At 46.2% G+C, this 144,179-nt stretch overlaps 2 protein-coding genes and 1 long non-coding RNA gene across 4 annotated transcripts in view; 1 reads left to right on the top strand and 2 right to left on the bottom strand.

Moving 5' to 3' along the window:
- Positions 1 to 46,416: 46,416 nt before the first annotated feature.
- On the bottom strand, positions 46,417 to 94,499 carry LOC121845766 (tudor domain-containing protein 3-like). Its single transcript, XM_042317655.1, is given in 16 exon segments — positions 46,417 to 46,885; positions 49,023 to 49,158; positions 49,866 to 49,991; positions 51,530 to 51,871; positions 51,873 to 52,005; positions 54,087 to 54,888; positions 63,639 to 63,788; positions 64,645 to 64,837; positions 67,776 to 67,994; positions 68,357 to 68,506; positions 68,838 to 68,909; positions 70,470 to 70,611; positions 82,203 to 82,363; positions 88,060 to 88,125; positions 91,162 to 91,246; positions 94,260 to 94,499. Coding segments are annotated over 15 exon segments (2,790 nt in total). The 5' UTR covers positions 94,298 to 94,499; the 3' UTR covers positions 46,417 to 46,885; positions 49,023 to 49,047.
- On the bottom strand, positions 50,794 to 51,522 carry LOC121845767. 2 transcript variants are annotated; one of them, XR_006082769.1, is made up of 2 exons: positions 51,266 to 51,522; positions 50,794 to 51,107 (listed from the first exon to the last, which is right to left on the bottom strand). It is a non-coding gene; the product is annotated as an uncharacterized LOC121845767 (long non-coding RNA). The 2 variants fall into 2 exon arrangements; XR_006082768.1 differs by having other exon boundaries at positions 50,794 to 51,065.
- A 26,878-nt stretch (positions 94,500 to 121,377) lies between the features above and the next one.
- Positions 121,378 to 144,179, top strand: part of LOC121845768 (protein diaphanous homolog 3-like) — a 243,787-nt gene continuing 220,985 nt past the window's right edge. Inside the window, exon 1 of the mRNA XM_042317656.1 lies at positions 121,378 to 121,950. Within this exon, the coding sequence (XP_042173590.1) occupies positions 121,831 to 121,950 (120 nt within the window). The 5' untranslated portion in view covers positions 121,378 to 121,830. The remainder of the gene's footprint in view (positions 121,951 to 144,179) is intronic.

Genomic DNA, 144,179 nt, shown 5'->3' with positions numbered 1-144,179 from the left:
TTTTATATCGCTCTGTCTGAAAAGAAGTCTCACCTCTGTTGTTATCATCGTAGAGCCTTCGTCCCCAACATGAAAACATCAGGGGATTTGATACTTTTCACCCTCGACGTTTCTCCTCTCTTCATACGTCTTTATATGAGACTGAAACGTCGGAGTGAGATCCCAAATGGCTCCCTAATCCCCTACGAAGCTTTAGACCAGAGGCCCCCTTGGTCAAACGAAGTGCACTACATAGCAAAGTGAGGTGCCGTTTCGGGACACGACCCAGTAAATCTGTGGAACATCAAGATCATCAGTCAGTGGGGCGGCAGGGTAGCCTAGTGGTTAGAGTGGGGGGGCGGCAGCGTAGCCTAGTGGTTAGAGTGGAGGGGCGGCAGGGTAGCCTAGTGGTTAGAGTGGAGAGGCGGCAGGGTAGCCTAGTGGTTAGAGTGGAGGGGCGGCAGGGTAGCCTAGTGGTTGGAGCGTTGGACTAGTAACCGGAAGGTTGCAAGTTCAAACCCCCGAGCTGACAAGGTACAAATCTGTCGTTCTGCCCCTGAACAGGCACTTAACCCACTGTTCCTAGGCCATCATTGAAAATAACAATTTGTTCTTAACTGACTTTCCTGGTTAAATAAAGGTACAATTTTTTTTTTTTTTTTTTTTAAGTGAGCTGGCTGGAAAATTCCCTCCGTTATAGTAAAGAGTCTCATGTTGATGTGTGGCTCTATAGCTGTTATACCAGGGTCAGGGATCTGGCCAATTAAAACTACTATTAAAAACAGGAGGAAAAGGGGGGGAAAAGAGGGGGAAAAGGGGGGGAAAGAGGGAAAAGGGGGGAATGGGGGGAAAGCTCTGGTCAAAAGAGGGGAAAGTGTGTTTGGTGAAAGGGGGGGGGAAAGAGGGGGAAAGGGGGGAAAGCCAGGGGGAAAGGGGGAAGAGGGGGAAAATCCCGACTGGAAAGCCCTGGGGGAAAGAGGGGGAAATGGGTCCCAGTCAAAGGGGGAAAAGGGGGGAAGAGGGTGTCAAAAGGGGGAAAGAGGGGAAAAGGGGGAAAGAGGGGGAAAAGGGGGGTATTAAACAGAGAAGAAGCCTTATATAGTGAGATAGAGAGCTCTGGAGTCAGATTGAGTTATCAGTGTGTTTGGTGAGTGGTTGGCCCTTGTTAATTTCAGCCACTGGTGCGTTACAGGGTCTCTGTCTCTGTGTCTTCATCCCGACTGGAGCCCTGTTCCCTATATAATTCCCTAATGGGTCCCAGTCAAAGGATAAATAGGTATTAGGGTGTCATTTGGGATGTAAAAGACTCCTGATGCTGTTAAGGATGTGTCTAACACCTTCTGATGACCCAGCACCTTGACACACCTCATCAGTTCTCTCACCCCTCTCATTTCTCTCTCTCTCTCTCTCTCTCTCTCTCTGTCTCTCTCTCTCTGTCTCTCTCTGTCTCTCTCTCTGTCTCTCTCTCTCTGTCTCTCTCTCTGTCTCTCTCTCTCTCTCTCTCTCTCTCTCTCTCTGTCTCTCTCTGTCTGTCTCTCTCTCTCTCTCTCTCTCTCTCTCTCCAGTCTCTCTCTCCCTCCCTCTCTCTCTCCCCTCCCTCCCTCTCTCTCTGTCTCTCTCTGTCTCTCTCTCTCTCTCTCTGGATGTCTCTCTCCCTCCCTCCCTCTCTCTCTCTCTCCCTCCCTCTCTCTCTTTCTCTCTCTGTCTCTCTCTCTCTGTCTCTCTCTCTCTGTCTCTCTCTCTCTGTCTCTCTCTCTCTCTCTCTGTCTCTCTCCCCTCTCTCTCTCTCTCTCTCTCTCTCTCTCTCTCTCTCTCTCTCTCTCTCTCTGGATCTGTCTCTCTCCTGAGTCCCTCTGGATCTCTCTCCCTCCCTCCCTCTCTCTCTGTCTCTCTCTGTCTCTCTCTCTGCTCAGTGGAGGTGGATGGTGTGGTCTCCCTCCCTCTCTCTGTCTCTCTCTCTCTCCCTCTCTCTCTCTCTCTCTCTCTCTGGTCTCTCTCTCCTCTCTCTCTGTCTGGTCTCTCTCTCTGTCTCTCTCTCTCTGTCTCTGGATGGTCTCTCTCTCTGTCTCTGGATCTGTGTCTCTGTCAGTCTGGATCTCTGTCTCTCTGTCTCTGGATCTCCCTCCCTCCCTCCCTTTCTGACTAACAACTGAGATGAAGACATGTCCCAGGGTGGAGACACTGAGATGAAGACATGTCCCAGGGTGGAGACACTGAGATGAGGACATGTCCCAGGGTGGAGACACTGTCAGAGGTGGAGACATGCCCCAGGGTGGAGACACTGAGATGGAGAGGTGGAGGTGTGCCCCAGGTGTGTTCTCCTAGTCAGTAGGAGGTGGATGGTGTGTTCTCCTAGTCAGTAGGAGGTGGATGGTGTGTTCTCCTAGTCAGTAGGAGGTGGATGGTGTGTTCTCCTAGTCAGTAGGAGGTGGATGGTGTGGTCTCCTAGTCAGTAGGTTAGGAGGTGGATGGTGTGGTCTCCTAGTCAGTAGGAGGTGGATGGTGTGGTCTCCTAGTCAGTAGGAGGTGGATGGTGTGGTCTCCTAGTCAGTAGGAGGTGGATGGTGTGGTCTCCTAGTCAGTAGGGGGGTGGATGGTGTGTTCTCCTAGTCAGTAGGTTAGGAGGTGGATGGTGTGTTCTCCTAGTCAGTAGGGGTGGATGGTGTGGTCTCCTAGTCAGTAGGTTAGGAGGTGGATGGTGTGTTCTCCTAGTCAGTAGGTTAGGAGGTGGATGGTGTGTTCTCCTAGTCAGTAGGTTAGGAGGTGGATGGTGTGTTCTCCTAGTCAGTAGGTTAGGAGGTGGATGGTGTGTTCTCCTAGTCAGTAGGTTAGGAGGTGGATGGTGTGTTCTCCTAGTCAGTAGGTTAGGAGGTGGATGGTGTGGTCTCCTAGTCAGTAGGTTAGGAGGTGGATGGTGTGTTCTCCTAGTCAGTAGGGGGTGGATGGTGTGTTCTCCTAGTCAGTAGGAGGTGGATGGTGTGTTCGCCTAGTCAGTAGGAGGTGGATGGTGTGGTCTCCTAGTCAGTAGGTTAGGAGGTGGATGGTGTGGTCTCCTAGTCAGTAGGAGGTGGATGGTGGAGTCAGTAGGAGGTGGATGGTCTCCTAGTCAGTAGGAGGTGGATGGTGTGGTCTCCTAGTCAGTAGGAGGTGGATGGTGTGGTCTCCTAGTCAGTAGGAGGTGGATGGTGTGGTCTCCTATTCAGTAGGTTAGGAGGTGGATGGTGTGGTCTCCTAGTCAGTAGGAGGTGGATGGGGTGTTCTCCTAGTCAGTAGGAGGTGGATGGTGTGTTCTCCTAGTCAGTAGGAGGTGGATGGTGTGTTCTCCTAGTCAGTAGGAGGTGGATGGTGTGGTCTCCATATGTTTACATAACTATAAATGCCCCATTTCATCTACTTTATAATGCCATCATTCACCGCAGTAATACTTGAAACCCAGTAAGCTGTTTATTCAGTCTGGTACGGTCGTGTTGATCTTGTCGCTACGCAACTCTGCCTTGATCTGTTTAGGAAGCCGAGGCAGAGTGCAGATGACAGATTAACAAACAGTCATCCCTGGTCCCCCACCACCGAACACAACAAACGTTTCTCAGTGTCCAGATGAACTCGTTAGACAGGTCGGCTGACGACGTTATGAAAACGAGGCTCGCGCTTCGAGGTCAGTGGTCTGTGTGGACAGATTGGGGACACTCAAAGAGAGGGAGACCACTGTGAGATTGGGGACACTCAAAGAGAGGGAGACCACTGTGAGATTGGGGATACCCAAAGAGAGGGAGACCACTATGAGATTGGGGACACCCAAAGAGAGGGAGACCACTATGAGATTGGGGACACCCAAAGAGAGGGAGACCACTATGAGATTGGGGACACTCAAAGAGAGGGAGACCACTATGAGATTGGGGATACCCAAAGAGGGGGAGACCACTATGAGATTGGGGACACCCAAAGAGAGGGAGACCACTATGAGATTGGGGACACCCAAAGAGAGGGAGACCACTATGAGATTGGGGACACCCAAAGAGAGGGAGACCACTATGAGATTGGGGACACCCAAAGAGAGGGAGACCACTATGAGATTGGGGACACCCAAAGAGAGGGAGACCACTGTGAGATTGGGGATACCCAAAGAGAGGGAGACCACTATGAGATTGGGGACACCCAAAGAGAGGAGATTGGGACACACAAAGAGATTGGGGACACCCAAAGAGAGGGAGACCACAATGAGATTGGGGACACCCAAAGAGAGGGAGACCACTATGAGATTGGGGACACCCAAAGAGAGGAGACCACTATGAGATTGGGGACACCCAAAGAGAGGGAGACCACTATGAGATTGGGGACACCCAAAGAGAGGGAGACCACTAAGATTGGGGACACCCAAAGAGAGGAGACCACTATGAGATTGGGGACACCCAAAGAGAGGGAGACCACTATGAGATTGGGGACACCCAAAGAGAGGGAGACCACTATGAGATTGGGGACACCCAAAGAGAGGGAGACCACTATGAGATTGGGGACACCCAAAGAGAGGGAGACCACTATGAGATTGGGGACACCCAAAGAGAGGGAGACCACTATGAGATTGGGGACACCCAAAGAGAGGGAGACCACTATGAGATTGGGGACACCCAAAGAGAGGGAGACCACTATGAGATTGGGGACACCCAAAGAGAGGGAGACCACTATGAGATTGGGGACACCCAAAGAGAGGGAGACCACTATGAGATTGGGGACACCCAAAGAGAGGGAGACCACTATGAGATTGGGGACAAAGAGAGGGAGACCACTATGAGATTGGGGACACCCAACACCCAAAGAGAGGGAGACCACTATGAGATTGGGGACACCCAAAGAGAGGGAGACCACTATGAGATTGGGGACACCCAAAGAGAGGGAGACCACTATGAGATTGGGGACACCCAAAGAGAGGGAGACCACTATGAGATTGGGGACACCCAAAGAGAGGGAGACCACTATGAGATTGGGGACCCAAAGAGAGGGAGACCACTATGAGATTGGGGACACCCAAAGAGAGGGAGACCACTATGAGATTGGGGACACCCAAAGAGAGGGAGACCACTATGAGATTGGGGAGACCCAAAGAGGGACACCCAAAGAGAGGGAGACCACTATGAGATTGGGGACACCCAAAGAGAGGGAGACCACTGAGATTGGGGACACCCAAAGAGAGGGAGACCACTATGAGATTGGGGACACCCAAAGAGAGGGAGACCACTATGAGATTGGGGACACCCAAAGAGAGGGAGACCACTATGAGATTGGGGACACTCAAAGAGAGGGAGACCACTATGAGATTGGGGACACCCAAAGAGAGGGAGACCACTATGAGATTGGGGACACCCAAAGAGAGGGAGACCACTATGAGATTGGGGACACCCAAAGAGAGGGAGACCACAATGAGATTGGGGACACCCAAAGAGAGGGAGACCACTATGAGATTGGGGACACTCAAAGAGAGGGAGACCACTATGAGATTGGGGACACCCAAAGAGAGGGAGACCACTATGAGATTGGGGACACTCAAAGAGAGGGAGACCACTATGAGATTGGGGACACTCAAAGAGAGAGAGACCACTATGAGATTGGGGACACCCAAAGAGAGGGAGACCATGGGTATGTTCCAAGAGGCCTCTCTTCTCCCCCACATCAGCAATCAGGAGCACAGGAGGATTTGGGATGATTGTTCTGCCTCACCCCTTCACCCTCTAACCCCTTCACCGTCTAACCACTTCACCCTCTGACCCCTTCACCCCTTCACCCTCTAACCCTCTGACCCCTTCACCCTCTAACCCCCTCACCCTCTAACCCCTCACCCCCCCTTCACCCTCTAACCCCTCACCCTCTAACCCCTTCACCCTCTAACCCCTTCACCCTCAACCCTCTCACCCTCTAACCCCTTCACCCTCTAACCCCCCCTCACCCTCTAACCCCCCTCAACCCCCCCCTTCACCCTCTAACCCCCTCACCCTCTAACCCCCCCCTCACCCTCTAACCCCTCACCCCTTCACCCTCTAACCCCCTCACCCTCTAACCCCTCACCCCTTCACCCTCTAACCCCTCACCCTCTAACCCCTCACCCCTTCACCCTCTAACCCCCTCACCCTCTAACCCCTTCACCCTCTAACCCCTTCACCCTCTAACCCTCTCACCCTCTAACCCCTTCACCCTCTAACCCCTTCACCCTCTAACCCCTCACCCGTTCACCCTCTAACCCCCTCTAACCCCTCACCCTCTAACCCCCTCACCCTCTAACCCCTCACCCTCTTACCCCTTCACCCTCTAACCCCCAACCCCCTTCACCCTCTAACCCCTTCACCCTCTAACCCCTTCACCCTCTAACCCCTTCACCCTCTAACCCTCTCACCCTCTAACCCCTTCACCCTCTAACCCCTTCACCCTCTAACCCCTTCACCCTCTAACCCCTCACCCCTTCACCCTCTAACCCCTCACCCTCTAACCCCCTCACCCTCTAACCCCTCACCCTCTTAACCCCTTCACCCTCTAACCCCTTCACCCCTTCACCCTTCACCCTCTAACCCCCTCACCCTCTTAGAGGTTGAAGGGGTTAGAGGGTGAGAGGGTTGGACCCCTGACAGGGTTAGAGGGCGAACCCCCTGAAGGGGTTAGACCCCTGAACCCCTTGGAGGGTGAAGGGGTTAACCCCTGAAGGGGCTTAACCCCCTGAAGGGGTTCACCCTTGGACCCTGAACCCTTAAAGGTGAAGGGGTTAGACCCTGAACCCCCTGAAGGGGTTCAGGGTGAACCCCTCACCCTCTGACCCCTTAACCCCTGAAGGAGTTAGACCCTGAAGGGGTTGGAGGGTGAAGGGGTTGGACCCCTGAACCCCTTTAGAGGGTCACCCTCTAACCCCTTAGACCCTCTGAAGGGTTCACCCCTCACCCTAACCCCTTCACCCTTCACCCTCTAGAGGGTGAACCCTGAAGGGGTTGGAGGGTGAACCCTCTAACCCCTGAACCCTTACCCTGAACCCCTTCAGAGGGTGAGGGGTTCACCCTCCCCTCCCCCTTCACCCTCCAACCCCTTCACCCTGAAGGGGTTACCCCTTCACCTCCAACCCCTGAGGGGTGAAGGGGTTAGAGGGTGAAGGGGTGAAGGGGTTGGAGGGTGAACCCCTTAGACCCTGAAGGGGTTCACCCTCCACCCTTCAGAGGGTGACCCCTTCACCCCTGAGGGGTTAGACCCTGAACCCCTTCACCCCTTGAAGGGGTTAGAGCCCCTTCAGGGGTTAGAGGGTGAAGGGGTTACCCCTCACCCTCTAACCCCTTAGAGGGTGAAGGGGTTAACCCTGAAGGGGTGAACCCTCTCACCGTGAAGGGGTGAGGGGGTTAGAGAGTGAAGGGGCTAACCCCCTGAGGGGGTTAACCCCTGAGGGGGTGAAGGGGTGAAGGGGCTTTAGAGGGTGAAGGAGTTAGAGGGTGAAGGGGTTAGACCCTGACCCCTTAGACCCTCTGAAGGGGTTGGAGGGTGAGGGGTTTAGAGGGTGAGGGGTGAAGGGGTGAAGGGGTTAGACCCAAGGAGTTAGACCCCTGAAGGGGTTAACCCCTTCAGGGGTTAACCCCTTCACCCTCTAACCCCTTCACCCCTTCAGCCTACCAGAGATATGAGTTGGGGGAGGCAAGGGAGAGTCTTGTGACTTGCTCTGGAGACTTTAAATAAATACAGTAGATTGATATCACAGAGATACAGTAGATTGATATCACAGAGATACAGTAGATTGATATCACAGAGATACAGTAGAATGCACAGCAAGGGAGTCCATTTCCCAGAAATGGGGGGACTAGTTAGTAGAACGAACTCAGTAACTACTCTAGTTGAGTTGACATGGGGGGGACTAGTTAGTAGAATGAACTCAGTAACTACTCTAGTTGAGTTGACACGGGGGGACTAGTTAGTAGAATGAACTCAATAACTACTCTAGTTGAGTTGACATGGGGGACTAGTTAGTAGAATTAACTCAGTAACTACTATAGTTGAGTTGACATGGGGGACTAGTTAGTAGAATGAACTCAGTAACTACTCTAGTTGAGTTGACATGGGGGACTAGTTAGCAGAATTAACTCAGTAACTGCTCTAGTTGAGTTGACATGGGGGACTAGTTAGTAGAATGAACTCAGTAACTACTCTAGTTGAGTTGACATTGTGGGGACTAGTTAGTAGAATGAACTCAGTAACTGCTCTAGTTGAGTTGACACGGGGGACTAGTTAGTAGAATGAACTCAGTAACTACTCTAGTTGAGATGACATTGTGGGGACTAGTTAGTAGAACGAACTCAGTAACTGCTCTAGTTGAGTTGACATGGGGGGACTAGTTAGTAGAATGAACTCAGTAACTGCTCTAGTTGAGTTGACATGGGGGGACTAGTTAGTAGAACGAACTCAGTAACTGCTCTAGTTGAGTTGACATGGGGGGACTAGTTAGTAGAACGAACTCCAAAGTAATGCTCTTTAATAGAGAATAGAGTGTCTTTTGTGACACAACCCAGATGTACCGAACCAGGCTATGTGGGGTGGCCAGTCCTCTTCTGGCTGTGCCGGGTGGAGATTATAACACAACCCAGATGTACCGAACCAGGCTATGTGGGGTGGCCAGTCCTCTTCTGGCTGTGCCGGGTGGAGATTATAACACAACCCAGATGTACCGAACCAGGCTATGTGGGGTGGCCAGTCCTCTTCTGGCTGTGCCGGGTGGAGATTATAACACAACCCAGATGTACCGAACCAGGCTATGTGGGGTGGCCAGTCCTCTTCTGGCTGTGCCGGGTGGAGATAATAACACAACCCAGATGTACCGAACCAGGCTATGTGGGGTGGCCAGTCCTCTTCTGGCTGTGCCAGGTGGAGATTATAACACAACCCAGATGTACCGAACCAGGCTATGTGGGGTGGCCAGTCCTCTTCTGGCTGTGCCGGGTGGAGATTATAACACAACCCAGATGTACCGAACCAGGCTATGTGGGGTGGCCAGTCCTCTTCTGGCTGTACCGGGTAGAGAGGAACCAGACTATGTGGGGTGGCCAGTCCTCTTCTGGCTGTACCAGGTAGAGAGGAACCAGGCTATGTGGGGTGGCCAGTCCTCTTCTGGCTGTGCCGGGTGGAGATTATAACACAACCCAGATGTATCGTCACCTAGAGCCGTTTGTTGTGTCAGATTATGTAAAGACGTTCAGTCTGTTATATCCTTCCAAATACCAAACACGACCTGATCCCGCCTTAATGTGATTAAGATCTTGGAGGCACCATTCACTGTCTGATGTCAAAGGTGCATCTGGGATTTGGGTTTGGCTTATCTCACTAACCAAGTTGCCTCAGATACTCTCTCTGTGTCTCTCTCTCTCTCTCTGTCTCTCTGTGTCTCTCTGTCTCTCTGTGTCTCTCTCTCTCTCTGTCTCTCTCTCTCTCTCTGTCTCTCTCTCTCTCTCTGTCTCTCTCTGTCTCTCTCTCTCTCTGTCTCTCTCTCTCTGTCTCTCTCTCTCTCTCTCTGTCTCTGTCTCTCTCTCTCTCTCTCTCTCTCTCTGTGTCTCTCTCTCTCACTCTGTCACTCTCTCTCACTCTGTCTCTCTCTCTCTCTGTCCCTCTGTCTCTCTCTGTCTCTCTCTGTCTCTGTGTGTCTCTCTGTATCTCTCTCTCTCTCTCTGTTTTTCTCTCTCTGTGTCTCTCTCTCTGTGTGTCGCTCTCCCTCTCTGTGTGTGTCTCTCTGTCACTCTCTGTCTCTCTCTCTCTCTGTGTGTCTCTCTCTCTGTGTCGCTCTCTCTCTGTCTCTCTCTCTCTCTCTGTCTCTCTCTCTCTCTGTGTCTCTCTGTTTCTCTCTCTGTGTCTCTCTCTCTCTGTCTCTCTCTCTGTCTCTCACTCTCTCTCTCTCTCTCTCTCTCTCTCTCTCTCTCTGTCTCTCTGTCTCTCTCTCTCTCTCTCTGTCTCTGTCTCTCTCTCTCTGTCTCTCTCTCTGTCTCTCTCTCTGTCTCTCTCTGTGTGTCTCTCTCTCTCTGTCTCTCTCTCTCTCTCTGTTTCTCTCTGTGTCTCTCTCTCTCTGTCTCTCTCTCTCTGTGTCGCTCTCTCTCTCTGTCTTTCTCTCTGTCTCAGTCTGTCTCTCACTCTCTCAATTTAAATTCATGTACAGTATATTTAATTAAGGGGCTTTATTGGCATGGGAAACCTGTTTTTTAAATGAACAGTAAACATTACACTCACAAAGGCTCCAAAGGAATAGAGACGTGTTAAATGTCATAGTGTGGAACAATGTTGTAACCATGTGCAAACAGTTAAGGTACAAAAGGGAAAATAAATAAATGTTTGTTCTTCACTGGTTGCCCTTTTCTTGAGGCAACAGGTCACATCCCAGTGCTAGAGGCGTCGCCACAGACCCTGGTTCGATTCCAGGCTGTATCACAACCGGCCGTGACTCCCAATCACGGCAGCACAATTGGCCCAGTGTCGTTAGGGTTTGGCCGGGGTAGGCCGTCATTGTAAATAAGAATTTGTTCTTAACTGACTTGCCCAGTTAAATAAATAATTAATCTTTCAGCTATGATTGCACACTGTGGTATTTCACCCAAATGATATGGGGGTTTATCAAAATTGGATTGGTTTTCTCTCGCTCTCTCTCACTCTCTCTGTCTGTGTCTATCTATCTGTCTCTCTGTCTCAGTCTATCTGTCTCTCTGTCTCAGTCTATCTGTCTCTCTGTCTCTCTGTCTCAGTCTATCTGTCTCTCTGTCTCAGTCTATCTGTCTCTCTGTCTCAGTCTATCTGTCTCTCTGTCTCTGTCTATCTGTCTCTCTCTCTGCCTCAGTCTATCTGTCTCTCTGCCTCTGTCTCAGTCTATCTGTCTCAGTCTATCTGTCTCTCTGTCTCTGTCTCAGTCTATCTGTCTGTCTCTCTCTCTCTCTCTCTCTCTGTCTCTGTCTCTGTCTCTGGGTTAAGGGAGATTACTGTGGAGGAAGTAGTAATTTCTCATTAAAATCTGCCTGAGAGATCTGAGTCTGTTGACAAGCTGTCCACTTCAGGGCTTTAGACACAAAGCAAAGTTTACAGGTTCCTGGGTTCAAGATCGTTTATACACCAATATAGAAATCTGTGTTGTACATTATAGTACCAATCACCTCAACAAACGTCTGTGTTGTATATTATAGTACCAATCACCTCACAAACCTCTGTGTTGTACATTATAGTACCAATCACCTCAACAAACGTCTGTGTTGTATATTATAGTACCAATCACCTCACAAACCTCTGTGTTGTACATTATAGTACCAATCACCTCACAAACCTCTGTGTTGTACATTATAGTACCAATCACCTCAACAAACCTCTGTGTTGTACATTATAGTACCATTGACCTCAACAAACCTCTGTGTTGTATATTATAGTACCATTGACCTCAACAAACCTCTAACGTTTTAAGGAAATACTAATCCAATTGGGTTGGATTGTGTCATTATTTCTCATTTATTTGCTGAAAAAATCCTGACCTCTCTAATCTCTTAGACAGGACGGCTACAGTGATTGAATTCACCATGAATCATTCCTCTCCACTCCTCCTCCTCTCCTCCTCCTCTCCTCCACTCCTCTCCTCCTCCACTCCTCTCCTCCTCCTCTCCTCCTCCACTCCTCTCCTCCTCTCCTCCTCTCCTCCCCCCTTCTCCTCCTCCACTCCTCTTCTCCTCCACTCCTCCTCCACTCCTCTCATCCTCTCCCTCTCCACTTCCTCTCCTCCTCTCCTCCTCCACTCCTCTTCTCCTCCTCGTCCACTCCTCTCCTCCTCTCCTCCTCCTCTCTCCTCCCTCCTCCTCCTCCCCTCCTCCTCCTCCCCTCCTCCTCCTCTCCTCCTCCCTCCTCCTCCTCTCCCTCTCCTCCTCTCCCTCTCCACTCCTCTTCCTCTCCTCCTCTCCTCCTCCTCTCCTCTCCTCTCCTCCTCTCCTCCTCCTCCTCTCCTCCTCCTCTCCTCCCTCCTCCTCTCCTCCTCTCCTCCACGTCTTGAAGAGATTCTGATTGTGTAAAGTCACGACAGCCATTGTCATCATCAAACTCATGAATCCAGGTCAAAGCCAGAGACTATTCAACCACAACCAAGCAATCTGGCCAACGTCCAGATATCCTGGACAGAAATTATATTCATCCATCTATTTGGCCCCAAAGTTGACATTTCACGCTTCTCTGTGGTTGTTCTGGTCAATATCATTGAGAACTCTGTGGCTTCACATTTCCCAGTAATCAGATAATGAAGATTGGTAATGATCTTGTGGTTCATCTGATCAGTTTCCACTTCCTCTCCTCGGCTTCCGTTTCCCAGTAATCGTATAGTGACAAGCATGAATAAGTTTTTAATCCGCAGACAGGAATGCAACTGATACCTGCGCCAGAGTTAGTTCAATTAACTCCTATGAAGGGCCCATAGGGAGTATCACATGTAGGCATGTGAGTCATTTCCAGACTCTCTTATACAAAGAGACTTACAGTAGAGTCATTTAACAGACTCTCTTATCCAGAGACTTACAGTAGTGAGTCATTTAACAGACTCTCTTATCCAGAGACTTACAGTAGTGAGTCATTTAACAGACTCTCTGATCCAGAGAGACTTACAGTAGTGAGTCATTTAACAGACTCTCTGATCCAGAGAGACTTACAGTAGTCCACTCATTTAACAGACTCTCTGATCCAGAGAGACTTACAGTAGGGAGTCATTTAACAGACTCTCTGATCCAGAGAGACTTACAGTAGGGAGTCATTTAACAGACTCTCTGATCCAGAGTCAATTACAGTAGTGAGTCATTTAACAGACTCTCTGATCCAGAGACTTACAGTAGGGAGTCATTTAACAGACTCTCTGATCCAGAGTCACTTACAGTAGTGAGTCATTTAACAGACTCTCTGATCCAGAGTCACTTACAGTAGTGAGTCATTTAACAGACTCTCTGATCCAGAGTCACTTACAGTAGGGAGTCATTTAACAGACTCTCTGATCCAGAGACTTACAGTAGGGAGTCATTTAACAGACTCTCTGATCCAGAGTCACTTACAGTAGTGAGTCATTTAACAGACTCTCTGATCCAGAGTCAATTACAGTAGTGAGTCATTTAACAGACTCTCTGATCCAGAGTCACTTTTCAGTAGTGAGTCATTTAACAGACTCTCTGATCCAGAGTCACTTACAGTAGGGAGTCATTTAACAGACTCTCTGATCCAGAGTCACTTACAGTAGTGAGTCATTTAACAGACTCTCTGATCCAGAGTCACTTACAGTAGTGAGTCATTTAACAGACTCTATATTCAGTAGTGAGTCATTTAACAGACTCTCTGATCCAGAGTCACTTACAGTAGTGAGTCATTTAACAGACTCTCTGATGAGTCAATTACAGTAGTGAGTCATTTAACAGACTCTCTGAGAACTTACTAGTGGTCATTTAACAGACTCTCTGATCCAGAGTCAATCAGTAGTGAATTTAACAGACTTCTGATTCCAGAGTCACTTACAGTAGTGAGTCATTTAACAGACTCTCTGATCAGAGTCACTTACAGTAGTGAGTCATTTAACAGACTCTCTGATCCAGAGTCACTTACAGTAGTGAGTCATTTAACAGACTCTCTGATCCAGAGTCACTTACAGTAGTGAGTCATTTAACAGATTCTCTGATCCAGAGTCACTTACAGTAGGGAGTCATTTAACAGACTCTCTGATCCAGAGTCACTTACAGTAGTGAGTCATTTAACAGACTCTCTGATCCAGAGACTTACAGTAGTGAGTCATTTAACAGACTCTCTGATCCAGAGTCACTTACAGTAGTGAGTCATTTAACAGACTCTCTGATCCAGAGTCACTTACAGTAGTGAGTCATTTAACAGACTCTCTGATCCAGAGTCACTTACAGTAGTGAGTCATTTAACAGACTCTCTGATCCAGAGTCAATTACAGTAGTGAGTCATTTAACAGACTCTCTTATCCAGAGACTTACAGTAGTGAGTCATTTAACAGACTCTCTTATCCAGAGACTTACAGTAGTGAGTCATTTAACAGACTCTCTGATCCAGAGTCACTTACAGTAGTGAGTCATTTAACAGACTCTCTGATCCAGAGTCACTTACAGTAGTGAGTCATTTAACAGACTCTCTGATCCAGAGTCACTTACAGTAGGGAGTCATTTAACAGACTCTCTGATCCAGAGTCACTTACAGTAGTGAGTCATTTAACAGACTCTCTGATCCAGAGTCACTTACAGTAGTGAGTCATTTAACAGACTCTCTGATCCAGAGTCACTTACAGTAGTGAGTCATTTAACAGACTCTCTGATCCAGAGTCACTTACAGTAGGGAGTCATTTAACAGACTCTCTGATCCAGAGTCACTTACAGTAGTGAGTCATTTAACAGACTCTCTGATCCAGAGTCACTTACAGTAGTGAGTCATTTAACAGACTCTCTGATCCAGAGACTTACAGTAGTGAGTCATTTAACAGACTCTCTGATCCAGAGTCACTTACAGTAGTGAGTCATTTAACAGACTCTCTGATCCAGAGTCACTTACAGTAGTGAGTCATTTAACAGACTCTCTGATCCAGAGTCACTTACAGTAGTGAGTCATTTAACAGACTCTCTGATCCAGAGTCACTTACAGTAGTGAGTCATTTAACAGACTCTCTGATCCAGAGTCACTTACAGTAGTGAGTCATTTAACAGACTCTCTGATCCAGAGTCACTTACAGTAGTGAGTCATTTAACAGACTCTCTGATCCAGAGTCACTTACAGTAGTGAGTCATTTAACAGACTCTCTGATCCAGAGTCACTTACAGTAGTGAGTCATTTAACAGACTCTCTGATCCAGAGTCACTTACAGTAGGGAGTCATTTAACAGACTCTCTGATCCAGAGTCACTTACAGTAGTGAGTCATTTAACAGACTCTCTGATCCAGAGTCACTTACACTAGTGAGTGCAGACATTTTCATACATGTTAAGAACACAGACTAAGTCCAAAATGGCACCCTATTCCCTACATAGTACACTACTTGTGACCAGAGCACTTTGGGGGCACTACAAAAGTAGTGCACTATTTAGGGAATAGGGTTACATTTGGGAAGGCTCCAGAAGGAGGTTGCAGTGTAGTGTGGTACTGTCACCTTTTACGGATGTAAACAAAGCACACATTTCAGAGCAAATCAGTTGTTTCCTGGTTACAATGTAGTGTTCCAAATGGAATCTTGTTTCCCTGGTTACAATGTAGTGTTCCAAATGGAATCAGTTGTTTCCCTGGTTACAATGTAGGTGTTCCAAATGGAATCGTTGTTTCCCTGGTTACAATGTAGGTGTTCCAAATGGAATCAGTTGTTTCCCTGACAATGTAGGTGTTCCAAATGGAATCGTTGTTTCCCTGGTTACAATGTAGGTGTTCCAAATGGAATCAGTTGTTTCCCTGGTTACAATGTAGGTGTTCCAAATGGAATCAGTTGTTTCCCTGGTTACAATGTAGGTGTTCCAAATGGAATCAGTTGTTTCCCTGGTTACAATGTAGGTGTTCCAAATGGAATTGGTTGTTTCCCTGGTTACGATGTATGTGTTCCAAATGGAATCAGTTGCTTCCCTGGTTACAATGTATGTGTTCCAAATGGAATCGGTTGTTTCCCTGGTTACAATGTAGGTGTTCCAAATGGAATCGGTTGTTTCCCTGGTTACAATGTAGGTGTTCCAAATGGAATCGGTTGTTTCCCTGGTTAAAATGTAGGTGTTCCAAATGGAATCAGTTGTTTCCCTGGTTACAATGGTAGTGTTCCAAATGGAATCAGTTGTTTCCCTGGTTACAATGGATTTTTTCCAAATGGAATCAGTTGTTTCCCTGGTTACAATATATGTGTTCCAAATGGAATCAGTTGTTTCCCTGGTTATGATGTATGTGTTCCAAATGGAATCAGTTGTTTCCCTGGTTACAATGTATGTGTTCCAAATGGAATCAGTTGTTTCCCTGGTTACAATGTATGTGTTCCAAATGGAATCAGTTGTTTCCCTGGTTACAATATATGTGTTCCAAATGGAATCAGTTGTTTACCTGGTTACAATGTATGTGTTCCAAATGCCATCATATTCCCTCTATACTGCACTACTTTTAACTAGAGCCCTATGGGGTCCCTATGGGCCCTGGTCAAACGTAGTGCACTATGAATGGGAATAGGATGCCATTTGGGATGGTTCGTGGACGTGTGCCCGGCTGAGTGGCTGGCTGTTCTGGCTCACAGCTCTGGCACCGTAGAGCTTTTGATATTGTACCCGGGGGATCTAGTCAAATGAGGATGAGTGTGTGACTGGTCGACCCTGGACATATAAAGGCTATGCAAACACACCATGCTACAGATTGTAGCTGGCCTCTCAACTTCCTGTCCTGATAATTCACCATGCTACAGATTGTTGCAGGCCTCTCAACTTCCTGTCCTGATAGTTCATCATGCTACAGATTGTAGCAGGCCTCTCAACTTCCTGTCCTGATAATTGACAATGCTACAGATTGTAGCAGGCCTCTCAACTTCCTGTCCTGATAGTTCATCATGCTACAGATTGTTGCAGGCCTCTCAACTTCCTGTCCTGATAGTTCATCATGCTACAGATTGTGCAGGCCTCACAACTTCCTGTCCTGGTAATTCACCATGAACAGATTGTAGCAGGCCTCAACTTCCTGTCCTGATAATTCATCATGTTACATGTTGTCACAGGCTTCTCAACTTCCTGTCTTGATAATTTACTATGCTACAGATTGTAGCAGGCCTCTCAACTTCCTGTCCAGATAATTCACCATGCTACAGATTGTAACAGGCCTCTCAACTTCCTGTCCTGATAATTCACCATGCTACAGATTGTAACAGGCCTCTCAACTTCCTGTCCAGATAATTCACCATGCTACAGATTGTAACAGGCCTCTCAACTTCCTGTCCAGATAATTGACAATGCTACAGATTGGCAGAGGCCTCTCAACTTCCTGTCCTGGTAATTCACCAGATACAGATTGTAGCAGAGGCCTCAACTTCCTGTCCTGATAATTCATCATGTTACATGTTGTCACAGGCTTCTCAACTTCCTGTCCTGATCAATTCACCATGCTACAGATTGTAGCAGGCCTCTCAACTTCCTGTCCAGATAATTCACCATGCTACAGATTGTGACAACTTCCTGTGAAATTCACCATGCTACAGATTGTAGAGGACTCTCAGAACTGTCAGATACCCAGAACAGGGCAGCCCAGACACCTGTCAGATACCCAGAAAGACAGAGCCAGAACAGGTGATAATTCACCAGGACCCAAGTCCAGAGGACCCAGAACAGGGCAGAGGACCCAGAACAGGGCAGAGGACCCAGAACAGGGCAGAGGACCCAGAACAGGGCAGAGGACCCAGAACAGGGCAGAGGACCCAGAACAGAGGCAGAGGACCCAGAACAGGGCAGAGAACCCAGAACAGGGCAGCACGTAGAGCCAGACAACATGGAACTCTCCTGGTTGAAAGTGGAGGAGCATTGACCATGACTACTTTTATTTTCACAGTATTGACATGTTGAGCAGAGGACTAGAACATGGAACACAGGACTCAGACAGCATGCATACCCAAAACAGACATGACACATGAACTCTCTTCACAGTCCCCAAGTCCATGAACAGAACTCTGGGTTGAACAGTACCACATAGAGCCATGACTACATGGAACTCTATTCCACAGTACTACATAGAGCCATGACTACATGGAACTCTATTCCACAGTACTACATAGAGCCATGACTACATGAAACTCTATTCCACAGTACTACATAGAGCCATGACTACATGGAACTCTATTCCACAGTACTACATAGAGCCATGACTACATGAAACTCTATTCCACAGTACTACATAGAGCCATGACTACATGGAACTCTGTTCCACATCAGGTAACTGATGCAAACAGTAAAATTAGATTTTAAAAAACAGATTAAAAAACACCTTATGGAACAGTGGGGCACACACACACACACACACACACACACAATAACATATGCACTATACATACAGATGGATTTAGTAGTGTAGATATGTGGTAGTGGTGGAGTAGGGGCCTGAGGGCACACAGTGTGTTGTAGATATATGGTAGTGGTGGAGTAGGGGCCTGAGGGGAACACAGTGTGTTGTAGATATGTGGTAGTGGTGGAGTAGGGGCCTGAGGGGAACACAGTGTGTTGTAGATATGTGGTAGTGGTGGAGTAGGGGCCTGAGGGGAACACAGTGTGTTGTAGATATGTGGTAGTGGTGGAGTAGGGGCCTGAGGGGAACACAGTGTGTTGTAGATATGTGGTAGTGGTGGAGTAGGGGCCTGAGGGGAACACAGTGTGTTGTAGATATGTGGTAGTGGTGGAGTAGGGGCCTGAGGGGAACACAGTGTGTTGTAGATATGTGGTAGTGGTGGAGTAGGGGCCTGAGGGGAACACAGTGTGTTGTAGATATGTGGTAGTGGTGGAGTAGGGGCCTGAGGGGAACACAGTGTGTTGTAGATATGTGGTAGTGGTGGAGTAGGGGCCTGAGGGGAACACAGTGTGTTGTAGATATGTGGTAGTGGTGGAGTAGGGGCCTGAGGGGAACACAGTGTGTTGTAGATATGTGGTAGTGGTGGAGTAGGGGCCTGAGGGGAACACAGTGTGTTGTAGATATGTGGTAGTGGTGGAGTAGGGGCCTGAGGGGAACACAGTGTGTTGTAGATATGTGGTAGTGGTGGAGTAGGGGCCTGAGGGGAACACAGTGTGTTGTAGATATGTGGTAGTGGTGGAGTAGGGGCCTGAGGGGAACACAGTGTGTTGTAGATATGTGGTAGTGGTGGAGTAGGGGCCTGAGGGGAACACAGTGTGTTGTAGATATGTGGTAGTGGTGGAGTAGGGGCCTGAGGGGAACACAGTGTGTTGTAGATATGTGGTAGTGGTGGAGTAGGGGCCTGAGGGGAACACAGTGTGTTGTAGATATGTGGTAGTGGTGGAGTAGGGGCCTGAGGGGAACACAGTGTGTTGTAGATATGTGGTAGTGGTGGAGTAGGGGCCTGAGGGGAACACAGTGTGTTGTAGATATGTGGTAGTGGTGGAGTAGGGGCCTGAGGGGAACACAGTGTGTTGTAGATATGTGGTAGTGGTGGAGTAGGGGCCTGAGGGGAACACAGTGTGTTGTAGATATGTGGTAGTGGTGGAATAGGGGCCTGAGGGGAACACAGTGTGTTGTAGATATGTGGTAGTGGTGGAGTAGGGGCCTGAGGGGAACACAGTGTGTTGTAGATATGTGGTAGTGGTGGAGTAGGGGCCTGAGGGGAACACAGTGTGTTGTAGATATGTGGTAGTGGTGGAGTAGGGGCCTGAGGGGAACACAGTGTGTTGTAGATATGTGGTAGTGGTGGAGTAGGGGCCTGAGGGGAACACAGTGTGTTGTAGATATGTGGTAGTGGTGGAGTAGGGGCCTGAGGGGAACACAGTGTGTTGTAGATATGTGGTAGTGGTGGAGTAGGGGCCTGAGGGGAACACAGTGTGTTGTAGATATGTGGTAGTGGTGGAGTAGGGGCCTGAGGGGAACACAGTGTGTTGTAGATATGTGGTAGTGGTGGAGTAGGGGCCTGAGGGGAACACAGTGTGTTGTAGATATGTGGTAGTGGTGGAGTAGGGGCCTGAGGGGAACACAGTGTGTTGTGAAATCTATGAATGTATTGTAATGTTTGTTTTTTTAATTGTATAATCTGCTTTAATTTTGCTGGACCCCAGGAAGAGTAGCTGCTGCTTGGGCAGGAACTAATGGGGATCCTTAATAAACCCCAGGAAGAGTAGCTGCTGCTTGGGCAGGAACTAATGGGGATCCTTAATAAACCCCAGGAAGAGTAGCTGCTGGTTGGGCAGGAACTAATGGGGATCCTTAATAAACCCCAGGAAGAGTAGCTGCTGCTTGGGCAGGAACTAATGGGGATCCATAATAAACCCCAGGAAGAGTAGCTGCTGCCTTGGGGCAGGAACTAATGGGGATCCATAATAAACCCCAGGAAGAGTAGCTGCTGGCTTGGGCAGGAACTAATGGGGATCCATAATAAACCCCAGGAAGAGTAGCTGCTGCCTTGACAGGAACTAATGGGGATCCTTAATAAACCCCAGGAAGAGTAGCTGCTGCTTGGGCAGGAACTAATGGGGATCCTTAATAAACCCCAGGAAGAGTAGCTGCTGCTTGGGCAGGAACTAATGGGGATCCTTAATAAACCTAAACCCCAGGAAGAGTAGCTGCTGCCTTGGCAGGAACTAATGGGGATCCTTAATAAACCCCAGGAAGAGTAGCTGCTGCTTGGGCAGGAACTAATGGGGATCCTTAATAAACCCCAGGAAGAGTAGCTGCTGCTTGGGCAGGAACTAATGGGGATCCATAATAAACCCCAGGAAGAGTAGCTGCTGCCTTGGCAGGAACTAATGGGGATCCTTAATAAACCCCAGGAAGAGTAGCTGCTGCTTGGGCAGGAACTAATGGGGATCCATAATAAATACAAATATAAACTTCCTGTCCTGATAATTCCATGTAAAGTCTTCATCTTTTTTTAAAGAACAGCCAAAGCCGCCATTTCCTGATTCCTTCTCTCTTGCGTCCTTCAGGAAAAGACTCGTCTTCTGAAATCATAACAGTTTGAAAATAGAGGTTTATTTGAACGTGATAGAAAGGCCTAAAGGGTTGGCGATGGCTTTCGCATGTTTATCCGAGTACTTGTGTACAAACACACACACACACACACACACACACACACACACACACACACACACACACACACACACACACACACACACACACACACACACCTCTCCCACAGCTAGCAACAGTAAGCCCTCCCTGGCACTCAGGCCACTCGAAGGCATTACATATATTATATTATAAACTGGGTGGTTCGAGCCCTGAATGCTAATTGTCTTTACTGCTGTAATTACATTGGTAACTAGTTTATAATAGCAGTAAGGCACCTCGGAGGTTTTGTGGTAACGGCCAATAAAGCCCGGTTAAGAGCTTTATCCAGGCACTCCATGTTGCATCGTGCATAAGAGCAGCCCTTAGCCGTGGTATATTGGCCATATACCACACCCCCTCGGGCCTTCTTGCTTCAGTATCATGTGGTAGAAATACTATAATATTCACTGGAGTGTTGTTGATGACTTTTACTGTAGAATTCACTGTAGTGTTGTTGATGACTTTTACTGTAGAATTCACTGTAGTGTTTAAGTTTATTATCTTTGACATGGAAATGGAGAAGTATAGAAGAAATAACAACAGAGCTGATGTTCCATAACAGACAGACAGGAAGGAAGGAAGGGAAGGAAGGAGGGAGGGAGGGAGGGAGGGAGGGAGGGAGGGGGGGGAGGGAGGAGGAGGGAGGGGGGGGAGGGGAGGGGAGGAGGGAAGGAAGGAAGGAAGGAAGGAAGGAAGGAAGGAAGGAAGGAAGGAAGGAAGGAAGGAAGGAAGGAAGGAAGGAAGGAAGGAAGGAAGAAGGAAGGAAGGAAGGAAGGAAGGAAGGAAGGAAGGAAGGACTGGGGTCTGAACAGAGAGTTCAGATAGTTTTCTATAGCCTGTAGGTTGTGTTTTTACACATTTTTATAAGTTAATAAGAAATTCAAAGCTGAAATGTCTTGAATCAATGAGTGTTCAACCACTGTGTTATGGCCGAAATGAGATCAGGAGTCTAAATGTACCTCCTCTCTGTGCCCCATCTCTGGGTGTTCAACCACTGTGTTATGGCCGAAATGAGTTCAGGAGTCTAAATGTACCCCATCTCTGTACCCCATCTCTGGGTGTTCAACCACTGTGTTATGGCCCCAAATGAGTTCAGGAGTCTAAATGTACCCCATCTCTGTACCCCATCTCTGGGTGTTCAACCACTGTGTTATGGCTCTGAAATGAGTTCAGGAGTCTAAATGTACCTCATCTCTGTACCCCATCTCTGTACCCCATCTCTGTACCCCATCTCTGTACCCCATGTCTGTACCCCATGTCTGTACCCCATCTCTGTACCCCATCTCTGTACCCCATCTCTGTAGCCCATCTCTGTAGCCCATCTCTGTACCTCATCTCTGTACCCCATCTCTGTACCCCTTCTCTGTACCCAATGTCTGTACCTCATCTCTGTACCCCATCTCTGTACCCCATCTCTGTACCCCATCTCTGTACCCATCTCTGTACCCCATCTCTGTACCCCATCTCTGTACCCCATCTCTGTACCCATCTCTGTACCCCATCTCTGTACCCCATCTCTGTACCCATCTATGTACCCCATCTCTGTACCCCATCTCTGTACGCCATCCATGTACCCAATGTCTGTACCCCATCTCTGTACCCAATGTCTGTACCCCATCTCTGTACCCAATGTCTGTACCCCATCTCTGTACCCCAACTCTGTATCCCCACACATACAATGATCTGTAAAGTCCCTCAGTCCAGCAGTGAATTTCCAAACACCAGATTCAACCACAAAGACCAGGGAGGTTTTCCAACGCCTCGCAAAGAAGGGACCAGTATTGATAGATAGAAAGCATTGATCATCCCTTTGAGCACGGTGAAGTTATTAATTACACTTTGGATGGTGTATCAATACACCCAGTCACTACAAAGATACAGGCATCCTTCCTAACTCAGTTGCCGGAGAGGAAGGAAACCTCTCAGGGATTTCACCATGAGGCCAATGGTGACTTTAAAACCGTTAGAGTTCAATGGCTGTGATGGGAGATGGATCAATAACATTGTAGTTACTCATCTAAATGAATGAAAAGAAGTAAGTCTGTACAGAATATAAATATTCCAAAATCATGCATCCTGTTTGCAACGAGGCACGAAAGTAAAACTGCAACAACAACAAATAATGGCACAGAAATGAACTTGTTGTCCTGAACACAAAGCATTACACTTCACAAAGTAACCCATTATGAACTGTGGCTCTGTGAGGAGTCATATACTCAGCGGCTGCTATAGATGACAGGGCTTTCACGTTTAAAGGCCTCATTCTACAGACTCAGGCTACAGACTCAGGCTATAGATGACAGGGCTTTCACGTGTAAAGGCCTCAGTCTACAGACTCAGGCTACAGACTCAGGCTATAGATGACAGGGCTTTCACGTGTAAAGGCCTCATTCTACAGACTCAGGCTATAGATGACAGGGCTTTCACGTGTAAAGGCCTCAGTCTACAGACTCAGGCTATAGCCTGATTCCCACTGGGTCACATTAAACACCTGTAGGTAGCTATCTAACCTTCCCTCCCTCTTCTTTCCCTCCTACTTGTTCTACTACTCCTACTCCTACTTCCTACCCTCCTACTCCTCTTCTTTCCCTCCTACTCCTAGCTCAATGTTGAGTTGACCTCCCTCTCTTAAAACACAAGGGAGGGGGAGAAAGGGAGGGAGAGGGGGAAAGGGAGGGAGAGGGGGAAAGGGAGGGGGAGGGGAGAAAGGGAGGGAGAGGGGGAAAGGGAGGGGCTTTCACGTGGAGGGGAGAAAGGGAGGGGGAGGGGAGAAAGGGAGGGAGAGGGGGAAAGGGAGGGAGTGAGGCAGAGAGGGTGAGGTGGGAGAGGGGACAGGGGAGGGAGGGGAGGGAGAGAAGGAGGTGGGAGAGGGGACAGGGGATTGGCTCAGAGGTAGAGGACGAGAGGGAGAGGGGACTGGGGAGGGAAAGGGGGAAAGGGAGGGGGGCTAGGGGAGAAAGGGAGGGAGAGGGGGAAAGGGAGGGGAGGGGAGGGCTTTCAAAGGGAGGGGGAGGGGAGAAAGGGAGGGAGAGGGGGAAAGGGAGGGAGTGAGGCAGAGAGGGTGAGGTGGGAGAGGGGACAGGGGAGGGAGGGGAGGGAGAGAAGGAGGTGGGAGAGGGGACAGGGGATTGGCGAGAGGTAGAGGACGAGAGGGAGAGGGGACTGGGGAGGGAGGGGAGGGGAGGGAGAGGTGGTAGAGGGGACAGCGGAGGGGGAGGGAGGGAGGGAGAGGACAAGTTGGGAGAGGGGGAGAGAGGGAGGGAGGGACGAGGTGGGAGAGGAGAAGGTTTAGAGGGAGAGAAAGGACACCTTTAGTCCACACTAGAGGGTCAGATATCACGGTCTCCACTGTGCTGCTACTGTAGAGCTGCTGTGAATAGGAGGGAGAGGTGGATGAGAGGAGGAGAGAAGGAGAGGTCAGGCTGCTGAAATAATGTCCAATAGATGTGGATAGGGATGGAGCGATGGATGGATGAAGGGAGGAAGCAGGTGAAAAGTAAGAGGCGAGAGAGGGGGAGGAGGTTCCAAGGGGTGGAGGGGATGGAGGGGTGGGGGTTCCCTCTTTCTCTCAAAGCCTTTCCCTCTTTCTCTCAAAGCCAGGAAAGCATTCCACCGTCTGTTACTAAAGCTGATCGGGTTCCGAGAGGGACTGTGGGAGACGCTCAACTAGCTGGGAACCCCCAGGACTGAAACACTAAAGGGCCTCTCTTTAGATGCCCCCCACCTCTGTTCACTCACTCAGAGTGTGAGTGTGTGTGTGTGTGTGTGTGTGTGTGTGTGTGTGTGTGAGAGAGAGAGAGAGAGAGAGAGAGAGTCAGAGGGACCAGTGAACACCCAGCAGTGCAGAGTAAGAGTGTCAGAGCTTCCCGGGAGTGAGGCTGAGATAACACCCCATTACCTACACTATGTAGTGCACTACTGTTGACCAGGGTCCATAAGGCTCCTGTCTACACTAATGCACTATTGTTAGGAATTTTATGAATAATGACTAAACAATTTCTACATTTAAATAGAACTATAACTAATTAAACTCTACCCTGTTTTACAATATCAGATGAATAATGTTATTTCCTAAGAAAGAGATTATGTAGCATGAACAAGGACTAATTAAACATAATAAACACCATACCAACTAGGTTGGAGAGGAATGTGTTGTGTGTGTGTGTTAAGTAAACAAAGAGGGTCATTAACCTATGTTTGAACCAACTCAACTATAACTCTGTGGAGATTAAATAAAACAGCGAGAGCCCCTCCAGGGTTTTCCGTTATCTGGAACTGTCTGCTAAAGTGGTAATAAACTATGGTGAGACTTCAGGAGATAATCCAGGTTTACTGTGTGTCATGTATTTGCGCTGGTGAGTTGGAATTAACTTCTGAACCTGCTTTGTCCTGATCGAGAGGAGGAAGGACAAACGTTATTTTACTAAATGAAAATGTAGAACGTTTTTGAGTGTTAGATTATGTGTGTTGATAGAACCTTCTAGTTGTTTTTGATCTCCAACACCTAAAGACAATGGTCTCTAGAATCAGCTGTTCTGAAACCTCAAATCTGGGGTTGGAGGTTGATTCCACACAGATGTTATTCTCCCCATAGAGATCCTATAGAATTACCAGAGAGGCTATGTCATAAACCCTCACAGTTCTAGAATGGTATGAAAATGGCAGCCATTTTGTTGAGGGAGAAATCCAAACCAGTTCTAATTGTATTGAATGGCAGTACCAGACACAAGGAGATGCATTTCCTGTCTTTAACTGATGCAGGAACATAAAAGAAACATCTACCATTCTACCATAAAGTGCTGCAGACATTGTTGTCCTTCTGGAACGCTGTGAGCATTCTTCTCTGCAGATCCTCTCAAGCTCTGTCAGGTTGGATGGGGAGCGTCGCTGCACAGCTATTTTCAGGTCTCTCCAGGGATGTTCGATTGGGTTCAAGTCCGGGCTCTGGCTGGGGCCACTCAAGGACATTCAGAAGCCACTCCTGCGTTGTCTTGGCTGTGTCCTGAGGGTCGTTGTCCTTTTTGAAGGTATACCTTCGCCCTAGTCTGAGGTCCTGAGCGCAGTGGAGCAGATTTTCATCAAGGACTTTTCTGCACTTTGCTCCGTTCATCTTTCCCTCGATCCTGACTAGTCTCCCAGTCCCCCACAGCATGATGCTGCCACCACCATCCTTCACCGTATTAATGGTACCAGGTTTCCTCCTGAGGTGACGCTTGGCATTCAGGCCAAAGAGTTTAATCTTGGTTTCATCAGACCAGAGAATCTTGTTTCTCATTGTGTGAGAGTCCGTTAGGTGCCTTTTGGCAAACTCCAAGCGGGCTGTCATGTGCCTTTACTAAGGAGTGGCTTCCGTCTGGCCACTCTACCATAAAGGCCTGATTAGTGGAATGCTGCAGAGATGGTTGTCCTTCTGGAAGGTTCTCCCATCTCCACAGAGGAACTCTGGAGCTCTGTCAGAGTGACCATTGGGTTCTTGGTCACCTCCCTGCTCAAGGCCCTTCTCCCCTGATTGCTCAGTTTGGCTGGGCGGCCAGCTCTAGGAAGAGTCTTGGTGGTTCCAAACTTCTTTCATTTAAGAATGGAGGAGGCCACTGTGTTCTTGGGGACCTTCAATGCCACAAAATTGTTCAGCCAGTGTGCGATGACTTATTCATACTGGCTGATTATGGTCGACCACCTCCCTGACCTTTTATTCTGTCATAGTACCTTTCATATCCAGTATTCTAGTATTCTAATTCCATGAGTCATAGTACCTTTCATATCCAGTATTCTAGTATTCTAATTCTATGAGTCATAGTACCTTTCATATCCAGTATTCTAGTATTCTAATTCCATGAGTCATAGTACCTTTCATGTCCATTCTAGTATTCTAATTCCTAATTCTATGAGTCATAGTACCTTTCATATCCAGTATTCTAGTATTCTAATTTCATGAGTCATAGTACCTTTCATGTCCATTCTAGTATTCTAATTCCTAATTCTAAGAGTCATAGTACCTTTCATGTCAATTCTAGTATTCTAATTCCTAATTCTATGAGTCATAGTACCTTTCATGTCAATTCTAGTATTCTAATTCCTAATTCTATGAGTCATAGAACCTTTCATGTCCATTCTAGTATTCTAATTCCTAATTCTATGAGTCATAGTACCTTTCATGTCAATTGTAGTATTCTAATTCCTAATTCTATGACTCACAGTACCTTTCATGTCCATTCGAGTATTCTAATTCCTAATTCTATGAGTCATAGTACCTTTCAAATCCATTCTAGTATTCTAATTCTGAGTCACAGTACCTTTCATATCCATTCTAGTATTCTAATTCTATGAGTCATAGTACCTTTCAAATCCATTCTAGTATTCTAATTCTATGAGTCACAGTACCTTTCAAATCCATTCTAGTATGCTAATTCCTAATTCTATGAGTCATAGTACCTTTCAAATCCATTCTAGTATTCTAATTGTATGAGTCATAGTACCTTTCAAATCCATTCTAGTATTCTAATTCCTAATTCTATGAGTCATAGTATCAAATTCAATCAAGGCTACTGTTCACTATTGTATTTCACAACACGACTGCTCCCTGCCAAAGTTCTAAAAAGTTCGTAGAGTAGGTCACTAGGGCCCTGCGTTCAATGACAAGAGGAATCAATTCCTCCCAACTCAATACAGTCTCCAACCAACCAAGACTTCTTCCTTTTAAACAGCTCATCTGTAACAGTGGATTTCTGCCAGCTCTGACCACGCCACTCCACTTTCAGCACTGTCTGTCTGTCTGTCTCTCTCTGTCTGTCTGTCTCTGCCTGTCTGTCTGTCTGTCTATCTGTCTCTGCCTGTCTGTCTGTCTGTCCGTCTATGTATCTATATATATATCTGTCTGTCTGTCTGTCTGTCTGTCTCTGCCTGTCTATCTGTCTGTCTGTCTATCTGTCTGTCTGTCTCTGCCTGTCTGTCTGTCTCTGCATGTCTGTCTCTGCATGTCTATCTGTCTGTCTCTGCCTGTCTGTCTGTCTGTCTGTCTCTGCATGTCTGTCTCTGCTGTCTGTCTGTCTGTCTGTCTGTCTGTCTGTCTGTCTGTCTGTCTGTCTGTCTGTCTGTCTGAATGTCTGTCCATCTGAATGTCTCTGTGTCATCTCTGTCCGTCCGTCCAGACAGACAGACAGACAGACAGACAGACAGACAGACAGACAGGCAGAGACAGACAGACAGACAGACAGACAGAGACAGACAGACAGACAGACAGACAGACAGACAGACAGACAGACAGACAGACAGACAGACAGACAGACAGACAGACAGACAGACAGACAGACAGACAGAAAGCTCATTTGTAGCGTTCAGCGAAGCGGCTCAGAAGAGTAAGACAATCCTTCCTCCTGTAATAGAGAACGCTGGAGGAGAGATGTTATTTTGCAGATTACAAAGGGAGCGAGCGCCTGTCCAGTGGACCTGCACCGCAGCTCTTCGGCCATGATTGGACACCGCAGCTCTTTGACCATGATTGGACACCGCAGCTCTTTGACCATGATTGGACACCGCAGCTCTTTGACCATGATTGGACACCGCAGCTCTTCAGTCATGATTGGACACCGCAGCTCTTTGACCATGATTGGACACCGCAGCTCTTTGACCATGATTGGACACCGCAGCTCTTTGACCATGATTGGACACCGCAGCTCTTTGACCATGACTGGACACCGCAGCTCTTTGACCATGATTGGACACCGCAGCTCTTTGACCATGATTGGACACAGCTCTTTGACCATGATTGGACACCGCAGCTCTTTGACCATGATTGACACCGCAGCTCTTTGACCATGACTGGACACCGCAGCTCTTTGACCATGATTGGACAACACAGCTCTTCAGGCATGATTGGACACAGGGCTATTTATATGGGCCCCACCATGAACACAGGGTTATTTATATGGGATACCATGGACACAGGGCTATTTATATGGGCCCAACCATGGACACAGGGCTATTTATATGGGATACCATGGACACAGGGCTATTTATATGGGATACCATGGACACAGGGCTATTTATATGGGCCCAACCATGAACACAGGGCTATTTATATGGGCCCAACCATGGACACAGGGCTATTTATATGGGCCCAACCATGGACACAGGGCTATTTATATGGGCCCAACCATGGACACAGGGCTATTTATATGGGCCCAACCATGGACACAGGGCTATTTATATGGGCCCAACCATGGACACAGGACTATTTATATGGGCCCAACCATGGACACAGGGCTATTTACAGTGCCTTGCGAAAGTATTCGGCCCCCTTGAACTTTGCGACCTTTTGCCACATTTCAGGCTTCAAACATAAAGATATAAAACTGTATTTTTTGGTGAAGAATCAACAACAAGTGGGACACAATCATGAAGTGGAACGACATTTATTGGATATTTCAAACTTTTTTTTTTTTAATCAAAAACTGAAAAATTGGGCGTGCAAAATTATTCAGCCCCCTTAACTTCTTGGATATAGGGGGTGCTCTTTTAATTTATGGATAAAAAAACGTGCCCGTTTTAAGCGCAATATTTTGTCACTAAAAGATGCTCGACTATGCATATAATTGACAGCTTTGGAAAGAAAACACCCTGACGTTTCCAAAACTGCAAAGATATTATCTGTGACTGCCACAGAACTCATGCTGCAGGCGAAACCAAGATGAAACTTCAAACAGGAAATGAGCAGAATTTTTGAGGCTCTGTTTTCCATTGTCTCCTTATTTGGCTGTGAGTGCGCCAGGAATGAGCCTGCCCTTTCTGTCGTTTCCCCAAGTTGTCTGCAGCATTGTGACGTATTTGTAGGCATATCATTGGAAGATTGGCCATAAGAGACTACATTTACCAGGGGTCCGCCCGGTGTCCTTTGTCTAAATTGGTGCGTAATCTTCAACTGGAGGCATTTTCCCATGAGATTCAGAAGAGAACGCACACTTCCACGAACGATATATCATCGAAGAGATGTGTGAAAAACACCTTGAGGATTGATTCTAAACAACGTTTACCATGTTTCAGTCGATATTATGGAGTTAATTTGGAAAAAAGTTTGGCGTTTTGATGACTGAATTTTCGTTTTTTTTTGGTAGCCAAACGTGACGCACCAAACGGAGCGATTTCTCCGAAACAAATAATCTTTCAGGAAAAACTGAACATTTGCTATCTAACTGAGAGTCTCCTCATTGAAAACATCCTAAGTTCTTCAAAGGTAAATTATTTTATTTGAATGATTTTCTGTTTTTTGTGAAAATGTTGCCTGCTGATGCTAATGCTAAATGCTATGCTAGCTATCAATACTGTTACACAAATGCTTGTTTTGCTATGGATGAGAAGCATATTTAGAAAATCTGAGATGACAGTGTTGTTAACAAAAGGCTAATAAGCTTGAGAGCTAGCATATTAATTTCATTTCATTTGCGATTTTCATGAATAGTTAACGTTGTGTTATGCTAATGAGCTGCGGGGATAATTACACTCCTGGATACAGGTTTTTTTCGTAGCTAAACGTGATGAACAAAACAGAGCGATTTGTCCTAAACAAATAATCTTTTTGGAAAAACTGAACATTTGCTATCTAACTGAGAGTCTCCTCATTGAAAACATCTGAAGTTCTTCAAAGGTAAATGATTTTATTTGAATGCTTTTCTGGTTTTTGTGAAAATGTTGCCTGCTGATGCTAATGCTAAATGCTACGCTAGCTATCAATACTGTTACACAAATGCTTGTTTTGCTATGGTTGAAAAGCATATTTTGAAAATCTGAGATGACAGTGTTGTTAACAAAAGGCTAAGCTTGAGAGCTAGCATATTTATTTCATTTCATTTTGCGATTTTCATGAATAGTTAACGTTGCGTTATGGTAATGAACTTGAGGCTGTATTCACGATCCCGGATCCGGGATGGCTAGAATCAAGAGAATCAACTTTGTAGCGCCACCTTTTACTGCGATTACAGCTGTAAGTCGCTTGGGGTATGTCTCTATCAGTTTTGCACATTGAGAGACTGAAATGTTTTCTCATTCCTCCTTGCAAAACAGCTTGAGCTCAGTGAGGTTGGATGGAGAGCATTTGTGAACAGCAGTTTTCAGTTATTTCCACAGATTCTCGATTGGATTCAGGTCTGGACTTTGACTTGGCCATTCTAACAACCTGGATATGTTTATTTTTGAACCATTCCATTGTAGATTTTGCTTTATGTTTTGGATCATTGTCTTGTTGGAAGACAAATCTCCATCCCAGTCTCAGGTCTTTTGCAGACTCCATCAGGTTTTCTTCTAGAATGGTCCTGTATTTGGCTCCATCCATTTTCCCATCAATTTTAACCATCTTCCCTGTCCCTGCTGAAGAAAAGCAGGCCCAAACCATGATGCTGCCACCACCATGTTTGACAGTGGGGATGGTGTGTTCAGGGTGATGGGCTGTGTTGCTTTTACGCCAAACATAACATTTTGCATTGTTGCCAAAAAGTTCAATCTTGGTTTCATCTGACCAGAGCACCTTCTTCCACATGTTTGGTGTGTCTCCCAGGTGGCTTGTGGCAAACTTTAAACAAAACTTTTTATGGATATCTTTAAGAAATGGCTTTCTTCTTGCCACTCTTCCATAAAGGCCAGATTTGTGCAATATACGACTGATTGTTGTCCTATGGACAGAGTCTCCCATCTCAGCTGTAGATCTCTGCAGTTCATCCAGAGTGATCATGGGCCTCTTGGCTGCATCTCTGATCAGTCTTCTCCTTGTATGAGTTGAAAGTTTAGAGGGACGGCCAGGTCTTGGTAGATTTGCAGTGGTCTAATACTCCTTCCATTTCAATATTATCGCTTGCACAGTGCTCCTTGGGATGTTTAAAGCTTGGGAAATCTTTTTGTATCCAAATCCGGCTTTAAACTTCTTCACAACAGTATCTCGGACCTACCTGGTGTGTTCCTTGTTCTTCATGATGCTCTCTGCGCTTTTAACAGACCTCTGAGACTATCACAGTGCAGGTGCATTTATACGGAGACTTGATTACACACAGGTGGATTGTATTTATCATCATTAGTCATTTAGGTTAACATTGGATCATTCAGAGATCCTCACTGAACTTCTGGAGAGAGTTTGCTGCACTGAAAGTAAAGGGGCTGAATAATTTTGCACGCCCAATTTTTCAGTTTTTGATTGTTAAAAAAGTTTGAATTATCCAATAAATGTCGTTCCACTTCATGATTGTGTCCCACTTGTTGTTGATTCTTCACAAAAAAAAACAGTTTTATATCTTTATGTTTGAAGCCTGAAATGTGGCAAAAGGTCGCAAAGTTCAAGGGGGCCGAATACTTTCGCAAGGCACTGTATATGGGCCCAACCATGGACACAGGGCTATTTATATGGGCCCCACCATGAACACAGGGCTATTTATATGGGATACCATGAACACAGGGCTATTTATATGGGCCCAACCATGGACACAGGGCTATTTATATGGGATACCATGAACACAGGGCTATTTATATGGGCCCAACCATGAACACAGGGCTATTTATATGGGATACCATGGACACAGGGCTATTTATATGGGATACCATGGACACAGGGCTATTTATATGGGCCTCACCATGGACACCGGGCTATTTATATGGGATACCATGGACACAGGGCTATTTATATGGGATACCATGAACACAGGGCTATTTATATGGGATACCATGGACACAGGGCTATTTATATGGGATACCATGGACACAGGGCTATTTATATGGGCCTCACCATGGACACAGGGCTATTTATATGGGATACCATGGACACAGGGCTATTTATATGGGCCCCACCATGAACACAGGGCTATTTATATGGGCCCAACCATGGACACAGGGCTATTTATATGGGCCCCACCATGGACACAGGGCTATTTATATGGGCCCCACCATGGACACAGGGCTATTTATATGGGCCCCACCATGGACACAGGGCTATTTATATGGGCCCCACCATGGAACACAGGGCTATTTATATGGGATACCATGGACACAGGGCTATTTATATGGGATACCATGGACACAGGGCTATTTATATGGGCCCAACCATGGACACAGGGCTATTTATATGGGCCCCACCATGGACACAGGGCTATTTATATGGGATACCATGGACACAGGGCTATTTATATGGGATACCATGGACACAGGGCTATTTATATGGGCCCCACCATGGACACAGGGCTATTTATATGGGCCCAACCATGGACACAGGGCTATTTATATGGGCCCACCATGAACAGGGCTATTTATATGGGATACCATGGACACAGGGCTATTTATATGGGCCCCACCATGAACACAGGGCTGAACACAGGGCTATTTATATGGGCCCAACCATGGACACAGGGCTATTTATATGGGATACCATGGACACAGGGCTATTTATATGGGCCCCACCGTGGACACAGGGCTATTTATATGGGATACCATGGGCACAGGGCTATTTATATGGGATACCATGGACACAGGGCTATTTATATGGGATACCATGGACACAGGGCTATTTATATGGGATACCATGGACACAGGGCTATTTATATGGGCCACACCATGAACACAGGGCTATTTATATGGGATACCATGGACACAGGGCTATTTATATGGGATACCATGGACACAGGGCTTTTTATATGGGATACCATGGACACAGGGCTATTTATATGGGCCGCATCATGGACACAGGGCTATTTATATGGGCCCCACCATGAACACAGGGCTATTTATATGGGCAGGGCCAAAATGGACACAGGGCTATTTATATGGGATACCATGGACACAGGGCTATTTATATGGGATACCATGGACACAGGGCTATTTATATGGGCCCAACCATGGACACAGGGCTATTTATATGGGATACCATGAACACAGGGCTATTTATATGGGCCCAACCATGGACACAGGGCTATTTATATGGGATACCATGGACACAGGGCTATTTATATGGGATACCATGGACACAGGGCTATTTATATGGGCCCAAACATGGACACAGGGCTATTTATATGGGATACCATGGACACAGGGCTATTTATATGGGATACCATGGACACAGGGCTATTTATATGGGCCCCACCATAGACACAGGGCTATTTATATGGGCCCCACCATGAACACAGGGCTATTTATATGGGATACCATGGACACAGGGCTATTTATATGGGATACCATGGACACAGGGCTATTTATATGGGATACCATGGACACAGGGCTATTTATATGGGCCCAACCATGGACACAGGGCTATTTATATGGGATACCATGGACACAGGGCTATTTATATGGGATACCATGGACACAGGGCTATTTATATGGGCCCAACCATGGACACAGGGCTATTTATATGGGCCCAACCATGAACACAGGGCTATTTATATGGGATACCATGGACACAGGGCTATTTATATGGGCCCCACCATGAACACAGGGCTATTTATATGGGCCCAACCATGGACACAGGGCTATTTATATGGGCCCCACCATGGACACAGGGCTATTTATATGGGCCCCACCATGGACACAGGGCTATTTATATGGGATACCATGGACACAGGGCTATTTATATGGGCCCCACCATGAACACAGGGCTATTTATATGGGCCGCATCATGGACACAGGGCTATTTATATGGGATACCATGGACACAGGGCTATTTATATGGGATACCATGGACACAGGGCTATTTATATGGGCCCAACCATGGACACAGGGCTAATTATATGGGCCCAACCATGGACACAGGGCTATTTATAGGGGATACCATGGACACAGGGCTATTTATATGGGATACCATGGACACAGGGCTATTTATATGGGCCCAACCATGGACACAGGGCTATTTATATGGGCCCAACCATGGACACAGGGCTATTTATATGGGATACCATGGACACAGGGCTATTTATATGGGCCCCACCATGAACACATGGCTATTTATATGGGCCCAACCATGGACACAGGGCTATTTATATGGGCCTCACCATGAACACAGGGCTATTTATATGGGCCGCATCATGGACACAGGGCTATTTATATGGGATACCATGGACACAGGGCTATTTATATGGGCCCAACCATGAACACAGGGCTATTTATATGGGATACCATGGACACAGGGCTATTTATATGGGATACCATGGACACAGGGCTATTTATACGGGATACCATGGACACAGGGCTATTTATATGGGCCCCACCATGAACACAGGGCTATTTATATGGGATACCATGGACACAGGGCTATTTATATGGGATACCATGGACACAGGGCTATTTATATGGGCCCCACCATGAACACAGGGCTATTTATATGGGCCGCATCATGGACACAGGGCTATTTATATGGGATACCATGGACACAGGGCTATTTATATGGGATACCATGGACACAGGGCTATTTATATGGGCCCAACCATGGACACAGGGCTAATTATATGGGATACCATGAACACAGGGCTATTTATATGGGCCCAACCATGGACACAGGGCTATTTATATGGGATACCATGAACACAGGGCTATTTATATGGGCCCAACCATGAACACAGGGCTATTTATATGGGATACCATGGACACAGGGCTATTTATATGGGATACCATGGACACAGGGCTATTTATACGGGATAACATGGTCACAGGGCTATTTATATGGGCCTCACCATGGACACCAGGCTATTTATATGGGATACCATGGACACAGGGCTATTTATATGGGCCTCACCATGGACACCAGGCTATTTATATGGGATACCATGGACACAGGGCTATTTATATGGGCCCCACCATGAACACAGGGCTATTTATATGGGCCCAACCATGGACACAGGGCTATTTATATGGGCCCCACCATGAACACAGGGCTATTTATATGGGATACCATGGACACAGGGCTATTTATATGGGATACCATGGACACAGGGCTATTTATATGGGATACCATGGACACAGGGCTATTTATATGGGCCCAACCATGGACACAGGGCTATTTATAGGGGATACCATGGACACAGGGCTATTTATATGGGATACCATGGACACAGGGCTATTTATATGGGCCCAACCATGGACACAGGGCTATTTATATGGGCCCAACCATGGACACATGGCTATTTATATGGGCCCAACCATGGACACAGGGCTATTTATATGGGATACCATGGACACAGGGCTATTTATATGGGCCCCACCATGAACACAGGGCTATTTATATGGGATACCATGGACACAGGGCTATTTATATGGGATACCATGGACACAGGGCTATTTATATGGGCCCCACCATGGACACAGGGCTATTTATATGGGCCCCACCATGAACACAGGGCTATTTATATGGGCCGCATCATGGACACAGGGCTATTTATATGGGATACCATGGACACAGGGCTATTTATATGGGATACCATGGACACAGGGCTATTTATATGGGCCCAACCATGGACACAGGGCTATTTATATGGGATACCATGGACACAGGGCTATTTATATGGGATACCATGGACACAGGGCTATTTATATGGGCCCAACCATGGACACAGGGCTATTTATATGGGATACCATGGACGCAGGGCTATTTATATGGGCCCCACCATGAACACAGGGCTATTTATATTGGCCTCACCATGGACACAGGGCTATTTATATGGGAACCATGGACACAGGGCTATTTATATGGGATACCATGAACACAGGGCTATTTATATGGGCCCAACCATGGACACAGGTCTATTTATATGGGATACCATGGACACCGGGCTATTTATATGGGATACCATGGACACAGGGCTATTTATATGGGATACCATGAACATAGGGCTATTTATATGGGCCCCACCATGAACACAGGGCTATTTATACGAAATGTAGAAAAGAATAGGGAGCCATTTGTTTGAATGGCTGTATCCCAATCTGCTCACCTCCACTCTCATTTCAATTTGCCCCACCAGGGTCCATAAGAATAGGGAGCCATTTGTTTCAATGGGTGTATCCCAATCTGCTCACCTCCACTCTCATTTCAATTTGCCCCACCAGGGTCCATAAGAATAGGGAGCCATTTGTTTCAATGGTTGTATCCCAATCTCCTCACCTCCACTCTCATTTCAATTAGCCCCACCAGGGTCCACTGGACAGAGGAGGTGAAGGTTTGAGAGGTCCACTGGACAGACGAGGTTAAGGTTTGAGAGGTCCACTGGACAGACGAGGTTAAGGTTTGAGAGGTCCACTGGACAGAGGAGGTGAAGGTTTGAGAGGTCCACTGGACAGAGGAGGTGAAGGTTTGAGAGGTCCACTGGACAGACGAGGTTAAGGTTTGAGAGGTCCACTGGACAGACGAGGTGAAGGTTTGAGAGGTCCACTGGACAGAGGAGGTGAAGGTTTGAGAGGTCCACTGGACAGAGGAGGTGAAGGTTTGAGAGGTCCACTGGACAGACGAGGTTAAGGTTTGAGAGGTCCACTGGACAGAGGAGGTGAAGGTTTGAGAGGACACCTGATATTCTATATTCCCCAGCTCAATGCAGCTCCATCAGAGCATAGATGAATAATAGATGGGCAGTAATATAGAAACCTATCTAGCAGGATGGATGGATAGATGGATGGACAGATAGACGGATGGACAGACAGACAGACGGACGGACGGGCGGACGGGCGGACGGACGGACGGACGGACGGACGGACGGACGGACAGACAGACAGACAGACAGACAGACAGACAGACAGACGGAAACAAACATTAACCTCCTCCTCTTCTGAGCCTCTTCGCTGAACGCAACAAATGAGCTTGTGCTGCCTGAGAAAGGAGAGGAACACATGGACTGTAGTAACAGACTGAGCTGTCAGACAGGAACACATGGACTGTAGTAACAGACTGAGCTGTCAGACAGGAACACATGGACTGTAATAACAGACTGAGCTGTCAGACAGCAACACATGGACTGTAGTAACAGACTGAGCTGTCAGACAGGAACACATGGACTGTAGTAACAGACTGAGCTATCAGACAGGAACACATGGACTGTAGTAACAGACTGAGCTGTCAGACAGGAACACATGGACTGTAATAACAGACTGAGCTGTCAGACAGGAACACATGGACTGTAATAACAGACTGAGCTGTCAGACAGGAACACATGGACTGTAGTAACAGACTGAGCTATCAGACAGGAACACATGGACTGTAGTAACAGACTGAGCTGTCAGACAGGAACACATGGACTGTAGTAACAGACTGAGCTGTCAGACAGGAACACATGGACTGTACTAACAGACTGAGCTGTCAGACAGGAACACATGGACTGTAGTAACAGACTGAGCTGTCAGACAGGAACACATGGACTGTAGTAACAGACTGAGCTGTCAGACAGGAACACATGGACTGTAATAACAGACTGAGCTGTCAGACAGGAACACATGGACTGTAGACTGAACAGACTGAGCTGACTCAGACAGGAACACATGGACTGTAGTAACAGACTGAGCTAGACAGGAACACATCAGACAGGAACACATGGACTGTAGTAACAGACTGAGCTGTCAGACAGGAACACATGGACTGTAATAACAGACTGAGCTGTCAGACAGGAACACATGGACTGTAATAACAGACTGAGCTGTCAGACAGGAACACATGGACTGTAGTAACAGACTGAGCTGTCAGACAGGAACACATGGACTGTAGTAACAGACTGAGCTGTCAGACAGGAACACATGGACTGTACTAACAGACTGAGCTGTCAGACAGGAACACATGGACTGTAGTAACAGACTGAGCTGTCAGACAGGAACACATGGACTGTAGTAACAGACTGAGCTGTCAGACAGGAACACATGGACTGTACAGACTGAGCTGTCAGACAGGAACACATGGACTGTAGTAACAGACTGAGCTGTCAGACAGGAACACATGGACTGTAGTAACAGACTGAGCTGTCAGACAGGAACACATGGACTGTAGTAACAGACTGTAGCTGTCAGACAGGAACACATGGACTGTAGTAACAGACTGAGCTGTCAGACAGGAACACATGGACTGTAGTAACAGACTGAGCTGTCAGACAGGAACACATGGACTGTAGTAACAGACTGAGCTGTCAGACAGGAACACATGGACTGTAGTAACAGACTGAGCTGTCAGACAGGAACACATGGACTGTAGTAACAGACTGAGCTGTCAGACAGGAACACATGGACTGTAGTAACAGACTGAGCTGTCAGACAGGAACACATGGACTGTAGTAACAGACTGAGCTGTCAGACAGGAACACATGGACTGTAGTAACAGACTGAGCTGTCAGACAGGAACACATGGACTGTAGTAACAGACTGAGCTGTCAGACAGGAACACATGGACTGTACAGACAGACAGGAACACATGGACTGTAGTAACAGACTGAGCTGTCAGACAGGAACACATGGACTGTAGTAACAGACTGAGCTGTCAGACAGGAACACATGGACTGTAGTAACAGACTGAGCTGTCAGACAGGAACACATGGACTGTAGTAACAGACTGAGCTGTCAGACAGGAACACATGGACTGTAGTAACAGACTGAGCTGTCAGACAGGAACACATGGACTGTAGTAACAGACTGAGCTGTCAGACAGGAACACATGGACTGTAGTAACAGACTGAGCTGTCAGACAGGAACACATGGACTGTAGTAACAGACTGAGCTGTGTCAGACAGGAACACATGGACTGTAGTAACAGACTGAGCTGTCAGACAGGAACACATGGACTGTAGTAACAGACTGAGCTGTCAGACAGGAACACATGGACTGTAGTAACAGACTGAGCTGTCAGACAGGAACACATGGACTGTAGTAACAGACTGAGCTGTCAGACAGGAACACATGGACTGTAGTAACAGACTGAGCTGTCAGACAGGAACACATGGACTGAGTAACAGACTGAGCTGTCAGACAGGAACACATGGACTGTAGTAACAGACTGAGCTGTCAGACAGGAACACATGGACTGTAGTAACAGACTGAGCTGTCAGACAGGAACACATGGACTGTAGTAACAGACTGAGCTGTCAGACAGGAACACATGGACTGTAGTAACAGACTGAGCTGTCAGACAGGAACACATGGACTGTAGTAACAGACTGAGCTGGACTCAGACAGGAACACATGGACTGTAGTAACAGACTGAGCTGTCAGACAGGAACACATGGACTGTAGTAACAGACTGGAGCTGTCAGACAGGAACACATGGACTGTAGTAACAGACTGAGCTGTCAGACAGGAACACATGGACTGTAGTAACAGACTGAGCTGTCAGACAGGAACACATGGACTGTAGTAACAGACTGAGCTGTCAGACAGGAACACATGGACTGTAGTAACAGACTGAGCTGTCAGACAGGAACACATGGACTGTAGTAACAGACTGAGCTGTCAGACAGGATGGACTGTAGTAACAGACTGGACTGTAGTAACAGACTGAGCTGTCAGACTGGACTGTAGTAACAGACAGCTGTCAGACAGGAACACATGGACTGTAGTAACAGACTGAGCTGTCAGACAGGAACACATGGACTGTAGTAACAGACTGAGCTGTCAGACAGGAACACATGGAGTAGAACACATGGACTGTAGTAACAGACTGAGCTGTCAGACAGGAACACATGGACTGTAGTAACAGACTGAGCTGTCAGACAGGAACACATGGACTGTAGTAACAGACTGAGCTGTCAGACAGGAACACATGGACTGTAGTAACAGACTGAGCTGTCAGACAGGAACTGGACTGTAGTAACAGACAGCTGTCAGACAGGAACACATGGACTGTAGTAACAGACTGAGCTGTCAGACAGGAACACATGGACTGTAGTAACAGACTGAGCTGTCAGACAGGAACACATGGACTGTAGTAACAGACTGAGCTGTCAGACAGAACACATGGACTGCAGACTGTGTCAGACAGGAACACATGGACTGTAGTAACAGACTGAGCTGTCAGACAGGAACACATGGACTGTAGTAACAGACTGAGCTGTCAGACAGGAACACATGGACTGTAGTAACAGACAGCTGTCAGACAGGAACACATGGACTGTAGCTGTGTCAGACAGGAACACATGGACTGTAGTAACAGACTGAGCTGTCAGACAGGAACACATGGACTGTAGTAACAGACTGAGCTGTCAGACAGGAACACATGGACTGTAGTAACAGACTGAGCTGTCAGACAGGAACACATGGACTGTAGTAACAGACTGAGCTGTCAGACAGGAACACATGGACTGTAGTAACAGACTGAGCTGTCAGACAGGAACACATGGACTGTAGTAACAGACTGAGCTGTCAGACAGGAACACATGGACTGTAGTAACAGACTGAGCTGTCAGACAGGAACACATGGACTGTAGTAACAGACTGAGCTGTCAGACAGGAACACATGGACTGTAGTAACAGACTGAGCTGTCAGAACAGGAACAGACTGAGCTGTCAGACAGGAACACATGGACTGTAGTAACAGACTGAGCTGTCAGACAGGAACACATGGACTGTAGTAACAGACTGAGCTGTCAGACAGGAACACATGGACTGTAGTAACAGACTGAGCTGTCAGACAGACACATGGACTGTCAGACAGCTGAGACAGGAACATGGACTGTAGTAACAGACTGAGCTGTCAGACAGGAACACATGGACTGTAGTAACAGACTGAGCTGTCAGACAGGAACACATGGACTGTAGTAACAGACTGAGCTGTCAGACAGGAACACATGGACTGTAGTGAGCTGTCAGACAGGAACACATGGACTGTAGTAACAGACTGAGCTGTCAGACAGGAACACATGGACTGTAGTAACAGACTGAGCTGTCAGACAGGAACACATGGACTGTAGTAACAGACTGAGCTGTCAGACAGGAACACATGGACTGTAGTAACAGACTGAGCTGTCAGACAGGAACACATGGACTGTAGTAACAGACTGAGCTGTCAGACAGGAACACATGGACTGTAGTAACAGACTGAGCTGTCAGACAGGAACACATGGACTGTAGTAACAGACTGAGCTGTCAGACAGGAACACATGGACTGTAGTAACAGACTGAGCTGTCAGACAGGAACACATGGACTGTAGTAACAGACTGAGCTGTCAGACAGGAACACATGGACTGTAGTAACAGACTGAGCTGTCAGACAGGAACACATGGACTGTAGTAACAGACTGAGCTGTCAGACAGGAACACATGGACTGTAGTAACAGACTGAGCTGTCAGACAGACATGGACTGTAGTAACAGACTGAGCTGTCAGGAACACATGGACTGTAGTAACAGACTGAGCTGTCAGACAGGAACACATGGACTGTAGTAACAGACTGAGCTGTCAGACAGGAACACATGGACTGACTGAGTAACAGACTGGAGCTGTCAGACAGGAACACATGGACTGTAGTAACAGACTGAGCTGTCAGACAGGAACACATGGACTGTAGTAACAGACTGAGCTGTCAGACAGGAACACATGGACTGTAGTAACAGACTGAGCTGTCAGACAGGAACACATGGACTGTAGTAACAGACTGAGCTGTCAGACAGGAACACATGGACTGTAGTAACAGACTGAGCTGTCAGACAGGAACACATGGACTGTAGTAACAGACTGAGCTGTCAGACAGGAACACATGGACTGTAGTAACAGACTGAGCTGTCAGACAGGAACACATGGACTGTAGTAACAGACTGAGCTGTCAGACAGGAACTGTACATGGAGACTGGACTGTAGTAACAGACTGAGCTGTCAGACAGGAACACATGTGTAGTAACAGACTGAGCTGTCAGACAGGAACACATGGACTGTAGTAACAGACTGAGCTGTCAGACAGGAACACATGGACTGTAGTAACAGACTGAGCTGTCAGACAGGAACACATGGACTGTAGTAACAGACTGAGCTGTCAGACTGGAACACATGGACTGTAGTAACAGACTGAGCTGTCAGACAGGAACACATGGACTGTAGTAACAGACTGAGCTGTCAGACAGGAACACATGGACTGTAGTAACAGACTGAGCTGTCAGACAGGAACACATGGACTGTAGTAACAGACTGAGCTGTCAGACAGGAACACATGGACTGTAGTAACAGACTGAGCTGTCAGACAGGAACACATGGACTGTAGTAACAGACTGAGCTGTCAGACAGGAACACATGGACTGTAGTAACAGACTGAGCTGTCAGACAGGAACACATGGACTGTAGTAACAGACTGAGCTGTCAGACAGGAACACATGGACTGTAGTAACAGACTGAGCTGTCAGACAGGAACACATGGACTGTAGTAACAGACTGAGCTGTCAGACAGGAACACATGGACTGTAGTAACAGACTGAGCTGTACAGACAGGAACAGACAGGAACACATGGACTGTAGTAACAGACTGAGCTGTCAGACAGGAACACATGGACTGTAGTAACAGACTGAGCTGTCAGACAGGAACACATGGACTGTAGTAACATGTCAGACAGGAACACATGGACTGTAGTAACAGACTGAGCTGTCAGACAGGAACACATGGACTGTAGTAACAGACTGAGCTGTCAGACAGGAACACATGGACTGTAGTAACAGACTGAGCTGTCAGACAGGAACACATGGACTGTAGTAACAGACTGAGCTGTCAGACAGGAACACATGGACTGTAGTAACAGACTGAGCTGTCAGACAGGAACACACATGGACTGTAGTAACAGACTGAGCTGTCAGACAGGAACACATGGACTGTAGTAACAGACTGAGCTGTCAGACAGGAACACATGGACTGTAGTAACAGACTGAGCTGTCAGACAGGAACACATGGACTGTAGTAACAGACTGAGCTGTCAGACAGGAACACATGGACTGTAGTAACAGACTGAGCTGTCAGACAGGAACACATGGACTGTAGTAACAGACTGAGCTGTCAGACAGGAACACATGGACTGTAGTAACAGACTGAGCTGTCAGACAGGAACACATGGACTGTAGTAACAGACTGAGCTGTCAGACAGGAACACATGGACTGTAGTAACAGACTGAGCTGTCTGTCAGACAGGAACACATGGACTGTAGTAACAGACTGAGCTGTCAGACAGGAACACATGGACTGTAGTAACAGACTGAGCTGTCAGACAGGAACATGGACTGTAGTAACAGACTGAGCTGTCAGACAGGAACACATGGACTGTAGTAACAGACTGAGCTGTCAGACAGGAACACATGGACTGTAGTAACAGGAACACATGGACTGAGCTGTCAGACAGGAACACATGGACTGTAGTAACAGACTGAGCTGTCAGACAGGAACACATGGACTGTAGTAACAGACTGAGCTGTCAGACAGGAACACATGGACTGTAGTAACAGACTGAGACAGGAACACATGGACTGTAGTAACAGACTGAGCTGTCAGACAGGAACACATGGACTGTAGTAACAGACTGAGCTGTCAGACAGGAACACATGGACTGTAGTAACAGACTGAGCTGTCAGACAGGAACACATGGACTGTAGTAACAGACTGAGCTGTCAGACAGGAACACATGGACTGTAGTAACAGACTGAGCTGTCAGACAGGAACACATGGACTGTAGTAACAGACTGAGCTGTCAGACAGGAACACATGGACTGTAGTAACAGACTGAGCTGTCAGACAGGAACACATGGACTGTAGTAACAGACTGGAGCTGTCAGACAGGAACACATGGACTGTAGTAACAGACTGAGCTGTCAGACTGTAGTAACAGACTGAGCTGTCAGACAGGAACACATGGACTGTAGTAACAGACTGAGCTGTCAGACAGGAACACATGGACTGTAGTAACAGACTGAGCTGTCAGACAGGAACACATGGACTGTAGTAACAGACTGAGCTGTCAGACAGGAACACATGGACTGTAGTAACAGACTGAGCTGTCAGACAGGAACACATGGACTGTAGTAACAGACTGAGCTGTCAGACAGGAACACATGGACTGTAGTAACAGACTGAGCTGTCAGACAGGAACACATGGACTGTAGTAACAGACTGAGCTGTCAGACAGGAACACATGGACTGTAGTAACAGACTGAGCTGTCAGACAGGAACACATGGACTGTAGTAACAGACTGAGCTGTCAGACAGGAACACATGGACTGTAGTAACAGACTGAGCTGTCAGACAGGGAACACATGGACTGTAGTAACAGACTGAGCTGTCAGACAGGGAACACATGGACTGTAGTAACAGACTGAGCTGTCAGACAGGAACACATGGACTGTAGTAACAGACTGAGCTGTCAGACAGGAACACATGGACTGTAGTAACAGACTGAGCTGTCAGACAGGAACACATGGACTGTAGTAACAGACTGAGCTGTCAGACAGGAACACATGGACTGTAGTAACAGACTGAGCTGTCAGACAGGAACACATGGACTGTAGTAACAGACTGAGCTGTCAGAGAGAGGAGAGGAACACATGGACTGTAGTAACAGACTGAGCTGTCAGACAGGAACACATGGACTGTAGTAACAGCTGTCAGAGGAGGAACACATGGACTGTAGTAACAGACTGAGCTGTCAGACAGGAACACATGGACTGTAGTAACAGACTGAGCTGTCAGACAGGAACACATGGACTGTAGTAACAGACTGAGCTGTCAGACAGGAACACATGGACTGTAGTAACAGACTGAGCTGTCAGACAGGAACACATGGACTGTAGTAACAGACTGAGCTGTCAGACAGGAACACATGGACTGTAGTAACAGACTGAGCTGTCAGACAGGAACACATGGACTGTAGTAACAGACTGAGCTGTCAGACAGGAACACATGGACTGTAGTAACAGACTGAGCTGTCAGACAGGAACACATGGACTGTAGTAACAGACTGAGCTGTCAGACAGGAACACATGGACTGTAGTAACAGACTGAGCTGTCAGACAGGAACACATGGACTGTAGTAACAGACTGAGCTGTCAGACAGGAACACATGGACTGTAGTAACAGACTGAGCTGTCAGACAGGAACACATGGACTGTAGTAACAGACTGAGCTGTCAGACAGGAACACATGGACTGTAGTAACAGACTGAAGACAGGAACACATGGACTGTAGTAACAGACTGAGCTGTCAGACAGGAACTGGACTGTAGTAACAGACTGAGCTGTCAGACAGGAACACATGGACTGTAGTAACAGACTGAGCTGTCAGACAGGAACACATGGACTGTAGTAACAGACTGAGCTGTCAGACAGGAACACATGGACTGTAGTAACAGACTGAGCTGTCAGACAGGAACACATGGACTGTAGTAACAGACTGAGCTGTCAGACAGGAACACATGGACTGTAGTAACAGACTGAGCTGTCAGAGAGAGGAGAGGAACACATGGACTGTAGTAACAGACTGAGCTGTCAGACAGGAACACATGGACTGTAGTAACAGACTGAGCTGTCAGACAGGAACACATGGACTGTAGTAACAGACTGAGCTGTCAGACAGGAACACATGGACTGTAATAACAGACTGAGCTGTCAGACAGGAACACATGGACTGTAGTAACAGACTGAGCTGTCAGACAGGAGCACATGGACTGAGACATTAAGGGTGCAACATGAGACAGTTCATTGGACAACAGATTTCAAATCAGACAAATAAAAACCAGAGAAATACAGGAGCAATGTTTTTATTCGTCTAATAATAAACTATTTTACAAATCTTCCCCGTGTACAGCGGCTGTGCGCTTCACAAAGTCTGTTAGCTAGAGTCCTCGTCGTCAGCCTCTTTTTGAGCAACAATTCCTTTTCCTGAATGTTTCACACTTCTTGATATGGAGACACAAAGTGAACACAGAGGAAGACACAGAGGAAGAGTCGGTCATCGTGTATTTTGGTGAAGAGGAGAGAAGGCCTGCAAAGAAATCCCACTAACTTTCCCAGAAGTCCGTTTCTCAGAAATCCACAGTTGAAAGATTCTGTGGAATCAGGAGGGAACAAATAAGGACGTGGAATCCTCCAAAACAGGGATTTCTGGGAAAAAACCTGGGAAAGTCGCGGGAATTTTGCAACCCCCGAGAGAAGAAAGATGTGGGTTTTTGAGGTCAGATGCGTCGACCTCTGGGATCCTTTGTGGATTCCGTCTGAGGGGGGAAAAAAGGAAAACAGGCAGACTGTCAGTTCATCAGTTCACCTCATCAAACCACCATCAACCCTGTGTTCAGTTCATACTGCTTTGAACCAAGACTGCTGCTGTTTGCTCTCTGGGGCTGTTTTACTTGACGATAAGGCCCTCAGGCTAGCTACTGACTAACTGTGTGGAGGGAGGGAGGGAGGGAGGGAGGGAGGGAGGGAGGGAGGGAGGGAGGGAGGGAGGGAGGGAGGGAGGGAGGGAGGGAGGGAGGGAGGGAGGGAGGGTCTAGTGTGAACGGTCAGCGGGGTGGTTCTCAGAACGGGACATGTGTCCAAAATAGCACTACATTTCCAATACAGTACACTACTTTAGACCAGGACCCGTAGGACTAATCCATAGACCAGGGCCCGTAGGACTAACCCATAGACAAAGACCCGTAGGACTAACCCATAGACCAGGGCCCGTAGGACTAACCATTAAACCAGGGACCCGTAGGACTAACCCATAGACCAGGACCCGTAGGACTAACCCATAGACCAGGGCCCGTAGGACTAACCATTAAACCAGGGACCCGTAGGACTAACCCATAGACCAGGACCCGTAGGACTAACCATTAAACCAGGGACCCGTAGGACTAACCCATAGACCAGGGCCCATAGGACTAACCCATAGACCAGGGCCCGTAGGACTAACCCATAGACCAGGAACCGTAGGACTAACCCATAGACCAGGACCCGTAGGACTAACCCATAGACCAGGACCCGTAGGACTAACCCATAGACCAGGACCCGTAGGACTAACCCATAGACCAGGACCCGTAGGACTAACCCATAGACCAGGGCCCGTAGGACTAACCCATAGACCAGGAACCGTAGGACTAACCCATAGACCAGGACCCGTAGGACTAACCCATAGACCAGGAACCGTAGGACTAACCCATAGACCAGGGCCCGTAGGACTAACCATTAAACCAGGGACCCGTAGGACTAACCCATAGACCAGGACCCGTAGGACTAACCCATAGACCAGGGCCCGTAGGACTAACACATAGACCAGGACCCGTAGGACTAACCCATAGACCAGGACCCGTAGGACTAACCCATAGACCGGGTGTTGTGTGTCTGTACCGTAACTCAGTCATGATGTGTCCAGGTGTAACCTGTCTGTACTGTAACTCAGTCATGATGTGTCCAGGTGTAACCTGTCTGTACTGTAACTCAGTCATGATGTGTCCAGGTGTAACCTGTCTGTACTGTAACTCAGTCATGTAGTGTCCAGGTGTAACCTGTCTGTACCGTAACTCAGTCATGATGTGTCCAGGTGTAACCTGTCTGTACTGTAACTCAGTCATGAAGTGTCCAGGTGTAACCTGTCTGTACCGTAACTCAGTCATGATGTGTCCAGGTGTAACCTGTCCGTACTGTAACTCAGTCATGATGTGTCCAGGTGTAACCTGTCCGTACTGTAACTCAGTCATGATGTGTCCAGGTGTAACCTGTCCGTACTGTAACTCAGTCATGATGTGTCCAGGTGTAACCTGTCTGTACTGTAACTCAGTCATGATGTGTCCAGGTGTTGTGTCTGTACTGTAACTCAGTCATGATGTGTCCAGGTGTAACCTGTCCGTACTGTAACTCAGTCATGATGTGTCCAGGTGTTGTGTCTGTACTGTAACTCAGTCATGATGTGTCCAGGTGTAACCTGTCTGTACTGTAACTCAGTCATGAAGTGTCCAGGTGTAACCTGTCTGTACTGTAACTCAGTCATGTTGTGTCCAGGTGTAACCTGTCTGTACTGTAACTCAGTCATGATGTGTCCAGGTGTAACCTGTCTGTACTGTAACTCAGTCATGAAGTGTCCAGGTGTAACCTGTCTGTACTGTAACTCAGTCATGTAGTGTCCAGGTGTAACCTGTCTGTACTGTAACTCAGTCATGATGTGTCCAGGTGTAACCTGTCTGTACTGTAACCTGTCTGTACCGTAACTCAGTCATGATGTGTCCAGGTGTAACCTGTCCGTACCGTAACTCAGTCATGATGTGTCCAGGTGTAACCTGTCTGTACTGTAACTCAGTCATGATGTGTCCAGGTGTAACCTGTATGTACCGTAACTCAGTCATGATGTGTCCAGGTGTAACCTGTCCGTACCGTAACTCAGTCATGATGTGGTCAGTCAGTCCCTGGCCCTGGGCGGCTGGTAATACTGGACCGTGGGCCGCGTCCTCGTGGTGGTCCGAGGCTGCCCGTCTCCCCCGCGCCGGTACTCTAGCCCCTCCTCTTCCTTCTGCCACCACACATACAGACCTACCATCAGTTTGTTAATTTATTAATTTTTTTTAACTTATACTGAATACGATTCTATTCTTTTTTATTTATTTAACTAGGCAAGTCAGTTAAGAACAAATTCCTTCCTTCCCTCCCCCCTACCTCCCTCCCTCCCCCCATCCCTCTCTCCCTCCCCCATCCCTCTCTCCCTCCCCCATCCCTCCCTCCCTCCCCTACCTCCCTCCCTCCCCCCATCCCTCTCTCCCTCCCCCATCCCTCCCTCCCTCCCTCCCTCCCTCCCTCCACCGTTCTGACAGGCAGGACCTGATCCTAGATCTGCACTCTGGACAAAAGACACTGAGAATACACTGCGCTGGTTTAAGAGATGATATTAGAGCAGCTGACCTTCCTGAAGGCTAAAACCACGTTGTATCAGTCTGTGTCTTCACACCTGAATATGAGGCGTCATCTTAGACGCAACCAAGGACTGTCTATTAGGTAGAACGAAGGCTCATTCTCAATGAGTCTTTTCCTCGTTTCCTCACATCCTCTTTTCCTCGCCTCCTTCTCTAAAACCCATCAGAGGAGATGGACTAGGGGTGGGGGGGGTGGGGGAGGGGGGGCTTTGGACATTCTCCTCCAATACGGTTTGAGAAGCTGGAGAGGAGAGAGGATGTGTGGAAAGGTGAGTTGACTACAGAGCAACTGTAGTCCATAGATACTTACCCAGAAGTCCGTGCTGACCGGTCTGATGTTGTGTAGAAGGACCTCCTCACAGTTTCCATACTCAGTGAAGACCACGACGGCCGTGAGACCGGAGGGATGAACAGCATCTATCCTGGACCTGTAGAACTACACACAGAGGTGTCATTACACACAGCCATGACTCCCATCTATCTAACCATGACTCCCATCTATCTAGCCATGACTCCCATCTATCTAACCTTGACTCCCATCTATCTAACCATGACTCCCATCTATCTAACCTTGACTCCCATCTATCTAACCATGACTCCCATCCATCTAGCCATGACTCCCATCCATCTAACCATGACTCCCATCTATCTAGCCATGACTCCCATCTATCTAACTATGACTCCCATCTATCTAACCTTGACTCCCATCTATCTAACTATGACTCCCATCTATCTAACCATGACTCCCATCTATCTAACTATGACTCCCATCCATCTAGCCATGACTCCCATCTATCTAGCCATGACTCCCATCTATCTAACTATGACTCCCATCTATCTAACCTTGACTCCCATCTATCTAACTATGACTCCCATCTATCTAACCTTGACTCCCATCTATCTAACTATGACTCCCATCTATCTAACCATGACTCCCATCTATCTAACCATGACTCCCATCTATCTAGCCATGACTCCCATCTATCTAACCATGACTCCCATCCATCTAACCATGACTCCCATCCATCTAACCATGACTCCCATCCATCTAGCCATGACTCCCATCTATCTAGCCATGACTCCCATCTATCTAACTATGACTCCCATCTATCTAACCTTGACTCCCATCTATCTAACTATGACTCCCATCTATCTAACCTTGACTCCCATCTATCTAACTATGACTCCCATCTATCTAACCATGACTCCCATCTATCTAACTATGACTCCCATCTATCTAACCATGACTCCCATCTATCTAACTATGACTCCCATCTATCTAACCATGACTCCCATCTATCTAACCATGACTCCCATCTATCTAACCATGACTCCCATCTATCTAACCATGACTCCCATCTATCTAACCATGACTCCCATCTATCTAACCATGACTCCCATCTATCTAACCATGACTCCCATCTATCTAACCATGACTCCCATCTATCTAACCATGACTCCCATCTATCTAACCATGACTCCCATCTATCTAACCATGACTCCCATCTATCTAACCATGACTAACATCTATCTAACCATGACTCCCATCTATCTAACCATGACTCCCATCTATCTAACCTTGACTCCCATCTATCTAGCCATGACTCCCATCTATCTAACCTTGACTCCCATCTACCTAACCATGACTCCCATCTATCTAACCATGACTCCCATCTATCTCCCATCTATCTAACCATGACTCCCATCTACCTAACCATGACTCCCATCTATCTAACCATGACTCCCATCTATCTAACCATGACTCCCATCTATCTAACCATGACTCCCATCTATCTAACCATGACTCCCATCTATCTAACCATGACTCCCATCTATCTAACCATGACTCCCATCTATCTAACCATGACTCCCATCTATCTAACCATGACTCCCATCTATCTAACTATGACTCCCATCTATCTAACCTTGACTCCCATCTATCTAACCATGACTCCAGTGTTAATATAGTTGTACCTTGTTGTCTTCCCAGTAGAGCGCTAGAACCTGGTCTCCTGGTTTCAAGTTCCCCAGGCCTTGAGCCACTGCAGGCTCCATGGTCCCAACCTGCCCCTGGTCTGACCTCTGGTCTGACCTCTGGCCTTTGACCTGCCCCGTTCTCTTCTTAGGGGCGGTGTTGGAGTTGTTATGGGCGGGGTTAGTGCTGTTCCTGTTGTGTGGCTCCTCCCTCTCCCTGGGGGCGGGACCAGAGGAGTAGTTCTGTTGTTTGATTGGCCCTGTCCGGTGTTCCGTTGACGAGTCACCGTTTTGGAGGTGTGGCCCCGAGCCTGGGCCGCTGCCCACTTGGCCTTTCATTGGGCCGAGACTCACCACGGGACACGCCCCAGTCCTTCTCTTGCCCCGCCCACGACGTAGAAGAGTTCGACGGTCCGTTGTCCCGGTAACGGTCAAAGTTGTCAGAGTTGGGCCTTTCCCTGTGGGACTTCCCCCTCCTCCTCTCCGTCTACTGTTGGGCTCAGCTCTACAATACAACACAACGTTACTGCACATCCCAGAATGCACCTTTCTTCGTTGGCATCGCTGTGTCCCGAGAATGAAAAGCACTGCACACACATTAGAAAACAGTCAACTCTCGCACGTTGTATTCATAAACACGGATGACATTGACAATGAGACGACATTCATAGTCAAGTCTAATCAAGTATCCATACAAACTATGCCACTTAATATAATGTCTACATACCCTACATTACTCATCTCATATGTATATACTGTATATATCATCTACTGCATCTTGCCTATGCCGTTCTGTACCATCACTCATTCATATATCTTTATGTACATATTATTTATCCCTTTACACTTGTGTCTATAAGGTAGTAGTTGTGGAATTGTTAGTTAGATTACTCGTTGGTTATTACTGCATTGACGCAACTAGAAGCACAAGCATTTCGCTACACTCGCATTAACATCTGCTAACCATGTGTATGTGATCAATAACATCTACTAACCGGGTGTATGTGATCAATAACATCTACTAACCGGGTGTATGTGATCAATAACATCTGCTAACCGGGTGTATGTGATCAATAACAACTGCTAACCGTGTGTATGTGATCAATAACATCTGCTAACCGTGTGTATGTGATCAATAACATCTGCTAACCGTGTGTATGTGATCAATAACATCTACTAACCGGGTGTATGTGATCAATAACATCTGCTAACCGGGTGTATGTGATCAATAACATCTGCTAACCGGGTGTATGTGATCAATAACATCTGCAACCGGGTGTATGTGATCAATAACATCTAACCGTGTGTATGTGATCAATAACATCTACTAACCGGGTGTATGTGATCAATAACATCTGCTAACCGGGTGTATGTGATCAATAACATCTGCTAACCGGGTGTATGTGATCAATAACATCTGCTAACCGTGTGTATGTGATCAATAACATCTGCTAACCGTGTGTATGTGATCAATAACATCTGCTAACCGGGTGTTGTGATCAATAACATCTACTAACCGGGTGTATGTGATCAATAACATCTGCTAACCGGGTGTATGTGATCAATAACATCTACTAACCGGGTGTATGTGATCAATAACATCTGCTAACCGGGTGTATGTGATCAATAACATCTACTAACCGGGTGTATGTGATCAATAACATCTGCTAACCGTGTGTATGTGATCAATAACATCTGCTAACCGGGTGTATGTGATCAATAACATCTACTAACCGGGTGTATGTGATCAATAACATCTGCTAACCGGGTGTATGTGATCAATAACATCTGCTAACCGGGTGTATGTGATCAATAACATCTGCTAACCGTGTGTATGTGATCAATAACATCTGCTAACCGTGTGTATGTGATCAATAACATCTGCTAACCGGGTGTATGTGTTCAATAACATCTACTAACCGGGTGTATGTGATCAATAACATCTGCTAACCGTGTGTATGTGATCAATAACATCTACTAACCGGGTGTATGTGATCAATAACATCTGCTAACCGTGTGTATGTGATCAATAACATCTGCTAACCGGGTGTATGTGATCAATAACATCTACTAACCGGGTGTATGTGATCAATAACATCTACTAACCGGGTGTATGTGATCAATAACATCTGCTAACCGGGTGTATGTGATCAATAACATCTGCTAACCGGGTGTATGTGATCAATAACATCTGCTAACCGGGTGTATGTGATCAATAACATCTGCTAACCGGGTGTATGTGATCAATAACATCTGCTAACCGTGTGTATGTGATCAATAACATCTGCTAACCGGGTGTATGTGATCAATAACATCTGCTAACCGGGTGTATGTGATCAATAACATCTGCTAACCATGTGTATGTGATCAATAACATCTACTAACCGGGTGTATGTGATCAATAACATCTACTAACCGGGTGTATGTGATCAATAACATCTGCTAACCGGGTGTATGTGATCAATAACAACTGCTAACCGGGTGTATGTGATCAATAAAAATGTGATTTGATTTGATGAGACAACGTTCCCAATCAAGTCTAATCCAGTATCCATACCTGTTGTCTGTTCCGCTGTCAGACCTCTGGACCCCTTTAGGTTCTGATACACAGTTAGAACTGGACTCTGTCTGGTGCTGGCCTGGTTTAGAGGCAGCTGGTGCAGGTCCGTTGTCCTGCTTCATCCCTCCTCCTCCTCCTCCTCCTCCTCTCTTATTAAACGACAGATCGGGTACCGAGTGCTGCTCTCTCCGACTTTGGTTCTGGAACCCTCCGGAACCAGAACTAGAACCTACTCTGATTCCCTGCTGGAAGGTTCTAGAACCAGAAGAATCCCCCTGGGTTCCGTCTCTGGGTTCTCTGTTCCGCTGGCCGGGGGCAGGGTACGTAGCAGCAGGGCAGAACACTGATGTCTGTCCTCTGGCCTCCCTGGCTGTTTGTCTCTCATGCTGGGCCTCTCTCCACCTCTCTGACCCTCCTCCACCTCCAGGAGGGGCCTTCTCCTGTGTCTGGCCCCTTTCCTGGCCTCTGTCCTGGGCTCTCTCCTGGCCCTGCCGGCTCCCTGCTGGAGCTGGGGCTGGGGAAGGGGTGGATGTGGCGATGGAGGGGTCGTGGCCAGGTTTAGGGAAATCCTTGTCACTATCTCTCTGGAAACGAGGTGGTCGGTCGTTCCTGTCGTTCCTGAAGTCTGATCTGTCGTTCCTCTCCTTCCGTGATCTGTCGTTCCTGGACCAGTCGTTCCTCCCGTCTGACCTGTCGTTACGGCTGTCGCTGCGTTGGGGGTACCTGTCCTGGGACTGGCTGTTAGGAGGGAACGTCATCTTACCCTCGTGATGCCTCTGAGAGGACTGGCTCTTTGGCTCTGGAGGAGAAACCCAGAGAGAAAACACACACACACACACACACACACACATAGGTGTGAATGTTTAAACGTTAAAACATTTCAACCAAATTGGATACACAAAAAGTTGTTTTTGTTTACCGATAGACAGGCCTAGTGGACGGTTCTGTCTGTCTGGTGTCTGACCTGCCTATACTGATAGACAGGCCTAGTGGACGGTTCTGTCTGTCTGGTGTCTGACCTGCCTATACTGATAGACAGGCCTAGTGGACGGTTCTGTCTGTCTGGTGTCTGACCTGCCTATACTGATAGATAGACCCAGTGCACGGTTCTGTCTGTCTGGTGTCTGACCTGCCTATACTGATAGACAGGCCTAGTGGACTGTTCTGTCTGTCTGGTGTCTGACCTGCCTATACTGATAGACAGGCCTAGTGGACTGTTCTGTCTGTCTGGTGTCTGACCTGCCTATACTGATAGACAGGCCTAGTGGACGGTTCTGTCTGTCTGGTGTCTGACCTGCCTATACTGATAGACAGGCCTAGTGGACGGTTCTGTCTGTCTGTCTGGTGACTGACCTGCCTATACTGATAGACAGGCCTAGTGCACGGTTCTGTCTGTCTGTCTGGTGTCTGACCTGCCTATACTGATAGACAGACCTAGTGCACGGTTCTGTCTGTCTGGTGTCTGACCTGCCTATACTGATAGACAGGCCTAGTGGACGGTTCTGTCTGTCTGGTGTCTGACCTGCCTATACTGATAGATAGACCCAGTGCACGGTTCTGTCTGTCTGGTGTCTGACCTGCCTATACTGATAGACAGGCCTAGTGGACTGTTCTGTCTGTCTGGTGTCTGACCTGCCTATACTGATAGACAGGCCTAGTGGACGGTTCTGTCTGTCTGGTGTCTGACCTGCCTATACTGATAGACAGGCCTAGTGGACGGTTCTGTCTGTCTGTCTGGTGACTGACCTGCCTATACTGATAGACAGGCCTAGTGCACGGTTCTGTCTGTCTGTCTGGTGTCTGACCTGCCTATACTGATAGACAGACCTAGTGCACGGTTCTGTCTGTCTGGTGTCTGACCTGCCTATACTGATAGATAGACCCAGTGCACGGTTCTGTCTGTCTGTCTGGTGTCTGACCTGCCTATACTGATAGACAGGCCTAGTGGACGGTTCTGTCTGTCTGGTGTCTGACCTGCCTATACTGATTGATAGACCCAGTGCACCCAGTGCACGGTTCTGTGGACTGTCTGTCTGGTGTCTGACCTGCCTATACTGATAGACAGGCCTAGTGGACGGTTCTGTCTGTCTGGTGTCTGACCTGCCTATACTGATAGATAGACCTAGTGCACGGTTCTGTCTGTCTACTGTCCGTCTGTCTGTCTGTCTCTGTGCCCCTCCCCTCTCTCTTCCCCACCTCGCTAGCTGTTCTGTCTGTCTGTCTGTCTGTCTGTCTGTCTGTCTGTCTGTCTGTCTGTCTGTCTGTCTGTCTGTCTGTCTGTCTGTCTGTCTGTCTCTGTGCCCCTCCCCTCTCTCTTCCCCACCTCGCTAGCTGTTCTGTCTGTCTGTCTGTCTGTCTGTCTGTCTGTCTGTCTGTCTGTCTGTCTCTGTGCCCCTCCCCTCTCTCTTCCCCACCTCGCTAGCTGTTCTGTCTGCCTCTGTGCCCCTCCCCTCTCTCTTCCCCACCTCGCTAGCTGTTCTGTCTGCCTCTGTGCCCCTGCCCTCTCTCTTCCCCACCTCGCTATGAAAATATGTGAGTGTTTGTGTTTTCGGAAGTACGGCAACTAATCAGTCTCCGTTTTCAAAAATACTGAATCTCAGGAGGCGATTCCTAGAGGAAGATGTATTTTCAGTCTACTAAAAATCTCCTTACTACATTTGCACACGCTGCATATAGATTTTCCTATTGTGTTATTGACTGTATGTTTGTTTTACTCCATGTGTAACTCTGTGTTGTTGTTTGTGTCGAACTGCTTTGCTTTATCTTGGCCAGGTTGCAGTTGTTCTCAACTGGCCTACCTGGTTGAATAAAGGTTAAATAAAATTGTCAAGTCATGGTATTTAACAAGATGTAAAGATTGGTCTGTGCTCAGGCGGCAGGCGGCTGTACGATTGTTTATCCCACAGGCAGCTCAAGATTAATTTGATGGACAGTTCTGGAAGCTTCGTGATGGACGTTAGTCCCACTTCAGAAGCGACCTTCCTTTACAGACAAGTAGAATACCCGTTCAGCGGGCGCTTCGACTCTCCAGAGAAGGTTTGGTTTTGGCATTTAAAAAGCTGACGTTGTACACTTAACAGACTAACAAACATACCGAAGCAGAGGTGCTTTCAAGGGGATATGACTGAGGGAGATTTCACTGTCTGACTGAGGGAGATTTCACTGTCTGACTGAGGGAGATTTCACTGTCTGACTGAGGGAGATTTCACTGTCTGACTGAGGGAGATAGAACTTCACTGTCTGACTGAGGGAGATAGAACTTCACTGTCTGACTGAGGGAGATAGAACTTCACTGTCTGACTGAGGGAGATAGAACTTCACTGTCTGACTGAGGGAGATAGAACTTCACTGTCTGTCTGAGGGAGATAGAACTTCACTGTCTGTCTGAGGGAGATAGAACTTCACTGTCTGTGAGGGAGATAGAACTTCACTGTCTGACTGAGGGAGATAGAACTTCACCGTCTGACTGAGGGAGATAGAACTTCACTGTCTGTGAGGGAGATAGAATTTCACTGTCTGACTGAGGGAGATAGAACTTCACCGTCTGACTAAGGGAGATTTCACTGTCTGACTGAGGGAGATAGAACTTCGCTGTCTGACTGAGGGAGATAATCGTGAATGAATTATTCTGCATCGTGAATTAATTATTCTGCATCGTGAACTAACAGGACCATTATTCTGCATTGTGAACTAATTATTCTGCATCGTGAATGAATTATTCTGCATCGTGAACTAATAGGACCATTATTCTGCATCGTGAACTAATTATTCTGCATCGTGAATGAATTATTCTGCATCGTGAACTAATAGGACCATTATTCTGCATCGTGAATTAATTATTCTGCATCGTGAATGAATTATTCTGCATCGTGAACTAATAGGACCATTATTCTGCATCGTGAATTAATTATTCTGCATCGTGAATGAATTATTCTGCATCGTGAATTAATTATTCTGCATCGTGAACTAATAGGACCATTATTCTGCATCGTGAATTAATTATTCTGCATCGTGAACTAATAGGACCATTATTCTGCATCGTGAACTAATAGGACCCTTATTCTGCATCGTGAACTAACAGGACCATTATTCTGCATCGTGAACTAACAGGACCATTATTCTGCATCGTGAACTAATAGGACCATTATTCTGCATCGTGAATTAATAGGACCATTATTCTGCATCGTGAACTAACAGGACCATTATTCTGCATCGTGAACTAACAGGACCATTATTCTGCATCGTGAACTAACAGGACCATTATTCTGCATCGTGAACTAATAGGACCATTATTCTGCATCGTGAATTAATAGGACCATTATTCTGCATCGTGAACTAACAGGACCATTATTCTGCATCGTGAACTAACAGGACCATTATTCTGCATCGTGAACTAATAGGACCATTATTCTGCATCGTGAATTAATAGAACCATTATTCTGCATCGTGAACTAACAGGACCATTATTCTGCATCGTGAATTAATAGGACCATTATTCTGCATCGTGAACTAACAGGACCATTATTCTGCATCGTGAACTAACAGGACCATTATTCTGCATCGTAAACTAACAGGACCATTATTCTGCATCGTGAACTAACAGGACCATTATTCTGCATCGTAAACTAACAGGACCATTATTCTGCATCGTGAACTAACAGGACCATTATTCTGCATCGTGAACTAACAGGACCATTATTCTGCATCGTAAACTAACAGGACCATTATTCTGCATCGTGAACTAACAGGACCATTATACTGCATCGTGAACTAATAGGACCATTATTCTGCATCGTAAACTAACAGGACCATTATTCTGCATCGTGAACTAACAGGACCATTATACTGCATCGTGAACTAACAGGACCATTATTCTGCATCGTGAACTAACAGGACCATTATACTGCATCGTGAACTAACAGGACCATTATTCTGCATCGTGAACTAACAGGACCATTATTCTGCATCGTGAACTAACAGGACCATTATTCTGCATCGTGAACTAACAGGACCATTATTCTGCATCGTAAACTAACAGGACCATTATTCTGCATCGTGAACTAACAGGACCATTATTCTGCATCGTGAACTAACAGGACCATTATTCTGCATCGTGAACTAACAGGACCATTATTCTGCATCGTAAACTAACAGGACCATTATTCTGCATCGTGAACTAACAGGACCATTATACTGCATCGTGAACTAACAGGACCATTATTCTGCATCGTAAACTAACAGGACCATTATTCTGCATCGTGAACTAACAGGACCATTATACTGCATCGTGAACTAACAGGACCATTATTCTGCATCGTGAACTAACAGGACCATTATACTGCATCGTGAACTAACAGGACCATTATTCTGCATCGTGAACTAACAGGACCATTATTCTGCATCGTGAACTAACAGGACCATTATTCTGCATCGTGAACTAACAGGACCATTATTCTGCATCGTAAACTAACAGGACCATTATTCTGCATCGTTAACTAACAGGACCATTATTCTGCATCGTGAACTAACAGGACCATTATTCTGTATCGTAAACTAACAGGACCATTATTCTGCATCGTGAACTAACAGGACCATTATACTGCATCGTGAACTAATAGGACCATTATTCTGCATCGTGAACTAACAGGACCATTATTCTGCATCGTGAACTAACAGGACCATTATACTGCATCGTGAACTAACAGGACCATTATTCTGCATCGTGAACTAACAGGACCATTATACTGCATCGTGAACTAACAGGACCATTATTCTGCATCGTGAACTAACAGGACCATTATTCTGCATCGTGAACTAACAGGACCATTATTCTGCATCGTGAACTAACAGGACCATTATTCTGCATCGTGAACTAACAGGACCATTATTCTGCATCGTGAACTAATAGAACCATTATTCTGCATCGTGAACTAACAGGACCATTATTCTGCATCGTGAACTAACAGGACCATTATTCTGCATCGTGAACTAACAGGACCATTATTCTGCATCGTGAACTAACAGGACCATTATTCTGCATCGTGAACTAACAGGACCATTATTCTGCATCGTGAACTAACAGGACCATTATTCTGCATCGTGAACTAACAGGACCATTATTCTGCATCGTGAACTAACAGGACCATTATTCTGTATCGTGAACTAACAGGACCATTATTCTGCATCGTGAACTAACAGGACCATTATTCTGCATCGTGAACTAACAGGACCATTATTCTGCATCGTGAACTAACAGGACCATTATTCTGCATCGTAAACTAACAGGACCATTATTCTGCATCGTTAACTAACAGGACCATTATTCTGCATCGTGAACTAACAGGACCATTATTCTGTATCGTAAACTAACAGGACCATTATTCTGCATCGTGAACTAACAGGACCATTATACTGCATCGTGAACTAATAGGACCATTATTCTGCATCGTGAACTAACAGGACCATTATTCTGCATCGTGAACTAACAGGACCATTATACTGCATCGTGAACTAACAGGACCATTATTCTGCATCGTGAACTAACAGGACCATTATTCTGCATCGTGAACTAACAGGACCATTATTCTGCATCGTGAACTAACAGGACCATTATTCTGCATCGTAAACTAACAGGACCATTATTCTGCATCGTGAACTAACAGGACCATTATACTGCATCGTGAACTAATAGGACCATTATTCTGCATCGTAAACTAACAGGACCATTATTCTGCATCGTGAACTAACAGGACCATTATACTGCATCGTGAACTAACAGGACCATTATTCTGCATCGTGAACTAACAGGACCATTATACTGCATCGTGAACTAACAGGACCATTATTCTGCATCGTGAACTAACAGGACCATTATTCTGCATCGTGAACTAACAGGACCATTATTCTGCATTGTAAATTGACGTGGAATTTTCCAATTTTTTTTGTATAGTTTTAACAGAAAATTATTTGTAAAAAAATGCAGATTAAACGTTAAGCAACATTGTCCATTGGTCACATCCCTAACGTGTACACACACAGACATGCTTAATACGTTCTACATACGGTCTTTTAATTGGAGACCTGAGAAACAAATCAAATCGAAAAACAAACGTCATTAGATACTTTTTTTTTTTTTAAACAAAGAAGGCAGAAACTAAAGTCATTGCCAGAGTTCAGTAAAAATGATCCCAAACTCTGATTTTAAACGTCTAAACGCTTGAAATGAGCCCAAACTTCAAACGGTAACGTCTCCTCATGAAAGGCAGGAAATGAAACCCATCCCTCTCTGTTGACTGTGTCCATTTCCCCTCTGTGGTGAACCATATGTCAGTTTGTCGCCATGCCTACACACTGATGTCAGAGACTTAACTAACAGCAGCACTGTTTTATACAGATTAATACCCTCTGTAGAGAGACACAGACCATCTGGCCTGGCTCCTCACTGTACCCACCAGAGGAGAGGACAGGACGACGGCACCAGAGACTACAGCACCAGAGACAGGACTACAGCACCAGAGACTACAGCACCAAAGACAGGACTACAGCACCATAGACAGGACTACAGCACCAGAGACAGGACTACAGCACCAGAGACTACAGCACCAAAGACAGGACTACAGCACCACAGACTACAGCACCAGAGAAGACAGCATCAGAGACTATAACACCAGAGACTACAGCACCAGAGACAGGACTACAGCACCAGAGACTACAGCACCAGAGAAGACAGCACCAGAGACTATAACACCAGAGACTACAGCACCAGAGACAGGACTACAGCACCAGAGACTACAGCACCAGAGACAGGACTACCGCACATTGGATCATTCAGAGATCCTCATTGAACTTCTGGAGAGAGTTTGCTGCACTGAAAGTAAAGGGGCTGAATAATTTTGCACGCCCAATTTTTCAGTTTTTGATTTGTTAAAAAAGTTTGAAATATCCAATAAATGTCGTTCCACTTCATGATTGTGTCCCACTTGTTGTTGATTCTTCACAAAAAAATACAGATTTATATCTTTATGTTTGAAGCCTGAAATGTGGCAAAAGGTCTCAAAGTTCAAGGGGGCCGAATACTTTCGCAAGGCACTGTAACTGTACCTTGTAGGGAGAAGACTATTGTTAAAGGAAAGGACTGTACCTTGTAGGGAGAAGACTATTGGTAAAGGACAGGACTGTACCTTGTAGGGAGAAGACTATTGGTAAAGGACAGGACTGTACCTTGTAGGGAGAAGACTATTGGTAAAGGACAGGACTGTACCTTGTAGGGAGAAGACTATTAGTAAAGGACAGGACTCCCAACTGTACCTTGTAGGGAGAAGACTATTAGTAAAGGACAGGACTGTACCTTGTAGGGAGAAGACTATTGGTAAAGGACAGGACTGTACCTTGTAGGGAGAAGACTATTGGTAAAGGACAGGACTCCTAACTGTACCTTGTAGGGAGAAGACTATTAGTAAAGGACAGGACTGTACCTTGTAGGGAGAAGACTATTGGTAAAGGACAGGACTGTACCTTGTAGGGAGAAGACTATTAGTAAAGGACAGGACTGTACCTTGTAGGGAGAAGACTATTGGTAAAGGACATGACTGTACCTTGTAGGGAGAAGACTATTGGTAAAGGACAGGACTGTACCTTGTAGGGAGAAGACTATTGGTAAAGGACAGGACTCCTAACTGTACCTTGTAGGGAGAAGACTATTAGTAAAGGACAGGACTGTACCTTGTAGGGAGAAGACTATTGGTAAAGGACAGGACTGTACCTTGTAGGGAGAAGACTATTGGTAAAGGACAGGACTGAACCTTGTAGGGAGAAGACTATTGGTAAAGGACAGGACTGTACCTTGTAGGGAGAAGACTATTAGTAAAGGACAGGACTGTACCTTGTAGGGAGAAGACTATTGGTAAAGGACAGGACTCCTAACTGTACCTTGTAGGGAGAAGACTATTGGTAAAGGACATGACTGTACCTTGTAGGGAGAAGACTATTGGTAAAGGACAGGACTGTACCTTGTAGGGAGAAGACTATTGGTAAAGGACAGGACTCCTAACTGTACCTTGTAGGGAGAAGACTATTGGTAGAGGACAGGACTGTACCTTGTAGGGAGAAGACTATTGGTAGAGGACAGGACTGTACCTTGTAGGGAGAAGACTATTGGTAGAGGACAGGACTGTACCTTGTAGGGAGAAGACTATTGGTAAAGGACAGGACTGTACCTTGTAGGGAGAAGACTATTAGTAAAGGACAGGACTGTACCTTGTAGGGAGAAGACTATTGGTAAAGGACAGGACTGTACCTTGTAGGGAGAAGACTATTGGTAAAGGACAGGACTCCCAACTGTACCTTGTAGGGAGAAGACTATTAGTAAAGGACAGGACTGTACCTTGTAGGGAGAAGACTATTGGTAAAGGACAGGACTGTACCTTGTAGGGAGAAGACTATTGATAAAGGACAGGACTGAACCTTGTAGGGAGAAGACTATTGGTAAAGGACAGGACTGTACCTTGTAGGGAGAAGACTATTGGTAAAGGACAGGACTCCTAACTGTACCTTGTAGGGAGAAGCTCCCCATCTTGGATTCCAGGAAGTCAAACAGAGTGCTGGGTCCTGACGGTCTTCCTCCTGCTCCCTCCTCCTCATCCTCACCCCCAAACCTACTGGACCGACCCCGACCCCGGCCACGACCCCTTCCTCTGTCTGCTGCATGGAGGAAACAGACGCAGCAGAAAAGTCACATTATCAATGGGATTCTATAGTTATTACAAAGTTGTAGGTCATGTTGTAGGCTTACCTCTGGGGGGGGGTGGGAGCTTACCTCTGGGGGGGGGGGGGAGCAGGGCTTACCTCTGGGTGGGGGGGAGCAGGGCAGGGCTTACCTCTGGGTGGGGGGGGTGGGAGGGCTGGGGGTGGGGGGGGAGCAGGGCTTACCTCTGGGCTTACCTCTGGGTGGGGGGTGGGAGCAGGGCTTACCTCTGGGTGGGGGGGGGGAGCAGGGCTTACCTCTGGGTGGGGGGCAGGGCTTACCTCTGGGTGGGGGGGGGCTGGGAGCAGGGCTTACCACTGGGTGGGGGGGGGAGCAGGGCTTACCTCTGGGTGGGGGGGGGGGGGGAGGGGAGCAGGGCTTACCTCTGGGTGGGGGGGAGCAGGGCTGGGAGCAGGGCTTACCTCTGGGTGGGGGGGGGAGCAGGGCTTACCTCTGGGTGGGGGGGGCTTACCTCTGGGTGGGGGGTGGGAGCAGGGCTTACCTCTGGGTGGGGGGAGCAGGGCTTACCTCTGGGTGGGGGGGGCAGGGCTTACCTCTGGGTGGGGGGGGCTGGGAGCAGGGCTTACCTCTGGGTGGGGTGGGGGGCTTACCTCTGGGTGGAGGGGTGGGAGCAGGGCTTACCTCTGGGTGGGGGGGGTTGCAGGGCATACCTCTGGGTGGGGGGGGGATGGAGCAGGGCTTACCTCTGGGTGGGTGGGGGTGGGAGCAGGGCTTACCTCTGGGTGGGGGGCTTACCTCTGGGTGGAGGGGTGGGAGCAGGGCTTACCTCTGGGTGGGGGGGGCAGGGCTTACCTCTGGGTGGGGGTCTGCTGGGTTCCTCTGGGGGGGGTCTGCTGGGTTCCTCGGGGGGGGGAGGTTTGAAGGTCCCCGTCAGTAGACTGTTGAGAGCCACCTCCATGTTGTTGTTGTTGTCCATCAGGGCCTGACGAGCATCCTCCTTATCAAACCCCATCTCCATAATGTCCCTTAGGGCCCGCTCATCCACCTAGAGGGAGGGGGATGGAGGGAGGGGGATGGAGGGATGGGAGGGGGGAGGATGGAGAGATGGGATGGAAGGATGGGAGGGGGATGGGGGGGGATGGAGGGGGGGGGATGGAGGGATGGGGGATGGGGGGGATGGAGGGATGGGAGGGGGATGGATGGGGGGGGGATGGAGGGGGATGGAGGGAGGGAGGATGGCGCGAGGGGGGGATGGAGAGATGGGGGGATGGAGGGAGGGGGATGGAGGGAGGGGGATGGAGGGATGGGGAGTGGGGATGGAGGGAGGGGGATGGAGAGATGGGGGGGGGGGATGGGGGGATGGAGAGATGGGAGGGAGGGGAGGGGGATGGAGGGGGATGGAGAGATGGAGGGGGGATGGAGAGATGGGAGGGGGGGATGGGAGGGGATGGAGAGATGGGAGGGGGATGGAGAGATGGGAGGGGGGGATGGAGAGAGATGGGAGGGGGGATGGAGAGGGATGAGGGGGGATGGGATGGAGGGATGGGATGGGGGATGGAGGGAGGGGGATGGAGAGATGGGAGGGGATGGGGAGGGGGATGGAGGGGGGGGGAGTTCAAATGGGGGGGGGAGTTCAAATGGGGAGGGGAGTTCAAATGGGGAGGGAGTTCAAATGGGGGAGGGGAGTGAGTAGAGGGGTTAATGACCCAGAGCACATCGTTACAACACCGTATATAAACATAATATGACATTTGAAATGTCTTTATTCTTTTGGAATTTAGGAGAGGTGACGCACTTCTCTCAATTCAATTAAAGGGGCTTTATTGGCGTGGGAAACATACGTTAATGTTGCCAAAGCAAGTGAAATAGATCAACAGAAGTGAAATAAACAATAAACATGAACAGTAAAACATTACACTCACAGAAGTTCCAAAAGAATAAAGACATTTCAAATGTCATGTATAAATACAGTGCTCTGGTCTTCATTAACCCCCTCACACACATATTTGAACTTCTCCCTCTCTCTCTGGTCTTCATTAACCCCCCTTTGAACTTCCCTCTCTCTCTTGGTTTTCATTAAACCCCCCACACACATTTGAACTCCCCCCTCCTGGTCTTCATTAAACCCCCCTCATTTTAACTTCCCTCTCTGGTCTTCATTAAACCCCCCTTTTAACTTCCCTCTCTGGTCTTCATTCAACCCCCCCCCATTTTAACTTCCCTCTCTCAGGTCTTCTTTGCCCCCCCCTCTGGTCTCCCCCATTTTAACTTCCCTCTCTGGTCTTCATTCACCCCCTCCCCCATTTTAACTTCCCTCTCTCTGGTCTTCATTAACCCCCCCATTTGATCTTCCCTCTCTCAGGTCTTCATTGACCCCCCTATTTGAACTTCCCTCTCTCAGGTCTTCATTCACCCCCCCCTCTCTCATTTGATCTTCCCTCTCTCAGGTCTTCATTGACCCCCCCCCTATTTGAACTTCCCTCTCTCAGGTCTTCATTCACCCCATAAAACTCCATCCACAGTTCATCACCACTTCTACTGTAGTCTGCTCCAGATTAACAGCCTTTCTATTCTACTGAGACTCCTCAGATTATCTCCTTAATCTGTTACCCTCCCCCTCCACCTCTCCTGTCCCCTCCTCCCCCCTCCACCTCTCTCCCCCCCCTCCACCTCTCTCCCCCTCCTCCTCCCCCCCCACCTCTCCTACTCTCCCCACTCTCCTCCCTCCATCTCTCCTGTCCCCTCTCTCCCTCCCCCTCCTCTCCCCCCACTCTCCTCCTCTCCCCACCCCTCCCATCAAGACGCACTGAGGAGGAAACATAGTCCATGTCCCAAATGGCATTCTATTCCCTACTTGCAAAACTAGTGCACTATATAGGGAATAGGGTCTAAAGTAGTGCACTATATAGGGAATAGGGTCTAAAGTAGTGCACTACAGAGGGAATAGGGTCTAAAGTAGTGCACTTACAGAGGGAATAGGGTCTAAAGTAGTGCACTACAGAGGGAATAGGGTCTAAAGTAGTGCACTATAGAGGGAATATGGTCTAAAGTAGTGCACTATATAGGGAATAGGGTCTAAAGTAGTGCACTATAGAGGGAATATGGTCTAAAGTCGTGCACTATAGAGGGAATAGGGTCTAATGTAGTGCACTATGGAGGGAATAGGGTCTAAAGTAGTGCACTATAGAGGGAATAGGGTCTAAAGTAGTGCACTATAGAGGGAATAGGGTCTAAAGTAGTTTTCATTTATTTTTATTTTACCTTTATTTAACCAGGCAAGTCAGTTAAGAACAAATTCTTATTTTCAATGATGGCCTAGGAACAGTGGGTTAACTGCCTGTTCAGGGGCAGAACGACAGATTTGTACCTTGTCAGCTCGGGGATTTGAACTTGCAACCTTCCGGTTACTAGCCCAACGCTCTAACCACTAGGCTACCCTGCCGTGCACTATATAGGGAACAGGGTCTAAAGTAGTGCACTATATAGGGAATATGGTGTCCTTTGGGAGACAGCCTAATGGGGGATGGGAGGGGTCTTACTCCAAGCCAGGAGTCTACATTAAACAACTGAATGAAAGACTCGTTGTTGTTGAGGCCCAGTCTCACACCGTCTGAAACCAATGAGGGTCCCCAAGATTATTTCACAATCAGACCACAGAGGACCCTAAACCATCATCTGACTCTGACACCAAAACGGCTCAATAAAAACCTAAATCAGAGACACTGCCAGGAATCTAGGTTATACAAATGAATTAAGCTGACTTGTTGTTGTGGTTGTGAAGCCTAGACAGGTCCAGCCCAAAACCACAGAGCCAAGGCATATTTTACCAGAATTATTCTCCTGACCACAAACACCTCAAACATCTTCAATTAAAACTGAAAGGAGCCAGGGTTGGGGGGGGGGGCTTTTAGACAGAGGGAAAGAGACCCACCCGCCTACACAGAGCTAAGGGAAACACTGGGTCAAAAGGTCAAAGCCCTCACCAGCTCGCGGTAATTTCCTAGTTCCCGGTAGTTTGGTTGTTCCCGGTAACTCCCGAGCTCTCTGTAGTTTCCTTCTGGACGGCTGGACTCCTCCGTCCTCTCCTCTCGTCTCTGCCGGTACGAGTCCCTGTCTCCTCGGTCTCCTCCTCGTCGGTCCCGACCGCCTGTATTAACGAGGTTCCCGCCAGCATTGCCTCCCCCGCCAAACGTCCGAGTTCCCTTCAGAAGAGGTCAAAAGAAACTCTGAGCTGGATTCCTCCGGGGGCAGACAGACAAAGTCTCTTCCTGGACTAAACAACTGTTTTACAATGGAGAATCTGTGTCTGGGAAACTGGCCCTTCAGATAAAACAAGCCAGTAGAAACAGTACCAACTCACACAGTGGGACACGGACAGAGTTTAACAGACATGGGTGGTCCAGTTACTATAGCTACGACAACAGGGATAAAACCACACACACACACACACACACACACACACACACACACACACACACACACACACACACACACACACACACACACACACACACACACACACACACACACACACACACACACACACACACACACACACACACACCTCTTTGTTCTTGGCCACCTCAGCGATGGCTGCTAGCCTCTGCTTCTCAAACTCTTCGTTCTCATCAGCTGTCTTCACCACACTGGTGCTGACCAGAGTCTTCCTGGTGTCCAGCTCTCTGGAGTCCACTTCCTCATTCCTTACACACTTCTGAGGAGCACAGAGAGACGGCAATTTCATCAGTCTGATTGGTTAGTCAACGGAGAGAGAATCAGTCTGATTGGTTAGTCAACAAAGAGATTCAGGCTGATTGGTTAGTAAACAAACAGAAAATCAGTCTGATTGGTTAGTCAACAGAGAGAGAATCAGTCTGATTGGTTAGTCAACAGAGAGAGAATCAGTCTGATTGGTTAGTCAACCGAGAGAATCAGTCTGATTGGTTAGTCAACAGAGAGAGAATCAGTCTGATTGGTTAGTCAACAGAGAGAGAATCAGTCTGATTGGCTGTGCGTGGAACTCGTTAAATATTGGCAGGTCATACCTGTCCGAAGGGCACGAAGGGAGGGGCTCCACCTTCTCTTCCGATGTTACTCCTGCTGTGTTTGGCCAAGCTCTGGAGGTCAAAGGGGAGAAGAATTTAGAACGCCCTTGAGTATATATTTAGACATTCTTAATTCCATTCCTTTACTTAGATTTGTGTGTATTGGGTATGTGTTGTGTAGATGTGTGTACGCCCTTCAGTACGCCCTTTACAAGGCCCTTTAGTACACCCTTTACAACGCCCTTTAGAACGCCCTTTACAACGCCCTTTACAACACCCTTTACAACACCCTTTACAACGCCCTTTACAACGCCCTTTACAACGCCCTTCAGTACACCCTTTACAACGCCCTTTAGAACGCCCTTTACAACACCCTTTAGAACGCCCTTTACAACACCCTTTACAACGCCCTTTAGTACACCCTTTACAACGCCCTTTACTACGCCCTTTATTACGCCCTTTACAACGCCCTTCAGTACACCCTTTAGTACACCCTTTACAACGCCCTTTAGTACATCCATTACAATGCCCTTTAGTACACCCTTTACAACGCCCTTTAGTACACCCTTTACAACGCCCTTTAGAACGCCCTTTACAACACCCTTTAGAACGCCCTTTACAACGCCCTTTAGTACACCCTTTACAACGCCCTTTAGTACACCCTTTACAACGCCCTTTACAACACCCTTTAGTACACCCTTTACAACGCCCTTTAGTACACCCTTTAGAACGCCCTTTACAACGCCCTTTAGAACGCCCTTTAGTACACCCTTTAGTACACACTTTACAACGCCCTTTAGTACACCCTTTACAACGCCCTTTACAACGCCCTTTAGTACACCCTTTACAACGCCCTTTAGTACACCCTTTACAACGCCCTTTAGTACACCCTTTACAACGCCCTTTAGTACACCCATTACAACGCCCTTTAGTACACCCTTTACAATGCCCTTTAGTACACCCTTTACAACGCCCTTTAGTACACCCTTTACAACGCCCTTTACAACGCCCTTCAGGACAACCTTTACAACGCCCTTTACCATGCCCTTTACAACGCCCTTTACCATGCCCTTTACAACGCCCTTCAGGACAACCTTTACAACGCCCTTTAGTACGCCCTTTACAACGCCCTTTAGTACACCCTTTAGTACACCCTTTACAACACCCTTTACAACGCCCTTTAGTACACCCTTTACAACACCCTTTAGTACACCCTTTACAACGCCCTTTAGTACACCCTTTACAACGCCCTTTACAACGCCCTTCAGGACAACCTTTACAACGCCCTTCAGGACGCCCTTTACAACACCCTTTAGTACACCCTTTAGTACACCCTTTAGTACACCCTTTACCACGCCCTTTACAACGCCCTTTACAACGCCCTTTACAACACCCTTCAGGACAACCTTTTTCATGGTCCTTTGAACCAGACAGGACGAACAACTGTCCAGTAACAGCGTAATAAACACTACCATTTGAGGTGCAGGCTCTCTATACCCCGTATAGTATAAAGAGTCTAGTGCACTACTTTTGAAGTGCACACCCTCTGTAGGGAATAAGGTACTGTTTGGAACACACTCACAGAGACAGTCTGCTGTAAAACGAAGGGTAAAAACACCTCCTCTTCCTCACCCTTTGCAGTTCCCATTTCTCCATCATGTGGTCGACCTCCCCTCCGAGGACGGAGATCTTGGAGTCGTCCAGAAGCAGAATGCCATTCTTCACCTGGACCGTACCAAGGACCTTCACCTTGGTTCCTGGAGGGGTGTTCAGGCTAAAAATAAATAAAAAATACAGGGGGGGGGGGTGAATTAGGGAGGCCAGAGGACAGCTCCATAGAGAACCCATTTTGTATTAAACGGAGAGCTCTAAGTAGATCAAATCAATTAAGCAGTTAAAGGAAGTTTTAATAAACCAATGCCAAAACAAACAAACAAACAAACAAGGAGATTGACTATAATAGGTTTACATGGAACATGTTTACAGGTACATTTAATACAGACTGGCTACAGTAATGGAATGGAAGCACAGGTCATGTGTTCACCTAATATTGGATAAGACAGGTCATGTGTTAACCTAATATTGGATAAGACAGGTCATGTGTTAACCTAATATTGGATAAGACAGGTCATGTGTTAACCTAATATTGGATAAGACAGGTCATGTGTTCACCTAATATTGGATAAGACAGGTCATGTGTTAACCTAATATTGGATAAGACAGGTCATGTGTTAACCTAATATTGGATAAGACAGGTCATGTGTTAACCTAATATTGGATAAGACAGGTCATGTGTTAACCTAATATTGGATAAGACAGGTCATGTGTTAACCTAATATTGGATAAGACAGGTCATGTGTTAACCTAATATTGGATAAGACAGGTCATGTGTTAACCTAATATTGGATAAGACAGGTCATGTGTTAACCTAATATTGGATAAGACAGGTCATGTGTTAACCTAATATTGGATAAGACAGGTCATGTGTTAACCTAATATTGGATAAGACAGGTCATATGTTAACCTAATATTGGATAAGACAGGTCATGTGTTAACCTAATATTGGATAAGACAGGTCATGTGTTAACCTAATATTGGATAAGACAGGTCATATGTTAACCTAATATTGGATAAGACAGGTCATGTGTTAACCTAATATTGGATAAGACAGGTCATGTGTTAACCTAATATTGGATAAGACAGGTCATGTGTTAACCTAATATTGGATAAGACAGGTCATGTGTTAACCTAATATTGGATAAGACAGGTCATGTGTTAACCTAATATTGGATAAGACGAAAACAAAAACAGGAGTTTGATAAACAATAGATTTCTATCTCTGTAACAACGGCACAAACAACAGACAGAACAGACAGTGTATTGGTATGAAAGCAGTTTTTTTTGGGGGGGGCAGCTTTAATTAGAAAAGAGAAACAACAAATCATCACGATTCATTTTCCCTTCCTAAAACTCTTCATCCAGCCAGCTATGCCTGTGATGGCTACTGTCCAACAAGGGCTAGCCATGCCAAAAGAACAGCTTAGCTTACGTTACCCACAAACCTCTCCCCTCTCTGTCCTGTCAGACCATGCCCTATCCAGACCACTCTTCTAAATGACACGCTGTGTTGCAGTAGGATGGTGAGACTAGGCATGATGAGGGATTGTGTCCTAAAATAGCACCCTATAGAAACAGATGTGTCATTTAGAAAAGTGGTCTGGATAGGGCATGGCCTGTGGCCAAAAGTAGTGCACTATATAGGGAATAGGGGGGGCCCAAATTGGGACACAGCCTAGGAATAATCCCATTCCCCGGTTTAGGCCGTTCTCATTTTAAATTAACAGCCCAGTTCTGATCACCACCACCTCTGAGCCCCAGGCCCGCGTCCCAAACGGGATCCTATTCCCTATGTAGTGCACTACTTTTGACCAGGGCCCTATAGGGAATAAGGTGCCATTCGGAATTCAGCCTCCCTAGTCCTCTCATTAAAAAGCACAGGGACTTAGAGGGATGTCCAGCTGCTGATGCAGCAATTAGGGATTTCACTTCCAACCCAATGGCCCAGTACGTCCAACCCAATGGCTCAGTATGTCTCAAACGGCAGCCACTCCCCCTATATAGGACATCATGTTTGACAAGAGCCCCCCCCCCCAATAGGGCAAGTAGTAGGGAATAGGAAGCCATTTGGGACAGCTTGGAGCTAGCTGGGACTGGAGCAGGGTCTTCCCTCTCTCTCTCTCCCTCCCTCTCTCTCTCTCTCTCCCTCCCTCCCTCCACTATCAGAGCTAGCTGGGACTGGAGCAGGGTCCTCCCTCCCTCTCTCTCTCCCTCCCTCTCTCTCTCTCCCTCCCTCCCTCCACTATCAGAGCTAGCTGGGACTGGAGCAGGGTCCTCCCTCCCTCCCTCCACTATCAGAGCTAGCTGGGACTGGAGCAGGGTCCTCTCTCTCCCTCCCTCCCTCCCTCCCTCCCTCCCTCCACTATCAGAGCTAGCTGGGACTGGAGCAGGGTCCTCTCTCTCCCTCCCTCCCTCCCTCCCTCCCTCCCTCCCTCCCTCCCTCTCTCCACTATCAGAGCTAGCTGGGACTGGAGCAGGGTCCTCTCTCAGGGTACTGTCTCATAATGACACTGTGGAACAGAGCTGCACGCCATTACAAACTAACCTCTTTCTGTTTCCTTCTATCCATCCTCTCATCCATCTCGTTCTGTTTCCTTTTCACTCTCTCTCTCTCTCTCTCTCTCTCCCTCCTCTCGCTCTCTCTCTCTCTGCCTCCCTCCCTCCCTCCCTCCCTCTCTCTCTCCACTATCAGAGCTAGCTGATATCAACAGAACAGACACTAGTTAGTGTTGTCATAATAAAAGGGTTGTACTGTTCTCTCCTCGCGGATAGAATCCGGGCAAGCTCTCCTCTCCGTCCCAAATGGGACCCTAATCCCCTTTGTAGTGCACTAACATCGTTTTGAGTCCATAGATAATAGGGAACCATGTGGGACTCAGCGTTCCTCTCCGGCCACTCCACCTGTAGGTGCTGGCTGGTCGCCACGGCAGCCGTCGCCGCGGACGCTGCTTGGATGGAGTTGTAATTAAGGAAACGGATTGGTAGCGGATCAGCCACTGACGAGTGGAAATTGCAGAGGGAGGAGAAGAAAGCGAGAGAGATGGAGACCGGGGGAGGGTGGGTAGGGAGGGAGGGATGGGAGTGAGGGGAGGGATGAGAGGGAGGGAGGGAGTGCATGGAGGGAGGGAGTGCATGGAGGGAGGGAGTGCATGGAGGGAGGGAGGGAGGGAGGGAGGGGGAGGGAGGGAGGGAGGGAGGGAGGGAGGGAGGGAGGGAGGGAGGGAGGGAGGGAGGGAGTTCAGAAAGTCACCAACATCGGTCTGTGCTTCCATTCCAAAAGCAAGACGAGAGTTTTGGTTGAAAATGAGGATCTACGATACTGGCTGATTGGTTGACCGGTGTGAAGCAGCACCAGTCTACAGGTCAGTCTACAGGTCAGTCTACAGGTCTACACAGGTCATTCTACAGCATCAGTCTACAGGTCGGTCTACAGGCCTATACAGTCAATGGGAGGTGATTTGTAGACAGGAGTGAAGCAGCATCAGTCTACAGGTCAGTCTGCAGGTCAGTCTACAGGTCAGTCTACAGGTCTATACAGGTCAGTCTACAGGTCAGTCTACAGGTCTATACAGTCAACAGGAGATCATTTGTAGACAGGAGTGAAGCAGCATCAGTTTTCAGGTCAGTCTACAGGTCAGCCTACAGGTCAGCCTACAGGTCTATACAGGTCAGTCTACAGGTCGGTCTACAGGTCAGTCTACAGGTCAGTCTACAGGTCTATACAGGTCAGTCTACAGGTCTATACAGGTCAGTCTACAGGTCGGTCTACAGGTCAGTCTACAGGTCAGTCTACAGGTCTATACAGGTCAGTCTACAGGTCTATACAGGTCAGTCTGCAGGTCAGTCTACAGGTCAGTCTGCAGGTCAGTCTACAGCATCAGTCTACAGGTCTATACAGGTCAGTCTACAGGTCTATACAGTCAACAGGAGGTGATTGGTAGACAGGACAGAAGCAGCATCAGTCTACAGGTCAGTCTACAGGTCAGTCTACAGGTCAGTCAGCAGCATCAGTCTGCAGATCAGTTTGCAGATCAGTTTGCAGATCAGTTTGCAGGTCAGTCTACAGGTTAGTCTGCAGGTCAGTCTACAGGTCAGTCTGCAGGTCAGTCTGCAGGTCAGTCTGCAGGTCAGTCTACAGGTCAGTCTACACAGGTCAGTCTACAGGTCTATACAGTCAACAGGAGGTGATTGGTAGACAGGACAGAAGCAGCATCAGTCTACAGGTCAGTCTACAGGTCAGTCTGCAGGTCAGTCTGCAGGTCAGTCTACAGGTCAGTCTACATGTCTATACAGGTCAGTCTACAGGTCAGTCTACAGATCTATACAGTCAACAGGAGGTGATTGGTAGACAGGAGTGAAGCAGCATCAGTCTACAGGTCAGTCTGCAGGTCAGTCTACAGGTCAGTCTGCAGGTCAGTCTACAGGTCAGTCTACAGGTCTATACAGGTCAGTCTACAGGTCTATACAGTCAACAGGAGGTGATTTGTAGACAGGAGTGAAGCAGCATCAGTCTACAGGTCAGTCTACAGGTCAGTCTACAGGTCTATACAGGTCAGTCTACAGGTCTATACAGTTCAGTTTTCAGGTCAGTCTACAGGTCAGCCTACAGGTCAGTCTACAGGTCAGTCTACAGGTCTATACAGTCAACAGGAGATCATTTGTAGACAGGAGTGAAGCAGCATCAGTTTTCAGGTCAGTCTACAGGTCAGCCTACAGGTCAGCCTACAGGTCTACACAGGTCAGTCTACAGGTCGGTCTACAGGTCAGTCTACAGGTCTATACAGGTCAGTCTGCAGGTCAGTCTACAGGTCAGTCTGCAGGTCAGTCTGCAGGTCAGTCTACAGGTCAGTCTACAGCATCAGTCTACAGGTCTATACAGGTCAGTCTACAGGTCAGTCTACAGGTCTATACAGTCAACAGGAGGTGATTGGTAGACAGGACAGAAGCAGCATCAGTCTACAGGTCAGTCTACAGGTCAGTCTACAGGTCAGTCAGCAGCATCAGTCTGCAGATCAGTTTGCAGATCAGTTTGCAGATCAGTTTGCAGGTCAGTCTACAGGTCAGTCTGCAGGTCAGTCTACAGGTCAGTCTGCAGGTCAGTCTGCAGGTCAGTCTACAGGTCAGTCTACACAGGTCAGTCTACAGGTCTATACAGGTCAGTCTACAGGTCTATACAGTCAACAGGAGGTGATTTGTAGACAGGAGTGAAGCAGCATCAGTCTACAGGTCAGTCTACAGGTCAGTCTACAGGTCAGTCTACAGGTCTATACAGGTCAGTCTACAGGTCTATACAGTCAACAGGAGATCATTTGTAGACAGGAGTGAAGCAGCATCAGTTTTCAGGTCAGTCTACAGGTCAGCCTACAGGTCAGTCTACAGGTCAGTCTACAGGTCTATACAGTCAACAGGAGATCATTTGTAGACAGGAGTGAAGCAGCATCAGTTTTCAGGTCAGTCTACAGGTCAGCCTACAGGTCAGCCTACAGGTCTATACAGGTCAGTCTACAGGTCGGTCTACAGGTCAGTCTACAGGTCTATACAGGTCAGTCTGCAGGTCAGTCTACAGGTCAGTCTGCAGGTCAGTCTGCAGGTCAGTCTACAGGTCAGTCTACAGCATCAGTCTACAGGTCTATACAGGTCAGTCTACAGGTCAGTCTACAGGTCTATACAGTCAACAGGAGGTGATTGGTAGACAGGACAGAAGCAGCATCAGTCTACAGGTCAGTCTACAGGTCAGTCTACAGGTCAGTCAGCAGCATCAGTCTGCAGATCAGTTTGCAGATCAGTTTGCAGATCAGTTTGCAGATCAGTTTGCAGGTCAGTCTACAGGTCAGTCTGCAGGTCAGTCTACAGGTCAGTCTGCAGGTCAGTCTGCAGGTCAGTCTGCAGGTCAGTCTACACAGGTCAGTCTACAGGTCTATACAGTCAACAGGAGGTGATTGGTAGACAGGACAGAAGCAGCATCAGTCTACAGGTCAGTCTCTGAGGTCAGTCTGCAGGTCAGTCTACAGGTCAGTCTGCAGGTCAGTCTACAGGTCAGTCTGCAGGTCAGTCTACAGGTCAGTCTGCAGGTCAGTCTGCAGGTCAGTCTGCAGGTCAGTCTACAGGTCAGTCTACACAGGTCAGTCTACAGGTCTATACAGTCAACAGGAGGTGATTGGTAGACAGGACAGAAGCAGCATCAGTCTACAGGTCAGTCTGCAGGTCAGTCTGCAGGTCAGTCTACAGGTCAGTCTGCAGGTCAGTCAGCAGCATCAGTCTGCAGATCAGTCTGCAGGTCAGTCTACAGGTCAGTCTGCAGGTCAGTCTGCAGGTCAGTCTACAGGTCAGTCTGCAGGTCAGTCTGCAGGTCAGTCTACAGGTCTTGATTTGTAGACAGGAGTGAAGCAGCATCAGTCTACAGATCAGTCTACAGGTCAGTCTGCAGGTCAGTCTGCAGGTCAGTCTACAGGTCTATACAGTCAACAGGAGGTGATTTGTACTGTATCCACTTCTAAATGGTCATTCATAATCGATAGCAACAGTGTGTCACCAAGACAGTTACTTTCTTCAGTCATTTTTACACTTTTACATGAGGTACACATTCAGAGTACTAATATATTTTGACGGAAATCAATTGAAATGTCATAAAATGGCATTTCCTTATGAAAAAAATATTAAAAAGCCCTGTCTAACAAGGCGGGGGGGGTCTACTAAGCTATATGGAATTGTTTTAGAAAGGTCATAAAATGGCATTTCCTTTACTAAGCTATATGGAATTGTTTTTTTATTTTATTGTTTTTTTTAACCTTTATTTTACTAGGCAAGTCAGTTAAGAGCAAATTCTTACTTTCAATGACGGCCTAGGAACAGTGGGTTAACTGCCTGTTCAAGGGCAGAACGACAGATTTTGTACCTTGTCAGCTCGGGGATTTGAACTTGCAACCTTTCGGTTACTAGTCCAATGCTCTAACCACTAGGCTACACTGCCATAAAATGGCATTTCCTTACTAAGCTATATGGAATTGTTTTAAAAGGTCATAAAATGGCATTTCCTTACTAAGCTATATGGAATTGTTTTAAAAAGGTCATAAAATTGCATTTCCTTACTAAGCTAACATATGGAATTATTTCAAAAGGTCATACCAAGGAGCATTTATCTATTTGATTTAGAATTTTAAGACCCCTTGAAGTATTAAAAAAAACAAAAAAAAACAAATGGTGGAATTTTTTTATTTGACCTTACGGCTATTAGACAATAGAAACGCATTTCACTGCATGGAACAGATAACCCCCCCCAAAAAAAACATCATAAGGAAGTTTGTTCTGAAGTGTCTGTCCTATATCTAAGAGATATAAGATCAGGAAACTATTTATAATTTTTGGGTCATGTATTTTATCCCTTATTGTTGGCACTAAACTATCTCCATATATCTTCCCATTCATTTTTTAAACTCGTTTCCCGGGGACAAGACCAAGCGAGTCTTGTGAGGCTTGTTGGTGTCCCCTAGAGCAAAACAACCGTTTCGTGAGAGTACGTGTTCGTGAGAGTCTCGATTTTCCACAGAGGGGTCATATCAGTGTGTAGCCCAAACTGTTCAGACGCTACAGACAGAAGATGACAGATCGGCTGAACCGGTTTCAGATGAGTCCCGAGAGGCTTGTGGGGGTCGTAGAGCAAAACGAAGAACGCCATCGTGTTCCCGGGAGTCTCATCTGTAGGCCAAACCATTCGGGCGCTACAGACGTTTCAAATGAAGACCGATTTTCAGAATGTTTCCTGTTCTGACAAACACAGCGTCTAGCTCTGACACCTTCCACCTGCAGATGCGCGACATCGTCGACTGATACGGTGGATTGAGACGCATCCAAAGCAACAAAAAATCGACTATAGAGGGTTACAGAGGAAGGATTCGCTGTGCCGAGGACATCGACTATAGAGGGTTACAGAGGAAGGATTCGCTGTGCTGTGGACATCGACTATAGAGGGTTACAGAGGAAGGATTCGCTGTGCCGAGGACATCGACTATAGAGGGTTGCAGAGGAAGGATTCGCTGTGCTGTGGACATCGACTATAGAGGGTTACAGAGGAAGGATTCGCTGTGCCGAGGACATCGACTATAGAGGGTTACAGAGGAAGGATTCGCTGTGCTGTGGACATCGACTATAGAGGGTTACAGAGGAAGGATTCGCTGTGCCGAGGACATCGACTATAGAGGGTTACAGAGGAAGGATTCGCTGTGCTGTGGACATCGACTATAGAGGGTTACAGAGGAAGGATTCGCTGTGCTGTGGACATCGACTATAGAGGGTTACAGAGGAAGGATTCACTGTGCTGTGGACATCGACTATAGAGGGTTACAGAGGAAGGATTCGCTGTGCTGTGGACATCGACTATAGAGGGTTACAGAGGAAGGATTCGCTGTGCCGAGGACATCGACTATAGAGGGTTACAGAGGAAGGATTCGCTGTGCTGTGGACATCGACTATAGAGGGTTACAGAGGAAGGATTCGCTGTGCCGAGGACATCGACTATAGAGGGTTACAGAGGAAGGATTCGCTGTGCCGAGGACATCGACTATAGAGGGTTACAGAGGAAGGATTCGCTGTGCCGAGGACATCGACTATAGAGGGTTACAGAGGAAGGATTCGCTGTGCCGAGGACATCGACTATAGAGGGTTACAGAGGAAGGATTCGCTGTGCCGAGGACATCGACTATAGAGGGTTACAGAGGAAGGATTCGCTGTGCCGAGGACATCGACTATAGAGGGTTACAGAGGAAGGATTCGCTGTGCCGAGGACATCGACTATAGAGGGTTACAGAGGAAGGATTCGCTGTGCCGAGGACATCGACTATAGAGGGTTACAGAGGAAGGATTCGCTGTGCTGTGGACATCGACTATAGAGGGTTACAGAGGAAGGATTCGCTGTGCTGTGGACATCGACTATAGAGGGTTACAGAGGAAGGATTCGCTGTGCCGAGGACATCGACTATAGAGGGTTACAGAGGAAGGATTCGCTGTGCCGAGGACATCGACTATAGAGGGTTACAGAGGAAGGATTCGCTGTGCCGAGGACATCGACTATAGAGGGTTACAGAGGAAGGATTCGCTGTGCCGAGGACATCGACTATAGAGGGTTACAGAGGAAGGATTCGCTGTGCCGTGGACATCGACTATAGAGGGTTACAGAGGAAGGATTCGCTGTGCCGAGGACATCGACTATAGAGGGTTACAGAGGAAGGATTCGCTGTGCCAAGGACATCGACTATAGAGGGTTACAGAGGAAGGATTCGCTGTGCCAAGGACATCGACTATAGAGGGTTACAGAGGAAGGATTCGCTGTGCCGAGGACATCGACTATAGAGGGTTACAGAGGAAGGATTCGCTGTGCCGAGGACATCGACTATAGAGGGTTACAGAGGAAGGATTCGCTGTGCCGAGGACATCGACTATAGAGGGTTACAGAGGAAGGATTCGCTGTGCCGAGGACATCGACTATAGAGGGTTACAGAGGAAGGATTCGCTGTGATATTGTATGTTCATCCCTTCATACCACATATACACCTGCAAAATCATGCAGCGAAGCAACACAGAGAGAAGGGCCTCCTCTTGCTCGGATACGTCCCTTCTCTCAACCAATCAACACGGTTGGAAGAAACCCTTGTTTTGTTAAAGAAGAAGAACACGCTTAATTCTAAAGCCTCCTTGATCTGAAGCCTCCATTGTACTTCTGAGAAAGGAAGACGTGTTATTTCGTCAGCCTGTTAGATGGAGGCTTGCATCCCAGATGGCCTTCTATACCGTCTATAGGGCACTACTTTAGACGAGGACCCATAGGGCTCTGGTCAAAAGTAATGCACTACGTAGGGAATAGCCAGAATCATCAACAGAGAGCATATCTGAGCATTTTTCATACTGGTCTCCCGTGGGAATCGAACCCACAACCCTGACGTTGCAAGCTCCATGCACTACCAACTGAGCCACACAGGACTACCAGGCCAATTATTCCATGACGGAAGGCCCTATCTAGGAGTAATTAATTGATGACTAGATATTCAGATGGAAGGCCCTATCTAGGAGTAATTAATTGATGACTAGATATTCAGACGGAAGGCCCTATCTAGGAGTAATTAATTGATGACTAGATATTCAGACGGTAGGCCCTATCTAGGAGTAATTAATTGATAACCAGATATTCAGACGGAAGGCCCTATCTAGGAGTAATTAATTGATGACTAGATATTCAGACGGTAGGCCCTATCTAGGAATAATTAATTGATGACTAGATATTCAGATGGAAGGCTCTATCTAGGAGTCAATTTGTTTTGTCCAAAAACCTGTTTTTGCTTTGGGTATTGTGTGTAGATTGATCAGTGGGGGAAACGATGTGGGGGAAAACGATGTGGGGGGATGTGGGGGGACTGTGGGTTGGGAAACGATGTGGGGGGACAATGTGAGGGGGACGATGTGGGGGGACAATGTGGGGGGACAATGTGGGGGGAAACGATGTGGGGGAACGATGTGGGGGGAAACGATGTGGGGAACGATGTGGGGGAAACGATGTGGGGGGAAACGATGTGGGGGAACGATGTGGGGGGACATTGTGGGGGGAACGATGTGGGGGGGACAATGTGGGGGGGAAACTATGTGGGGGAACGATGTGGGGGGGGAAACGATGTGGGGGGAACGATGTGGGGGGAACGATGTGGGGGGAACTATGTGGGGAAACGATGGGGGGAACGATGTGGGGGGAACGATGTGGGGGGAACTATGTGGGGGGGTTGGGGAACGATGTGGGGGAACGATGTGGGGGGGGGACTATGTGGGGGGAACGATGTGGGGGGAACGATGTGGGGATGTACTATGTGGGGGGGGGAACAAAAAATCAAGGGGTCTGAATACTTTCTGAATGCACTGTACATATATGTTGTTGTTGTTGTTGTTGTTGTTGTTGTTTACTCCGTTCCTGGCACCGTACGACGGTACTGTTCCTGGGTGGTAAAACTCCTTGTACGCTGGAATGCAGTCCAGAAAAACCAAATGATTTACTAGGTGTTGGTTCTGTGCCTTCGGAGAAGAAGCGGATAGCCTTCAGGTGATAACTAGTTGTTATCTACCTGATCTGGGACAGGTGTGGGACAGGTGTGTGAACTAGTAGTTGTTCTCTACCTGATCTGGGACAGGTGTCTGAACTAGTTGTTATCTACCTGATCTGGGACAGGTATTGGACAGGTGTGTGAACTAGTAGTTGTTCTCTACCTGATCTGGGACAGGTGTCTGAACTAGTTGTTATCTACCTGATCTGGGACAGGTGTCTGAACTAGTTGTTATCTACCTGATCTGGGACAGGTGTTGGACAGGTGTGTGAACTAGTAGTTGTTCTCTACCTGATCTGGGACAGGTGAGGGACAGGTGTCTGAACTAGTAGTTGTTCTCTACCTGATCTGGGACAGGTGTCTGAACTAGTAGTTGTTCTCTACCTGATCTGGGACAGGTGAGGGACAGGTGTCTGAACTAGTAGTTGTTCTCTACCTGATCTGGGACAGGTGTTTGAACTAGTAGTTGTTCTCTACCTGATCTGGGACAGGTGTCTGAACTAGTTGTTATCTACCTGATCTGGGACAGGTGTTTGAACTAGTAGTTGTTCTCTACCTGATCTGGGACAGGTGTCTGAACTAGTTGTTCTCTACCTGATCTGGGACAGGTGTGTGAACTAGCTGTTCTCTACCTGATCTGGGACAGGTGTGTGAACAAGCTGTTCTCTACCTGATCTGGGACAGGTGTGTGAACTCGAGGCCCACAGCGTTGGTGTGTCCGTCTGTCATCTGCAGCCGCAGCATCCTGGGGGCTCCCTGAGACTCCTCATTATCCTTGGGAGCCGAGACGTTCCTCACCTTCTGAACCTGCAGCACACACGGACCCTCCAACTGAGGGTGGGTACGGGTGAGGAAAAGATGAAAGACAGTGGTCGTGTTAATTAGGGCACACTGTAGCAAAAAAAACTTTTTTTACAGCCAGAGAGTGAGTTAGGGGTCCGTATTCATTAGGCACCAAACGGATCAAAACAGACAAAGCGAGAGGGGGGGCTGAACTTGTCCAATAAGGACATTTTTTTTTTTTTTGTTTGTTGCAGGAAAGACATCAGCCTTGTAACCACGACAACGTCACCAGATGGTTCCAGCTTCAATAACTGCTCCTCTGGGATGAATAAGGTTGATTGAATTGAGCTACTCCTCGCCGTCTCCTCGCTCAAATGGACCTTACTGCTTTTACAGTTGAAGTCGGGAAGTTTACATACACTTAGGTTGGGAGTCATTACAACTAGTTTACACACACTTAGGTTGGAGTCATTACAACTAGTTTACACACACTTAGGTTGGAGTCATTACAACTAGTCTACATACACTTAGGTTGGAGTCATTACAACTAGTTTACACACACTTAGGTTGGAGTCATTACAACTAGTGTACATACACTTAGGTTGGAGTCATTACAACTAGTTTACACACACTTAGGTTGGAGTCATTACAACTAGTTTACACACACTTAGGTTGGAGTCATTACAACTAGTTTACACACACTTAGGTTGGAGTCATTACAACTAGTTTACATCCACTTAGGTTGGAGTCATTACAACTAGTTTACATCCACTTAGGTTGGGAGTCATTACAACTAGTTTATATACACTTAGGTTGGAGTCATTACAACTAGTTTACATCCACTTAGGTTGGAGTCATTACAACTAGTTTACATCCACTTAGGTTGGAGTCATTACAACTAGTGTACATCCACTTAGGTTGGAGTCATTACAACTAGTGTACATCCACTTAGGTTGGAGTCATTACAACTAGTTTACATCCACTTAGGTTGGGAGTCATTACAACTAGTGTACATCCACTTAGGTTGGAGTCATTACAACTAGTGTACATCCACTTAGGTTGGAGTCATTACAACTAGTGTACATCCACTTAGGTTGGAGTCATTACAACTAGTTTACATCCACTTAGGTTGGAGTCATTACAACTAGTTTACATCCACTTAGGTTGGGAGTCATTACAACTAGTTTATATACACTTAGGTTGGAGTCATTACAACTAGTTTATATACACTTAGGTTGGAGTCATTACAACTAGTTTACATCCACTTAGGTTGGGAGTCATTACAACTAGTGTACATCCACTTAGGTTGGAGTCATTACAACTAGTTTACATCCACTTAGGTTGGGAGTCATTACAACTAGTTTATATACACTTAGGTTGGAGTCATTACAACTAGTTTACATCCACTTAGGTTGGAGTCATTACAACTAGTTTACATCCACTTAGGTTGGAGTCATTACAACTAGTGTACATCCACTTAGGTTGGAGTCATTACAACTAGTTTACATCCACTTAGGTTGGAGTCATTACAACTAGTTTACATCCACTTAGGTTGGGAGTCATTACAACTAGTTTATATACACTTAGGTTGGAGTCATTACAACTAGTTTATATACACTTAGGTTGGAGTCATTACAACTAGTTTACATACACTTAGGTTGGAGTCATTACAACTAGTTTACGCACACTTAGGTTGGAGTCATTACAACTAGTGTACACACACTTAGGTTGGAGTCATTACAACTAGTTTATATACACTTAGGTTGGAGTCATTACAACTAGTTTATATACACTTAGGTTGGAGTCATTACAACTAGTTTACACACACTTAGGTTGGAGTCATTAAAACTAGTTTATATACACTTAGGTTGGAGTCATTAAAACTCCTTTTTCAACCACTCCACACATTTCTTGTTAACAAACTATAGTTTTGGCAAGTCGTTTAGGACATCTACTTTGTGCACGACACAATTAATGTTTCCAACAATTGTTTACAGACAGATTATTTCACTTATATTTCACTGTATCACAATTCCAGTGGGTCAGAAGTTTACGTACACTAAGTTGACTGTGCCTTTAAACAGCTTGGAAACTTCCAGAAAATGATGCCATGGCTTTAGAAGCTTCTGATAGGCTAATTGACATCACTTGAGTCAATTGGAGGTGTACCTGTGGATGTATTTTAAGGCCTACCTTCAAACTCAGTGCCTCTTTGCTTGACATCATGGGAAAATCAAAAGAAATCAGTCAAGACCTCAGGAAAAAATTGTAGACCTCCACAAGTCTGGTTCATCCTTGGGAGCAATTTCCAAATGCCTAAAGATACCACGTTAATCTGTACAAACAATAGTACGCAAGTATAAACACCATGGGACCACGCAGACATCATACCGCTCAGGAAGGAGATGAGCTCTGTCTCCTAGAGATGAAGGTCCTTTGGTGCAAAAAGTGCACACCAATCCCAAAACAACAGCAAAGGACCTTGTGAAGATGCTGGAGGAAACCGGTACAAAAATATCTATATCCACAGTAAAACAAGTCCTATATCGACATAACCTGAAAGGCCGCTCAGCAAGGAAGAAGCCACTGCTCCAAAATTGCCATAAAAAAGCCAGACTGACCTCAATCATATTGAAAATCTGTGGGCAGAACTGAAAAAGCGTGTGTGCGAGCAAGGAGGCCTACAAACCTGACTCAGTTACACCTGCTCTGTCAGGAGGAATGGGCCAAAATTCACCCATCTTATTGTGGGAAGCTTGTGGAAGGCTACCCATAACGTTTGACCCAAGTTAAACAATTTAAAGGCAATGCTACCAAATACTAATTGAGTGTATGTAAACTTCTGACCCACTGTGAATGTGATGAAAGAAATAAAAGCTCAAATAAATCACTCTCTCTACTATTATTCTGACATTTCACATTCTTAAAATAAAGTGGTGATCCTAACTGACCTAAGACAGGGAATTTTTGCTAGGATGAAATGTCAGGAATTGTGAAAAACTGAGTTTAAATGTATTTGGCTAAGGTGTATGTAAACTTCTGACTTCAACTGTAAGTACCTGACCTTCCTTAACAATCATGTACCTGACCTTCCTTAACTATCATGTACCTGACCTTCCTTACCGGTCATATACCTGACCTTCCTTAACGATCATATACCTGACCTTCCTTAACGGTCATGTACCTGACCTTCCCAATCATGTACCTGGCTTCCTTAACGATCATGTACCTGACCTTCCTTAACAATCATGTACCTGACCTTCCTTAACTATCATGTACCTGACCTTCCTTACCGGTCATATACCTGACCTTCCTTAACGATCATATACCTGACCTTCCTTAACGGTCATGTACCTGACCTCCCTTAACGGCCATGTACCTGACCTTCCTTACCGGTCATGTACCTGACCTTCCTTAACGATCATATACCTGACCTTCCTTAACGATCATATACCTGACCTTCCTTAACGGTCATGTACCTGACCTTCCTTAACGCTTAAGTACCGTTAAACAGAGTGTGTTTGTTCTTCAGGTCCATACTGTAAACAGAGAAGTGGCAACTAAAGCGCCATAAAGAAATAACACTACTCAGATGGTTCTTTTCACAGCTCTGGTTCTGGTTCCCTCGTTTACATTCAACTGAGGTTTACACGTCCCAATTAAAATAGTTTCTGGGCCCCAAGAGCTGGCATTCTGCGGCATATTCAATCACCTCTTTGTAAATGCAGTACATATTAATTGCAGTCTAGTGATAACCAACTCTGGGAAAAGAACCAAGCAAAGATAATAATAACTTAATGCAGACAGACTGAGAAATTCTGAATCATCAGCATTGATGGCACTTCCCCCGTTAAGACTAATGCAGAGTGGGAGTTGTACTTACCTGAAAGGAGTGCAATATCTTGTACAGAGCCTTAGGAGGACCGTGGGTTATTAGCTCTCTGAGGACCGTGGGTTATTAGCTCTCTGAGGGCCGTGGGTTATTAGCTCTCTGAGGACCGTGGGTTATTAGCTCTCTGAGCTTTAGGAGGACCGTGGGTTATTAGCTCTCTGAGGACCGTGGGTTATTAGCTCTCTGAGCTTTAGGAGGACCGTGGGTTATTAGCTCTCTGGGGACCGTGGGTTATTAGCTCTCTGAGCTTTAAGAGGACGGTGGGTAATTAGCTCTCTGAGGACCGTGGGTTATTAGCTCTCTGAGCTTTAGGAGGACCGTGGGTTATTAGCTCTCTGAGGACCATGGGTTATTAGCTCTCTGAGGACAGTGGGTTATTAGCTCTCTGAGCTTTAGGAGGACCGTGGGTTATTAGCTCTCTGAGGACCGTGGGTTATTAGCTCTCTGAGCTTTAGGAGAACCGTGGGTTATTAGCTCTCTGGGGACCGTGGGTTATTAGCTCTCTGAGCTTTAAGAGGACGGTGGGTAATTAGCTCTCTGAGGACCGTGGGTTATTAGCTCTCTGAGCTTTAGGAGGACCGTGGGTTATTAGCTCTCTGGGGACCGTGGGTTATTAGCTCTCTGAGGACCGTGGGTTATTAGCTCTCTGAGCTTTAAGAGGACCGTGGGTTATTAGCTCTCTGAGGACCGTGGGTTATTAGCTCTCTGAGCTTTAGGAGGACCGTGGGTTATTAGTTCTCTGAGGACCGTGGGTTATTATCTCTGAGGACCGTAGGTTATTAGCTCTCTGAGCTTTAGGAGGACCGTGGGTTATTAGCTCTCTGAGCTTTAGGAGGACCGTGGGTTATTGCCTCTCTGAGCTTTAGGAGGACCGTGGGTTATTAGCTCTGAGGACCGTGGGTTATTAGCTCTCTGAGCTTTAAGAGGACCGTGGGTTATTAGCTCTCTGAGCTTTAGGAGGACCACAGGTTATTAGCTCTCTGAGGACTGTGGGTAATTAGCTCTATGTGCTTTAGGAGGGCCGTGGGTTATTAGCTCTCTGAGGACCGTGGGTTATTAGTTCTCTGAGGACCGTGGGTTATTAGCTCTCTGAGCTTTAGGGGGACCGCAGGTTATTAGTTATCTGAGGACCGTGGGTTATTAGCTCTCTGAACTTTAGGAGGACCGTGGGTTATTAGCTCTCTGAGCTTTAGGAGGACCGTGGGTTATTTCTCTCTGAGCTTTATGACCGTGGGTTATTAGCTCTCTGAGCGTTAGGAGGACCGTGGGTTATTAGCTCTCTGAGGACCGTGGGTTATTAGCTCTATGGGCTTTAGGAGGACCGTGGGTTATTAGCTCTCTTTGCTTTAGGAGGACCGTGGGTTATTAGCTCTCTTTGCCATCATCTGTGGCTTTTTCTCAGTTGAACTCAGTGCAACTCCCCACATGGCTGAAGGAAGGAATGAAGGCATTTTAAAGCTGGTGTGACAGAGACATCTAGTGGCCTTTGGAAGTAGTGCATTTTTCTGTATTTCTCAAACGTGCACAGGACAGTGTAACCAAACAGAGTATCAAACCCGGGTCAGGTGCATGTTGTTTTCAAGGCTGAGATAAATAGCCCACTGAGCTAAAGCCTAGGAATTAGCTTTCTATGTAGCCATGTGTCTTCAGCATGGTTACTCACCATAGCAGTCTAGCTTGACTAACCTCCATCCACTATTAGACAATCCTGTTGGTTCTAGCTTTGTTCTTGTTCTGTATCGGATCATTATGATAGGATCTCTGACAGTTTCTCTGACCCTTTGGCGTACACATATCTGTGCTAACACACACACACACACACACACACACACACACACACACAATGCCTCACCTTCTCCACCCGGCCACTGTTGATGTCCGCAGGGAGAAACTTCCTGCCAATAGGCCTCAGGTCACTCTGTAGAGATAGTCACAGAGAGAGACAGGGGCGGAGAGGTAAGCAACACTTATCCCAACCAACATATTAGGCAGACAATGAGATGACCTGTAGTCAACCTCGAGATGCATAACTGAAAGCAATGTAGAGAAACCTGTTTTTAAAGCACTGGCAAATATTGGCTTGAATCTTGATTCACGTCTCTCAGAGGGCAAGAGCACACCCCTAGTCTGATTGGCAGGGTAGCCTAGTGGTTAGACTGTAGAGGCGGCAGGGTAGCCTAGTGGTTAGAGTGTAGAGGCGGCAGGGTAGCCTAGTGGTTAGAGTGTAGAGGCGGCAGGGTAGCCTAGTGGTTAGAGTGTAGAGGTGGCAGGGTAGCCTAGTGGTTAGAGTGTAGAGGCGGCAGGGTAGCCTAGTGGTTAGAGTATAGAGGTGGCAGGGTAGCCTAGTGGTTAGAGTGTAGAGGCGGCAGGGTAGCCTAGTGGTTAGAGTGTAGAGGTTGCAGGGTAGCCTAGTGGTTAGAGTGTAGGGCGGCAGGGTAGCCTAGTGGTTAGAGTGTAGAGGCGGCAGGGTAGCCTAGTGGTTAGAGTGTAGAGGCGGCAGGGTAGCCTAGTGGTTAGAGTGTAGAGGCGGCAGGGTAGCCTAGTGGTTAGAGTGTAGAGGTGGCAGGGTAGCCTAGTGGTTAGAGTGTAGAGGCGGCAGGGTAGCCTAGTGGTTAGAGTGTAGAGGTTGCAGGGTAGCCTAGTGGTTAGAGTGTAGAGGCGGCAGGGTAGCCTAGTGGTTAGAGTGTAGAGGCGGCAGGGTAGCCTAGTGGTTAGAGTGTAGAGGCGGCAGGGTAGCCTAGGGGTTAGAGTGTAGAGGTTGCAGGGTAGCCTAGTGGTTAGAGTGTAGAGGCGGCAGGGTAGCCTAGTGGTTAGAGTGTAGAGGCGGCAGGGTAGCCTAGTGGTTAGAGTGTAGAGGAGGCAGGGTAGCCTAGTGGTTAGAGTGTAGAGGCGGCAGGGTAGCCTAGTGGTTAGAGTGTAGAGGCGGCAGGGTAGCCTAGTGGTTAGAGTGTAGAGGCGGCAGGGTAGCCTAGTGGTTAGAGTGTAGAGGCGGCAGGGTAGCCTAGTGGTTAGAGTGTAGAGGCGGCAGGGTAGCCTAGTGGTTAGAGTGTAGAGGCGGCAGGGTAGCCTAGTGGTTAGAGTGTAGAGGCGGCAGGGTAGCCTAGTGGTTAGAGTGTAGAGGCGGCAGGGTAGCCTAGTGGTTAGAGTGTTGGACTAGTAACCGGAAGGTTGCAAGTTCAAACCCCCCAGCTGACAAGGTACAAATCTGTCGTTCTGCCCCTGAAAAGGCCCACTGTTCCTAGGCCGTCATTGAAAATAAGAATTTGTTCTTAACTGACTTGCCTAGTTAAATAAAGGTAATAAAAATTAAATCAAACTGTAATGTACAATTAATTGGTATAGACAGCCAGACGTGTACAAATGTTCCTTACAAGCCAGAATGTTTAATACAATGACATTTGAACTTACTCTCCCCGTTTGTCTCTTCCCTAGCTCGAGATTTGAGACAAAATATCCACAGGAAGGTCTTGTTTACCTGACATCGTAGAGAGCCGGTGGGTATGTGGTTTGGTACTGAGGTAAAGTGAGTTTTATATTGGATATTTGGATTCCAATCTTCAAAAAAAAAAAAAAGATTCAGAATATACCATTTTCATTGTCACGGCATACTTGGTTCAATAGCTGTTGGCAGAATATACCATTTTCATTGTCACGGCATACTTGGTTCAATAGCTGTTGACAGAATATACCATTTTCATTGTCACAGCATACTTGGTTCAATAGCTGTTGACAGAATATACCATTTTCATTGTCACGGCATACTTGGTTCAATAGCTGTTGACAGAATATACCATTTTCATTGTCACGGCATACTTGGTTCAATCGCTGTTGACAGAATATACCATTTTCATTGTCACGGCATACTTGGTTCAATCGCTGTTGACAGAATATACCATTTTCATTGTCACGGCATACTTGGTTCAATCGCTGTTGACAGAATATACCATTTTCATTGTCATGGCATACTTGGTTCAATCGCTGTTGACAGAATATACCATTTTCATTGTCACGGCATACTTGGTTCAATAGCTGTTGACAGAATATACAATTTTCATTGTCACAGCATACTTGGTTCAATAGCTGTTGACAGAATATACCATTTATTGTCACGGCATACTTGGTTCAATAGCTGTTGACAGAATATACCATTTTCATTGTCACGGCATACTTGGTTCAATCGCTGTTGACAGAATATACCATTTTCATTGTCATGGCATACTTGGTTCAATCGCTGTTGACAGAATATACCATTTTCATTGTCACGGCATACTTGGTTCAATCGCTGTTGACAGAATATACCATTTTCATTGTCATGGCATACTTGGTTCAATCGCTGTTGACAGAATATACCATTTTCATTGTCACGGCATACTTGGTTCAATCGCTGTTGACGAGAGATTCTGGGCTTTGAGCACACTAAAAAGTCACTTAAACCAATACTTTCCTGTGGAGATTTTGTCTCAAATTTAGACCAGCGGAAGGACAAACCACACAAACCAACCGGTAGAGTCAAAGTTTACATGTCAATTTAATCAACATTCTGGCTTGTAAAGGAACATTTACACCATTGTGCTCACAAATGACCCAGAGGCTGTATATACCAATTAAGTGTGTACTACAGCCTGATTATTCAGACTCGATTGTCGTAAAGCATTGGCTGGAGGGGACAGGGGGAAGTGTGCAAGTACAAACAATGGTGGAGAATTGGAATGCAGCCATATCAGTGTGACTTTCATTTATCTGACATACCGGTAAACCATTCAATAAGCAATATGCAAAGCAATGTAGAGTAAAAACCTGTTTAAACGAGGTCGACTGTAAGCACAACGTCTCTTTTCTACTCAAACCCCCCTGGGGTCAGTTAAATGTACATCTACACAGGTGAAAGGGGGGAAAAGTTTTTTTTGTTTTGTTGGTATACTAGAAGAGAGATGTGAGAATACGAGCTACTTACATTGAGTGCAATGCGAATAATGTAATTAGCCGAGGGGTTCTCAGAAGTGCCTTTCAACTCCTCTACTCCTTCGTCTGTAAGGTACCTGTGTAGGAGGTCAACCAAAAGAAAGGGCTCACATATCAATGGCGTAACCAATGCACTGTGGTTATCAAACAACAACACTCCTGCTAGCCACAGTGAACAAACACATAGCCAGCCAACTCGCATATCACTCGAGTGTACTTAAATAACGTAGCTAACAACTGACTAGCAGATCAACTTTGAAGATATATTAATAGCTAGCTACAGTAATGTAGAGCTAGCTACAGTAATGTAGAGCTAGCTACAGTAATGTAATGTAGAGCTAGCTACAGTAATGTAGAGCTAGCTACAGTAATGTAGAGCTAGCTACAGTAATGTAGAGCTAGCTACAGTACAGTAATGTAATGTAGAGCTAGCTACAGTACAGTAATGTAGAGCTAGCTACAGTACAGTAATGTAATGTAGAGCTAGCTACAGTAATGTAGAGCTAGCTACAGTACTGTAGAGCTAGCTACATTACAGTAATGTAATGTAGAGCTAGCTACAGTAATGTAGAGCTAGCTACAGTACAGTAGTGTAGAGCTAGCTACAGTAATGTAGAGCTAGCTACAGTACAGTAATGTAGAGCTAGCTACAGTACAGTAGTGTAGAGCTAGCTACAGTAATGTAGAGCTAGCTACAGTACAGTAATGTATAGCTAGTTACAGTACAGTAGTGTAGAGCTAGCTACAGTACTGTAGAGCTAGCTACAGTACAGTAGTGTAGAGCTAGCTACAGTACAGTAGTGTAGAGCTAGCTACAGTACAGTAGTGTAGAGCTAGCTACAGTAATGTAGAGCTAGCTACAGTACAGTAGTGTAGAGCTAGCTACAGTACAGTAGTGTAGAGCTAGCTACAGTACAGTAGTGTAGAGCTAGCTACAGTACAGTAATGTATAGCTAGTTACAGTACAGTAATGTATTGCTAGCTACAGTAATGTAGAGCTAGCTACAGTACAGTAGTGTAGAGCTAGCTACAGTACAGTAGTGTAGAGCTAGCTACAGTAATGTATTGCTAGCTACAGTACAGTAGTGTAGAGCTAGCTACAGTAATGTATTGCTAGTTACAGTACAGTAGTGTAGAGCTAGCTACAGTAATGTATAGCTAGCTACAGTACAGTAGTGTAGAGCTAGCTACAGTAATGTAGAGCTAGCTACAGTACAGTAGTGTAGAGTTAGCTACAGTAATGTAGAGCTAGCTACAGTACAGTAATGTAATGTAGAGCTAGCTACAGTAATGTAGAGCTGGCTACAGTAATGTAGAGCTAGCTACAGAACAGTAATGTAGAGCTAGCTACAGTACAGTAGTGTAGAGCTAGCTACAGTACAGTAATGTATTGCTTGCTACAGTACAGTAATGTAGAGCTAGCTAGCTACAGTACAGTAGTGTAGAGCTAGCTAGCTACAGTACAGTAGTGTAGAGCTAGCTAGCTACAGTACAGTAGTTTAGAGCTAGCTACAGTACAGTAGTGTAGAGCTAGTTACAGTACAGTAGTGTAGAGCTAGCTACAGTAATGTAGAGCTAGCTACAGTACAGTAGTGTAGAGCTAGCTACAGTACAGTAATGTATTGCTAGTTACAGTACAGTAGTGTAGAGCTAGCTACAGTAATGTAGAGCTAGCTACAGTACAGTAGTGTAGAGCTAGCTACAGTAATGTAGAGCTAGCTAGTTACAGTACAGTAGAGCTAGCTACAGTACAGTAATGTAGAGCTAGCTAGCTACAGTACAGTAGTGTAGAGCTAGCTACAGTAATGTAGAGCTAGCTAGTTACAGTACAGTAGAGCTAGCTACAGTACAGTAGTGTAGAGCTAGTTACAGTAATGTAGAGCTAGCTACAGTACAGTAGTGTAGAGCTAGCTACAGTACAGTAGTGTAGAGCTAGAGCTAGCTAGTTACAGTTACAGTAGTGTAGAGCTAGCTACAGTAATGTAGAGCTAGCTAGTTACAGTACAGTAGAGCTAGCTACAGTAATGTATAGCTAGCTACAGTACAGTAGTGTAGAGCTAGCTACAGTACAGTAGTGTAGAGCTAGCTACAGTACAGTAATGTAGAGCTAGCTACAGTACAGTAATGTAGAGCTAGCTACAGTACAGTAATGTATTGCTAGTTACAGTACAGTAGTGTAGAGCTAGCTACAGTAATGTATTGCTAGCTACAGTACAGTAATGTATAGCTAGCTACAGTACAGTAGTGTAGAGCTAGCTACAGTAATGTAGAGCTAGCTAGTTACAGTACAGTAGTGTATAGCTAGCTACAGTACAGTAGTGTAGAGCTAGCTACAGTAATGTAGAGCTAGCTAGCTACAGTACAGTAGTGTAGAGCTAGCTACAGTAATGTAGAGCTAGCTAGTTACAGTACAGTAGAGCTAGCTACAGTACAGTAGTGTAGAGCTAGTTACAGTAATGTAGAGCTAGCTACAGTACAGTAATGTATTGCTAGTTACAGTACAGTAGTGTAGAGCTAGCTACAGTAATGTATTGCTAGTTACAGTACAGTAGTGTAGAGCTAGCTACAGTAATGTAGAGCTAGCTACAGTAATGTAGAGCTAGCTACAGTACAGTAATGTAGAGCTAGCTACAGTACAGTAATGTATTGCTAGCTACAGTACAGTATTGTAATGTAGAGCTAGCTACAGTACAGTAGTGTAGAGCTAGCTACAGTAATGTATTGCTAGCTACAGTACAGTAATGTATTGCTAGCTACAGTACAGTAGTGTAGAGCTAGCTTGCTAGCTACTAAGCTTCAAATGAGCATACACGGCCTTGTTAGTTAGCATATCAAAGCTAAACATGCTAAAAATAATTGACAGCAATGTGCTAGACAAATTCACAACATCAACATGCTAAAATAACAATTATTAGCTACTGTTTACCAGTCCGTAGGCCAGAAATGTCATATATCTATCTACATTATCACAGGCATCACATGTATGTGAGATCCTAAATGAGGTGTTCACTAGAAAAGCTAAAAGCTATGCTAGCAAAGTGAAGGTGTAATGTAGCTAGCTAGCTAGCACATTAGCCACAAGCTACCCACCAGCCTTCTTTAGTGAGGGCTAAGTTGATTTCAGCCATTTTCTTTCCAAATAAAAAAATAAATAGTATCAAAATGCAAATATAGTCGATGAACTATTTCATTTGTGGATTATCCATTGTTTTTTTTTAAATCTTTAATAATTAATCCGATAATCAATGAGTTTAGCCGGATATTTTTAGCGTTTTGCCGGACTAAAAACAAATGACCTGCGGTTGGAAGAGAGGTCAAAGTTGAATCTGATAGTCGTCGGCAAAGAGGGAAGGAAGAAAAACAGCAGCCCCAGTGGCAAAGACAGTCACTGTATCTCCGGTGCTTTGAGCAATCCAATGATCTATCTACTACACTCTGTGAAATATAATAATATTAGTTTCAATGTTTCACTATCAACATTGTTCCCCCTCTCCCTTTAAAACTGCCGATACACTCTTAGAACGGTTTTAGAACGGTTATGAGCACAAGCACATTTTTATTTCACTTTTATTTAACCCGGTAGGCAAGTTGAGAACAAGTTCTCATTTACAATTGCGACCTGGCCAAGATAAAGCAATGCAGTTCGACGTATACAACAACACAGAGTTACACATGGACTAATACAAACACACAAGTCAATAAGACTGGTTTTAATGTCTATGGTCACTGATTGCAAAGAGGCCTGGGGTTGAGTCCCGGGTCGGTCTGCACCCAGAATTAGCTACAACGTTCTTCTGCATAATTTAGGTCGAACACCTTGCATAGCCTAGTTTAGGAAGTCTAACATCTAGGCCTATATAACGAAAGAGAATTTAAGAATTAGGGGGTAACTAAAAATCCAGTAGAATGCATGGGTAAAATCACTGGGGAAGCCAAGCCAGAAAAAAAGACACATTACAACCTGTGTGTTGTGATAATTGCGTTGTTACCTCTATAACCTGTTAGTTCATATGCCTCTATAACCTGTTAGTTCATATGCCTCTATAACCTGTTAGTTCATATGCCTCTATAACCTGTTAGTTCATATGCCTTACTTCTGTAACCTGTTAGTTCATATGCCTCTATAACCTGTTAGTTCATATGCCTCTATAACCTGTTAGTAACCTGTTAGTTCATATGCCTCTATAACCTGTTAGTTCATATGCCTCTATAACCTGTTAGTTCATATGCCTCTATAACCTGTTAGTTCATATGCCTCTATAACCTGTTAGTTCATATGCCTCTATAACCTGTTAGTTCATATGCCTCTATAACCTGTTAGTTCATATGCCTCTATAACCTGTTAGTTCATATGCCTCTATAACCTGTTAGTTCATATGCCTCTATAACCTGTTAGTTCATATGCCTCTATAACCTGTTAGTTCATATGTCTCTATAACCTGTTAGTTCATATGCCTCCTATAACCTGTTAGTTCATATGCCTCTATAACCTGTTAGTTCATATGCCTCTATAACCAGTTAGTTCATATGCCTCTATAACCTGTTAGTTCATATGCCTCTATAACCTGTTAGTTCATATGCCTCTATAACCTGTTAGTTCATATGCCTCTATAACCTGTTAGTTCATATGCCTCTATAACCTGTTAGTTCATATGCCTCTATAACCTGTTAGATCATATGCCTCTATAACCTTTTAATGACAATTCAGGCACTCCAGAATGTAATTTTACTCTTTACTTTGCATATAAAATGAAAGAGAGAGAGAAAAGGTTCATGTTAATATAAATATCTATATTTGTATTCATTAGTAATAATTTTCTTTGAACATATTTTTCTATAATAACACCAGTACCGGAAACACCAGTGACAAATCTTCAGAGAATATAGAATATCTAAAATGGAGGCCACAGTAGCTCAAACAACACTTCTTATTAAGGTGTAAATTAATGAAAATCACGTGATTGGATGAATTATTTTAATCAAATTTCCTTTTCACCTTTTACTATAAACTGTGTAACACCAGAGACACATCTAAAAGCTTCGCATGAAATTACCAAATTAGTAGTCAAATTGCAGACTCACGATGTGCTTTTCAAAACAGCCCACCTAAGACATATAAAAAATAATAATTTGCAATATAACTGTCTTACAAATATGTTTTATTAACAATAAAACACTTAAATTAAAAGTAAAACATATATTGTGTCATTATTTAATATTTCTAGGTGTTTTCTCCTGGTAGTTAAGGTGGAGCTGGACAGGAAAGACACCATTCTTGTATAATGACCTTCATCATCTATAGACTGAGGCTTGTGGTTAGACCTGTAACAGGTTAATAATGGACGTAACATTGCTGTCTCAGATGGGGCTTTACCCGAACACACGCTCCCTGCCCCGTGGCTATGCAAGGTGTCAATCACAGGGGTTCGGGGGGCAGCCGGTGAGCCCGACAGCCTCCTCAACTCAATCCGTGCATTAGGCTACATTCACACACTAATAATGCTAGGCATATGGAAGAGTAGGAAGTGTAGGGCGTGTAGGAAGTGTAGGAAGTGTAGGAAGAGTATTGAAGTGTAGGAAATGTAGGAAGTGTATTGAAGTGTAGGAAGTGTAGGAAGTGTAGGAAGGGTAGAGAAGAGTATGGAAGAGTAGGAAGTGTATGGAAGTGTAGGAAGAGTAGGCAGTGTATGGAAGTGTAGGAAGTGTAGGAAGTGTAGGAAGTGTAGGAAGTGTATGGAAGTGTAGGAAGTGTATGGAAGTGTAGGAAGTATAGGAAGTATAGGAAGTGTAGGAAGTGTAGGAAGTGTAGGAAGTGTAGGAAGTGTATGGAAGTGTAGGAAGTATAGGAAGTATAGGAAGTGTAGGAAGTGTAGGAAGTGTAGGAAGTGAAGGAAATGTAGGAAGTGTAGGAAGTGAAGGAAGGGTAGGAAGTAGGAAGTGTAGGAAGTGAAGGAAGGGAAGTAGGAAGTGAAGGAAGTGTAGGAAGTGAAGGAAGTGTAGGAAGTGAAGGAAGTGTAGGAAGTGTAGGAAGTGTAGGAAGTGTAGGAAGTGAAGGAAATGTAGGAAGTGTAGGAAGTGAAGGAAGTGTAGGAAGTGTATGGAAGTGTAGGAAGTATAGGAAGTATAGGAAGTGTAGGAAGTGTAGGAAGTGTAGGAAGTGTAGGAAGTGAAGGAAATGTAGGAAGTGTAGGAAGTGAAGGAAGGGTAGGAAGTGAAGGAAGTGTAGGAAGTATAGGAAGTGTAGGAAGTGTAGGAAGTGTAGGAAGTGTAGGAAGTGAAGGAAATGTAGGAAGTGTAGGAAGTGAAGGAAGGGTAGGAAGTGAAGGAAGGGTAGGAAATGTAGGAAGTGTAGGAAGTGTAGGAAGTGTAGGAAGTGTAGGAAGTGTATGGAAGTGTAGGAAGTATAGGAAATATAGGAAGTGTAGGAAGTGTAGGAAGTGTAGGAAGTGTAGGAAGTGAAGGAAATGTAGGAAGTGTAGGAAGTGAAGGAAGGGTAGGAAGTGAAGGAAGGGTAGGAAATGTAGGAAGTGTAGGAAGTGTAGGAAGTGTAGGAAGTGAATGGAAGTGTAGGAAGTGAAGGAAATGTAGGAAGTGTAGGAAGTGTAGGAAGTGTAGGAAGGGTAGAGAAGAGTATGGAAGAGTAGGAAGTGAAGGAAGTGTAGGAAGTGAAGGAAGTGTAGGAAGTATAGGAAGTATAGGAAGTGTAGGAAGTGTAGGAAGTGTAGGAAGTGTAGGAAGTGAAGGAAATGTAGGAAGTGTAGGAAGTGAAGGAAGGGTAGGAAGTGAAGGAAGTGTAGGAAGTATAGGAAGTGTAGGAAGTGTAGGAAGTGTAGGAAGTGTAGGAAGTGAAGGAAATGTAGGAAGTGTAGGAAGTGAAGGAAGGGTAGGAAGTGAAGGAAGGGTAGGAAATGTAGGAAGTGTAGGAAGTGTAGGAAGTGTAGGAAGTGTATGGAAGTGTAGGAAGTATAGGAAGTATAGGAAGTGTAGGAAGTGTAGGAAGTGTAGGAAGTGTGGAAGGAAATGTAGGAAGTGTAGGAAGTGAAGGAAGGGTAGGAAGTGAAGGAAGGGTAGGAAATGTAGGAAGTGTAGGAAGTGTAGGAAGTGTAGGAAGGGAATGGAAGTGTAGGAAGTGAAGGAAATGTAGGAAGTGTAGGAAGTGTAGGAAGTGTAGGAAGGGTAGAGAAGAGTATGGAAGAGTAGGAAGTGAAGGAAGTGTAGGAAGTGAAGGAAGTGTAGGAAGTGTAGGAAGTGAAGGAAATGTAGGAAGTGTAGGAAGTGTAGGAAGTGAAGGATATGTAGGAAGTGTAGGAAGTGTAGGAAGTGAAGGAAATGTAGGAAGTGTAGGAAGTGTAGGAAGTGTAGGAAGTGAAGGAAATGTAGGAAGTGTAGGAAGTGTAGGAAGTGTAGGAAGTGAAGGAAGTGTAGGAAGTGAAGGACATGTAGGAAGTGTAGGAAGTGTAGGAAGGGTAGAGAAGAATATGGAAGAGTAGGAAGTGAAGGAAGTGAATGGAAGTGTAGGAAGTGTAGGAAGTGTAGGAAGTGTAGGAAGGGTAGAGAAGAGTATGGAAGTGTAGGAAGTGAAGGAAGTGAATGGAAGTGTAGGAAGTGTAGGAAATGTAGGAAGTGTAGGAAGTGTAGGAAGTGTAGGAAGTGAAGGAAATGTAGGAAGTGTAGGAAGTGTAGGAAGTGAAGGAAATGTAGGAAGTGTAGGAAGTGCAGGGAGTGTAGGAAGTGTAGGAAGTGTAGGAAGTTTATGAAGTGTAGGAAGTGTAGGAAGTGTAGGAAGGGTAGAGAAGAGTATGGAAGTGTAGGAAGTGTAGGAATTGTAGGAAGTGTAGGAAGAGTATGGAAGTGTAGGAAGAGTATGGAAGTGTAGGAAGGGTAGAGGATGGAGGTGTATGGAAGTGTAGGAAGTGTAGGAAGTGTAGGAAGGGTAGAGAAGAGTATGGAAGTGTAGGAAGTGTAGGAAGAGTATGGAGGTGTAGGAAGTGTAGGCCTACATAAAACACCATGCCACTACACTCAGATTTGTAAATGAACCTTCCGTTTGGACATAGAGGCTAGGCCCAGCTGTGGACTCTTTATAACATGCAAGGTGTTGGCATACGCAGGGAATTGAGGATATAACATCGTAGTGCATTTGAAGGGCAGCCTGACAGAGATGATGTATGCAACTCCATGTCTTCACATTCAGCGACAGTACCAAGAGGATAAACTCCATGTCTTCACATTCAGCGACAGTACCAAGAGGATAAACTCCATGTGTTCACATTCAGCGACAGTACCAAGAGGATAAACTCCATGTGTTCACATTCAGCGACAGTACCAAGAGGATAAACTCCATGTGTTCACATTCAGCGACAGTACCAAGAGGATAAACTCCATGTGTTCACATTCAGCGACAGTACCAAGAGGATAAACTCCATGTCTTCACATTCAGCGACAGTACCAAGAGGATAAACTCCATGTCTTCACATTCAGCGAAAGTACCAAGAGGATAAACTCCATGTCTTCACATTCAGCGACAGTACCAAGAGGATAAACTCCATGTGTTCACATTCAGGCAACAGTACCAAGAGGATAAACTCCATGTGTTCACATTCAGCGACCGTACCAAGAGGATAAACTCCATGTGTTCACATTCAGGCAACAGTACCAAGAGGATAAACTCCATGTGTTCACATTCAGCGACCGTACCAAGAGGATAAACTCCATGTGTTCACATTCAGCGACAGTACCAAGAGGATAAACTCCAAGTGTTCACATTCAGGCAACAGTACCAAGAGGATAAACTCCATGTCTTCACATTCAACGACAGTACCAAGAGGATAAACTCCATTCGGTGTCCAGGCAAACACATCATATGGCCATTAGAATGTTAGTCCTAGGACTATAGCATTGCTTTGGGGATACCTGGAGTGTGTGTGTGTGTGTGTGTGTGTGTGTGTGTGTGTGTGTGTGTGTGTGTGTGTGTGTGTGTGTGTGAATAAATTCCATGAGAAACAGTGACATGTACAGTGCCCTCCATTAATATTGGCACCCAGTGACAGGCACAGTGCCCTCCACTAATATTGGCACCCAGTGATATGTACAGTGCCCTCCACTAATATTGGCACCCAGTGACATGCACAGAGCCCTCCATTAATATTGGCACCCAGTGACATGTACAGTGCCCTCCATTAATATTGGCACCCAGTGACATGCACAGGGCTCTCCACTAATATTGGCACCCAGTGACATGTACAGGGCTCTCCACTAATATTGGCACCCAGTGACATGCACAGTGCCCTCCGCTAATACTGGCACCCAGTGACATGTACAGTGCCCTCCACTAATATTGGCACCCAGTGACATGTACAGGGCTCTCCATTAATATTGGCACCCAGTGACATGCACAGTGCCCTCCATTAATATTGGCACCCAGTGACATGTACAGAGCCCTCCATTAATATTGGCACCCAGTGACATGTACAGAGCCCTCCACTAATATTGGCACCCAGTGACATGTACAGAGCCCTCCACTAATATTGGCACCCAGTGACATGTACAGTGCCCTCCATTAATATTGGCACCCAGTGACATGTACAGTGCCCTCCATTAATATTGGCACCCAGTGACATGTACAGTTCTCTCCATTAATATTGGCACCCAGTGACATGTACAGTGCCCTCCATTAATATTGGCACCCAGTGACATGTACAGTGCCCTCCATTAATATTGGCACCCAGTGACATGTACAGGGCCCTCCACTAATATTGGCACCCAGTGACATGCACAGTGCCCTCCAGTGACATGCACAGGGCTCTCCACATGTACAGTATCCATTAATATTGGCACCCAGTGACATGCACAGGGCTCTCCACTAATATTGGCACCCAGTGACATGTACAGGGCTCTCCACTAATATTGGCACCCAGTGACATGCACAGGGCTCTCCACTAATATTGGCACCCAGTGACATGCACAGGGCTCTCCACTAATATTGGCACCCAGTGACATGCACAGGGCTCTCCACTAATATTGGCACCCAGTGACATGTACAGGGCTCTCCACTAATATTGGCACCCAGTGATATGTACAGAGCCCTCCATTAATATTGGCACCCAGTGACATGTACAGTGCCCTCCATTAATATTGGCACCCAGTGACATGTACAGTGCCCTCCAATAATATTGGCACCCAGTGACATGTACAGTGCTCTCCATTAATATTGGCACCCAGTGACATGTACAGTGCCCTCCACTAATATTGGCACCCAGTGACATGTACAGTGCCCTCCATAATATTGGCACCCAGTGACATGTACAGGCTCTCCACTAATATTGGCACCCAGTGACATGTACAGAGCCCTCCACTAATATTGGCACCCAGTGACATGCACAGTGCTCTCCATTAATATTGGCACCCAGTGACATGTACAGAGCCCTCCACTAATATTGGCACCCAGTGACATGCACAGTGCTCTCCATTAATATTGGCACCCAGTGACATGTACAGAGCCCTCCATTAATATTGGCACCCAGTGACATGCACAGAGCCCTCCATTAATATTGGCACCCAGTGACATGTACAGAGCCCTCCACTAATATTGGCACCCAGTGACATGTACAGAGCCCTCCATTAATATTGGCACCCAGTGACATGTACAGAGCCCTCCATTAATATTGGCACCCAGTGACATGTACAGAGCCCTCCATTAATATTGGCACCCAGTGACATGTACAGAGCCCTCCATTAATATTGGCACCCTTGGTAAATATGAGCTGTGAATGTTTGTTCTTCATTGTTTGTTGTCTTGGTCTTTCATTCCAAATATTTACAAAAATATAACCTTTAATTAAAGTTAAATAATTGTAAGACAAAAATGAATCCTTATCATTAAACAAATATTTTTCTCAAATGTATGTGTGCCACAATTATTGGCACCCCTTCATTCAATACTTTGTGCAACCTCCCTTTGCCAAGATAACAGCTCTGATTCTTCTCCTATAATGAGTAATCGGGTTGGAGAACACATGGCAGGGGATCTGAGACCAATCCTCCATACAGAATCCCTCCAGATCCTTCAGATTCCCAGGTCCACTAGAACCTGGTCCCATTTAAACTCTATGTTGGTCTCATCTGACCATAGAACCCAGTCCCATTGAAACTCTATGTTGTTCTCATCTGACCATAGAACCCAGTCCCATTGAAACTCTATGTTGGTCTCATCTGACCATAGAACCTGGTCCCATTGAAACTCTATGTTGGTCTCATCTGACCATAGAACCTGGTCCCATTGAAACTCTATGTTGGTCTCATCTGACCATAGAACCTGGTCCCATTGAAACTCTATGTTGGTCTCATCTGAACATAGAACCCGGTCCCATTGAAACTCTATATTGGTCTCATCTGACCATAGAACCTGGTCCCATTGAAACTCTATATTGGTCTCATTCGACCATAGAACCCGGTCCCATTGAAACTCTATGTTGGTCTCATCCGACCATAGAACCCAGTCCCATTGAAACTCTATGTTGGTCTCATCTGAACATAGAACCCGGTCCCATTGAAACTCTATATTGGTCTCATCCGACCATAGAACCCAGTCCCATTGAAACTCTATGTTGGTCTCATCTGAACATAGAACCCGGTCCCATTGAAACTCTATGTTGGTCTCATCCGACCATAGAACCCAGTCCCATTGAAACTCTATGTTGGTCTCATCTGAACATAGAACCCGGTCCCATTGAAACTCTATATTGGTCTCATCCGACCATAGAACCCAGTCCCATTGAAACTCTATATTGGTCTCATCTGAACATAGAACCCGGTCCCATTGAAACTCTATATTGGTCTCATTCGACCATAGAACCCAGTCCCATTGAAACTCTATATTGGTCTCATCCGACCATAGAACCCGGTCCCATTGAAGCTCTATATTGGTCTCATCCGACCATAGAACCCGGTCCCATTGAAACTCTATATTGGTCTCATCTGACCATAGAACCCGGTCCCATTGAAACTCTATATTGGTCTCATCCGACCATAGAACCCGGTCCCATTGAAACTCTATATTGCCATCATATATTGCCATTTTTGCCATCAGAGACTCTGGGTTCGCACCCAGGCTCTGTCGTAACCGGCCGAGACCGGGAGGTCCGTGGGCCGACGCACAATTGGCCTAGCGTCGTCTGGGTCAGGGAGGGCTTGGTATGACTTTCAAACTTCGTCTCTCCAGAGCCCGTACGGGAGTTGTAGCGATGAGACAAGATAGTAGCTACTAAAACAATTGGATACCATGAAAAAGGGGTAAAAAATAAAAAATAAATTATGTCTTTACATTAATATATATAATTTATAAGTCCAAAAATGGATGTAGCCTATTTATCTATTCAGCTTGAATTAGATTGAGCAATAAAAAGTCCTACTTTTATTCCACAGGCTGGGATCGGCGATGTGCATCTGTTATGAGAGAGCATTATTTCACTGTCTTCAAAAACAATAATTGACAGGCAGCTTTTAAACTTCTTGAATTAAAACCATTCATCGGGTTCAAATATACATTTAGATGTGTCATCATAGTGGTCTCTGATTGGTGGTCATCATTTGGTGTGTCGTCATAGTGGTCTTTGATTGGTGGTCATCATTTGGTGTGTCGTCATAGTGGTCTCTGATTGGTGGTCATCATTTTGATGTGTCATCATAGTGGTCTCTGATTGGTGGTCATCATTTTGGTGTGTCATCATAGTGGTCTCTGATTGGTGGTCATCATTTTGATGTGTCATCATAGTGGTCTCTGATTGGTGGTCATCATTTTGATGTGTCATCATAGTGGTCTCTGATTGGTGGTTATCATTTGGTGTGTCGTCATAGTGGTCTTTGATTGGTGGTCATCATTTTGATGTGTCATCATAGTGGTCTCTGATTAGTGGTCATCATTTGGTGTGTCGTCATAGTGGTCTTTGATTGGTGGTCATCATTTGGTGTGTCGTCATAGTGGTCTTTGATTGGTGGTCATCATTTTGATGTGTCATCATAGTGGTCTCTGATTGGTGGTCATCATTTTGGTGTGTCATCATAGTGGTCTCTGATTGGTGGTCATCATTTTGATGTGTCATCATAGTGGTCTCTGATTGGTGGCTATCATTTGGTGTGTCGTCATAGTGGTCTTTGATTGGTGGTCATCATTTTGATGTGTCATCATAGTGGTCTCTGATTGGTGGTCATCATTTGGTGTGTCGTCATAGTGGTCTTTGATTGGTGGTCATCATTTTGATGTGTCATCATAGTGGTCTCTGATTGGTGGTCATCATTTTGATGTGTCATCATAGTGGTCTCTGAATGGTGGTCATCATTTTGGTGTGTCATCATAGTGGTCTCTGATTGGTGGTCATCATTTTGATGTGTCATCATAGTGGTCTCTGATTGATGGTTATCATTTGGTGTGTCGTCATAGTGGTCTTTGATTGGTGGTCATCATTTTGATGTGTCATCATAGTCGTCTCTGATTGGTGGTCATCATTTGGTGTGTCGTCATAGTGGTCTTTGATTGGTGGTCATCATTTGGTGTGTCGTCATAGTGGTCTTTGATTGGTGGTCATCATTTTGATGTGTCATCATAGTGGTCTCTGATTGGTGGTCATCATTTTGATGTGTCATCATAGTGGTCTCTGATTGGTGGTCATCATTTTGGTGTGTCATCATAGTGGTCTCTGATTGGTGGTCATCATTTTGATGTGTCATCATAGTGGTCTCTGATTGGTGGCTATCATTTGGTGTGTCGTCATAGTGGTCTTTGATTGGTGGTCATCATTTTGATGTGTCATCATAGTGGTCTCTGATTGGTGGTCATCATTTGGTGTGTCGTCATAGTGGTCTTTGATTGGTGGTCATCATTTTGATGTGTCATCATAGTGGTCTCTGATTGGTGGTCATCATTTGGTGTGTCGTCATAGTGGTCTTTGATTGGTGGTCATCATTTGGTGTGTCGTCATAGTGGTCTTTGATTGGTGGTCATCATTTTGATGTGTCATCATAGTGGTCTCTGATTGGTGGTCATCATTTGGTGTGTCATCATAGTGGTCTTTGATTGGTGGTCATCATTTGGTGTGTCATCATAGTGGTCTTTGATTGGTGGTCATCATTTTGATGTGTCATCATAGTGGTCTCTGATTGGTGGTCATTTGGTGTGTCATTTCTTTGATTGTGGTCATCATTTGGTGTGTCATCATAGTGGTCTTTGATTGGTGGTCATCATTTTGATGTGTCATCATAGTGGTCTCTGATTGGTGGTCATCATTTTGATGTGTCATCATAGTGGTCTCTGATTGGTGGTCATCATTTTGGTGTGTCATCATAGTGGTCTCTGATTGGTGGTCATCATTTTGATGTGTCATCATAGTGGTCTCTGATTGGTGGTCATCATTTGGTGTGTCATCATAGTGGTCTTTGATTGGTGGTCATCATTTTGATGTGTCATCATAGTGGTCTCTGATTGGTGGTCATCATTTGGTGTGTCATCATAGTGGTCTTTGATTGGTGGTCATCATTTTGATGTGTCATCATAGTGGTCTCTGATTGGTGGTCATCATTTGGTGTGTCATCATAGTGGTCTTTGATTGGTGGTCATCATTTGGTGTGTCGTCATAGTGGTCTTTGATTGGTGGTCATCATTTTGATGTGTCATCATAGTGGTCTCTGATTGGTGGTCATCATTTTGAGTGTGTCATCATAGTGGTCTCTGATTGGTGGTCATCATTTTGGTGTGTCATCATAGTGGTCTCTGATTGGTGGTCATCATTTTGATGTGTCATCATAGTGGTCTCTGATTGGTGGTTATCATTTGGTGTGTCGTCATAGTGGTCTTTGATTGGTGGTCATCATTTTGATGTGTCATCATAGTGGTCTCTGATTGGTGGTCATCATTTGGTGTGTCATCATAGTGGTCTTTGATTGGTGGTCATCATTTGGTGTGTCATCATAGTGGTCTTTGATTGGTGGTCATCATTTTGATGTGTCATCATAGTGGTCTCTGATTGGTGGTCATCATTTTGGTGTGTCATCATAGTGGTCTTTGATTGGTGGGCATCATTTTGATGTGTCATCATAGGGTCTCTGATTGGTGGTCATCATTTTGATGTGTCATCATAGTGGTCTCTGATTGGTGGTCATCATTTGGTGTGTCATCATAGTGGTCTTTGATTGGTGGTCATCATTTGGTGTGTCATCATAGTGGTCTTTGATTGGTGGTCATCATTTTGATGTGTCATCATAGTGGTCTCTGATTGGTGGTCATCATTTTGATGTGTCATCATAGTGGTCTCTGATTGGTGGTCATCATTTTGGTGTGTCATCATAGTGGTCTCTGATTGGTGGTCATCATTTTGATGTGTCATCATAGTGGTCTCTGATTGGTGGTAATCATTTGGTGTGTCGTCATAGTGGTCTTTGATTGGTGGTCATCATTTGGTGTGTCGTCATAGTGGTCTTTGATTGGTGGTCATCATTTTGATGTGTCATCATAGTGGTCTCTGATTGGTGGTCATCATTTTGATGTGTCATCATAGTGGTCTCTGAATCACATCATTTTGTGGTCATCACAGTGATTGGTGGTCATATCATTTGGTGTGTCGTCATAGTGGTCTTTGATTGGTGGTCATCATTTTGATGTGTCATCATAGTCGTCTCTGATTGGTGGTCATCATTTGGTGTGTCGTCATAGTGGTCTTTGATTGGTGGTCATCATTTGGTGTGTCGTCATAGTGGTCTTTGATTGGTGGTCATCATTTTGATGTGTCATCATAGTGGTCTCTGAATGGTGGTCATCATTTTGGTGTGTCATCACAGTGGTCTCTGATTGGTGGTCATCATTTTGATGTGTCATCATAGTGGTCTCTGATTGGTGGTTATCATTTGGTGTGTCGTCATAGTGGTCTTTGATTGGTAGTCATCATTTTGATGTGTCATCATAGTGGTCTCTGATTGGTGGTCATCATTTGGTGTGTCGTCATAGTGGTCTTTGATTGGTGGTCATCATTTGGTGTGTCGTCATAGTGGTCTTTGATTGGTGGTCATCATTTCGATGTGTCATCATAGTGGTCTCTGATTGGTGGTCATCATTTTGATGTGTCATCATAGTGGTCTCTGAATGGTGGTCATCATTTTGGTGTGTCATCATAGTGGTCTCTGATTGGTGGTCATCATTTTGATGTGTCATCATAGTGGTCTCTGATTGGTGGTTATCATTTGGTGTGTCGTCATAGTGGTCTTTGATTGGTGGTCATCATTTGGTGTGTCGTCATAGTGGTCTTTGATTGGTGGTCATCATTTTGATGTGTCATCATAGTCGTCTCTGATTGGTGGTCATCATTTGGTGTGTCGTCATAGTGGTCTTTGATTGGTGGTCATCATTTGGTGTGTCGTCATAGTGGTCTTTGATTGGTGGTCATCATTTTGATGTGTCATCATAGTGGTCTCTGATTGGTGGTCATCATTTTGATGTGTCATCATAGTGGTCTTTGATTGGTGGTCATCATTTTGATGTGTCATCATAGTGGTCTCTGATTGGTGGTCATCATTTTGATGTGTCATCATAGTGGTCTCTGATTGGTGGTCATCATTTTGGTGTGTCATCATAGTGGTCTCTGATTGGTGGTCATCATTTTGATGTGTCATCATAGTGGTCTCTGATTGGTGGCTATCATTTGGTGTGTCGTCATAGTGGTCTTTGATTGGTGGTCATCATTTTGATGTGTCATCATAGTGGTCTCTGATTGGTGGTCATCATTTGGTGTGTCGTCATAGTGGTCTTTGATTGGTGGTCATCATTTTGATGTGTCATCATAGTGGTCTCTGATTGGTGGTCATCATTTGGTGTGTCGTCATAGTGGTCTTTGATTGGTGGTCATCATTTGGTGTGTCGTCATAGTGGTCTTTGATTGGTGGTCATCATTTCGATGTGTCATCATAGTGGTCTCTGATTGGTGGTCATCATTTTGATGTGTCATCATAGTGGTCTCTGAATGGTGGTCATCATTTTGTTGTGTCATCACAGTGGTCTCTGATTGGTGGTCATCATTTTGATGTGTCATCATAGTGGTCTCTGATTGGTGGTTATCATTTGGTGTGTCGTCATAGTGGTCTTTGATTGGTGGTCATCATTTTGATGTTTCATCATAGTCGTCTCTGATTGGTGGTCATCATTTGGTGTGTCGTCATAGTGGTCTTTGATTGGTGGTCATCATTTGGTGTGTCGTCATAGTGGTCTTTGATTGGTGGTCATCATTATGATGTGTCATCATAGTGGTCTCTGATTGGTGGTCATCATTTTGATGTGTCATCATAGTGGTCTCTGATTGGTGGTCATCATTTTGGTGTGTCATCATAGTGGTCTCTGATTGGTGGGCATCATTTTGATGTGTCATCATAGTGGTCTCTGATTGGTGGTCATCATTTTGATGTGTCATCATAGTGGTCTCTGATTGGTGGTCATAATTTGGTGTGTCGTCATAGTGGTCTTTGATTGGTGGTCATCATTTGGTGTGTCGTCATAGTGGTCTTTGATTGGTGGTCATCATTTCGATGTGTCATCATAGTGGTCTCTGATTGGTGGTCATCATTTTGATGTGTCATCATAGTGGTCTCTGAATGGTGGTCATCATTTTGGTGTGTCATCACAGTGGTCTCTGATTGGTGGTCATCATTTTGATGTGTCATCATAGTGGTCTCTGATTGGTGGTTATCATTTGGTGTGTCATAGTGGTCTTTGATTGGTGGTCATCATTTTGATGTGTCATCATAGTCTCTCTGATTGGTGGTCATCATTTGGTGTGTCGTCATAGTGGTCTTTGATTGGTGGTCATCATTTGGTGTGTCGTCATAGTGGTCTTTGATTGGTGGTCATCATTTTGATGTGTCATCATAGTGGTCTCTGATTGGTGGTCATCATTTTGATGTGTCATCATAGTGGTCTCTGATTGGTGGTCATCATTTTGATGTGTCATCATAGTGGTCTCTGATTGGTGGTCATCATTTGGTGTGTCATCATAGTGGTCTCTGATTGGTGGTCATCATTTGGTGTGTCATCATAGTTGTCTCTGATTGGTGGTTATCATTTGGTGTGTCATCATAGTGATCTCTGATTGGTGGTCATCATTTGGTGTGTCGTCATAGTGGTCTCTGATTGGTGGTCATCATTTTGATGTGTCATCATAGTGGTCTCTGATTGGTGGTCATCATTTGGTGTGTCATCATAGTGGTCTCTGATTGGTGGTCATCATTTGGTGTGTCATCATAGTGGTCTCTGATTGGTGGTCAGACTTGCTCAGGTGGAACAAACTTAAACTTGGCCTTTTTTTTCAACGCTGATTTGAATGTCATTGAGAAAACATCCTTTCTGAATTTAAAAGTAGGCCTAATCCTCAAAGTAATCATCTCGTTTTCAAAAGGATCTGTAAATTGATAACAATATTTTTGCTCCCTTACCATGGTAACGAACCTGTTTGAGACCAACACCTGGCGCACGCCTGTATTCCCTTACCATGGTAACGAACCTGTTTTAGACCAACACCTGGCAGTGGTTGTGTGAGACGCACGCCTGTATTCACTTACCATGGTAACGAACCTGTTTGAGACCAACACCTGGCAGTGGTTGTGTGAGACGCACGCCTGTATTCCCTTACCATGGTAACGAACCTGTTTGAGACCAACACCTGGCAGTGGTTGTGTGAGAAGCACGCCTGTATTCACTTACCATGGTAACGAACCTGTTTGAGACCAACACCTGGCAGTGGTTGAGTGAGAAGCACGCCTGTATTCACTTATCATGATCTCTCTCCCGCTCTCTTCTCTGATAGACGTGAACCTGCAACTCTCATCTCTCCAGCGTTGCACTTAATACTTAGTTTATTTATAGAATCATAGCCGTGCGCAGGGTTCTGGAGGAGCCGCAGCACCCCTGATAAATTGAAAGACATTTTCCAAAATTATAGAATTACTGCTGTTTGTTCAGGAAGAAAGAAATCATTCAGAATAGCCTAATACAACGAGATAAGGTCTATAATTTAGCCACAGAAGAGCAATGGCTTCTTCTAATTTTATATATATATATATATCCTAGCTGTGGCTGTAGCCAAATGATAAAGCATAGCCTACGGTCCAGAACGTTCTCACACTCAATTTACAGTCGGGAACACACAGCAAATCTGTCAGCGAACAAACAGCATGCAGACAAAACAGGCCTTTTTGCAATATTTCAGATATAATCGTGAGAAAACACAGGTTGGAAAGGAAATAACTCCTGCTGAAAAGACACAACTCGTTTCTATCTGCTGTAGGCTACCAAAACATTTAATCAACTTCCAAATATATTTTTTTACAAAGTTAAACAAGAGAGAGAACAGGTTTTTTTTGGCACCAGAGCATCGGCCATCACCAGCTAGTGAACAGAGCACCGGCCATCACCAGCTAGTGAACAGAGCACCGGCCATCACCAGCTAGTAAACAGAGCATCGGCCATCACCAGCTAGTAAACAGAGCACCGGCCATCACCAGCTAGTGAACAGAGCACCGGCCATCACCAGCTAGTGAACAGAGCACCGGCCATCACCAGCTAGTGAACAGAGCCCCGCCATCACCAGCTAGTAAACAGAGCACCGCCATCACCAGCTAGTAAACAGAGCACCGCCCATCACCAGCTAGTGAACAGAGCACCTGTCATCACCAGCTAGTGAACAGAGCACCGGCCATCACCAGCTAGTGAACAGAGCACCGGCCATCACCAGCTAGTGAACAGAGCAGCTAGTGAACAGAGCACCGGCCATCACCAGCTAGTGAACAGAGCACCGGCCATCACCAGCTAGTGAACAGAGCACCGGCCATCACCAGCTAGTGAACAGAGCACCTGTCATCACCAGCTAGTGAACAGAGCACCGGCCATCACCAGCTAGTGAACAGAGCACCGGCCATCACCAGCTAGTGAACAGAGCACCGGCCATCACCAGCTAGTGAACAGAGCACCGGCCATCACCAGCTAGTGAACAGAGCACCGGCCATCACCAGCTAGTGAACAGAGCACCGGCCATCACCAGCTAGTGAACAGAGCACCGGCCATCACCAGCTAGTGAACAGAGCACCGGCCATCACCAGCTAGTGAACAGAGCACCGGCCATCACCAGCTAGTGAACAGAGCACCGGCCATCACCAGCTAGTGAACAGAGCACCGGCCATCACCAGCTAGTGAACAGAGCACCTGTCATCACCAGCTAGTGAACAGAGCACCGGCCATCACCAGCTAGTGAACAGAGCACCGGCCATCACCAGCTAGTGAACAGAGCACCGCCATCACCAGCTAGTGAACAGAGCACCGGCCATCACCAGCTAGTGAACAGAGCACCATCACCAGCTAGTGAACAGAGCACCGGCCATCACCAGCTAGTGAACAGAGCACCGGCCATCACCAGCTAGTGAACAGAGCACCGGCCATCACCAGCTAGTGAACAGAGCACCGGCCATCACCAGCTAGTGAACAGAGCACCGGCCATCACCAGCTAGTGAACAGAGCACCGGCCATCACCAGCTAGTGAACAGAGCACCGGCCATCACCAGCTAGTGAACAGAGCACCGGCCATCACCAGCTAGTGAACAGAGCACCGGCCATCACCAGCTAGTGAACAGAGCACCGCCCATCACCAGCTAGTGAACAGAGCACCGGCCATCACCAGCTAGTGAACAGAGCACCGGCCATCACCAGCTAGTGAACAGAGCACCGGCCATCACCAGCTAGTGAACAGAGCACCGGCCATCACCAGCTAGTGAACAGAGCACCGGCCATCACCAGCTAGTGAACAGAGCACCGGCCATCACCAGCTAGTGAACAGAGCACCGGCCATCACCAGCTAGTGAACAGTCACCAGCTAGTGAACAGAGAATCATTTGGGTCCGTCAGTGAACCTGGAAAGCATTTTTAGGTCTATAATTTCCTCATATTGTAGCCTACAAAATGTACGCTCTGAAAATAAACGGTTCCTGGAGTATCCTTTAGGGGTCCTTCAAACTGAAACTATGAGGGAACCTCTATAAATTCTTCGAAGGACACTTTAAAAGTAGGCCGACATTTTGTAAATAAGAATTTGTTCTTAAACTGACTTGCCTAGTTTAAATCAAGGATAAATAACATAAATACAAACAGTTATTTAAAGAACCCGTTTTAATGGATCCTCGAAGGACCTTTTGGGGTTCATTTTTTAACTCCCCCTCCCCCCTCCTATTATTTTATTAATAATAATATACATAACAATAACACAACATTTTAGTTGTCGATGTTTATGTCTCCCAGCAGAGCCCCAAGTCCATTGGATTTATCCTCTGGCTTGTTGATGTTAAAGTGTTTATCTTCTCCGTGTCCATAACCAGAATGATTTTGCCCGTGCATGATGACGGAACGGGTTTCCTGTTATATTCATCAGAGGTGTAGGGAGGGTCAAGTCTGTGAATCCAACAAAAAAATAGTATTTACTAATTATACCAGGGGCTCGACATTGTGGACATACCTCGTCTGTATACCTGCAGACACAGGCATAAAAGTGATCCGTTCAGTCATCTGTATCCAATACAGCCTTCAGCATATTCTCATAGCCTACATATTATCATAGCCTACATATTATCATAGCCTACATATTATCATAGCCTACATATTATCATAGCCTACATATTATCATAGCCTACATATTATCATAGCCTACATATTCTCATAGCCTACATATTATCATAGCCTACATATTCTCATAGCCTACATATTCTTATAGCCTACATATTCTTATAGCCTACATATTCTTATAGCCTACATATTCTCGTAGCCTACATATTCTCATAGCCTACATATTCTAATAGGCTACATATTCTCATAGCCTACATATTCTCATAGCCTACATATTCTTATAGCCTACATATTCTCATAGCCTACATATTCTTATAGCCTACATATTCTTATAGCCTACTTATTCTCATAGCCTACATATTCTCATAGCCTAAATATTCTTATAGCTGACATATTCTTATAGCCTACATATTCCTATAGCCTACATATTCTTATAGCCTACATATTCTCATAGCCTACATATTCTCGTAGCCTACATATTCTAATAGCCTACATATTCTAATAGCCTACATATTCTCATAGCCTACATATTCTCATAGCCTACATATTCTCATAGCCTACATATTCTCATAGCCTACATATTCTCATAGCCTACATATTCTCATAGCCTACATATTCTTATAGCCTACATATTCTTTTAGCCTACATATTCTCATAGCCTACATATTCTTTTAGCCTACATATTCTCATAGCCTACATATTCTTATAGCCTACATATTCTCATAGCCTACATATTCTTATAGCCTACATATTCTCATAGCCTACATATTCTCGTAGCCTACATATTCTTATAGCCTACATATTCTTACCTCTTTGTTGATTGATTGTTCATTGAATTGTGTCCATTTTCTGTTTTTTAGATTTGCACCAACATGAAAAGATAGATGGTATGATCATAAAACAATATAAATGTAGCTCATATACAAGGGAACAACCTCACTTTAAATTGAGGAGATCTTTACATTTTTTTCAGTTAAGTGCCTTCACCTGCTGTCCTTTCAAATTCAAATCCAAATGTTTCAGTTGGGCCGTTAGGTTCCTGCAAGAACCCCCACCATCTAAGCAGGTTCCACATGGAACCCCACCTCCTATGGGGGTTCTTGTTCAATGGTAATGTTCAATGCCAAGAACCCTAAGGTTCTTTGAAGAACTTTGAGGATCCTAGAGGAACCCTTGTTGAACCCCACACGTTTAGAGTTTATCCACACACTTAGGCTATTGATGGCGCCGGAGGAGATGGCCGCCATTTTACGGTCTCCTAACCTGTTGTGCTATTAGCCTGACTAACGGTGTCTGTACGTAGCCTTGCTACTCTTATTTTCAAATGTCTTTTTACTGTTGTTTTATTTCTATACTTACCTACACACACACGCACGCACACACGCACGCACGCACGCATGCACACGCATGCACGCACACACACACACACACACACGCACGCACGCACACACACACACACACACACACACACACACACACTTTTTTTTCACACTATTGGTTAGAGCCTGTAAGTAAGCATTTTCACTGTAAGGTCTACCTACACTTGTTGTATTCGGCGCACGTGACAAATAAACTTTGATTTGATTTGATGGGTTCAAGACACGGTCGTTTTTTTATTGATCTCAGATTGTCAGTTTGTCAGTGTCAAAGTAGCCTGACATTTCGATCATTTGTTCAGTATTAAAAAAAAGATTCTGACAAAGTCTCCAGTCAAGTAAAAGGACATAGAATTGCATAAAATGCTTTTATAAAAGGCTAAAAAAATTCTCGGCCCCCGAGGCTACGAAAAGAAAATCGCCATGTTTGCAACTTCTATAACCGCCTCTAGTCTACTGCTCGAGGCCACTACGCAAATACAATGATATATCTTTACTGCTTTATTCTAAATGTGTTTCTTCTTTTACCTCAGAGTTCCCCAAGTCATCCCCCTCTCACGCTCGCTCCCGCTCTTCCCTCCCTCTGGCGCTTGAGGGCGCCAGATTACCCTGCATCACTCACACCTGCTATCCATCACTCACACCTGCTATCCATCACTCACACCTGCCCACCATCACTCACTCCTGATATCCATCACTCACTCCTGATATCCATCACTCACACCTGCCCTCCATCACTCACACCTGCCCTCCATCACTCACTCCTGCTATCCATCACTCACACCTGCTATCCATCACTCACACCTGCCCTCCATCACTCACACCTGCCCTCCATCACTCACACCTGCCCTCCATCACTCACACCTGCCCTCCCTCGTCACTCGCATCTGCGTTATTGGACTCACCTGGACTCACTTATCACATGTTCTTTTCCTCCCCTATATTTGTCTGTTCTGTTCCTCCCCTATATTTGTCTGTTCTGTTCCTCCCCTATATTTGTCTGTTCTTATCCTCCCCTATATTTGTCTGTTCTGTTCCTCCCCTATATTTGTCTGTTCTGTTCCTCCCCTATATTTGTCTGTTCTTTTCCTCCCCTATATTTGTCTGTGTTCCTCCCCTATATTTGTCTGTTCTTATCCTCCCCTATATTTGTCTGTTCTTTTCCTCCCCTATATTTGTCTGTTCTTATCCTCCCCTATATTTGTTCTGTTCTTATCCTCCCCTATATTTGTCTGTTCTGTTCCTCCCCTATCCTCCCCTATATTTGTCTGTTCTTTCCTCCCCTATATTTGTCTGTTCTTTCCTCCCCTATATTTGTCTGTTCTTTCCTCCCCTATATTTGTCTGTTCTTTCCTCCCCTATATTTGTCTGTTCTTTTCCTCCCCTATATTTGTCTGTTCTTATCCTCCCCTATATTTGTCTGTTCTTTCCCTCCCCTATATTTGTCTGTTCTTATCCTCCCCTATATTTGTCTGTTCTTATCCTCCCCTATATTTGTCTGTTCTGTTCCTCCCCTATATTTGTCTGTTCTGTTCCTCCCCTATCTGTTCCCTCCCTATTTTGTCTGTTCTTATCCTCCCCTATATTTGTCTGTTCTTATCCTCCCCTATATTTCTGTTCTGTTCTGTTTCTGTTCATTTCTCCCCTATATTTGTCTGTTTCTTTTTCTCCCCTATATTTGTCTGTTCTTTCCCTCCCTATATTTGTCTGTTCTTTCCTCCCCTATATTTGTCTGTTCTGTTCCTCCCTATATTTGTCTGTTCTTTCCTCCCCTATATTTGTCTGTTCTATCCCCCTCCCTATATTTGTCTGTTCTTTCCTCCCTATATTTGTCTGTTCTTTCCCTCCTCCCCCTATATTTGTCTGTTCTTTTCCTCCCCTATATTTGTCTGTTCTTTCCTCCCCTATATTTGTCTGTTCTTTCCCTCCCTATATTTGTCTGTTCTTATCCTCCCCTATATTTGTCTGTTCTTATCCTCCCCTATATTTGTCTGTTCTTATCCTCCCCTATATTTGTCTGTTCTTTTCCTCCCCTATATTTGTCTGTTCTGTTCCTCCCCTATATTTGTCTGTTCTGTTCCTCCCCTATATTTGTCTGTTCTTTTCCTCCCCTATATTTGTCTGTTCCCTCCCTCCCCTATATTTGTCTGTTCTTTCCCTCCCCTATATTTGTCTGTTCTTTTCCTCCCCTATATTTGTCTGTTCTTATCCTCCCCTATATTTGTCTGTTCTTATCCTCCCCTATATTTGTCTGTTCTTATCCCTCCCCTATATTTGTCTGTTCTTTCCCCCCTCCCTATATTTGTCTGTTCTTTCCCTCCCCTATATTTCTGTTCTTATCCTCCCCTATATTTGTCTGTTCTTATCCTCCCCTATATTTCTGTTCTTTTCCTCCCCTATATTTCTGTTCTTATCCTCCCCTATATATTTCTGTTCTTTCCCTCCCCTATATTTCTGTTCTTATCCTCCCCTATATTTGTCTGTTCTTTCCCTCCCCTATATGTCTGTTCTTATCCTCCCCTATATTTGTCTGCTCCCTTGCTCTGTTCCCAGCTGCTGCATTGATTGTTTTTGTCTTTTGAATGTGTTTGTGACGCTGTTCCGGTCTCGTCTCTGTCCGTTATGATTAAATGCTTTTACTCCCCGTACCTGCTTCGTCTCTCCAGCGTCAACATGTGACAGTTCCGGCACTTCCCGGAACACTGGAGAGGAAGAATCATTCACTCATCAATTCTAAAACTCTCGCCTCCCCAAAAACGAATGTCCTGTTCTTTGACAAAAGATTACTGATACACAAATCATTGATTCTTGATGTCCTTGTATGGTTTGGTAGTTGAAGTGTTTGATTTGGGGTTCGCCTCCGGTCCAGTGGTTTGAGTGACAGGTGGTTTTAGGCTGGATTAACCGGTCTCTGTGAATAACGCACGGCTGCACGAGACAGAGACGGTGAACACATTTGCCTCCAACAGCACACTTGTTCTGTTACACCCTCATTTGCATGAACATTTTAGTCATTTAGCAGAAGCTCTTATATACTAGGGGGAACTGTCCAACACAATCTCACATTGAATTCGTGCATAAATGTACATAATGTATTTCAGCAGATTTCGTGCGCTTTTGTGCGGATTAATTCGCGTGAAAAGACACACATTTTACCAGTAGACTACACACAATACTTTCTGAACAGAATTTGCGAGAAAAGACACACACATTTTTACGTGCGACTTAATTTATGGGAAAATGTGTTTTATTATACCAATGCTGTTTTCTATGCTTGATTTCGCTTAATACTTTGGGATACTGGTGAACTTGTAGTTAGAAAGGCCCTTTTGTCGTGAGATTGTGTTGAACTGTTTTATCATATATCCAGTCATTTCATATCCACGAGGAATTCAGTTAGTTAGGGCCTATAGGTTTGAGAGTGAGTAAGCAGATTTGAATGAGACCTAATGCCTTGCCGTTATAATGCGTTATAAGACTGTCATTTGACTAGTGGTCTGCCCGGGACTGATTTCTTAATCCAGCTCCCACCCGCACCCACAGCATTTCATAGCGCACCCGCTGGCTTTATGTCCCGACTCCAACCCGCTACCGCAAGAACTGGTCCCAAACCCAACCGCAGTCCAGCAATGTTATTTTAGGCGTGTGTGACGAAGCTCACTTGCCAGCCATGGTCACAGCATTTTTGCGCCCTGTATAGGCAATATCAAATGCGGGAAAAAATATCTGAAGAAATAGGTTAAAATACGAGAGATTTTCACGTGGCATATTATATTAGGCTATCTGTATTACTGGGCAATATCAGCCCCTATGGTAGATTATTATAGTAGTCTGTCTGTATTACTGGGCTCTATCAACCACTATGATAGATGTAGTTTGAAGAGATCAGAGTTGGAGAGATTGAGCACTTTTCTTGAGCTATTTTTATATCCTACCTTTTAGGAATGGGAGGATTTTCAGAAGGAGAAATATGGGTGACCATTATTTATTTTCTAGGCAATTTTGTAAACTATAGCCTAATCATAGGCCTATTTAGGAAGTATATTTCCTTGCAAAGGTAACTGCTTCTCCATCCATACATAGGCAACCTACTCTATTCAATTGAGACCTCACGCGCACCTGATCTCGGAGGCAGTGATGATTTTAGCATGTACATAAAAATCTTGGTGTGGCAAACTCTAAAACATTTTTTTTTAGATGCATGCCAGCATAGACACAACACAACACTGAACAATGCATTAATTGCACTATAACGGCGACAAACGGTGCCCACAATCTGTTAGGGCCGACATAAAGCTGTCTCAACAGCAGAGCTGTCTGTTCAGCACCATGGAGTGAATCCTTACCACGGCTACACCTGGCTATCAGTTGAGCCTTGTCTGGCACTGAAACAATTCATTCAGCCTAGTTTTTTTTTGACTTGCTTAATTAAACAAATGTGGTTTCTACTGACAAGTGAGATGGACAAACTATTGCATAAGGGAAAGATTAGCAGAGGCAATCCGTCATTTCGATTAAGACATTAATGAGCGAGCTACAGTAAGACTGATGTATAATTTTGCACGCCCAATTTTTCAGTTTTTGATTTGTTAAAAAAGTTTTAAATATCCAATAAATGTCGTTCCACTTCATGATTGTGTCCCACTTGTTGTTGATTCTTCACAAAAAAATACAGTTTTATATCTTTATGTTTGAAGCCTGAAATGTGGCAAAAGGTCGCAAAGTTCAAGGGGGCCGAATACTTTCGCAAGGCACTGTATAATGCCAAAATAACATTCAAAAAAACAGGCAAGCCCCCCCCCCCAAAAATAAATAAAATTTAAATAAATTATATATATATATATATAATTTGTATTTGTATTTCTTTATTTTCTAAAAGTGTGGGGCCCCACCTGCCCTGAATGATGGACCGCCATTGCTTGCAGGTACTACTGAACTTGAAGCATGAAGGAAGATGACAGCAACACTTGCTATACGTTTTGCATATTGGATATACCTTTTAGGAGGACGCTTTGCAGTCAGAGACTAAATAAATGCACAATCAAATACTATACTATACCCCATCCTTTTCCTTTTCTTCTGATTAAATCTCAACTCTTATACTATACCCCTTCCTTTTCAATTATCTTCTGATTAAATCTCAACTCACGAATACTATACTATACCCCTTCCTTTTCAATTATCTTCTGATTAAATCTCAACTCACGTTGGTTGAGCACCATCCACTTCTTTCCATTGTCAATATGTATTTTACAGACACTGTAGTAAACTACAGTCTAATCATATTTAAGTTCATTTCATATTAAAGTTAACTGCCACGTGATTGTCCGTCGTGTGGGCAGCATACTCACCAATTGTCACCTAAAACCCTCACAAACTTCTACAGATGCACAATCGAGAGCATCCTGTCGGGCTGTATCACCGCCTGGTACGGCAACTGCTCCGCCCACAACCGTAAGGCTCTCCAGAGGGTGGTGAGGTCTGCACAACACATCACCGGGGGCAAACTACCTGCCCTCCAGGACACCTACACCACCTGATGTCACAGGAAGGCCATAAAGATCATCAAGGACAACAACCACCCAGGCGAGGTCAACAACCAGAAGGCGAGGTCAGTACAGCTGCATCAAAGCAGGGACCGAGAGACTGAAAAACAGCTTCTATCTCAAGGCCATCAGACTGTTAAACAGCCACCACTAACATTGAGGGGGCTGCTGCCAACATACAGACTCAACTCTAGCCACTTTAATAATTGAAATTGATGTAAAAAATGTATCACTAGCCACTTTAAACAATGCCACTTAATATAATGTTTACATAACCTACATTACTCATCTCATATGTATATACTCCTACTCTATACCATCTACTGCATCTTGATGTAATAAATGTATCACTAACCACTTTAAACAATGCCACTTTTATGTTTACATACCCTACATCACATATGTATATACTGTCCTCTATACCATCTACTTCATCTTGCCTATGCCGTTCTGTACCATCGCTCACTCATATTCCTTTATGTACATATTCTTATTAATTTACACTTGTGTGTATAAGGTAGTAGTTGTGGAATTGTTAGGTTAGATTACTCGTTGGTTATTACTGCATTGTCGGAACTAGAAGCACAAGCATTTCGCTACACTCGCATTAACATCTGCTAACCATGTGACCAATAACATCTGCTAACCATGTGACCAATAACATCTGCTAACCATGTGACCAATAACATCTGCTAACCATCCAATACCATCTGCTAACCATGTGACCAATAACATCTGCTAACCATGTGTATGTGACCAATAACATCTGCTAACCATGTGACCAATAACATCTGCTAACCATGTGTATGTGACCAATAACATCTGCTAACCATGTGACCAATAACATCTGCTAACCATGTGACCAATAACATCTGTTAACCACCAATGTTAACCGTGTGACCAATAACATCTGCTAACCATGTGACCAATAACATCTGCTAACCATGTGACCAATATCTGTGACCATCTGCTAACCATAACATTTGATTTGCTCTATTCCAATGAGGCCAGACACACATGTACAACATACATGTAAGGGGCACATGAACTCGCAAGCTCAACTAGGAGAGGAGAGGTAAACGACTGACGTTGAATTCTGAGTGTGTGAATAATGTGAAAAAAGTAAAATATGTTATTTTAATACAATATGTAAAATTAGGCTAACGCATACAAAGCAGAGAGACAACCGTTTACAAATAATCTCAGGGACAACGAAATAATTTTCATCCCAAAATTGCATGTCTGTCCGACCGACCGCGCCTCAATGATCTATGTCGGGACCGGCTACAAGCAAATACAGTCCTCTACAAGCAACCACTAAATAATTGTAAAATATCCAAAGAAAGGTTTGATGATTCTGACAGACTACACAGAGTAAGATTTTGTAAGAGTTTGATTCAGGGAAAATGTTTTAGTCTACAAGGTAAAACTGTCAACATTTTTGTCAAAACAGCCTTTGGTGATTAATAATCAACGTGCTTTTTTCCCCGCGTCGTTTTTTTTTATCAGGCTGCTTCGTCAACGGAATGGAATGAGTGACATGACGAACGGCCAATCATTTATCTCAAAATTAAAGGCGTTTCCGTTGTCGGCAAAAACAATTGGCTAGAATGAAACAACGTCACACTGACAACTTCCGGTGGCGCGGTTTTCGGACTGAACATTTTTTTTTTACAGTCAGAAGTTCGAGCTGTAAAAATATCAACTCGCTTTAACGTTGTCTGATAGCTTAACTAACGTTGTCAACATCGTTTTGCAAATATTTCAACAATAGTATTCAAGAAAACGTGTTGATAACAGTAGTTTATCTTTTCTATACGTCTTGGAAGGCAAACTACCTGAAAAGCCACAAATTGGATTAAGGAAATCCGACCGTGATAGTTAGCTAGCTCGTTAGCATCTTTGAAGGAGTCGCTTTTCACCTCTCTCTGTCCTCGTTTGTACCCGATATCAGGTTGAAGTAACTTTTCCACCAATAATCTCTTTTGTTTAAACAAAACCGTATTGCATGTTTCGCCGTTTTTTGTTGTTGTTGTTGTTGCAAAGGTCGGGTACAGTAGTGACAGTGAGTAGCCCGGCTAAGCTAAGCTACTGTAGTTACCATGGAGACCCATTGGAGTCATCTTCAGTCCAGTGGACGAGACAAACAACGAAAGAAGGGATTCACCGCAGGACAAGGTGGATCATCTGGAGGCGAGGATGGAGACCGTAAACCAAAGTTTGTAAGTAGGCCTTTTTCTAAAAAAATAAATAAAAAAATAAATAAAAAAAAAAAATCGTTCACTGAAAGTGTCACTGACTCGACATAGTTTTAACTCGAAGTGAAACAACTCACCCTGGATTGTAAAACATGAACTCTCAGGACGAGCTAAAGTGACGTTTTGACAATGCGTTTTTGCCCATCATCCACTATGCAATGATTCAGACTTGGTAGGTAAATACTTGTTCCCGTAAACATGCTAATAATTGACATTCCAGTACAATGCCATGTACTGATTTTTGGTTTGAGAGTCAATCTGTCTTGTCTGCACTCACATTGTGCTTAAATCCCTGTTTTTTTCTTCCTCCCACTGATAATGTAAAACGTAGACATTAATAATTTTACAAGGATTTGCTCTGTGCCAAATGCTGCAAAGCCCACTCTCTCTCTCTCTCTCTCCAAATGAAAGGGACATTTGTCTCTCCTTTTCTAATGGTCGTCTGTAATATATCATACAGTCAAACATAGCTACAGATTGTATACCTGAGATTTGTGGTATCCATTACTGGACATTTACAGGTTACCTTTACAAAACGTTGTTTGGATTTCAGCAAACTAAGACCAGCATGCAACACCAGAGAACAAACACATAAGGGTTTAAGAATTTAAACAATGTTAAGTGTCGATGCATAGGAGTCAGAGGTTAATTTGAAAAACTCTAGTCGGTGGAGGAGTTGAGTACTTGACTAAGGGTGTGGTAGCTGACTAATGTTAAAATAACAATGTAGGATATTCAGTCAGTTCAGGACATAGAAGTATTGTTGATATCCCAGATACAGGCCTTTACAGTCCAGCATTACATTGTGGTGGTTGTATTTGCTTTGCCTCAGACAAGCTGGGCTGTATCAACAGGTCAAATTAGCCAGGGGATAAGTAGCTAGTTGTAATCCCACTGCCTCTGTACTCTACTGACCGATGTTGTCTGTCTACTCTGGTCCGTCTTTCTCGACACCACGTGGACAAATAAGGTTTGACCTCTCCTTGGGCTGACTGGTCAGAAGTAGTGTTCTGTATAGGGAATAGGGGGCCATTTGAGACTGCTCCTGCCACACCAGACATCAGTCTAGTCTTTCAGATGTTCCACTTCTAGAATTAGAACGAGTCTAATGATTCTAAACCAAGGGTTCCGACTTCCACACATTCCTTTTTCATTGCCTCAGCTTTATTTGTTAAAAATTTTTCAGCAACAATGTTTCAGTTTATTCTGCAGCCAGGTTTAAATGTAATTTTTTAATATTTTTATAAACACTTTGATTCCTTTGTGTTGTCACCTGTGCCAGTATTGAAGAGAAGCATTGATGCTTGTCTTAGGAACTTTTTTTTTTATAAGAGCTTCTTTCATCTTAGAGAAATGGTTCTTTCCTCTTTAGGCAGCGGATCACGGCCGACAAATGGTAATGACATTTTATGAGTGACACGAAACTAATGGAGTATCTCCTCTCTGTCTCTCTCTCTCTCTTCTCTGACTTTTTAATTCTAATCCAATGCAAATACACAGGCTTGAGCAACCGACTGCAGAAGTTGGAAATAAGGCTTTTGTTCCAAACGGCACCATATTCCCTATTTAGTGCACTATTTTAGACCAGAGCCCTATAGAACCCTATTCCCTATTTAGTGCACTATTGTAGACCAGAGCCCTATAGAACCCTATTCCCTACATAGTGCACTACTTTGGACCAGAGCCTTATGTAAAATAGGGGTCCATTTGGATGTATATTCTGAGCTCCCTCCGTCAGCCAGAGGTTATGCTACCTTTTCAAATGGAATTGCTGACAGTCTATTACACTGCTGCCCTAGATTACAGTTTTAATCATTATGAGAGTCCTCTCCTGAGGTCCCTGGGTCCTCTTCTAATCTGTTAAGTACCTTGGTAATGTGACACTCAAACACACACACACTCGTTTAGCTCAATCTGGGTGGTAAAAATGTTTTTTTTCTTTTTTTCCCAGAGACGTTTCAGAGATTTGGAATGGAGGGATTGACACAGGGAGTGTAGAGCAGGAAATCAGATGAACAGATTGTGATAATGGACCCGTTTTCGTTTGAAATGGATCTGCGTCCCAAATTGGACCCTATGTACTATGGTGTGAAGTGCACTGTATAGGAAATAGGCTTCTATTTGGGACGCAAGTCTTCCGGTGGGGTGGGGTTTTCTTGAAGGCCAGGAATCCCTGTGACGTTGTTGGAGGGAATTAAACATAACGTAATAATACCCAGGGAATGTCAACTGTGGTGTTGCCATGGTTATGTCATGCTAGAGGATTCTGGAGTGTGGACTTCCTTGTTGGCAGTAGGTTCTATTTCCTGGTTCTCTCTCTTTCCCTGGGAATGTTCCGGAGACAGTATAGCGAGTCAGAACATATTTGGACTGTAGCTGTGTACTGTGTGCACTGAATTATAATTAAAGTTCTCTACGTCCAACTTGTTTATTCTCAGCAACGCTTTGACCTAGTGACCTCCTGCCGTAGACTAGTGTCTGGTTGTTTAAACAACACTTTGACCTAGTGACCTCCAGCCGTAGACTAGTGTCTGGTTGTTTAAACAACACTTTGACCTAGTGACCTCCTGCCGTAGACTAGTGTCTGGTTGTTTAAACAACACTTTGACCTAGTGACCTCCAGCCGTAGACTAGTGTCTGGTTGTTTAAACAACACTTTGACCTAGTGACCTCCAGCCGTAGACTAGTGTCTGGTTGTTTAAACACTTTGACCTAGTGACCTCCTGCCGTAGACTAGTGTCTGGTTGTTTAAACACTTTGACCTAGTGACCTCCAGCCGTAGACTAGTGTCTGGTTGTTTAAACAACACTTTGACCTAGTGACCTCCAGCCGTAGACTAGTGTCTGGTTGTTTAAACAACACTTTGACCTAGTGACCTCCAGGACTAGTGTCTGGTTGTTTAAACAACACTTTGACCTAGTGACCTCCTGCCGTAGACTAGTGTCTGGTTGTTTAAACAAGAATACTTTGACCTAGTGACCTCCAGCCGTAGACTAGTGTCTGGTTGTTTAAACAACACTTTGACCTAGTGACCTCCAGCCGTAGACTAGTGTCTGGTTGTTTAAACAACACTTTGACCTAGTGACCTCCAGCCGGACTTGTCTGGTTGTTTAAACAGACTTTGACCTGTGACCTCCAGCTTACATGGGCTCCTGTGTGGACCTCCAGCCGTTCTGGCTTGAAACAACACTTTGACCTCCCTCCTTGCCGTCTGTGTGTGTGTGTCTGTTTGTCTGTCTAGTGTCTGTGTGACCTCCAGCCGTAGACTAGTGTCTGGTTGTTTAAACAACACTGGTTTTCTGTGTCTGTCTCTGTGTGCTTCTGTGTGTGTGACCTCCAGCTGTAGACTATGTCTGTCTGTGTGTGGACATGGGCTGTGGTTTGGCTGTGACCTCCTTGTGTGGTTCTGTGTGTGGGGTTCTGTTGTCTGTGTGTGTGGGTTTCTGTGTCATCTCTGTGTGGTTCTGTTGTCTGTGTGTGTGGGTTTCTGTGTTGTCTCTTTGTGGTTCTGTTGTCTGTGTGTGTGGGTTTCTGTGTCATCTCTGTCTGTTGTCTGTGTGTGTGGGTTTCTGTGTTCTCTGTGTGTTCTGTGTGTGTGTGTGGTTCTGTTGTCTGTGTGTGTGTGTGTGGTTCTGTTGTCTGTGTGTGTGTGTGGTTCTGTTGTCTGTGTGTGTGTGTGGTTCTGTTGTCTGTGTGTGTGTGTGTTTCTGTTGTCTGTGTGTGTGTGTGTGTGTGTGTTGTCTCTGTTGTGTGTGGTTCTGTTGTCTGTGTGTGGTTCTGTGGTTCTGTTGTCTGTTGTCTGTGTGTGGTTCTGTTGTCTGTGTGTGTGTGTGTGTGGTTCTGTTGTCTGTGTGTGTGTGTGGTTCTGTTGTCTGTGTGTGTGTGTGGTTCTGTTGTCTGTGTGTGTGTGTGGTTCTGTTGTCTGTGTGTGTGTGTGTGTGTGTGTGGTTCTGTTGTCTGTGTGGTTCTGTTGTCTGTGTGGTTCTGTTGTGTGTGTGTGTGTGTGGTTCTGTTGTCTGTCTGTGTGTGTGGTTTTTTCTGTGCGTGTGGTTTTCTGTGTCGTCTCTGTGTGTGTTGTTCTCTGTGTCCCTCTAAGTGTTTTGCCCTCCCTCCCTGTAGTGTAGCTGCTGACTGTGACTGACTGACCGTGGTGATGTCATTAGTCGGATTGGTCCCACATTTAGCCTGCTGAACTTGAGCCAGGACTCCAGGTCACAGTGTGGGGTCTGAGTCTCTCTGTCTGTTGGTAACAGTGTGGGGTCTGAGTCTCTCTCTCTGTTGGTAACAGTCTGGGGTCTGAGTCTCTCTCTGTTGGTAACAGTCTGGGGTCTGAGTCTCTCTGTCTGTTGGTAACAGTCTGGGGTCTGAGTCTCTCTGTCTGTTGGTAACAGTCTGGGGTCTGAGTCTCTCTGACTGTTGGTAACAGTGTGGGGTCTGAGTCTCTCTCTCTGTTGGTAACAGTATGGGGTCTGAGTCTCTGTCTGTTGGTAACAGTCTGTTGGTCTGTCTGTCTGAGTCTGTCTGTTGGTAACAGTCTGGGGTCTGAGTCTCTCTGTCTGTTGGTAACAGTCTGGGGTCTGAGTCTCTCTGTCTGTTGGTAACAGTCTGGGGTCTGAGTCTCTCTGACTGTTGGTAACAGTGTGGGGTCTGAGTCTCTCTCTGTTGGTAACAGTCTGGGGTCTGAGTCTCTGTCTGTTGGTAACAGTCTGGGGTCTGAGTCTCTCTGACTGTTGGTAACAGTGTGGGGTCTGAGTCTCTCTGTCTGTTGGTAACAGTCTGGGGTCTGAGTCTCTCTGTCTGTTGGTAACAGTCTGGGGTCTGAGTCTCTGACTGTTGGTAACAGTCTGGGGTCTGAGTCTCTGTCTGTTGGTAACAGTCTGGGGTCTGAGTCTCTGTGTCTGTTGGTAACAGTCTGGGGTCTGAGTCTCTCTGTCTGTTGGTAACAGTCTGGGGTCTGAGTCTCTCTGTCTGTTGGTAACAGTCTGGGGTCTGAGTCTCTCTCTGTTGGTAACAGTCTGGGGTCTGAGTCTCTCTGTTGGTAACAGTCTGGGGTCTGAGTCTCTCTGTCTGTTGGTAACAGTCTGGGGTCTGAGTCTCTCTGTCTGTTGGTAACAGTCTGGGGTCTGAGTCTCTCTGTCTGTTGGTAACAGTCTGGGGTCTGAGTCTCTCTGTCTGTTGGTAACAGTCTGGGGTCTGAGTCTCTCTGTCTGTTGGTAACAGTCTGGGGTCTGAGTCTCTCTGTCTGTTGGTAACAGTCTGGGGTCTGAGTCTCTCTGTCTGTTGGTAACAGTCTGGGGTCTGAGTCTCTCTGTCTGTTGGTAACAGTCTGGGGTCTGAGTCTCTCTGTCTGTTGGTAACAGTCTGGGGTCTGAGTCTCTCTGTCTGTTGGTAACAGTCTGGGGTCTGAGTCTCTCTGTCTGTTGGTAACAGTCTGGGGTCTGAGTCTCTCTGTCTGTTGGTAACAGTCTGGGGTCTGAGTCTCTCTGTCTGTTGGTAACAGTCTGGGGTCTGAGTCTCTCTGTCTGTTGGTAACAGTCTGGGGTCTGAGTCTCTCTGTCTGTTGGTAACAGTCTGGGGTCTGAGTCTCTCTGTCTGTTGGTAACAGTCTGGGGTCTGAGTCTCTCTGTCTGTTGGTAACAGTCTGGGGTCTGAGTCTCTCTGTCTGTTGGTAACAGTCTGGGGTCTGAGTCTCTCTGTCTGTTGGTAACAGTGTGGGGTCTGAGTCTCTCTGTCTGTTGGTAACAGTCTGGGGTCTGAGTCAGGAACTTTCTGATTTAACTTTATCGATGTAGGGGCAACAGTCCGTTTTCAAACTTTGGTCGTCGTACTTTGATCTGGTTTTATCCAATTTCATGAACGACGTGACTTTGACTGTTCTGAACTTTAAAATTCCTGTCTGATTTCCCAGAGGCTGAGATCGATACACAGCCTCTCTGTGGGATCTGAGAGAACCGCTTGGTCAATTAACCACCAGTTCACTACTTTAGTGGCGCCCTGTTCCCTCTATAGGGCACTACTTTAGTGGCGCCCTGTTCCCTCTATAGGGCACTACTTTAGTAGCGCCCTGTTCCCTCTATAGGGCACTACTTTAGTGGCGCCCTGTTCCCTCTATAGGGCACTACTTTAGTGGCGCCCTGTTCCCTCTATAGGGCACTACTACTACTACTGCAGGAGACTAGAATCAGAAACACACAGTTGACCAATAGTCTGCAGGAGACTAGAACCAGGAACACACAGTTGACCAATAGTCTGCAGGAGACTAGAACCAGGAACACACAGTTGACCAATAGTCTGCAGGAGACTAGAACCAGGAACACACAGTTGACCAATAGTCTGCAGGAGACTAGAACCAGGAACACACAGTTGACCAATAGTCTGCAGGAGACTAGAACCAGGAACACACAGTTGACCAGTAGTCTGCAGGAGACTAGAACCAGGAACACACAGTTGACCAGTAGTCTGCAGGAGACTAGAACCAGGAACACACAGTTGACCAGTAGTCTGCAGGAGACTAGAACCAGAAACACACAGTTGACCAGTAGTCCTGCAGGAGACTAGAACCAGGAACACACAGTTGACCAGTAGTCTGCAGGAGACTAGAACCAGAAACGCACAGTTGACCAATAGTCTGCAGGAGACTAGAACCAGGAACACACAGAGAAGCACACAGTTGACCAATAGTCTGCAGGAATCTAGAACCAAAAACACAGTTGGCCAATAGTTTGCAGGAGAGGAGAAATGCCTCGGGCAGACGCTCGGTCTGAAATGCCTCGGGCAGACACTCAGGTCGTGTCCCAAATGCCTCCCTTTCCCCCTTTATTTTTTTATAGTGCACTACTTTTAACCGCAACCCCACACACCCTGGTAAAAAGTAGTGTACTATGTAGGGAATTAGGGTGCCATTTGGAAGACGGAACACGCCATTTGAGGAGTCACATGACGATCGTGAGGGAATGCGGGGGAGAGGTGGCGGAGGATTCCTAGTTTATTTTACCTTTATATAACTAGGCAAGTCAGTTAAGAACAAATTCCTAGTGAGGGCGACTGGCCACTACTCTGAACGGTGGGCTTCCTGGCGCCCAGAGCTGCTGAGGCGTCACGTGGCTGATAGACACACTGTGAAGGAGGAGACGTCCAGTAGATACGACTCAGGCTGGTTCCCAGAGTCGCCCTCGCTACATGACCACACTCTTCATCAATCATCTTCCTCGTGATGCGTGTTGTCGCTGGGTTGTTTTTGTTTTTGTAGTTGTATCATCGTTGTCTTTTCAATATCAGTTCTCTACATTTTTTTCAAACTGCCTCCCGGTCGTAATGTCAGTCTTCTACCTCTATAGAGGTGTCTCCCCGGTTGTAATGTCAGTCTTCTACCTCTATAGAGGTGTCTCCCCGGTTGTAATGTCAGTCTTCTACCTCTATAGAGGTGTCTCCCCGGTTGTAATGTCAGTCTTCTACCTCTATAGAGGTGTCTCCCCGGTTGTAATGTCAGTCTTCTACCTCTATAGAGGTGTCTCCCCGGTTTTAATGTCAGTCTTCTACCTCTATAGAGGTGTCTCCCGGTTGTAATGTCAGTCTTCTACCTCTATAGAGGTGTCTCCCGGTTGTAATGTCAGTCTTCTACCTCTATAGAGGTGTCTCCCGGTTGTAATGTCAGTCTCCTACCTCTATAGAGGTGTCTCCCCGGTTGTAATGTCAGTCTTCTACCTCCATAGAGGTGTCTCCCGGTTGTTTAATGTCAGTCTTCTACGTTTATAGAGGTGTCTCCCGGTTGTAATGTCAGTCTTCTACCTCTATAGAGGTGTCTCCCGGTTGTAATGTCAGTCTTCTACCTCTATAGAGGTGTCTCCCCGGTTGTAATGTCAGTCTTCTACCTCTATAGTTGTAATGTCAGTCTTCTACCTCTATAGAGGTGTCTCCCGGTTGTAATGTCAGTCTTCTACCTCTATAGAGGTGTCTCCCGGTTGTAATGTCAGTCTTCTACCTCCATAGAGGTGTCTCCCGGTTGTAATGTCAGTCTTCTACGTTTATAGAGGTGTCTCCCGGTTGTTATGTCAGTCTTCTACGTTTATAGAGGTGTCTCCCGGTTGTAATGTCAGTCTTCTACGTTTATAGAGGTGTCTCCCGGTTGTAATGTCAGTCTTCTACGTTTATAGAGGTGTCTCCCGGTTGTAATGTCAGTCTTCTACGTTTATAGAGTGTCTCCCGGTTGTAATGTCAGTCTTCTACGTTTATAGAGGTGTCTCCCGGTTGTAATGTCAGTCTGCTACGTTTATAGAGGTGTCTCCCGGTTGTAATGTCAGTCTGCTACGTTTATAGAGTGTCTCCCGGTTGTAATGTCAGTCTGCTACGTTTATAGAGGTGTCTCCCGGTTGTTAATGTCAGTCTGCTACGTTTATAGAGGTGTCTCCCGGTTGTTATGTCAGTCTGCTACGTTTATAGAGGTGTCTCCCGGTTGTAATGTCAGTCTTCTACCTCTATAGAGGTGTTTCGTTCAGCTGTGTCGTGGGGAAGCTGCCCACCAGCTGAGGCCTCTCTACGATTGGTTAATCCTTATTCTACCTCTTTAAGGTCATTTCAGTTGACTTGGATGATCCTTAGCAATTACACCCCCCTGGCTACTGGCTGGTTTGGATCCAAATATTTACAAAGAGGAGGTGAGGAGTAGGACTTGAAGTCGGAGGACCATATTTTGGTTTATTGCCTTCAGGTGAAGTGACATGATTTGACCACTAGGTGTTGCTGTAACACCACAACATAACAAAGGGAACTAGTTTCTCTATCAGAGGTTGTGACATTTAAAAAGCTGCAGATTTCAGACCTTCGTACTGTCTGGGGCCTCGTTTTCAATATACAACCCCCCCCAACCCCCCCCACTCCACCACCATAACATTCAAACAAACATGTCTACAACAATTAGCACAAAGAAGACAGAATGTTTTTTTTTTTTTAAAAAATGTCTAAACAGTGTTCTTGGATCTGTCCGTAAGAGTTGCATTTCTGAAAGGAGAATTAGTAGAGGAAATATCACCTTAGCGAGCCCCCCCCACCCCCAACCCCACCCCCTGTTACTGATGCGTCTTGAGCTGTCAAAATGCCCTGCAGTCTTTAATTACAGTAATGGCTGTTTGCCATAATTCTGTTTTTCACACAAATAAACGCTGAAGGGTTGTGCCACTACTAACTGCTGTGGGGTAAAAACACTATAATTAAATAGAAACCCGGTACAGTGCATATTTCAGAGAGACATTTCGCTGCACCTGCGATTAACCTCTGCAAATCTGTGTACGTGACCAATAAACTTTGATTTGACACACACACACACACACCTTTCCTTGATTAATAACGCCGTCATGATATAAAACCGAACTCAAGCTGCCGTTCACTGCGTCAGAAATCCCCAGAATGCCGTTGACCAGATTAGGATGAAATGTAGAGAGCAGGTGTCCACATTTGTCACTGACATTCTGATGTGCCCTTCAGAAGGCGATGTCCTGGGTGGAACGATCTCCACTCCCATCTGGCTTGGCCCTCTCTCTGTCTCTGTCTGTCTCTGTCTGTCTCTGTGTGTGTGTGTGTGTGTGTGTGTGTGTGTGTGTGTGTGTGTGTGTGTGTGTGTGTGTGTGTGTGTGTGTGTGTGTGTGTGTGTGTGTGTGTGTGTGTGTGTGTGTGTGTGTGTGTGTGTGTGTGTGTGTGTGTGTGTGAGATCTATCCAGTGGAGAAAACAGGACACGGTGGGGTTGAGTCAACTGAATAGCAGCTCTCAGGTGTGTGTGTGTGTGACAGGAGAGAGACAGAAAGGAACAACAGCATTCAAGCAGAATAAATGGGGGTCAGTTAGTGACAGGGCTGGTAACATCTATAGGGAGGTCTAGTGAGGGCTGAACATCTATAGGGGAGGTCAGAGTCAGTTAGTGACAGGGCTGGTAACATCTATAGGGGAGGTCAGTGCTGGTAACATCTATAGCAGCTCTCAGGTGGGCTGTGTTAGTGACAGGGCTGGTAACATCTATAGGGGAGGTCAGTTAGTGACAGGGCCGGTAACATCTATAGGGAGGTCAGTTAGTGACAGGGCTGGTAACATCTATAGGGAGGTCAGTTAGTGACAGGGCTGGTAACATCTATAGGGAGGTCAGTGAGTGACATAACATCTAAGGGAGGTCAGTTAACAGGGCTGGTAACATCTATAGGGGGTCAGTTAGTGACAGGGCTGGGGAGGTAACATCTCTATAGGGGAGGTCAGTTAGTGACAGGGCTGGTAACATCTATAGGGGAGGTCAGTTAGTGACAGGGCTGGACAGGGCTAACATCTATAGGGGAGGTCAGTTAGTGACAGGGCTGGTAACATCTATAGGGGAGGGTTAGTGAGGGCTCATCTATAGTTTAGTGACAGGGCTGGTAACATCTATAGGGAGGTCAGTTAGTGACAGGGCTGGTAACATCTATAGGTTAGTGACTGGTAACATCTATAGGTCAGTTAGTGACAGGGCTGGTAGGGAGGTCAGTTAGTGACAGGGCTGGTAACATCTATAGGGGAGGTCTTAGTGACAGGGGAGGGAGGTCAGTTAGTGACAGGGCTGGTAACATCTATAGGGGAGGTCAGTTAGTGACAGGGCTGGTAACATCTATAGGGGAGGTCAGTAGTGACAGGGCTGGTAACATCTATAGGGTCAGTTAGTGACAGGGCAACATCTATAGGGAGGTCAGTTAGTGACAGGGCCGGTAACATCTAAAGGTCAGTTAGTGACAGGGCCTAACATCTATAGGGGAGGTCAGTTAATGGCAGGGTCTCTAAAGTAGTGCCCTATAAAGGGAATAGGGTCTAAAGTAGGGAATAGGGTGAGTGAATAGTAGGGAATAGGGAGCCAGTTGGGATACATCACCCCAGCGGTTCTCCCTGATTGGTAGGCAGTGCAGCTACAGCAGTGTGCTTAATGAACAGAACCATCTGGAGAGGCAATTATAGGACCTGCCAGTTGTGGTTCTGGTTGATCACAACACGTCTCCCTCCACTAACGGTGCAGTTAACACTGAGACCGTTCCCCTCCCTTCTTAAAATGAAGAGAAAAAATAGGGTCATCAGGACCCCCAAAAAAGCTACATATGAAACAATGAAAAAGCTTCAGGAGAGGTTTTATCAAAGAGGGGGGGGAGGGGATTACCTGGAACTGCACCGGGGAGTAGTACGCTGTTAGCCTTTTAAATTTATTTTTAAATGTAAAATATATATTTTTTATAAAAGTACCTGTCAGATCAACTGTTAATTTATTCCTGCAGTTCTGAATTGTTTTGGACTTGTGTTTGTGAGTTGCTTTCTGAAACAGTATCAGTGATCCTGTCCATGCGCCACTACACTGTTATTTCTGCTTGAGTTATTATTTACAGTCTCCCTCTGTTTCACACAGTCGGGGTCCTTCTGACACAACATGGACATGGTGGCCATCACTGGTTGGTTTGCTGCCGTCGTAGGCAGCTTTAGCTGACTGTGTGTGTTTTGTATTCCAAATATCACCCTGTACCCTATATAGTGCACTCGTTTTGACCCAGGCCCTTAACCCTATACCCTATATAGTGCACTCGTTTTGACCCAGGCCCTGTAACCCTATATAGTGCACTCGTTTTGACCCAGGCCCTGTACCATATATAGTGCACTCGTTTTGACCCAGGCCCTTAACCCTATACCCTATATAGTGCACTCGTTTTGACCCAGGCCCTTAAGGAAAAGGAAGCCATTTGGGATGCAGGCTCACCTGTGTGATGAATAGAGTCGACAGCAGGAACCTTGGCCTCGCCTTCACTTCACTGTGAGGTGTGTGTGTGTGTGTGTGTGTGTGTGTGTGTGTGTGTGTGTGTGTGTGTGTGTGTGTGTGTGTGTGTGTGTGTGTGTGTGTGTGTGTGTGTGTGTGTGTGTGTGTGTGTGTGTGTGTGTGTGTAGTGTGTGTGTGTCAGTGTGTGTGTGTGTGTGTGTGTGTGTGTGTAGTGTGTGTGTGTGTGTGTGTGTCAGTGTAGTGTGTAGTGTCAGTGTAGTGTGTGTGTCAGTGTAGAGTGTGTGTGTGTGAGGAACCAGCGTTCATGACTGGCATGTTGAAAACTACTCTGCTGCACGCCACGCCACGCCACCCACCCGCTGGAAAGATAGTTTCCTTCTTGTTTCCACGGCAACGACAGAACACAAAGCGTCAACAGGTTAGGAAGCAACAGCAAATAGCACAGCCGGGAATTATTAGATTTTCAGGTTTTCCACCATGCAGCTTTTTGATGATTTGAAGAGACTAGGTTGGAGGAGGAGGCGGGGGGGACTGGGTCGGAGGAGGAGGCCTGGGGGGGACTGGGTCGGAGGAGGCGAAGCAGGGTGTTGTCTTTAGAAGCTCTATGAACACACCTTCTCAGGTCAGGGGAACTTGAAGCGGTCAGCTGGTTGGATTCAACACTGTCAAGTCGGGTGCGTTTCCCTCCTTCCTTGGATGACGTCTGGCTCCGTCTGTGTTCAGTCACAAGGATAATAATACCAGACGTCTTGTATTCAATATCCCATCTTGATATTATGGTATAGGCAAGACAGGAATCCCCCTGCCTGGCTGCCTCGCTGGCTGGCTCGCTGGCTGGCTCGCTGGCTGCCTCGCTGGCTGGCTCGCTGCCTGGCTGCCTCGCTGGCTGGCTGGCTGCCTCGCTGGCTGGCTGCCTCGCTGGCTGGCTGGCTGGCTGGCTCGCTGGCTGCCTCGCTGGCTGGCTGGCTCTTGACTACGTCCTAATTGACACCCTATTCCCCTTTGAAGCGCACTGCTTTTTGACCATGGTCCCAGAGGGTCTCACTATAGGGAATAGGGGTTTGGGACGTACTTTGGCTCCTAGCCTCTGGTGTCTGTCACCTGTGTGATGCAGTGATTGCTATTCAGACCAGGGCCCTGCTTCTGGCTGACTGCCCAGCCCCTGACCCAGCTTGGAACCCGTGGAGACCAGCTGTCAAGCCCAATCATTTCACCTCTCTGACCGTGTCCCTTCATGACACCCTCTTCCCTAGATAGTGCACTACTTTTGACCAGGGGTTCCCCTCCCGTAGGGTTGGGCGCTATAAAGGGAGTAGGGTGCCGTTTGTGATGCGGCCGTGCTGTCAGCCCAGTCATTTCACCTCCTCACAGACGGACAGACGGAGAGACAGAGAGTCTGGCGCTCTGCTCATCACACACGCTGGTGACGGGGATGGAAATCACGACAGTTGCATATCGGGACGTTCTAGCGTATCGTTTTGAAAATATCGCAATGTTATTTTTTTGCGCTAATTGTCTGTAGCTGCACCAAAAAACCCAGTTTGTTTTCCATCTCTATAAAATCACAGTATCCAATCGCAATGCCATAATTCCCAGCACCTCCCTCTCCAATAAAACTACCAGTGGTGGGGAATTGGTCAGAGGACAGAGGTCCTGATCACCTTATCCCACTAATATTACATTCTGGAGGAGATTCACAGCCGCTGCAGGGTAGGACAGGGGAGGAGGGGGAGGACAGGGGGAGGATGGGGGAGGACAGGGGGAGGATGGGGGAGGACAGAGGTCAGAGGTCCTGATCACCTTATCCCACTAATATTACATTCTGGAGGAGATTCACAGGGGGAGGACAGGGGGAGGAGGGGAGGAGGAGGAGGGGAGGGAGGGGGAGGGAGGGGGGGGGGGGGGCAGGGGAGGACAGGGGAGGAGGAGGAGGAGGGAGGGTGGGGGCAGGGGAGGGAAGGGTGTTGGTGAGATGATGGATAAGATGTTGTGTTTCTGTTCTGTGTTCTGTTCCTTGTTTAATGATTAGGATGTTGTTCCTGTTTTAATGATTAGGATGTTCTGTGTTATTCCTGTTTTAATGATTAGGTTGTTCCTGTTTGAATGATTAGGATGTTGTTCCTGTTTTAATGATTAGGATGTTCTGTGTTATTCCTGTTTGAATGATTAGGATGTTGTTCCTGTTTTAATGATTAGGATGTTGTTGTGTTCCTGTTTTAATGATTAGGATGTTGTTCCTGTTTTAATGATTAGGATGTTCCTGTTTTAATGATTAGGATGTTGTTCCTGTTTTAATGATTAGGATGTTGTTCTGTTCCTGTTTTAATGATTAGGATGTTCTGTGTTATTCCTGTTTTAATGATTAGGATGTTGTTCTGTCTTCCTGTTTTAATGATTAGGATGTTGTTGTGTGTCTTCATATTCCACACAGTCTTTTATCTCAACACGACTCCCTCAAAATGGCTCCTCAATTACAGTCGTGACACATTTACTCTGATTCCACAATCAGTTGTTTTTCTTTTGAAGAGGGTATTACTGTCGTCCGTCTAGCTCTCCTTTCACATAACTACCCAGAGGTGTTTTGAAATGGCACCCTATTCCCTACGTAGTGCACTACTTTTGACCAGAGCCCTATGGAACCCTATTCCCTATATAGTTCTATGGGACTCTATGGTCTAAAGTAGTGCACTATATAGGGAATAGGGTTCTATAGGGCTCTGGTCTAAAGTAGTGCACTATATAGGGAATAGGGTTCTATAGGGCTCTGGTCTAAAGTAGTGCACTATATAGGGAATAGGGTTCTATAGGGCTCTGGTCTAAAGTAGTGCACTATATAGGGAATAGGGTTCTATAGGGCTCTGGTCTAAAGTAGTGCACTACATAGGGAATAGGGTTCTATAGGGCTCTGGTCTAAAGTAGTGCACTATATAGGGAATAGGGTTCTATAGGGCTCTGGTCTAAAGTAGTGCACTATATAGGGAATAGGGTTCTATAGGGCTCTGGTCAAAAGTAGTGCACTATATGGGGAATAGGGTTCTATAGGGCTCTGGTCAAAAGTAGTGCACTATATGGGGAATAGGGTTCTATAGGGCTCTGGTCAAAAGTAGTGCACTATATATAGGGAATATGGTTCTATAGGGCTCTGGTCAAAAGTAGTGCACTATATGGGGAATAGGGTTCTGGTCAAAAGTAGTGCACTATATAGGGAATAGGGTTCTATAGGGTTCTGGTCAAAAGTAGTGCACTATATGGGGAATAGGGTTCTGGTCAAAAGTAGTGCACTATATAGGGAATAGGGTTCTATAGGGTTCTGGTCTAAAGTAGTGGACTATATAGGGTTCTATAGGGCCCTGGTCTAAAGTAGTGCACTATATAGGGTTCTATAGGGCTTTGGTCTAAAGTAGTGCACTATATATAGGGTTCTATAGGGCTCTGGTCTAAAGTAGTGCACTATATATAGGGTTCTATAGGGCTTTGGTGTAAGTAGTGCACTATATATAGGGTTCTATAGGGCCCTGGTCTAAAGTAGTGCACTATATATAGGGTTCTATAGGGCCCTGGTCTAAAGTAGTGCACTATATATAGGGTTCTATAGGGCCCTGGTCTAAAGTAGTGCACTATATATAGGGTTCTATAGGGCCCTGGTCTAAAGTAGTGCACTATATATAGGGTTCTATAGGGCTTTGGTGTAAGTAGTGCACTATATATAGGGTTCTATAGGGCCCTGGTCTAAAGTAGTGCACTATATATAGGGTTCTATAGGGCCCTGGTCTAAAGTAGTGCACTATATATAGAGTTCTATAGGGGTTTGGTCTAAAGTAGTGCACTATATATAGGGTTCTATAGGGGTTTGGTCTAAAGTAGTGCACTATATATAGGGTTCTATAGGGCCCTGGTCTAAAGTAGTGCACTATATATAGGGTTCTATAGGACCCTGGTCTAAAGTAGTGCACTATATATAGGGTTCTATAGGGCCCTGGTCTAAAGTAGTGCACTATATATAGGGTTCTATAGGGGTTTGGTTTGCCACCATTCATACGTCTGATTCTCACCTTCATGGTCGTGGTGCTCAGTTATTTCTCTCATGGTCACGCTCTCTTTCTGGCTCTTACTCTCTTTTCACCCCTCTCTGTGTCTCCTCCCCCTCTTTCTCTCTGTGTCTCCTCCCCCTCTTTCTCTCTGTGTCTCCTCCCCTCTTTCTCTCTGTTTCTCCTCCCCTCTTTCTCTCTGTGTCTCCTCCCCTCTTTCTCTCTGTTTCTCCTCCCCCTCTTTCTCTCTGTGTCTCCTCCCCCTCTTTCTCCCTGTTTCTCCTCCCCCTCTTTCTCTCTGTTTCTCCTCCCCCTCTTTCTCTCTGTTTCTCCTCCCCTCTTTCTCTCTGTTTCTCCCCCTCTTTCTCTCTGTTTCTCCCCCCTCTTTCTCTCTGTGTCTCTCTGTGTCTCCTCCCCTCTTTCTCTCTGTTTCTCCTCCTCAGGGGGAGGTGTCTCCTCCCCTCTTTCTCTCTGTTTCTCCTCCCCTCTTTCTCTCTGTGTCTCCTCCCCCTCTTTCTCTCTGTTTCTCCTCCCCTCTTTCTCTCTGTGTCTCCTCCCCTCTTTCTCTCTGTTTCTCCTCCCCTCTTTCTCTCTGTGTCTCCTCCCCTCTTTCTCTCTGTTTCTCCTCCCCTCTTTCTCTCTGTTTCTCCTCCCCCTCTTTCTCTCTGTTTCTCCTCCCCCTCTTTCTCTCTGTTTCTCCTCCCCTCTTTCTCTCTGTGTCTCCTCCCCCTCTTTCTCTCTGTGTCTCCTCCCCCTCTTTCTCTCTGTGTCTCCTCCCCTCTTTTCTCTCTGTGTCTCCTCCCCCTCTTTCTCTCTGTTTCTCCTCCCCCTTTTCTCTCTGTGTCTCCTCCCCCTTTTCTCTCTGTGTCTCCTCCCCTCTTTCTCTCTGTTTCTCCTCCCCCTCTTTCTCTCTGTGTCTCCTCCCCCTCTTTCTCTCTGTGTCTCCTCCCCTCTTTCTCTCTGTTTCTCCTCACCCTCTTTCTCTCTGTTTCTCCTCACCCTCTTTCTCTCTGTTTCTCCTCACCCTCTTTCTCTCTGTGTCTCCTCCCCCTTTCTCTCTGTCTCTCCCCCTCTTTCTCTCTGTGTCTCCTCCCCCTCTTTCTCTCTGTGTCTCCTCCCCTCTTTCTCCTGTTTCTCCTCACCCTCTTTCTCCCTGTTTCTCCTCCCCTCTTTCTCTCTGTGTCTCCTCCCCCTTTTCTCTCTGTGTCTCCTCCCCTCTTTCTCTCTGTGTCTCCTCCCCTTCTTTCTCTCTGTGTCTCCTCCCCCTCTTTCTCTCTGTGTCTCCTCCCCCTCTTTCTCTCTGTGTCTCCTCCCCCTCTTTCTCTCTGTGTCTCCTCCCCCTCTTTCTCTCTGTGTCTCCTCCCCCTCTTTCTCTCTGTGTCTCCTCCCCCTCTTTCTCTCTGTGTCTCCTCCCCTCTTTCTCTCTGTGTCTCCTCCCCCTCTTTCTCTCTGTGTCTCCTCCCCTTCTTTCTCTCTGTGTCTCCTCCCCCTCTTTCTCTCTGTGTCTCCTCCCCCTCTTTCTCTCTGTGTCTCCTCCCCCTCTTTCTCCCTGTGTCTCCTCCCCCTCTTTCTCCCTGTGTCTCCTCCCCCTCTTTCTCTGTTTCTCCTCCCCCTTTTCTCTGTTTCTCCTCCCCCTCTTTCTCCCTGTGTCTCCTCCCCCTTTCTCTGTGTCTCCTCCCCTCTTTCTCTCTGTGTCTCCTCCCCCTCTTTCTCTCTGTTTCTCCTCCCCCTCTTTCTCTCTGTGTCTCCTCCCCCTTTCTCTCTGTTTCTCCTCCCCTCTTTCTCTCTGTGTCTCCTCCCCCTCTTTCTCTCTGTGTCTCCTCCCCCTTTCTCTCTGTGTCTCCTCCCCTCTTTCTCTCTGTGTCTCCTCCCCCTCTTTCTCTCTGTTTCTCCTCACCCTCTTTCTCCCTGTTTCTCCTCCCCCTCTTTCTCTCTGTGTCTCCTCCCCCTCTTTCTCTCTGTGTCTCTCCCCTCTTTCTCTCTGTGTCTCCTCCCCTCTTTCTCTCTGTGTCTCCTCCCCTCTTTCTCTCTGTGTCTCCTCCCCCTCTTTCTCTCTGTGTCTCCTCCCCCTTTTCTCTCTGTGTCTCCTCCCCTCTTTTCTCTCTGTGTCTCCTCCCCTCTTTCTCTCTGTGTCTCCTCCCCTCTTTCTCTCTGTGTCTCCTCTTCTTTCTCTCTGTGTCTCCTCCCCCTCTTTCTCCCTGTGTCTCCTCCCCCTCTTTCTCCCTGTGTCTCCTCCCCCTCTTTCTCTGTTTCTCCTCCCCTCTTTCTCTGTTTCTCCTCCCCCTCTCTTTCTCTCTGTGTCTCCTCCCCTCTTTCTCCCTGTGTCTCCTCCCCCTCTTTCTCTCTGTGTCTCCTCCCCCTCTTTCTCTCTGTTTCTCCTCCCCTCTTTCTCTCTGTGTCTCCTCCCCCTCTTTCTCTCTGTGTCTCCTCCCCTCTTTCTCTCTGTGTCTCCTCCCCCTCTTTCACTCTGTTTCTCCTCCCCCTCTTTCTCTCTGTTTCTCCTCCCCTCTTTTCTCTCTGTGTCTCCTCCCCCTCTTTCTCTCTGTCTCCTCCCCCTCTTTCTCTGTGTCTCTCCCCTCTTTCTCTGTGTCTCCTCCCCCTCTTTCTCTCTGTGTCTCCTCCCCCTTTTCTCTCTGTGTCTCCTCCCCTCTTTCTCTCTGTGTCTCCTCCCCTCTTTCTCTCTGTGTCTCCTCCCCTCTTTCTCTCTGTCTCCTCCCCCTCTTTCTCTCTGTGTCTCCTCCCCCTCTTTCTCTCTGTGTCTCCTCCCCTCTTTCTCTCTGTGTCTCCTCCCCCTCTTTCTCTCTGTGTCTCCTCACCCTCTTTCTCTCTGTGTCTCCTCACCCTCTTTCTCTCTGTGTCTCCTCCCCTCTTTCTCTCTGTGTCTCCTCCCCTCTTTCTCTCTGTGTCTCCTCCCCCTTTTCTCTCTGGGTCTCCTCCCCCTTTTCTTTCTGTGTCTCCTCCCCTCTTTTCTCTCTGTGTCTCCTCCCCCTTTTCTCTCTGTTTCTCCTCCCCTCTTTCTCCCTGTTTCTCCTCCCCTCTTTCTCTCTGTGTCTCCTCCCCTCTTTCTCTCTGTGTCTCCTCCCCCTCTTTCTCTCTGTGTCTCCTCCCCCTCTTTCTCTCTGTGTCTCCTCCCCCTCTTTCTCTCTGTGTCTCCTCCCCCTCTTTCTCTCTGTGTCTCCTCCCCTCTTTCTCTCTGTGTCTCCTCCCCCTCTTTCTCTCTGTGTCTCCTCCCCTCTTTCTCTCTGTGTCTCCTCCCCTCTTTCTCTCTGTGTCTCCTCCCCTCTTTCTCCCTGTGTCTCCTCCCCCTCTTTCTCCCTGTGTCTCCTCCCCCTCTTTCTCTGTTTCTCCTCCCCCTCTTTCTCTGTTTCTCCTCCCCCTCTTTCTCTCTGTGTCTCCTCCCCCTCTTTCTCCCTGTGTCTCCTCCCCTCTTTCTCTCTGTGTCTCCTCCCCCTCTTTCTCTCTGTTTCTCCTCCCCCTTTTCTCTCTGTTTCTCCTCCCCCTCTTTCTCTCTGTGTCTCCTCCCCCTCTTTCTCTCTGTGTCTCCTCCCCCTCTTTCTCTCTGTGTCTCCTCCCCCTCTTTCACTCTGTTTCTCCTCCCCCTCTTTCTCTCTGTTTCTCCTCCCCCTCTTTCTCTCTGTGTCTCCTCCCCCTCTTTCTCTGTGTCTCCTCCCCCTCTTTCTCTGTGTCTCCTCCCCCTCTTTCTCTCTGTGTCTCCTCCCCCTCTTTCTCTCTGTCTCCTCCCCCTCTTTCTCTCTGTGTCTCCTCCCCCTCTTTCTCTCTGTCTCCTCCCCCTTTTTCTCTCTCTGTCTCCTCCCCCTCTTTCTCTCTGTGTCTCCTCCCCCTCTTTCTCTCTGTGTCTCCTCCCCTCTTTCTCTCTGTGTCTCCTCCCCCTCTTTCTCTCTGTGTCTCCTCCCCCTCTTTCTCTCTGTGTCTCCTCCCCCTCTTTCTCTCTGTGTCTCCTCCCCCTCTTTCTCTCTGTGTCTCCTCCCCCTCTTTCTCTCTGTGTCTCCTCCCCCTCTTTCTCTCTGTGTCTCCTCCCCCTCTTTCTCCCCCCCTTCTTTCTCTCCTCTCACTCTCTAATTTTTCATTACTTGTTATCCAATACTTTAATTAGCTCTTGTTCTCCCCGACACCTGATTAGTTGGGCTGTTATTGCGGATGGTCGTCGTGGACAGTCGGTCAGTAATTGAAAGATACAGTTTGTTTATGTTTGAATGAAAGGAATCTACTGATAACCGTGAAGTGAAAAGGAGTCCATTGCTGCACAGAATGTTTCCAGGTGTACTGGCCATTCTTTTTTTCAACACCGTTGGGACAGGTCAGGTTCCCACCTCAACACTGTTGGGACAGGTCAGGCTCCCACCTCAACACTGTTGGGACAGGTCAGGCTCCCACCTCAACACTGTTGGGACAGGTCAGGTTCCCACCTCAACACAGTTGGGACAGGTCAGGCTCCCACCTCAACACTGTTGGGACAGGTCAGGTTCCCACCTCAACACAGTTGGGACAGGTCAGGCTCCCACCTCAACAATGTTGGGACAGGTCAGGCTCCCACCTCAACAATGTTGGGACAGGTCAGGCTCCCAATGCCATTGGGACGGGTCAGGCTCCCAATGCCATTGGGACGGGTCAGGCTCCCAATGCCATTGGGGCGGGTCAGGCTCCCAATGCCGTTGGGGCGGGTCAGGCTCCCAATGCCATTGGGGCGGGTCAGGCTCCCAATGCCATTGGGGCGGGTCAGGCTCCCAATGCCGTTGGGACGGGTCAGGCTCCCAATGCCGTTGGGACAGGTCAGGTTCCCACCCCAACGCCGTTGAGACAGGTCAGGCTCCCGCCTGGTCAGGTCAGGTTCCCACCCCAATGCCGTTGGGACAGGTCAGGTTCCCACCCCAACGCCGTTGAGACAGGTCAGGCTCCCAACGCCGGTGGGGCGGGTCAGGCTCCCAACGCCGGTGGGGCGGGTCAGGCTCCCAACGCCGGTGGGGCGGGTCAGGCTCCCAACGCCGGTGGGGCGGGTCAGGCTCAACACTGGAGTGTTGGAGACTGTTGTTTCTGAAAGACTTTTACACATCTTATGACCCAAATAGCACTCTATTCCCTATATAGTGCACTACTTTAGACCAGAGCCCTATGGAACCCTATTCCCTATATAGTGCACTACTTTAGACCAGGGCCCTATAGAACCCTATTTCCTATATAGTGCACTACTTTAGACCCGAGCCCTATGGAACCCTATTCCCTATATAGTGCACTACTTTAGACCCGAGCCCTATGGAACCCTATTCCCTATATAGTGCACTACTTTAGACCAGAGTCCTATGGAACCCTATTCCCTATATAGTGCACTACTTTAGACCAGAGCCCTATAGAACCCTATTCACTATATAGTGCACTACTTTAGACCAGAGCCCTGTGGAACCCTATTCCCTATATAGTGCACTACTTTAGACCAGAGTCCATAAGGGATCCAACCACAGCGGAGAGGTTTTGGTTGACAGATTTCATGACAACGATGATCTTTGACTGTGACAGAAATGACCTTTTTTTCCCCCCCAGAATGAATAATTCATATCACATTGGGCTTGTGTGACCTGAGACTATATCCAGTCCATTGCTAAAGCTAGATGGGATTGCGGGGGGAGGCTAGCGTCAACAAGTGGGGCCTATTGGTGTGTGTGTTTAATGTCTTAGTTTGTTTATTCAATCACTTACTCAAATGTATTCTGTTCTTGACTCTTTCAGTTGAATAGAAGAATCAAAATCAAATCAAATTTTATTTATAAAGCCCTTCGTACATCAGCTGATGTCTCAAAGTGCTGTACAGAAACCCAGCCTAAAACCCCAAACAGCAAGCAATGCAGGTGTAGAAGCACAGTGGCTTTTCAAAGTGTTTTTGAAAATAATAATGAACCTAAATCAACCAAGAGCACATTATTTAAGTTGTAACTGGCGGGGAAAACAGAGTTGGAGAAAACGTGTATAAAATCCACATTGTGTGTCGGACTGAAATTAGACGAGACTAGTGTGTTCTGTCAGGAGTGGAACTGTGTGTGTGTGTGTGTGTTCTGTCAGGCGGGAGTGGAACTGTGTGTGTGTGTTCGTGTCAGGTGGGATATTTCGTGGGGAATGGAAGTGAGAGAGTGTGCCATGTTTATTTATGTTGAGTGATTTTGCTGTTAATGGGGCCTCGACTTTTCACATTATGAGACCTGGCGTCTCCATCTAAATCCTCTCACAGTGCAAATATAATGTGATTTAAAGAGGAAGTATGTCATGAATACAGCAGCCAGCTTTGATGAGATGGCAGCCCCAACGGGGTGGATGTGGGTGTGCAGGGTTTTCTCTGTGTCATGAAGGGGCTTAGGCGGGTGGGGGGGGCGTGCCAGGGGGGCTTGGCAGG

Source organism: Oncorhynchus tshawytscha, unplaced genomic scaffold (assembly GCF_018296145.1).
Source record: "Oncorhynchus tshawytscha isolate Ot180627B unplaced genomic scaffold, Otsh_v2.0 Un_contig_65_pilon_pilon, whole genome shotgun sequence".
NCBI lineage: Eukaryota > Metazoa > Chordata > Actinopteri > Salmoniformes > Salmonidae > Oncorhynchus > Oncorhynchus tshawytscha.
This window is presented reverse-complemented; position numbering and strand designations above follow the sequence as displayed.